This window comes from Chelon labrosus (assembly GCF_963514085.1).
Source record: "Chelon labrosus genome assembly, chromosome: 19".
NCBI lineage: Eukaryota > Metazoa > Chordata > Actinopteri > Mugiliformes > Mugilidae > Chelon > Chelon labrosus.
In genome coordinates, this window is record NC_140352.1 from 11,536,963 (window position 1) to 11,652,953 (window position 115,991).

Here is a 115,991-nt window from a genome sequence, read left to right on the forward strand (position 1 = left end):
AGTTGTTCCTAAACTGTTTCTGTGTGAATGGCTGCATCCTGCTGAGGATGGCTGCTGCCGTCAAGGAGTGTCATTGCGGTGTCATATGTGGAGGGGGTGCCTGGTCTGGTCTAGGTGGGTGCTACATGTCTAAGTAACATCCACATGAATGCCAGGTCCAAAAGTTTCCCAGCAGAACATTGAATTGTCACAAGATGGTCAGTGTCATTTACTTCTCCTGCCAGCCGGTCATAATGTAATGGCTGATCAGTGTAAGTAATAGCTCTCCAAGATGTCTAGCATTATTAAAAATGGCTGATGCAAACCTCCTTGCCTTTTATTAAAGAGCCTTTTGTTCCGATTTCCAAACTTGTCTTTATTTCGTCCAAACTAGGGATATAATGTGAACAACAAAAGGTTATTTTTATTTTTATATCTCTAGGGCGCAGCTTTAAATCTGTTGGTCTTCCGTGAACCAGCGACATCATCTGACGTTCTCAAAAGGACGACAGGCGGTGGTATCAGCTCACAGTCTGGGTGCTCTAAATGCCGCTCGTCATCCGCCACTTGCTCGGATTGCAACCTAACATGCGTGCACCTAAAATGTCATGGACGTGGACACTTTTTACAAAACGTTCGCAGTATTTGCACAGCTTCTCGTTGCCCGAATGTGCCTGGTGTTCGCTCGCAATTTATCCTGCTACATTCAAGCTCTACATCTCAGTAGACTCTGAAAACTCAGCTTTCTCACACAATATGGCACACTCAGAGAAAAGCATTGCTTGATTTGACTACAATTATCATCAACACTAGATGCCCGTCCCTTTTTCATAATGTTTCCCCAACTTCACAAAAACATAACCGAGTCATCCAGGTTGCCGCCGCTGTGGGAAAGAACTAGTTAAAAGCCGGCTTAATCACAGCAATCATTACAGCTGCTTTATGATACAGTGACACTAGTGACGCTTACACCTACCAGAGGGGGTAGATGCATTAGTCACCATAGAAGCAGCAGAGCTAGTTCAAGGTGACTGTGCAATGACAAACAGCTCAAATGGCTCTGGTGGAGTGGGCTGACTGGAATGATCCAGATTATTTATTAAAAGCAATTTTCACACTTTTAATTGCCATCAACAAAGATGTATTTCCCTGACTCATTTTCTAGCAAATGTCTTCTGGGAGATGGCGTCCTCTCCCACCCCTCCCCGTTTCAAACAGTCCAGTAATGAGGGGCGGATTTATCATGTTGAACCACGCTCCCTCCGTCTAAAAAAACCCCACTCATTGGTATGAATCGCGCGCTTTGCCGAGACATGATGTAGACAGTGATAAGGGAGCATGAAGTGGCAGCGGGTCAGATCAATTGGCATGCGTCCTCATTTCCCGAGACGCGGCCCGAGGACGTGCAGGGGCGTGGACGCGCAAAGCGACCGTGCAGCTCGCCGCAACTTCACCTCGGCATAAAATATGAGCCGGGAACATCTTATTATGTCTGGTCGGGTTAGCCCAGAGGCCAGAAGGCATTCTGTGATTATAATACTAAATCTTAAAAAGCCATGAATACTGTGACTTCATGTGAGAGCAGCTGAAAGGACGAATACAGAGGATTTTACAGTCCTTGTGTGCGGCAGTGAGCTAACCAGACAAGGCAGCTTATTGACAGAGATATTGCTGTCTGTTTCTAGATGAGGCAATCAATGTTTGAAATCTTATAGGACTGAGTAGGCTCACACACACACACACACACACACACACACACACACACACACACACACAGAGAGAGACTAGCAGGTCGCCAGAGACAGTCACGCACGAAACAAATGCACCCGCACACACGGCCGAAGCGGCGTTTCATCCGAGGGTGTAAGCACACACATCTCTCATTCCCACTCTTTCTGACCCTGTGTACCGGCCTTTGTGAAGGGAAGCCAAGAAGCAGCATGCTCTCACAGATTATGTGCGTAAACGGATGCAGCCCATCTCGGGAGCTTCCACAGCTCGGCCACAGCGCTCCCCTCTGCGTGTTAAAAAAAAAAAAAAACACTTAAAGGCACATTCGCCAGCCCTGCATGATGAGCCACTTTCATCCGCTCCGGTCACCCCCGAGCAGCACACTTGTTTGTCCTGATGAAAAATAAAACACGCTCATTTTGTAAGCACGGCTCACGGAGGCCGAAATAACGCTCGGGCCTCGAATGCGCCGTTTGAGCCGACAGATACCTGCGTGAAAAGGGGCTTTAAACTCCGCGCCGCATTGCTCGCCTTACTCATTAAATATGTAGCTTTGGCTATAAGCCTCGCTTGAAGAATTGCTTCGTCATGGCACAACGTTGAGAGTTATCATTACTGGAGGATTAACTTTGCTCCCTCTCATGCTGCAACCCTCCTGTAGAATGAATTGAATTTTTCATCACTAAGCCCCATCTAAATTTTTAAACATAAAAAGAAATCCAGCTCGCGGCAGCAGGTGCAGACGTCCCCCTGTGAGTCTGAGCCTAGACCGAGAACTGCTGTGACCCTCCATTCATTACGGAGCTTATTTGCAATCAATAAAGTATCCTTTAATGGGGCCGGCGATGGCAAAGGCCAGCGTTGCAGGGCATCCAATAGGATTTATCTCATGTTACCCCGGCTGCCCAAATTAAAACTCATCTAAGAGGAAACCGCGCAGACACAATCATGCAATTAGAGAGGACGCGCGTTTCCCAGAGGAGTGCTCTTGCTGTGATTACATATAACGGGGAAGCTACACAGGAGGGACGCTTTAAACTGAAACTGTCACAGATGTGAATGAGAGTTTCTCCTTAAATACCTAAGAAGAATCAGTGTTAAAATGTGCAATTATGAGCCACCCGCGAAAGAAATACAGCTGAGCTTTGCTGTGGTCAAGAGGGAAAATCCTTTTGGGGCCAAAGCACAACGAAGCATCAACAGATTGTAAATGACAAATGGCCGATGCATTCACAGACACAAGTTTCTTCAGGCAATTACAGCACAATCCGGCGGTCTGTCTGGGAAACATAAATGTCAGACCTTAATCAAATAAGAACAGCAGCAGACAGAGCATACATTCTGAATATTTATCTTGTAGCGGCGGCATAATTGAAGCTGAGTCATCCACAATGCATTGATTCCTTCCCCTTGCATTCATGGTTCAGGAAGAAAGGGCGAGGTGAGGAGGGTCGCGGGCAGCCGATGGACATGTTCATTAAGACAGAATCCTGCCACAGAGGTGCATCTCTAAACACGGGGGAGAAAATATTCACACGCAAAAAAGAGAGGGAGAGAGAGAGAGAGAGAGGACCCAAGCTGAGCAACACCCGTTCATTCACAGCCTCCTCCCTTATCTTCCCAGCAGTAGACACCCTGCAGCATCAGACAGGGATAAATCATTCTCACATCTCTAGTTTGAGGATGGCCAGGGGAGCAGGGTTCCATAAATCACACTGATATCAATAAGGGGAAGTGTCAGGGACCGGCTCACAAGGTGAGAGTCGCACAGGGCGATGCAGAAACCACTTAAGTTTGCTGGTAACAAAGTTTCCCCCCTGCCTCGCCATAGATTATTTATTAATCCAGATTAATGCCCGAGCGCTCATTGCTGCAGGAGGAAGGCGGCGTTATCTGTGTCACGATGCGCCGTAGCAAGGCGTGATCAGTCACAGCCGGGACGGCTTGAACCCTTTTGCAGGCAAAATTGGACTCTGAGAGCTCCTCGTCTCGTCCAGCTACCTTTTTAAACAACAGCTTCACATATGTGCAAATGAATAAAAACGACAGCGCCTAAAGCAGCACAGCATGCATTTGCTCACATTTTGATATGAGCTATAAAACTGTAATTGTCACTGTGGAACTTCTAAGTCGCAGGAGCCGCTGTGTTCGAATCTATCTGTTCTGATTTCCATTTCAAAGTTTTTAAAAATACCCTCAACATTCGAACATAAGAACCCCCTGAAGAATTTCTACTGGAGTCAGTCCGTGTTGCACCAATCTGTTCTAAGTATGTCAACTTTGTTTCTGAGAAATCATGGCCCTAAACACGACAACATCCAGACGACTCAGCCACGGTCAATACGGACGTGAATTAATTCTTGTTTTAACCATGAAACAAAAAAACGATTTAAATTTCCTTCCAAAAAAACAGTTGTTAGAGGAAAACAAAATGACTGGATTTATTTTCCACCACAACTTCATCCTTATGTGCTTCTGTGCACAGGCTTGGAGCGTTTTACGGCCGTCCAAATATAGTCAGCGCTCCGACTTCCAGTAAGAGTAACAATGCAAGCCCAGTCTCATGGCAGCTTTTAAAACAGTCGCAAATTTCAGACTTGTATTCACAGACATGAATTTACCTTCCTTTTTGTGTCAAGCTCGCAGCCTTTTAAATAATGTATTTCAGTTGGCAGGATCTCGCACCATGTGTTTTAAAGGGTTATTATAATCCAAACCTCTAATTTGACCTTTTCCTTCAACCTTAACCGGGCAGCGGCTGAAAAAGAAAGCAGGCGGCGAGAGAAATCTAAACTTGAATGTAAAACTAAAAGTGTCCTGGGTGAAATTCACATGAAACAATCCACAAACCTCCTGACGTACATTTGTAATTCTTCCTGCCCGTACCACAAATTGTGGTCCGCGTACGCAAATTTTGACACTTGATGAACCCTGGACTCCTGGAATGACTCCTCCGGTGAGCCTCCAGGCAACTACTGTCACTAAAAGCAGTATCACTCATTTTGCTTGAACCTAAAACACACAATCCACCAAAGCATCAGACTCATCTTTATATAAATAAAGATAAATAAGAGCTCAGAACAAAGGGCAGCAACAAGAACGCTACCGTCTACGGCAGGTAGAGAAAAATATTTGGGACTCTTGAAGACTTGCAGACACTCTGGGTGCCCCACTCTCCTCTCTGATACATGATTCTGTAATTTGACCTGCGACGCTAAAGAGCAAAGACAACATTTGGCTCGAGTTTCAGGATCCCAGCTGCATTCGGAGTGACACGTTCACGCGTAGGTTTGGCGGATCTAAGCTTTTCAAAATAAAGCCACGGGAACTACACAGCAGGTTCAAGCGCCTTACAATCCATGCTCTTAACGGGAAATTGGGCTTTCTTCTTCTTCTTCTCCAACACACCAACATGCCCCACATGCAAGTATATCCATGTGAATTACCATGTGTTTTGGGTTGTGTCATGTCCCTGTGGGCAAACAGAAGTCCTCCTACACAGGCCAACTGTCACGCAGTTTCATTACCGAAGCCGTGCCCGGCCAAGACCTCTTTCGCCCTCTCATTCAAATCCATTCAAAGGAAGCGACCAAAATAGCGTGTCAACCTTTATCAGCGTCAGAGAGAGCCCGACGAAGGAGAACGTATTCAGAGCATTTTTTGTTGTTGTTTTTTTAAATGGCCGCCGGGCACAGCCAAATAACGGGATGAAATGCGGTTAGCCGCACGGTCAGGTACAGAAAACTCCCCCCACCCAGGCTGAGGAGGGAAATAAATCGGCAAACTTATTTATTCTCTCAGAGCTGCACGAGTACAGCTTTTTTTAAAGTTCAGCAGTTGCATGTCTTCTTTGCGACGCCGTCCATGGCAGACAGCGTGGAAGCAGCCGTTTGTCAGTGATTAATGAAAAAGCGCTTTTTTTCCCCCCCGCAGACAACGAAAGGACAACAGCAGCCGAGCTCTGATTTTAATATGTCGTTTGCGACTCTAATGCTCCCTCGCTCTTGTTTGGTTGCTGCTGTGAACAATGACACAAAAAAAAAACAACACACAAGGCTCAGCGATCCTTCAGAGCAGATACGAGAGAGACACTGGAAGAAAAATTAGACGCTCAGGTTGTTCCTAATTGTGATGTTAAGATACGACGACCATTTCACTGATATGCTGATTTAATAAAGCTTCACGAGATTAATTCATAAAGCGTCCATTTTTAGCAGTTTACCATTTTCAGAACAAATGAAGCTCGATGAAGATGCTAAAGGTCAAACACTGAGTCAAACATGGCATTTAGCTGGAGAGAAGGGTGGTTAAATAAGACAGTTCAATTAATCCCGCCGACTGCGGCTTCCACTCCCCTCCTTCATTCACAAACCTCAGTGCTACACCTGCTGGCCGTTTGGAAGTCCTGCTGCACCACATGCACCGACACACTGAGCAGAGGAGTTGTGTTAATGAAAGGATAAATCTAAACCTAATCCAAATAATAGCTTTCCATCTTTGTTTCTGACACTGACACGTCTATCATCTATCCTGCACAAGACGGAGGAAATTTAGTTTTGCATAAATCCCCTCAGAGGCTGGCATTTGTATGCCTGCGGCCAACAAAATCCTGCTCAGACAAATAGACCACAGCTTCTGGAAAAAAAAAAAGAATGGTTCAGTGTTTGACAGGCAGCTTGAAGGGGCAAATAGAGTCGTGACATGATGAGGGAAGGTCATTCTGCAGAAGGCAGCTAACGGCAGGTAATCAGCACTGGCAGAAGCGCACATTTGCATCGAGATAGAGGCGTTTACAATCGCCCCGTGTCTCTGATTCTGGGCAGGCGATCAAATTAAATTCTTAGAATTAAATAGGCGAAGGTCCTGTAGCATCTCCTGGTGTCCTTCAATCCTCATTTGCCTGTTAATCTTCGTTTATACTTACATCGGGCTAGGGTTGTGTATTGTAAGTGGAATTTGACAGATGCAGTCGCTGATGTAATGGGACTCTATAAGACAACAGGGTGAATGAATCATGATTGCTGTGATGTTCCATGCATAAGGTAAAAAATGATCTCTCCTGGCATTTTGTTATGTTGTCTCTCAGGGATGAATTAGCAAAGTGATTGCAAATGTCTTTCTATGTGGCCTACAGCAGGTGCAGCATCAAAAGGAGATCATGGGTCTGTCGAGATCAAATTCGCAACTTGGACAATAGAAAAACGGCCATCAGTGGGAAGCCAGCAGTGGATTACATCCTTGACTCCTACAGGTTGGTTAGGGCAGCTGCACAGACACTGCTGGCATAGATCACTCCTATACGTTATGAAATCCTGCTGCAGCTCCTCACTGACGGGTAAAAAGAGGCAACTGGTGGGTCATTGTAGGACTTCAGTGTCTCCCGCCAGAAACAAACTGTGAACCATTTGGTTACCAGTACACTGATAACATGAACTACTTAAGGTACCACCAACGCTGGCAACTTCCTAACATCCCAGAACACCAAGACCCTCAATAGATCCAGATTTATTGTCCCCTGAAGTCTTTAGATATTAATTAATCATGTTAAAGTTTGCATGTTTTCCATGTGTCTGCGTGGCTTCTCTCCAGGTACTCCAGCTTCCTCCCACCGTCCAAAGACATGCTTGTTAGGTTAATTGGTGATTCTAAATTGGCCATAGGCGTGAGTGTGAATGGTTGTCTGTCTCTCTGTGTCAGCCCTGCAATAGACTGGCGACCTGTCCAGGGTGTACTTCGCCGCTCCACTGTGGGCCAGTATTTACCCAACGTGATGCGAATTCTCCTAAACGAAGACATAAAAGGGCTAAAATACCTTCTCATAACGTCCCCACATGTCTTGTCCCGGCTCAGCTGTCACATGGATCCAGTGCCAGCCCGGAGCTGGTTTCACACAGAATAGAAACCGCCACGACTTTCCCCCTGCGCCGTCAGTCCTGTCCGCCTGACATAACTAGCCCTCAAATGAACCCCAAATGGGCTTATGTGCCCACTTCAAAGTAGGCGCTAAACAACCAAACAGCACACGTTCCCACTGACTCTGATTTCAATTTGATGTGTGCGCCTCAATTTAACTCATTTTCTTAAAATGCTTGACTACATGTCACGTATCCCAGAGGCCTGTTGAAGGCTTGTAGTTATTTTGTATTTCTGAGCAGCAGAGCCGGGTAGTGTTGGGCTTCCTTGCCTGGGGCTACTGTGTGTCAGGTGAAGCGGTATGCTTGATGGGCTTAGCATGGCGTCTAAGAGGAGAAAAGCCATGGGGGCGGGCGGGGGGGACTCCTGGATTTATTTTTTTTCCTCCAACAAAGGTCCTCAAAGTGTGCTGGAGTAGAAACACTTCAGCTGTATTGGGGGAAACTGCATTCATCCCTTTGCACACATATTTGAGGCTAAAATGATTTTCAGACCACAAGTCAAAGCTTCAACCATATATTAAGAAATGTGCTTACACACCCGCTTTGCATTGGAAAGCGCAGCTGCACTCAGTTGCATGCTCGTTTGCAGCCAGAAAATGGTGTCATATTTTATTTTTTTCTTATGCAGTGCTGCAGCAATGCAACATATTATAGGGGGCAAAGTCAAGCAAACACATCAAGTGACTGTCACTTTGCACTTGGACAAACCTCCAACTCAATAAACACTGGCACTGGAGCAATATGTGCATCATTTATTTATATCATGCCTCTGACAGTCAGTCAGTTAAAGGTAAAAGAAACATTGGTAGTGATCTCTATTTGGGACAAACAGTGCCGGTGACGTCAAGAAAACCCCGCAGGGAGTCCGTGTACCCAGCATGTCCCAAAGATATGGTCTGAAAGTTCTCAGAGCCTCGGAGTGTGGGTACGGTTTCCAAACCACAGGACAAGAACAGAACGGATCAATAAGGCATTGCTATCCAACCAAACAGGAGGAGGGAGACGGAAAGCTTGACAATGACATTTGGTCCTGGCCCGGCGAGTTTCTCACATATAAATAAGACAGAAAAACAGGTTCTGATTGTCAAGAGTGACTGTTGACAATGGCCTCTGTTTTCTTTGTGTCTGGGGAAATAAGTCTGCAAATTACCCCGGCGTGGACATAGATGGGGTTTCATTGAGGCAAATGCACATTCACTAAGATAGGAGATGAATCTGTTTCCTAATGAATTATGCATTGTTCCAGTTCTGTATTACCATGTACACCACCATCATGCTCACATTCACTCTGTGAAGAGCTTCTTCTTTGTCCACTGTGAATTAGCAGCACCTTTTCTAATCTCCTTTCATCTCATCCACAGGAGATGCCTTTAGCATGTAAATGACTTAATATAACTGTGCAAAAGAGGCGCTTACAGATTCCAGGAATGTAGTGTACCACTGTCCCCTTTATGTAATCAGCCGTGCTTGTGGCAAGCAATAAAAGATTAAATCATTACAAATAGGATGTGTGCCTTAAAGTCACGTATCTGCGTGTATCTGAATCTCCAGAAATGAACCTTTCTATACAGTACCACACAGGAGAAACACATTAGCGTGCCTCACAAGGGTAATGGCACCTTCAGGGTTGCTATTTGTAGCCATGAATCTGGATCTGAGTCGGGCGTACAAAGGATGGAAGGAAGCGCAGGAGGGAGAGAAAACATCTTAAATTACTTCCTCTTCCAGTCCAACCCGCCACCAGATCGCTGTCAGGCCGGACTGACGTTTGATTGAAAGCGCAGACGAGGCCGCGGGAAGCCGAGACCCAATTAGCGCGTTAGCTGGCGACTGACCTCTGAAGGCAACTTGATGACCACCAGTAAATGTCCGCTAGATTTCAGCCGGCTCCGCGTGTCAGTCGCGTGGCTCGGTTGGAGCCTAGCTTCGGTTCAGTTTACTCCCACGCTCGCATGCAGTACTGCCACGATCCTGGCTTCAAAGAAATAAGACATGGCCTGATAAATTACACCGTATCTCTTTGAGAGATGCTGGCAGTCACCCATGCCTTTTCACTTTCACAGCAGTGCATTTCAGTAGCTTTTAATTGAAAGATGTGTATCGTAAGTCATTTCAGTAAGTGACTTTGATTGTTTTCATGTCACGTAACAATTATTTATCTTGTGTTAGTATGAGTAGCTCAGGGTGTTGGATTGATGAGACTCAGTTGTGAAAATTAATGAGCTATTGCATACAAGAAAGAACATCTTCACTCTGCCTAGTTCCCTGTTTATTTCACGAAAACAAGTGAAACAAAAATATCCTTTCCTGGGTGACTGCACTGAACAGAAGTCACTATGTGTTTTCAGGAAGTGTCTGTATGCAAGTAAATCTGTGCCAATCAGATAAAAGAAGATTAATACCAGCCAAAAAGAACCCGTCGGCTGAGGATGCGGGAATATTATGCAAATAGAAACATGTAGCGTCACCTCCAATCCTTCCCCTCTGCTGAAGGTCACAAGCCGACAGATGAGTCGGCCTTTCGTCAGGCCTCATGCCGTCCACATTAGCAGGCTGAGCCAGGCCTCGCTAACATCAGCAAAAGAAAAAGGCTAGGCTCTGTTGCCCTCTTGAGACAGAATGTCTCAGCTTTACACACAACGCTACCTACAGAGTGTAACTAGTGCAAAAAAAAACAGTGAGACTGTCGGTGGGGATTGAGGAGATGGGGTGGAGTAGGCGAGGACAAATAACCTACAAATAAAATGACCCCGTTGGATCGAACTGCAAACACGCTACGTGCATTATTGAATTATTTACAGTCAAGAGCAGTGGAGATTATGCAACAGCCTGTGGAGAGTAGAGGTCAACTGCAGGTGGAATAAAAATGCCACCAAGCAGAGGATGCCAAATCCCATAATCAATCAATTCCACACGATGGAAAACAAACTATTACACTTTGCGCAAATGACAAATGTTTAATGCAAAACATTAAGTTAACTTAGCCAAACTTCCTGAAGGCATAATAAATGTTATGTTCTAGGCTCACAATTTAGTTTCTGAACTTTAAAGAGGCAGACTGCCAAGAAGAGAAAACCCTCTTAATGGACCCCTGCCAGGCACTTTGTCCACAAAGTAACTGGCAGCTGCCCCCACATGCTTGTCTGCTATGCATGTAGATGTTTCAAAAAGTAATTTGTGTCACTGAGAACATAATCAGATGTCAACAAAGCCTGGGTATCTCTTCATGTACGTAGGTTAGGACATAAAAGCAACCAACTCAAAAAGGGTAAATGTCAGTCCAGTTTATCACCGTCATCAAACTGCTTTACTGTCCTTAATACTGACTTCTACCAAATGCCTCCTTGGTAGACAGCGGTGATTAAAAACTGAAAAAAAAAAAATTAACCTGCACCCTACAGCCCTGTTCAATAGGGACCACACACAAACTCCCCGTGCCTTTACAAGATAATTTGCTCTCCTACAAAGCGCGCTTGTTGCCAGCTCTTTTTGTTTTTTAATGTATTAGATTCTGGGGGAGGGAGCGGCAGCTGTTAGCCGGGCCCAGCTGTCAGCGATGGCTGGCAAAGATGAGTGGGGAGGAGCTGATTTTGAACAAACCTGTGCATACACGGTCCCCAAAGGAAACTCGCTTTAAAGAGCTCCCTCAGAAGCCCACATGATAACTGAGTGCATCTCTCTACATCTGCGTCTGAGGCACACCGGCAGTCGTGTGCCATTCATTAATTCCTCTAAACACTGTGATGAGCGTAAACCACGACCGACCTGGCATTTCACGGCAATCGTTTTAAGGAATATTCTTGCGACGTTCACAAGCTGTGCTGGGCAAACCGAGGTGGAATTGGGAGACTGATTGAAAAGATTACGACTTATAGGCCAGGATTGTTTTTGTGAAAAAGTGGAAAAGAGGTCTGAGCTTTGACAAAATGAAATTAGTATGCATGATGCAAAATTAGGAGAAAAAGAAAACGTGAGGAAAGTGCAGATCTGTCTATACTCCAATGCATATTTGCTTTTCATGCTGTTCACGGCAAGTTATTTCTGAAACCATACATTAGCACAGATTGATTTCTGTCCCCTTCATTTCCTGTGCTGGGGTCTGGCTTGTACACTGCGGTCGCTTTGGAGACAACTGGAAGCCAGGCAACATAATACCTAATGACATGGCTTAAAGATGGGCAGTACACGTCCTTAGTTAAATTGAAGGCATTCAGCAGTACTAGCCTGCTTCCCATCTCAAGCCGTTAAGTCCAGAGTTAACAATGTGTCCTGCTTCGAAGCCACCAACCTAAGATATTTTATTGAGCTGAATTGCAGTTAGATCAGCTTGTAGGTGTAAGCACACAGGTCAGCAGACACCGAGAGCATTTCTTTTTAAACCAGCATCGTAGACGAAACCGTGAATTGCCGGGTCGTTGGTTGGTCGCCCCGCAGGAGAACGCCACACCCACTCTTTTCGCCTGCAACTAAGGTATTCACCCTGGACCCTCACCTCTGTGTTGGGGCCGGAGTAACTGGCAGTGACAAAATGACTTGCTTCAGCGCTAAATGTTATTCATGACCGAGGACTGATTTGTGCAGAGCCGACACCGAGCCTTTGTTGTTGGAAGAATTTATAATTGTGCCTCAGTGTGTTAGCATCAATCTGTAATTACGCCGCTTAGACGGTGGCTAGTGAGCTGTGTTGAATTTCTCTGTGTTGTTCAAAATCAAATTAAAACCTCAACCAAAAAAATCGAATTAGTTTCATTTGCCATGTACATGTGTACACATGAAAGGAATATGTTCTCTGCATTTAACACATTCAAAATGAGCATACTTGGGGCAGAGGGCTGACATGCAAGGCAGCTGGGGATAAACAATGGCAACTGGAACTGAGGTTGGAGCTAAAGATTTTTTGACCAGCTTCTTCTACAATGCATTAAAGGGGAACTACTGTTTTTTACAACCTGGACCTTATTTCTGGCATAAACTATTATCGTTTACTCACCCATATAACTTTTGTGTAATTTGTAGTTGTTCGGGAGATATTTAGATCTGCATATATCCATATAGTGGGAGTGACTGGGGCACCGAAACGCAGCCTCTAAATAACGCATCATCCGGGGTCTGTAGATTGACCTGCAGACCCCAGATTATGATAACAGGTAACTCCGGACTCAACGGGGAATAGCACTAGCATACGATAACAAAATATTGGTGAAAAGAACGAGTTTCGAGGCAGATAATGCGTTATTTAGAGGCTGCGTTTCGGTGCCCCAGTCACTCCCACTATATGTATATGGTGTTACGCCTATATGATGCAGAATGGATCCAGGAATGGAGCCCAAACACGCTTCGAGATTTTCAGAATTCCATTTTTCTGTTGGAGAAAGTACCATTTTTTTGTGTCAAGTAATTATGCAGGAACTGGGAACAATCATAGATCTTAAACCTCCGTCTTCAGGTTAGGAGCCATGAGTGATGTGAGTCAAAATTAGGATTTATTATGTGACTTCAGCATTCATATTTCTAGTGTGTATGCTAACAGAAAACAAAAATTTTTGAAGGTATGTAGCTACCTATTCAGTGGGAAGCTAATATCACATATCCCCAGAAATATCTGGTCCAAAATGTCTCAGCAACTGAGACATCTGTCTGTCAAAGAGTTTTTCATTAGACAAGACTGATGTGCATGGATGTAACATGAATCACCAGCTCCAGTGCAGTAGCTAGAAAAATGTCCTAAAGCATACCTGAGTCTTTATCTGTCTATATCAATGTGCATACCAGCCACCATCAGGGTCCTTGAACATATAAATAAACTCCTGCCTTATCTGCCCCTGAATCTTCAGTGGATTCGCGACTACAAGTTCAAACAGAGCCTAAAGAGAAATCAGCCTACTGCAAGGATGAGTTACAAACTGAAGAAACGAGATCAAGCCACGCAGGGACGACGGCTCGCCTGAAATTTCTAAGAGAATTCATCTTGCCGCTAAATTGGTTTTCGTCTAAGCTGGCTGTCAGCGTCGGCGTTTGTGGGTTTCAGCGTGTCAGATTTGACACAGCTCCCTTTTAGAAGCTGTGGGCTGCAGCTAAACACCCACACACCCCACTGGGGAGATCATCAGATTCCCGTCACCAACTTGACAACACTGATCATTCTCATCATCGTCCCCTATAGTATTGAGCAGAGATTTACTGCTTATAGAGTCTGATTGGTCAAAGCATGACTAACAGTATTGGAGGAGAGCCTTTAAATGCTAAATTGCTTTACTGTTTAAATAACCAGAGGTATAACCACAGCTTATTCATTTTGGGAAATAAACTGCAAACCACCTCATGTTTCCAGAGGTTAGCAGCACATGCCATGCACAACTGAAGGACTAGAAGCTAGTGCTTTATGTGCCTAGAGACACTGCCATGTCTTAGCATCTCCACACTAGCAACCATCAAAAGAGACACCATAATGCTGCAGGCATAATGGGACAAGGGAGCCTCTCTCTGGCCCAAGACCCTTGTAAATTACACGATCGGTGCATTTATTGATGGTTAAGAACATAACATATATGTAAGAGTGTTAAACAAGAGCTTGACAGAAAAGCCTGCAGGACAAAATCAATTTCTTTCCAGGGTTTGTAACACGCAGGAGATAAAAAAATGAAAACTTTTACGGGACGGAACCCAATTAACTCCTCAAACAAAGGAATTCCATCCTCGCCCCCTAAAATGTGAGTAATGCAAGACCTTTGCGGCACTTTATGGTATGGTTATAATTTATGCCACCTCCTAAACAGCACTCGCAGACTGTGTCTCTTTTGTGTAGCCCCGGCTTCACGGCCGCAGGATCTCCGAGGAAGAAAAGAGCCAGTGTCATGCGGTCAGAAGGCATTTTAGTCAGACGAAAATTTGTGTCAGCACTTTCTGCCAGCGAGCGGAGAGAGGCCAGCGTTCGGAGCCGTTAGCCTCCTTCTCAGAGGAGAGCCAGGGTTTAATGGGACTGCTCTTCCACTCCATTTGCCAGCTCGCATCTTACAGGCCACAGCTGCATACATGTGAGCCAGTGACTGTCCCTCTGCATACCTCTCTGCGGCCGAGACGCTACACACTCCCTTTAACAGCTGACAGAAGTTGTTGGTCTTCAGGCACACACTGAAGACAGACATAATGAGTGTGGATCAGACGTTGTTAAACCCTGGTAATGAGACCGCAGAGGTCACTGGCAATTGCCTTTTTTTAACGCCTTACTTTATTTATTGGCCGTCGGAATTATCTTACCGACTCCTGGTCCCGCTATAGTCACATTTATTCGGACTGAGAGGGTCTTGCTCTGACTTTGGATCCATTTCAGAGCTAAACAACAATTTCATGGCTGGCTAGTCACAGAGTAATTACATACAGCCCCGAGCCGACACATCGATCAGTACTTGGGGACACTTTCTAAAAAAATGAGACTATTTTTGAGAGACAGCTTCGTGAAGAGATGACAGCACCTCCGCTGAACGCACTGTAAAAACTCACAATGAAAATAGAAAGCGGCATCATGAATCCATTTCCCGGAGATGGAGTTTTCCCCGATAAACAGTGGAGTTATTTCTACAACGCTCCACTATCAAAAAGATGGAAAAAAAAAAAAAGGTGAAAGGACATTGTTCTGGTTGGCAGCCAGTTTTGAGAAACACGAGCATAAAAATCTTGGGAGGAAAAACAAATAACAAAAAAGGTGACATGCAGTACTTTCAAGTAGAGATGCACCGGATCCTGATTTTTAGGATCCTGCCGGATACCGGATCCACTGCTTAAGATCCTGCCGGATCCGGAACCGGATCCGGATCCTACTCCGATCATCAGCTTGTACATTATAATGCAGTAAAACAGCGGAGATGTTGAGTACACTTTAACGTTTTTACCTCGAGACAAACTTTGACAGCAAAGCGTGCATATCGCATGACTTGAATCTCCCTCTACCAGTTTAAAGTACTGCCACACAGCACTTTTTCGGCTCCCTGCTTCCATTTCCGACGAGGACTGCTAACACAATGTAGTGGATGGCTTCTCTAAACATTAACCGCGTAATCACGTTCTTCCGGGTCCGGATCCGGTTGCCACGCTAGGTATCCGGCAGTAACCGGACCCCATAAAAACGCCATTATCCGGCCGGATCCGGATCCGGAACCTGGATCCGGTGCATCTCTACTTTCAAGAAATGATGAAACATCGATAGGATATATTTGAGACAATTCCTGTTAAGTTCAGCCGCGCAGAACTTGTTTTACGTGACGTGTTTCAACAAGCTGAAAGCCTGCAATATGTTTTTCTAAAATGTAAAATACAATGACAAGATAGAATCACCTGATAAGCTTGTTTTACCTTAATCAAAAACATTAATACATATTGTTTTGTTGGCATCCCGTTTACTAAAGGCTGCTTGGCTACGGTAAAGATGTTCAGGGTTTAAATAAGAAAAGAAAATAACTTTATACAGTTATAAACTCAAGCTAAACGCTGCACCGACCGTTATGTGAATGTAACTCTGTGTGGGGACCTTGGCGCGGTGCAGCAGTAGGTGTAAAGCGAGTACACACTGGTTCAAGTGCCTTGAAACTTGAGAGAAGACTCACCATGGGTAGACAACAAATCCGGCTTTGAGGGCAGTGAGGCGCTACATTTCGCTGGGTCTGAGCCACAGTCCCGATCCCTCTCCAGAGGGGACAGCCAGCAGTTCTCTACAAAGGCAACCACAGTGAAACAAAACTCAAGGTGAGCAACGAACTGAAAAGGGCCTCGTATCGACACACACAGCACAAGACGACAGACACAATTCGACATCCGGCTCAGTGGCGTGGCGAGCGTGTGGAGTGGGCAGCCTGGCCTGTCAACGTTCGCCCTGTTGCTGATCTTTATTTCCAACAGAGAACACAAACGGCGGTTGGGTGATGCAAGCAACAGCGTTTGGGGGCTACAAGGTCTGGTTGGCACAGAGAAGACCCGGGACAGCAGACAGTTGTCACATTCTTCAAGGGGTGGATCTGACATAAAGCCCTGCTTTCAGAGTTGAGAGGCACTCTGACCGAATGAATCATAATGTCATTAGATGGCAAGTCCGGAGAGTGGGGGAAGAGAAATATCTGTTCAGCAGTCATGTGATAAACTCAATAATATGGAGGGATCGGAGGGATGTAAAACTGAAATACCACACGTTTGACTGATACTTTCTATGCAAAGTATAAAGCGGTGCACATACAGCAGTTATGTCAAAAAGAGATCATGGGATGTTAATGAAATTCAGCAATGATAGGAGAAAAAAAATATTTGGTTGACAGGAAGTGGGCAACTTGAACTAATCCAAACTTTGAGGTGACGGTCAATGTGAACGACATGATGCAAACACACGACGAAAGGAAACACCATCTCCGACTTTGGTTCCCACCACCAAATTCAATGTGGTGTCCTCCATGTAGAGGGTATTTTATGGGCGCTGTTTTTCATTTTTCATTTGGGGTCGACCTTGTGGTCTGTGGTCGAGTGGAGTTAGAGGATGGCATCAAGTCTCAACAACGCTGGTTCGTGTGGTGTTCCAATGTGCTTCTTGCTGCCTTTCCTAATGCTCAGCCTAAAAAAAAAAAAAATATTAAATTAAAAGTAAATGGTGACAACAGCCTTGGAGCGCTGGGTGAGCCCAGGTAGAGCACCGTCTTTTCAAACAGAAAGCGGTGACAGCAATAAGAGCTAGCTCTGTCAATACATGTTCTGCTTGTTTCATTAGAAAAATATTTGGGGTGGGAACTATATAATGGGGTTACCCCGGCAACCAGAGCCTGGAACGCCCACTAGAGACCAACCGGCAGCTACAAAGAGACGGACGACAAGAGAATCGCTTTATATGTGGACGGGGCTTGAGAATGACATCTAATTTTTTTAGTATCATCAATACATATGTGATCTTCCAATGTTCTCTCTCTCAATCTGACATCAATCCACAACACAGTCTTAACATCTGTCACCAAGAAGTTTCACCCCCGTTCACACCTTGAGACTGAGGCTTCTGACAATGGGTCATTAGAGAACCATTCATTGGAGAAAGAGGACTGGGTCAAGCAGTCTTCTCCAACAGCAGGTAAGTATCTGGTCGTCAACAGACACTAGTCATGCAAGTTTTTGATGGGTTAATGCTCATTTAAGGTACAGCGGGACATAGACGTCGTAACCTATGCGACGCGAACCATTTACACTTGTGCGCTCGTCAGTCTGGCTCGCTCTGTTAAAACGCCACCCAAAGGCTAGTTGGCACTGTGTCTTTTTTTTGCCTGTTGGTTTAATTTTTTTTCTACTTCCTGGTTCACTTTCCACTTCCTGCTTCACATTCAACAACGGCGACTTGAAACTTCAGTGAAACTTTGGCAAAGACAAGTCATACAAATGTTTGTATCGCCAAAGCTCATTGATCCAAAACAATCAATTTGAAAATTGTGGAGATGGAGAAACAGCCGGAAAAACTAAAGCGGAAACACGCAACATCCAAGCGTATCATTCACAGCTCTTTTGGTCTGTGTTGGCACGGCGCGTAGTTACATTTCCAGGGAGGTGCACGTTAGGACTATGGCATTAGTGTCTGCATAGGGTCTGGGCTGTTTCCGTAGCTAAGCCTAAACCACCCATCACACCAAATCCAGTCCCTTTAGAACGGACTTGATGAAACTTGACGTCGTCAAGAAACTCTACAAATCCAGTTGCCTTTCTTTGGCATTTTTTTGGACATATTATCTCCCCCTACTTTTCTTAAACTGTCTTAGCCCACGGAAGCATGTGTTCAGGCTATCGGGTGACTATCCAGACAAGATAGATGGCAGATAAGTATAGTCATTTAGCAAGCCCACACTTGTGGAGAGAGGACTAAAATTAAGTTATGAGAGGAATGCCTCATTATTTGTTAAACAAACACTGTGTTCAAACACAAAAAAAAGTCCCCCTGGTGCAATTCAACAAACTCATTCAAGCTTCATAAAGTTCCTGTGCTAACCCTCAATTTTCCCTCTGCAAAATCCTCCAGCGTCAACGTAGCTGTTTTCCCCACATCCATAGAGGACAAGCGAGACGTAGGCTTGGAAAGGAAGCGTAATGTCATTTCCGCACAAAAGACGACTTCAGACAAAAGAGCAACGCAGTAATCAAGTTCTCTCAAGGGTGTCACATGAGCCTTCAATACTTTTTTTTTTTCATTTTCTAATTATAGTTCGCGCATTGCTCTCTGCAGGGAGCACTTTATAAGACTTAATCTGTATTTTACACAGTTGCCAACACATTAATTAAGCCGAGGCAGCCAATGAGTTCCTAAATAAGTTACAGGGGTAATAATAATGAGAAGCTGCAAGAAAGCCATCTCCGTCGTTCTCCGTTAGATACCCTGAAATATTTTTGTGCGGGGGCTTTGAAGGCTCAGAGGGGAAATTTAAATAGCTTCTGGGAAGCTATACTTGGGGTAACATTTTACTTTTTTAATCTGAAGCGAATATAAAATGCTGAGAGGACGTTGTGATGCCCCACTCAGTGATCTTTTAATAAATTGCCATCTCCTCAGTCGTTGAGTATTTTATCTGTTCAAACAAACTCGCAGCAGCTCGGGACAACATAGCTAATGGTTTGGGGTTAAAGAAATATTGCAGAGGCCACAGGGTGACACTCCCCTTGTCACTTGATGCCAGAAAGGTCACATTGGTGGGACAGCTGTCCCCGCAGCAGATGATGATTGGAAGAGAAGCAAGGTCAAAACGCCTCCCTGTGCTATTTGTCTGGTTCACAAAGATACATATTCTTGCAGCAAAGTCTGGCATAAAACATGAAAATAACAGCCAATCTCATCCCTTTACAAATCCCATTGAACTCTCAATCATGTGGCAGAATGCATAATTCTGTTTGTCCGCTGGGTTTTCTGTATTATTGACTGAAAAGGCCAGAAATAAGATCAAAACAACTAACACTCCAAGTCCCCACTGCACTGTTAAACATGGCATTTAAGCTTTTCCTCTCATCTCCTTCTCAGAGGCCATGAGTGTTTAAGCCTTCATGCAATACAAATGCCTCAGTGTAAAGGGTAGCAAGTTCATGTTTGCGATTTAATGGCGTCTAAAGCGTCACATCATGAAGAAATGGGCCTGCTTTGGCTGAACTACATGTTTGAAATACGTGGCAGACCTCCCCTCACAGAAATGACACACATTACACTATGAACCCCTTGACAATGTAAAAATAATTCACACGTAATACTATTAATATCACCAGTTTATTTAAGTGACATTAACCGAGACAGAAGATCAAGAGAATAAACAACGGAAGCTAATGTATGTATCTAATGAGCTGATCTCTGTTACGGTGTAGTAAAGTCTAATTGAGAATATGCCGCGTGCTGCTGTCTTTATTCGATGTCTCAGTCTCAGGTCATGCAGAAGGCAGCAAATTCCAATGAGAGTTGCAGAAATAAACAAGCTTTAAAAATATCTTTTAAGAGGATGCTTAGCTTGGCAAAGGACTCCGGAGATGTTTTGCACGGATATTACAAACCCTCCTTATATCTCCCATCTCTGTGTCCATGCTAATTAGCAAACACTGCGCTAATACATAAGTGGCTTCCTGAGCTTATATGATGGTTTCAGTAATGAACTTAATGAACAACCTCTGCAAGTCAAAGCCCCGTGATCAACTTCTACCACTGGGCAAATTTCACTCTCATCTGCATAAAGGTAACAAACATTTTTCTAATTTAAGCAACTCCTATGTTGGCATTGTTGGCCACCAGCAAGCGGCAATGCCTGGGGCTGCAAAATGAAGCCAACAACTGCAGTTCCTGAATTGACCGCTTATCCCCACAGACCTTTGTGTCAATATATCCAACTTTATAGCGGAATAAAGGTTTACAACCTGGTACTAAAGTTGATTTCCGCATTCAGGACAGCTGTACAGTGATGCATTTTTATAATACTCGCTCATCTAAATTATATTGAGGCTTGAAGTTGTGCTTAAACAAGGGCGTGACTGCTTTGAGTGAAAGGTGAGCGCAACTCAAACTCCTGACTCTTTGCCCATTTTTTGCCAGGAGTTAGGAGCAGGAATCAGGCACAGCCAAGATGGCGACCCTCGGTGAGCTTCAAAATCGCCAATCCTGTGGGTCCATCTTTATATACACTCAGGGGTCAGGTCCGAGTCACCTGCTACTTAAAAGTGTTTTAAGAGGATTAATTTGTCTCCCATAAAAGATTAATGGTGACAAAATTGCACACACTGGTTGCGCACCCAGTCACATGCTCACATTTTAGTGGAAATTAATGGAGCAGAGGTGACGATGCCCACCGTGTGTTAAGCTACATATTTACTCATCAGCAGACACGAGGAATTCCTCTTAAATGGACGTGTCAGTCCTGCCGAGTCTTAAGCATCCTTTAAACACATATGCCCTTTCGTCCCGGGCCCAAAACGAGAAAAGCAGTCGCTTGTGCCGAGTACAATACATGCTGTCGCCATGAACAGAGAGAGGTTTTGGACTACCTTGTCAGACGAGTCAAATTTAACAACAGCAACAGCACAGACACCGCCAACACCTACCTAAAGAAACTAACTGCGAACGTGCTAAGCATTTTATCACAAGGAACCAAAATAGAACATCTGAGCTGCAGCCTGGCAGGTGTATGCGCTTTAAGAGGCAGGTATACGTGCGTGAATATCAATGTTTGAGGAGCACGCCGAATTAGCAGGGATCGAGTTTAAACAATACTAACCATCTTAACGCAACACATCGCCCGGAGTGCACTTAACTGCTATTTGGAGCGCCATCTTATGCAGCGTTGATCAAGATGAATGAAACATTTAGGGAAACGCAGTGTGAAAGCCGCCCTGGCAGAGCAGCTTGAGCCTTCAAAGCATGGAGAATGGGATATGGTTGTGGAGTCGGTTTAAAGCATTCCCTGGGATTAGCCCCTTTCTTAAAATCCATCTCATTACAGCAGTTACGTCTCATAAAAAGAGTAGGAGATGAAGAAATATTACTCACTGCTTAATACTGCGGCTAATAATGGAGCCCCCAAGTGAAGTGCGTTCCTCTTTCTTGATATCTAGATCCAGACATGCAGCTGAACGAGGCATAAAAGCTACCACTGACCAAAGGGAGATAATAACGAAGAGCACGGTTAATATTCTCCTGCTTTCAGTGGCTGCTCTAACATGAAAACAAACCCAAAAGCAGAGAAACTGATAATGGCGTGATTGTGTGTTATCCGTCAGAGCTCACTGAACAATTTCACAAACCAACTACCGTGTCATTACCCCCCCCCCGACTCCATGTTAAAAATGTATGCTTCGGGGCCTCCTCTGTCTAAATGAAGAGAGGACATAATATAGTTTCCTTGGAACCGGCATTAACACTCCGTGGGGTTTTCAGCTGGATATCAATTAGAGGCTCATTAGGCGGTTAGAGATGGCAATCCCTCTGGCTTCCTGTCGCCCACTGTGAAAGCCGCTGACCCTAACCTTGAGGGAAGGCTGGCGCTTTGCCGTGTTTCTTTGCAGCGCTGGGAGAAGGGCTGACAAGCAACTGCGTCAAGACATGCTTCCTTTAAAAGTCGTATTCCAGAAAACGCATTGTTTAGAAACACAAAACCGCGTGGCCATGAGATATAAAGAGGAAGGAAAAGTTCACAAAACAAAACGGGACATAAATCAATTCTAAAGGCATCCCATAACCTTTACTTCACATTTATCTCAGACCCTCAAACTGATTGAACAGGCAATGTAGTATTTTACTCTTACAGAAAGGATTGCAGAGAACTAACTCCACGTGTGAAGCCGCATATTTGCATGTTTACTCACCCAGCCTCTTGCAGCACCTCTTTATCCGTGGCCCTCGGTGTGTAGTTCGGGGCAGAGGTGGTACGGAGTATTTTTAGACACACTCAGGGGGGACCCTGTGTCCCGACTGTTGACACAATGAACTCTCATGCCTGAACAAGGACATATTTTGGCGAGCGGAGGCTAAAGCGGCAGACCACTCCCGTACTTTGAAAACAAGCCACTGTTGAAGGAACACCCCCACTAAAACGATCAGTGCTGTGTGTGGACAAAGCCAGTTATTCTTTCATATCATAAAATACTAGCTTATCCATTCACTTTGGCATTTACACACACACAAAAACAGGATCTTTAAAACACAGCGTGGTATGATTACATTGCGCCGAGACTAAATGCTACTATGAAGTACAGTATAAAACATACCATGTACCCAAGTAAGCCAGAGTGGAGACTTTTCATTTGCAAAGCCTGTGCAGCTGCGAGCATTGTGGTCTGTAATCTGACGTTTGGTTGAACCAAGAAAGGTCTTTTTGATCTGCTTTCCTTTTTAAAACTTGTGTACACAAAGTGTGCATAGCCCATAACCATCTAAAATACAATAGTTAAAAGGAGTCTTAGGAACAGCCTTGCATACTGTGCCACGTAGCATTACAGGGCTCCAGACTGACAGCAGGCAGAGCACGACCCGCTTCACTTAGCTTTGATTCACTTAATCGCAATGTGTTGCTAGTGGGCACTTCAGACCATATGTTCACTCACATGGATAAAATTGCTCCCATGGAAAACTTGCATATTGTACTGAAACGCTTTATTCCCACATTTCCAACTAAAGTTTGTACGACCCCGGAACTGTGCTTTTTTTTTTTATCTTCCAATTTTAACCTATTAAATCGTAAACGGGTGAAACATCTGATCGCACTTAAAATAACTCAACATTGCTCAACACAAAACAGAGCTACAAATCTGTCAAATCTGCACAGTAGCTAGATTTCATCTTTTATCCCAAAGAAACTCAGAAGAGAAACTGAATGACAATTGCTGCATTTACATAGATTTCCACTAATAACCAGAATCATATAATTATGCTAATCACAATAAAAATGACTCATGTAACCTCCTTATTCAGACTGAAAAACAACAGACTGACCCGATCAGAAGGAAGTTTCACTCAGACTGAGAGGAACGGTGTGAACCTTGATACTCTGTTCAGCAGGAACATATTAGCTCCTGAGAACCATGTAGACACAGATCTGATAATTTCTCTCTGGTTGGAATAAATCCTTTATCTCTGCGTATCAGGAGATGTGATGAATTTCCAGGAGAGACAGAAACATGGAGGTATCAAAACAGTCAGATGGTCGAACAAGTGTTTGAAAAGATGAACAAAGCCGGGAAGCGCCACGCGTCTGGTAGGGTCATCGTCTTCTATTGAATGAACTCAATATTGTCAGTGAGGTTGGAAAACTACTTCTTCTTTTAAATTGCTGGAAGACTTGATGCTCCACAGCAGCAGAATCACTTTGTAAAAACAGTTCTATTGCAACTGATGTTTCGGGGCATGTACAAGCATATACTGTATTTCATCACATAATTGTATTTAGCGTCCATATAGAGTTAACGGGGAACTACTGTTTTTTTACAACCTGAACCTTATTTCTGGCATAAAATACGATCGTTTACTCACCCATATAACTTTTGTGTAATTTGTTGTCGTTCTGGAGATATTTAGATCTGGGTATGTCCATATAGTGGGAGTGACTGGGGCACCGAAACGCAGCCTCTAAATAACGCATTATGTGCCACAAAACCCGTTCATTTCACAAATATTTTGTTATCATATGCTAGGGTTCGTCCACAACCTCAGAATCGGAAAAATATTCAGCCATGTTGCAAAAAACTAGCAGCAGCAAATGACAGGTAAACAAGCTGACCGTCGCTGGTGCACACGGCACTCAGAGGTGGCATCATCCAGGTCAGAAGACATCATCATCCGGGGTCTGTAGATTGACCTACAGACCCCGGATGATGATAACAGGTAACTCCGGACTCAACAGAGAACAGCACTAGCGTACGATAACACAATATTGGTGAAATGAACGAGTTTCGCGGCAGATGATGCGTTATTTGGAGGCTGCATTTCGGTGCCCCAGTCACTCCCACTATATGGATATACGCAGATCTAAATATCTCCCGAACGACTACAAATGACACAAAAGTTATATGGGTGAGTAAACAATCGTATTTTATGCCAGAAATAAGGTCCAGGTTCTAAAAAACCGTAGTTCCCCTTTAAGATCAGTAAACAGTTAAGGAATATCTGACTGGAAATGTAGCAAACAGCTGTAATGGCTTTTTCCACCACAAATGTTGAATGTTTTTTTATTGATTATCACAAGGTTTCAAAATATATACGGTATATAAAAGTATAAAGAAAGATAAAATGTCAGTGAAATAACAGAAAAAAATTAAATGTAACCTTCGATATTGTACAAAATTTGGTATTAACATTTAATAAATTACCTGAAACAGTTTTCATTTTCAAAATTGGATTATTTTTCTGTAATTAAGTTCAAAACTCTACTTCTGGATGAGCAATATTGGGGGAAAAAAAGTACTTACTAGTTTTTAGAAAGAGCTGGATTGAAAACCTGGAGACTGTTTGGCTATGATAGCACTAAATGAGAAAGATTTGATATCACAAACTAATGATAAGAAACTAATGTCATCAGCTGATAGGAATAACTAAAACAATGATGGTAAATCAGTTGATGTGAGTGTGAGCTCACTGTTGGGAGTAACTAAATGTCATATCAAAGCCTGCAGTTGTCAACACGAGCCACTAAAGTCCCTGAAGAACACTAAATATGTGTCTGAACCATGATATGAAGGTTGTGTTTGAATCTCAAAGTTTTTTTCCTTAAAGCTTGCATCTTAAAAAGTTCATGATATACCGTTATATACTCATTGTAGTCCCTTAATACAAAGGGGAAGATTGAAAACAATGCCGTCCCAGACTCCAAACAATACTACTTTTCATGAAATCCTCTTCTCTTCACTCCTACGCTCATCGTCACACACCCTGTTTTAGCCAACAAAGCCAGTGAAAGCGGCCGTACTAACAACAACGAGCCCACTATGTACCACAGACACAAAAATGCCTGGCAAATTATAACAAAGTTAACCCATTAATGTCACTTTACATCACAGAGCTGGGGCCCATCTCCCACAGCTAAATGAGCGCCACACAAAGAGGAACAGTGGAGCTATTTAGATATGACAGAGCTCTAGTGTTTCATTGACTGCCCACAGATCACATCACAAAGCTTTGGCAGCCACAGAGCCAATGTGCAAACATTAAGTAGGTGACGTGGCGGCAAACCCTATTTGTTTTGTGCTGAACGTATTATGGCACGCAGCGTTCACGACGGATGGCAGAGTCCGTCATCAATCTGCTAATAGTGACACCAGATGCTGTGAGTGACGAGAACAAGAGAGGTGACACTTAGATGATGATGGGAAAAAAACACGGACTGAAGAAAATGTCTGGTGGGCGCAAAAACAAAAATCACTTTCACCAATTGGGGTGAGGGGGCAAAGGTCACAGGTCGCTCTCAACAACACTACAAAGTCAAAGTTGTTGGTATTATACTGTAGCTGTTGTTCACACAGCTTTCCATCCTGATGAATACGATGCCATTCATCAGCCATCAGCAGATGGGGCCACCTTAAGCAGCCGCCTAATAGGCTAAAAGGGATCTTTGGTTCCCAGGAGGAAGTCTGAGTGGCAGACTGATTGGATACAGCCGCACAGCCAATCTTTGTTATCTAAAAGAGGCCCGGCCATCTTGGAAGACTCTAGTAATACCATGTAATTTAAGAGGCACTGACATAAAAAAAAAAAAAACGCACATGGTGCTTTTGCTTAGTCCAGAGAGACGAGTGATTAACTTGATTTCATTAAAGCTGCAATGCAGCAATACGCTCAAAGACTCCAGACACAGCAGTAACTGCCAATATGATATATATGTATCTGCGCAAACTATGGGGAATGTGGCAGAAATGACTTTGCACACATCTCAGGCTCAACGAGTAGCGCAGGCTGCTGGTCTTAGGCCATGTTCACACTAATACAACCTTTCGAACATGTTGTTACAAGTCAGCATCTTTCAGCCTTTAAATGTACTTCACTACTACTACTGTTTTCAGAGTCTTTGTATTGCTTGGGTACAACTACATGCTTTGCACGGAGCAAAGCAGACTGTGACATAGAGTTGTTTGTGTATTTATTTATGCTTACAACTGTTAGACTCCTTGTAAAATTAACTACATTAATCGTACAAATATGCCACTCATGGCTACTCATTTTGCCCTTTCACTTCTCATTTTGTCCAGTTAAATAACACATGAGCTGGTGTTCGTTATGACTAAGGGTAAGACAGTCCTTCATCAAGATTGCTTTGCCTGAAATAGCCAGGGTCTGAAAAATGAAGCCAATGTGAAGTGCCTAAACCAGAAGTTTCTCAAATGGCCACTCAAGTCTCCAAAAACAAGTCAATCACCATAGACCTCCACATTAAAATGTCCAACTTTACAGCAAAAATAAATATACATCTCATGTTAGACTTAAGCTAAAGACACACTACAAGATTATTTTTGTCAGATTTTACCCACGATTCCCAGTTGGGCAAAGTCTGCACCAGTCTGCACTAGTTGGGGACAGTTGGCACAAGAATGAGCAAGTGTGTGAGGGGAACAGACCCGACCTCAGTCAGTCAATCAAACATCTTTGAATCTTTTGAGCCAAATCTGGGCAGTGTGAACTTATTACAGATCCAACTGCAAACAGGTGTTCCCAGCAGGCAATAAAAAGGAGAGGGTGGGACACAGGAAATGGGATCAGAAGACGACGGGAATATCAAAACAACGATGGCGAACAGCGAGAGCCGGAGAGTGCGGTGCATACCACAACTGTTGCAAGAGTTTAACGCATTTAGATGGTTTTAGTTGGTTTGACAAATCATTTAGTCTGTGATCCCCAGTCTTTCAGTCATCATACAAAAATCCGCTGAAGCCAGTCTGTTAGTGTGTACTCCTAGTCTTTTCAAAATCTGTAAAGACTGTTGTGTAGTATGTCCCCAACGCTGAGCTCCAAAACTGCTCTTCAGGAAAGCTATGGGTGACATCAGAAAGGGTTGATCCATCTTTATATACAGTCAATGGAAACAACTAGGCTTGCTACTAATGTGCTCTTTAAGGTGAGGGAAATGAGAACATTAACATCAAATGTGTAGAGAAGTATATGAATATCAGTCTCTCTACAAACAGCTCCTCACTATTTCATCCAAATTTGTTACACACCTTCTCTTCTGGGACATTAAACAGTCACCACAATAGTGCAGGAATATGTAAGCAAAAGACCCATGACAACTCAATACAAGCTTCTCCTGGAGAGAGACAAAATACAATACTGTGAAAAGCAGAAAATTAAATATTAAGTAAAAAAACACAAGTCTCAAGTTATAATATATTGATGCAATGCTCCCATTTATTGTTATGAAACCATAACTAGGCCCACATATCATAGCAGCCTCTGTTGCAGCAGACGAAAGCACTTTGATCCGGTGATGTATTTTTGGTTGAGCTGCTGGATTCTTCTTAAGACGTATATCCAGCTCCTTTGAAGAGAAGCAGGCAACAGCATGTACAGGAAATACAAAACAGTCTTCTGTTTTGTAATCCTAGACATTCTTCATACGAAATACCTTCTCCAAAACACTGTGGCTCGGCTGAAATCGCTCGTCACATTCATTTGTATGAAGGTTTTTTTTTGTGTGATAATCAACAGACCCAGAACAGCCCGTCTGAGCCTGAACTGCAGAGGGCGGCTTCCTAATACTTCACAACCTTCATCTATTCAAAGCCAACGTGGAACAAGCAGGTGAGTCGAACTGCACTCGTCAGAACTCCCCGGCAGACGGCTGGCAGCAGCTAACCACAGCGATATTTTTTATGACAGAAAAGCAGAAAGATGAAACAGCCCGGCTCACCTCCGAGTCCGGTCACTAACAAGACAGAACGGAGCGATAAGAAGACGCCTTTTCCGCATCATTATTGCGTAATCAAAGGGCCACGCCGAAACGAGGGACATGCCTGAAGGGAATCCGTCTCTCATTAAAGGAGTACGGCGCACCGTCGTTTCTTCCAAATGAGGCAATTTCAGAGTATTTCACAGACAATCTGGAACATCTTTATCCACTGACTTCTTAACATACTAGAGCCACTACTGGTCGTTGCTGGTATACTGCCAGGTTATTTATATAGCTCAATAGCACAAATTTGCCTCGTGGGGCTTATACGACACCCTCTATCCTTAATCCTTCAGTCTGGATCAGGGACAAATCAACGAAACCTTAAGAAAAAGGTTCCCATTTCCAGGATTTACAGACAGATACCTACAGAGCACATCAACACATTTACACTACGAACAAGGCCGTGTAAGTCTGCTTTGCCATGCATTTCTAATATGACTGCCTTGCCCACTCTAGGGGACATAAATTGACTTACTGTCCAATAAATTATGACCAAAACATCAATTTTAATTCCCTTCACACTGCATTTTTCCATAAACTGATGATTCATACCAAAATATACACAAATCTAAAGAGGCCAGCATTTTATTTTTCCCTTTCCTGGTTTCCTGGACTGCCTTTCCTGATTAAAACAGAATAAAGAGTGCCATTCGCCTCGACACTCGAGGGGAAATGAATCAAAACATCCCGGGAGGACGACACCTTTATTCCCCATGCAGGAAACAATCTCACATTTTCAGAGCTGATAAGATTCAGAGAGCAGCACTGTCTGGTTTGGTTTGTGGATGCACACCGAAAGAGCCGTTTTACCTCATTAAACACAAGACCTTTTCAAATCTGAAAGAGCAGTCAAACATTCTTGAGAGGTTGGAAGTCTCTTAATTAACTCCGGCTACTTTCAAGAATACAAAGTATGGCAGATTTATGACGAATCGTAAACCTGCGCTGTGTTATGCAATGTTAATCTGCAATATTTTACACGTCCTACACATTTTATCTTATAGCTGCTCAGCCTTTTTCATGAACCCACTTTGCCTCAGCCGGCCTCATCTGCTCCTGATTTAATCAGTGATCTTCTGCGTTTCCGAGGCCGACTCTCAGTGACCCACAGAATAAGAATGTGCTTGAACATTTCAGCTCTGGGATTAAGTGAAAAGATCGATAGCCGTACTAAAACGAGAGGTGTTCTGGTCAAGATTTTCACCCGTTATGTCTCCCTTACATCCAGACCTATGTGGACTGTTTTCAGTTGTGGGGAAATGGTAATCCTGTATCTTCTCTGTCTGCCAAATGAAATCACAAAATATGCCTTTTTTCCATGTCCTCCAGGAAGATACACAGATGCAATTTTCTGATCTGACAAATCACTGATGAAATCTATCTCGTTGTGTGGCAATGCTGTGGTTAAGGTTTGGTTGTATGGAAAAAACATTATGCAATTGTTTCAAATGGCTTTATACTTTCTTATGGTTAAAGGACGTTTGTCATCATAGTTACAATAATAACACTTGAGAACCATCGTGATTATGTTTCAGCCGTAAACGGGGAACACACAGCGATCTACCACGTTAAAATGTCATGTTTTGTTTAAACATCCATCCACTCCATTGTTTTAAATTACAATGACTGAGGTCGGGAATATAAATGCAAGTGTCACCGCGATCGTTGTTTTAGAAATATTTGTATCTTTCTACCCAGCGAGAAAAACATTTCTAATAAGGGTTGTGGACTGTGTGAGTGCGTGTGTGTGTTCTTGTACATCTATCTTTTTGAGGACCAGTTCTACACAATCGGAGTGAGGACATTTGTACAAATTGCGGTCATTTTGGCCAGTCCTCACTTTTAGACACGGTTTTAGGATAAAAGTTACAATTAGGTTATGGTTAGGCACTTAGTTGAGATGGTTAGGGGCTAGGGAACGCATTACGTCACTGAATGTCCTCACAAAGATAGCCCACACTTGTGTGTGTGTTAACTCTCTAGACAACATTGATCTCATTCATTAGAAGAAGATGACCAAGACACACTGATGGACGAATGTTTTCCACAGCACTGCCCACTTTGAGTCTGGCTTTGTTCATCTTTTTTTGAAAAACTCATTGTTCTGCTTCTTCCATGTTCCTGTCCCGCCTGGAAACAGGTCACATCTCTCGATGTTGATCCCACATGGGACAAATAAGCACATAGAGAATGGATTTATTACAACCAGAGAGAAGTGATTAGATTACGTGTTTACATGGTTTTAGGAGAAATTACTTTTCTGTTGAACAGACTATAAAAAGATTTACACTCCCCTTTCAATCTGATTGTAAGCCTCCTACTGATCAGGTAGGTCTGTTTCAAATGAGGTGGTTATGTGAGGCCTTTTTATTCTGATTATTAGTGGAGTACTAGTGTCCATATAAACGAAGCAAGTGTGTCAACAATAAATTACATTTGACCTGCACTACACTGACATTGTGAGTTCAGAGTGGATCCTCTTAGTGTCAGTTTTGATTTAAAGATGTATGGTATGTTTTATTTATACAGTACGTTTCTTAAGCGCCGTCAAAGGCTGAAGGCTGTTTCATGTCAATGTAAGTTTCTGAGAAATCCTTGACTCCTTTGCTGCCGCAGAATCTTTTTGCGTTAACCTTTGGCCTGTCAGTGAGCGTTAACGGAGGGGACTGTGTTGGCTCAGGCTGTGGAAAACAGGGCCTTGTCGCTACTACCCCCCCTGCCCCCCCCCCCTCTGAGCGGGGAGAGAGATAAGCACTGAAAGACAAAAAGTTTAGGGCTGGTCGGCCGAAAAAGAAAAACATCATGATCTCATAAAGGAAAACCTCGACGCTGTGAACTCACAGATGTGCGTCGGGGCTGAAGGTAGCAGGAGAGAAGCAAAACTAGCGCATGTCACTGAAGTGATGAGAGAATGCTTTGAGGATGGCTGTCTTTTATCTACGCCGAGCCGAGCTGACAACCAAGAACTTGAATAAAAAAAAAAAAAAGTACAGCGAGACAGCAGTCATCTCCAGCCTCATACAAAAACCATGAGCGCTGGCGCCCAAACCTTACTTGTCTGCAGACCTACTTTTCTGATAAATGCTTTATCACAGCAGTTCTCTGGCTCCAATAAAGGCATAGCTTGCAGTTGTAAGAGCCTGTGTGTAAACTACATGCCTTTAAAATGACATTTTCCTCAGTGATGGTTTTTCCATTTTACAAATCTTCACCGTGTTAAATCGTAACCGTTAAAAAACAAAACGTGTAAGGGAGCTGCCACATCTCGTAGCGCTCTCCTTCCAAAGCAGGCTTACTTCTCCCCCTCCATATAAAGTGCCGAACGGTGATCATAGGGAAATAAGTGTTTTCCCCCCCCACCACCAAACAACAGACATTACACAGATTAACAGCCTTTGCAGAAACATACTATTACCACATAAGTCCCTGTCGAGAAGGACCAGATGTCAGATAATAGGCTGTGCAGAGTGAGGTAGGTGCTGGCCTGGAGCCACTGAACAAGTAAGAACAGCTTCTTCCATATAAACCTCTTCACTTTATGGACAGCTTGTTGTCTGGGTGGGCAGCCCCCCCACCCTTACACCCTAAGTGTATAATCAGTCTAACCTTTAAATCAATTAGATACTGCAAGGTCTTTGTGTCATCACAAATTCCTTTAACATTTTAATGTTAGAGGGAAAACATCCCATGTAGAATAAACGCTCCACACACGCTGCAGTCTTAAGATGAAAATAAATAAATAAAATAAAAAATGCTTGCCATTGTGTACAAAGGAGCAGCTAAGTCTATCTCATTAAACACTACTGGGGGTGTTTATTGGCTTAGCTGGCTGGCTGAGCTTTGCCTATGAGCAGCGCCAACATAGAAGCTTTATAGGTAACAGATAAGGTGCTGCATGAGCCTGACACCCCTTGATTTGTACATAAAGGTAAAATCATTTCAACTTTGAAACGCAAGAGAAAGAGCAGAAGCCAATGCACAAAACGAGACATTACCTTTTCTAGACTTGAACCTTTGTTTTTCTGACCATCACATTCGTGCCTTCCACTGCTGCTGTTGCTGTTGCTGCTGCTGCTGCTGTTGATCCGGCGTCTGCTGCAGCGCTCCGTGCGGCTCCTCGGTCCAAATCGCACGTTTCTCCAATCAGTCCGAAACAGCGCGACCTCCTGAAAATAACTGCTGCACCGATAAAGGCGGCTCCACTCACTTCAAAACGCAGAAGACGGTCACGGCTGCGACACCCGTGAGAGCAGGCGCAGGCTCGGTCCGCAGCAGGTAGCAGCGCCCGGACTGACGGCTACTTCTCGCCCGCAGGAGGTGCCAAGTGTCGGTGCCATTCACAAGTAAAGTCACATGTGTGTGTGTGTGTGTGAGAGAGAGAGAGAGAGAGGGTGTGTGTGTGTGTGCGCGCTGCGCAGTCAGAGCCAGTCGGTGCCCAGTGCCACGCAGCGCTGCAACATGGGTTGCTGTCCTGCTCACCGCTTGGTCAAGTCATCAATTCCACCACACACACACCACTTCCGGCGTTTTCTTTCAAAATAAAAAACCTCCACAGTTGGCAACGTTTTACGCACAGCAAAATTAAAACATCCCCCCCCCCTTCGAAAATACTCCAAAATGGACCTGTTTGTGATAATATTTCCGCTTTTGCTCTGTTTATTGTCTGAGCTGTGAGCTGAATACCAGACGGAGAGCGCAAACACGCAGTTAGGGGTGGGTGGGAGTAAGGTCTCAATGAATTATTCATGACGAAAGGAGGCACTAATACCTAAATCATTCATAATTATTCAAGAGAAACAAGGTCGATGCCAATCAAACTTCGATTCCTCTGCCCCTGCGCGCCGCGCCATTTGACGTTTGAAATGATAGATGGAGAGACATTACCCTGGCCTCTTCCTCAATCAGTCAATAAAATTACAGGCCCATCAGCCGGAATTACAATTAGGGATGAGGCATGGGCTGAAATGAAGCAGACACGCTGCTTGATGGTGGCGTAATGTTAAATGGCGTTAAATCACTCCTTTAGTGGATCATAAAAATAACTAAAGCATGGACAAAATGGACAAAATTAAAGGGAAAGTGTAAAAAAAAATTAAATGTTTTGGGAAATTATTAGATTTGTGGTTTAACATTAGAGCAGCTTCTGGTCATGTAATCTAATTTTCCTCTTTTTTGCACAGATCAATTCACAGATACAAGAACCCTTCCCTCCAGGTAATATGATTTGGGACCTTTCGCATCTTAAATATCTTGCATATTTTAACCTTAATGCTTGCTTACCATTCCTAAGCCACCCTTTTGTATTATTTCCCTGATAAGAGTGCTTAATTATATTTAAAGAGGCATGTTCTGTGTCATAACCATGCAACACAACCACGTTTCGACCACACTTGACACAAATTAAGGTATGACAGCGTCACATGTCTGAGCTTGTAAGCCCTGTAACAAAGTTTATCCTTCAGACTCAACAGACTTGCCAAATATTTGTACTTTAAAGGTCCCCGCTCGGCAAATGCTAATGAGAAATACCTGAGGGAGGCCTCGGGAAACAGGCTTTGGTGCAGGGTTTTTTTGTTTTTTTTTTGTGACAGAGTGTGTGTGTGTGTGTGTCAGTGAGCGTGATGGATGAGGTGGTCACAGATAGCCGGGCGTTTGAGCCTCCCCTCACCTCTGGAAACGCATATGCTTCCACTGGCACTGAATCAAATCCCGCCAGAGATTTCTCAGTCTTCCCCGCTGAATCTCCCTCTGTCTGGGTGTAAAGGATGGAAGCAGTAACAGTGAGCGTGCAGCCCGCGTTCCCTTTAACAGACTGCAGGAGGAGGTGAGATTAATGGGGGGGCTAACACTCCCCCACGACTCTGCAGAGAGATCAGCAGAGTCGTGGGGGGGAGCCGGAGAGGTAAGAGACTAGGTGAAGCCCGGCCCTGGATCTTCTCCTAATCTGCTGCAGGCGGCTCTCGCTCCTCAAGCTTCATCACATGTGGTGCCAGCGTGAGACTTAAAGATCACAGCTTTGATCAGATGCATGTGGTCGAATGTGTCAGGAGGGAGCAGGGATCCTCAGGAATTCATTCAAATATGAATTCACACCACGTCACGACTGATTCACATCCAACGTGTTAAATATAGCATATGCATATCTGAAAGTTATATATTTTTATGGTAACGGAAAATAAAAGGGAGCTCCAAATCTGCAGTAGCAACAGTGAGCATAGCAACAGTTGCCAAGGAGAGACATGGCAGATCCCTGAAGAGTTGATTTGCTCATTTGGTAAGTCAGCCATATAACAGGAAATCCCCTCGGGACCTTATTTCTAGAACTGCAACACTAAAATCTATTGTCCAAGGAATAGTCTAAATTATTTTTACCTCAGTAAAAAAAAGAAATAAATAAATAAACTGACGTAAAACCAGCTGTGAGAAAACCGGAAGTGCAACGTCTCCATTAACGAGCGTCATTTAATTAACGCACAGAACTCTGGTCCCCATGGAAACGGGTCATTTGAACAACAGCAGTGCTGAGGATCTTTGCAGGGGTCAGATTTACAGCATCCCGTGACTGCGTTCATCTTAAACGTCGATCCAGCTGAAGAGTAAGTTCAAACGCGGTGTTGCACTGGTGTTTAATGCAGTATTAATGTAATACGTGTTTTCTCCATCTGGTCGCTCGTAAAGGAAATTAGAATCGATCATATATTTTCTAATTGCATGATTTAAAAAAACAAAACAAAAAACAGTCTCTTAAATTTGTCCTTTTAATGTAAATATCTAAAGATTAATTTATCTGAAACAGTATCTAAGATTTTACTCATGTTTAATATTTTCCACTAAGACTTTTTTAAAAAAAAAACTATTAAAATATTTGTATTCTGCTTAAAACAAAAGATGCCTGTGAAGGTTCTCAGTCATCCAGCTCGTGGTATATCCAGAAAGCATTTAAAAAAAGACAACTGGACTTGCAGAGTTTTGAGAAGACGTTTTACCACTCATCCAAGTAGCTTCTCCAGTTCTAAGGGACTGGTGGGAAGTTTGAGGTTTAAATAGGAAACTCGAAACTTGCTTGACTTGTTTCTGTTAGAAACTGGTGCAACTTAAGTCCATCAACGGCTAGATACTTACCTGTCGTTGGCCCGGGGGTTGTTTGTCCCTGTCAGTCAGAGAGGCTCCAGTCTCAAGGTGTGAATGGGCTTCCTGGGGACTGTATTGTAAATTGACGGCAGATTATATCTCATTCCACATCTTCCTTTACTCCTCTTACAAACCATCTGTCTTCTCTGCCTAAGATTTGGATGTTGTTATCTACAAAGGTGGCTCTCCTGTGTCGGTGCATGCGTTTGCGGATGGGTTGTTTGGTTTCCCCAATGTACGAGCTTGAAGAGCATACACCACATTACTCTGTTTCCGCCTTGGTGTTTTGTCTTTGGGTTGGACCAGTTTTTGTCCAAATGTATTACCGGGTTTGAAATAAACTGGAATGCGGTGTCTCTCCGAGTTTCTCCGATACAGCAGCCACGGAGGGGATGGAAATGTTCTTCCTCTTGTTGTTCTCCCCCTCTCTGTCCTTTCTGGGATATATTTTTGAGCCTTTGACAAAGGCCCAGCTGGCATATCCACATGTCTTGAGTGTTTGTTTGATGTGTTTTTTCCTCCTTCTCCTTGCCATTCAATCTTGTAAGGTACAGTCTGTGCTTCTGTGCGGAAGGGTTCTGATGACCCCTAGTTTGCGTTCCAGGGGGTGGTGGGAATCAAATAATAAACGCTGATCAGTGTGAGTGGGTTTCCTATACACTCCAATGTCGAGGCTTCGGTCTTCTTTCACATGCACCAGACAGTCAAAGAAGGGAACTTGATGTTGCTGTCTGCTGCACTGATGTGCTGTGTGAAAGATTCCACCTCCTGTGTCTTGATTTTAAGGTGCACGTAGTTGAGCCAGTGGATGGGGGTGGTTCCTGCGAAGGAGTGCTGCTTTGTGGATAAGATTCAGCTGAAATTGGTATATTTTAGTGGGGAAAAATGGCTCTATTCCCTCATACAAGAATGTAAATTTTAATCTGAAACGTGAATGCTTTGTGTTTGCTTTACTTTTAAAAAAAACACATTTGCATTGTCTTAATCTAAAACTGTCATTTTATGTATTTTTACCAATTTACTAGTGCAAACCATTTGATAAATATTCACGAAGGTACAAGAATTCTGTGCTCTAAAAACACAAATGATGTTTATGCAGATTTTATATTGTGTACAGATTGCACACGGTTGTATTTCCTGTTTATAGACACGGCTGTCTTTTTAACCGTCCTTCCACGGCCATTGCACAATTTGGCGAGGACTGCGTATTTGCATATTTATTGGCACATGGTCATATTTATTGTGTGCAATAACAAAGATGCTTGCACATATAGATCCACGTATGGATGCACCAGGTGTAGACATGCATTGTGTTAATCATTGCAGTTATATTCTTAGTACATGTACATATGTGTGTGTGTGTGTATATGTATATATATGTATATATATATATATATATATATATGCAGATTTCTTGTCTTGACGTATTTTTCGTGTGAATTTTAAAACCAAACAGAACGCCGCAGTTAGATGGAGGTCATGTGAGTTTATTTTTGTCATGCGTACTCACAACTTTTACATTATTTTACCAGACTAAAATTAAAGTTAAATGTATTATGTGTGATTAGTTTCCAATAAAGAGTGAAGGAGTCACGCAGTCAATGCACCTGACAGTGGATAGGTGTTACAGCCTTTCTAGTATTTCTCCGGGATCATTTCACACCTGGCTGTATCTCCAAATATTCTTGCACACTAGCTGCTTGCCATCTGTTATGCTGTAATTATGTGCTGTTTGTTGTTGTTGTTTCAGGCAAAACTTGGAACGGAGCTAAAAATGTCTGGGGCGCGAAGGAAACGTCTAGATTTGGAGCACTGGGTACTGCGGAGGTCGCACACGGCACTGAAATTCACGCAGAAAATCTATTTTTTCAGTGCACTGTGTCATTACCTGTTTTGAATTTGTGTTGTGTCAGAATCAGGACCACAGGTGGGACAGAAAGAGGAGAGGTGCAGAGGCGAAACAAGTCATTCCTAGCATGCAGACTTCCGCACTAATGCACCCAAAGCCAGCTGCAAAGAAGGCCTCACAGGTAACGAGATTTAGCATTAAAAGCGGCGTGTGTACGATTAGCAGTTACACCAGCTGTGAACTATACAAACAGCATTTTCGTAACAGCAACATCCAGTATCCCCCTCGAGTAATACAGCTTTCCAAGACAGTCTGACACTCCAAAACCTCTTTGCTTGCCACCTGCAGCCGTCCCCCTGCAGCTCCGGGAAAAGCGTTTCATCTAAACCAGGGAGTCTGTGGAACAAAGGTTCAGTGTCCTGCCTTCAAGCTATCTCCAGCGAAACCCAGAGCGTGAGCAGCGAGCTGGCAACGACTTCAAAGATTCCCCACAGAGAAAAGCCCCCCCTGGCATTCAGACGTAAGTTTACTAGGATACGTTTTGAGCTGCAGGTTATAGCGAGATGCAACCAGCCAGTTTTCTCACTACACATCGTCTTATAATATTAAATGTTATTTGATATATGTCTTTATTGCAAGCCAGTACGTTTAATTTCTTATTTCCACGCGTCTCCTTTTCCCAGGTAATATACACCCTGCGCCGTATCACAACAAGCACAGGTCTGAGCATGTGAGGGAAAGAGTATTAAATGGATCTACGCACGGGGCGGCGAGCAAACAAATACAATGCTGGGACGTCCAGAGGACCAAGAGTAAGATGAAACACCTTTTTAACAAAGCAAACGCAGAGGAGATCACAGACTCTGAGCTTCCCTTCAGTGCTGAAAATGTGGACAACTCGCTGGCTGGAGTCAAACATTGTCCTATATTTGATAGGACACAGTCCAGTGACTCTGAAGACGAAGAGTCAGATGATGTTGACTTATTAGCTTCCTGGAAGGACTCATTTCAGAGACGTAAGCCTAGTCTGATCACCTTTCCAGGAGCAGTCTGTCAGTCAAGCGTAACTTCCACCAGCTGCTCCAACAGCGCCCATAGCCTAGAGTCTTTCGAATCACATTTAAGTAAGTCAGCAGTTCCAGGTGTTTTATCCTCTGTCAGCAGTGATGGATGTGGTTTAACTCCGCCCCTGAAGCAAACAAAGCCACCTCACGGGACTCCACTGCCACCTTCTGCTGATATTTCAGCTTGTACATCATCACACGGGTGTAGATTCTCTCAAAGGAAGTCTCCGTGCACCTCTCCCTCCGACCTGATTATATTCAGTGATTCTGAAGAGCTTGAAGAGAGTCAAGAATGCGAATGTGAAGCAGCGCAGGGATGGGCTTCTGCTGCCGAAGTCCCCCAATCTCTAAAAGATTACGACGCAGAGACTGCATGTAGAGCCAAACAAAGGTGACCGCTCAATTATAAAACATTTTCTATAGATTAATTTTCACAAACAAACACCGTTTTGGTTATCCTGCAGATTAACTCAGGCTTTAAAATTAGATCTTACTTTACTAGAAATTCATGCAAGCTATCAAAGACATCACCCTGATCCATTTGTGCTGTGTAGTTTACTGGATGAGTTATCCCATGAGGAGGAGGGCGACCGGTGTCGGATCTGCCACGGCAGTGACACGTCGCCAACCAACCCGCTGCTGTCACCCTGCCTGTGTTCAGGAAGTCTGCAGCTCGTTCACCTCGACTGCCTGAAGAAATGGATTGAGACCAAACTTCAGTCAGGTCAGTACACCGCTGGTGAAGCTTAACACAGTCCACGGAGGCAGCATTCAATACCTTATAAAAGGTTCCCCAGTTGACATGTTGAGCCGTACTGTATCCATTTCTCCAGGGTCGTGTCTCACTCTCGTCCAAAGATGTGAACTTTGTGCGGGGAGGCTCACACTGGACCCCGATACGTTTGACTGGAGCAACTGTTACAGAAGACATCGCCAGCAGGTAAACTGAGACACAATCACTGAGTGGGCAATAAATCAAGATGGAGATTGATGACAACCCAACCTGTTTTCAGTTGGATGACTTCAGTGACCGGTTTCGTCTCCGAGAAGTAGCAGGAATGTCTAGTTTCATCCCCAGGGTAACTATATATACTTTTGATTTATTTTCTTGAACAAAATACTGCCCACTGACACAATCCAAATCATTGCTGCCCTTATTTGGGGTACAGTAAGACCTCGGGGCAACCCTGAGGCAAGAATGTTATAGTTATGTGAGCACTGTGGGGAGACCAACGTACATCCAAAGATTTTTATTGAGTGATTTATTGATTGTTCAATTGGGTTATTTTAATTTCTGTCTGCAGATGCGTATATGGTCACTGAGTACCTACAAAATAGGGATGAGACTCAGAAGAGCGTGGAGGAGGACTACACTAGAGGCATTTGACACTATCACCCGTGTTTTTACATCTTGACTCAAATAAATATTACAATAAACTGCGATGCATCTAATTCAAGTGAGATTTGCAGTGATTGTCTTATGCCAGAACCATAAACAGAAACAGTGTAAAGACTGAAGTGGACGGGTTATAAAACTTATTTTGCAGGGGGACTGGTGTTAACAATGTGCCTCAGTGTCACATGAGCAAAATCAGCGATGCTCCTCGTCGAGATTCCTGTGATGTGGCTCAGTTCTCTGACGACCTGCGACGTATTTAAAGAAAGAGACGTCAACAGCTGTTTGCGTGGTTTGTGTAGAACAGAATACATTCAAAGTACTGAGAACAAATATTACTCTAGGCTTATGAGTGATTTCACCTGTTCCCATTTTCTAATATTGAGGATGAATGTAGCCACAGCGATGACACCAACTCCAAGAAGCATGCAGTCTTCGGTCACTGTCTGAAACTTCTCTCTGGTTTACAGAGAAGCATTAAAGCAGATATAATCAATACCTTGATATAAGTATTAAGAAAGGATCGTCTAGTACCTCCAGAACGTCTTTCAGCTCATTGTTTTGGCTTTTTGGCTTGACACTTTGTCTTATTTCACCCTTAAAGCAGCTGTTTGCTGCAACAAAAAATGCTGTAAACGTACCATGCACTACTGTCTCAACACTAAATAGCACAAAGTGTGTAAAAAAGGCAACTGTTTGCTAGCGAGATAGACAGAATATATAATGCCGTGGCGTTGAGGCCTGAAGGACAAATGACCTCAACTTGTCTGTGGAGCAGGACAGAGACAGCAGCCCCTCACTGAATGAGCGTCTCTGCCTGACTATGGTGTCGTGTAGAGGGTGGCGGACATTGTTCATAATGGTCTGGATTTTGTTCAAGGTCCTTGCACCTGCCACTCTTCTTGCTCTTCTTCTTCTTCCCTAGCACACCACAACGTAAAAGAGGGCACTGGCAACGGTAGTCTGGTTGAACATGTCCAGCAGCTTCCGGCAGATGTTAAACGACCTTAGTCTCCTGAAGAAATAGCGACGGCGCTTATCTTTTTTTGTATACTGAGTCCATGTTAGCCGGCCAGTCCAGGTCGTGATCCGGCTGTAGACCCAGGTACTTAAAGGTCTGAACCACCTCTACACACTCCCAACTTTAGTAGTAACTTGTCATGGTTTAATTTTACGGTACTGGAAGTTATTAATGGATGGCAGAACTTTCATGACTGTGCAAAGACAGTTTTTCCCACAAGCTGCGCACATGAGAAGACGATGAGGTGACACTTTGATATGAGCAATCGACCAAGAGCGTTTGTCTTTTTGCTTTAGGAATCTGTTTAGCTAAATGTGAAACTTCAGCTGTATTTCACCTGCAGCTGTTTTCAGGGGGAAAAAAACTCATTGGCATTCTGTGGGAACTGCTATGGAGCCAAACATTTCCCTCAGACGTTGGCAACAAAAAAACAAAACAAAAAAAACAAATATGCAGAAACTACTTTTTCCAATGTTTCCAATTTTCCAAAACAATCAGTTACCACCCGTACAGTGTTTTCCTGTCACTGTTTAATAGCTCTTGTGTAAATGTGCTGCATGAGAAACGTCAGCTCAAGCCTAAATATTAATCTAAAGCAACATAGACTGCATAGACAGCTGTCAGCTGCCTGTCAAGCTGCTTGTCCACTCTACCATTACAGTAACCATCTGTCCCCCCACAAAAAAAAAAAAAGAAAACCCCATACCTCTGTTCCTTGGATGGTCTAACACACTGAGTGGTATTTCTTAACAAGGTGTCATAGATGGCAGCTCTCTGTAGGCTGATGAACTGGAGAACATGGTGGCAAAGGTGGTGAAGGCGCTCCACAGGGATGGACGGCTCATTGTGTCCTACAAGAGTTTAAACACCCTACTCAAACTCCAGCTGGCAAATGAATACAACTGTCTTCATAAAGTTATTTTCATTAGTGATCCTAATCTGAAATTGTTTATTTTTTCTTTGGTACTTAACCAGCATCTTACCAAGCACCTCCAGAAGTATTTCCACATATGTCAGTGGGTTTGGGATATTAAGCCTGAATTCAAGCCCCTTCAAGACCATCAGCTCCGATTCCATGAGTTTCTGTTTGGAAACACTGTGTCCGACTGAATGCAGGAAGCGTACTGCAGTGTTGTTGTCAATTATCTAGAAAATTATAGATTATTTTCAATCATGTGTCATCACTGAAAGTTGTTAATCATTGGCGGGACTTACTTGACTGTGCAAGGACAGTTTGCTCGCCACCTGCACACAGGAGAAGATGATGAGGTGGAATTCATCCTTGAGCTTGTCAAAAATAGCCTCCTCGTAGCTGCTTGCCAGATCAGTAGCTGCACCCTGAGGTGTGGGTGCGGTGAGCAGATCTATGAGGTGACTGACCATGAACCTGGAGGAGTTAATTATTCACAGATTGGGCCAAGCCAATAAACCAGAGGGTGTGATAGAGAAAGCTAAAACGCGCCGCTCCTTCTTACCTTTGCAGTAATTCAATGGCATGGTATCCAGCCAGCGGGTCGAGTCTCAGTTCTTTAGTTATCAGGAAGACGTACTCTAAGTAACACGAGAGAGTAATGTACGACGCTAACACAGTCAACACGCCACGATTAGACCATACAAATTACATTTACAGAAATTTGAAAGGTAAATTCAGGCTTGCACTAAAACGGAGGCATTCGATGTGTATGGGTAATAGAATTATTTAAATGAAATCTGAGCCCAGTGTTACTGGATGTTCACTTCATGTCATTTATTGCCTCTTTGCGGCAATGTTAATCCGGCGAATTTGAAAAAAATATGAACAGTTTTCACAATTTATCCAGCAACAAAACACCCTCTGGATAATATGATCTCTATGATATAGTCCCGGGTGGTCCAGGAAAGACAAGGAGGTTAATGGAATTTATTATATGATTAAATAATAATCAATTTAAAGTGGCAACCTCAAACATTTCAGTCCTGGTTGGTTTGGCGACACCTGTGGTTAATGGTGGTAACAACACAACAGATTCAAAGCGGCAGGACGCAGATGTACTAAGGCAACAAAACTTAACAAAAATCAATGTTTTAATAAAGAAGTTGGATAATAACTGTTTTCATTATTCTGTGAGGAGCTGTTATGTGATTTAATGCTGCACACTGTATGAGTCTGTAAACATCAGGGCACATTGAAAGGAGTCAGGAGGTATATTAGCAGAGACGTTTGTAGGCCTCCAGTTCCTTCATCTAACAGCTCACTGTGGCCACTTCTTCATCTTCCATTACTCCCATGCCCCAAAAATCACCATCGATTTGTTTTGCAGATGCATTTTTGATGTTCACAATAAAAGTCAGTTTGTGTTTTGCCAGTTAAAATGGTTTTAAGGTGAAACTGCAGCAGTGGAAACTGTTCGGTTTGCAAACCCTACGCATGTTTAGTAATGGTTTAGCATTTAGCATACATATCCAAAGATTACATTAGTGTCAATAGAGCAGTTGAGCAAATGATTAGCTGGTCAGTGGCTCAGTCACTATTGTGTGACATCTGACGATAGTAAACACTATTCCATCAACGGTCTTAGAGCAACAGTTTAAACCAGCAGTGACAGCACTTCTGTCAGGGGTGTCCGTCTGAATTTATTCAAACAAACCGTGTTTTAGCTCCTTCGCGAGGTACGAGGAAGCACATGGGTGTTCATTAGAAGTCATTAACACTGTTTTCCATCTGCTCTGTGAAAAGGTTCTGTCTGCCGAGGCGCTGGCAAGCTGCTAGACTCGAGGAGTTACTGTTGAGAATTGACCTCCATAACGACGACAGGGCTTAGGATTCCAGGTGTGTGAAAGACTGCAGGGTGATGAAAGGTTACAGGGAGGCTTATGGGGGGGGCTTTCACGGGGAGTCCTACATGGCTTAGTTTAGTGACAAAGGACAGTCTTTACCCCAAATGAGAGAATTACAGCATGGCAGTACAAGCTGTGCTGTAGGTCAGTAGTTAAAAGACAGGAACATGCAGTATGTGCAGTCAGTGTGTGCTTCAAATGGGAGGCATTGACGTGCGTGTACAAGTGTAGGAAAATCAAGCATTCCGCAAAGAGGAACTTACTGATTGTCACAGGTGTGTGTGATATAATTAACAAAATGTAACAAATAAAAAAAAAGACTAACTTGGCGAATAGAAAAATATAAAATATGCATAAGTATACAAAAATAAACACAATTTAAATGATGACTACTCAGTCTACCCATGTAACGGCTGTTAACGTGAATGCACCAGAATCACCTTACTGGCACAAAACTTACCGTTATAAATAAAACTCGGACAAGTAAAATGTTTGTTGCTTACCAACGAGTCTTTTGTGTTTGAAGTCTCCGCTACATGTTGACAAACCGTCGAGGCTGTCCTTGTTTATTTTGTTGAGGTTGATAAGAAAGTCGGTGAGCAGGTCGCGCGGTGCCTGGCGAAACCTTATACCAACGTCAGTTGTTCGTCTTGGAGGGCAAATTATTCTTTTCGCCATTTAGCTAACAATGAAAGCTGGGTATAATGTCAAAAATAAGATGAAAACCTAAAAGTAAATCGTGTCCGAGGATTGTTTTTTCCTGAAGATGGCGCTATGCCCGCGGTTTTCACTCTAGGAACAAAAAAAGCTTCGATGCAGCGGGAGCGGGGGGCCTATTTGGACGTTGCACAGTTGTGGTTCGTTTGCGGAAGACACACTGGCGCTTGCTGCGTTCTGCGTAGATCTCAAAACACATTGATGGGCTACACACAGCACAGTTAGACGACACACCAACCCAGCGGGTCGTTTGAAACACGGCGCTGCGTTTAACAGTTGTGAAACAGCACCGCTCTTCTCCTCCACTGACTGCAGACATGGCTGACAAGACGCCTCCGAAGTCTGATGCTCCCTTTGCGACCAGGGTAGACCCGACCAAAGAGCAGCTTTCTGGGGAGCAGCTGCACTTCATCAGACAAGTGGAGCTTCAGCAGTGGAAGAAGAAAACAGCGAAGCTCCGGACACGAAACGTGGTGACGGGGCTCGCCATCGGAGCGCTCGTAGTGGGGATCTGTATCCTTGTCAATGCAAGGTGAACTATGTAACGTTAGCTTAGCATGCTAATGTTACCCCTGTGGATGCACAGCTTTTGGGTTATATCAGAGTGTTTTATCACCACATGATACTAAACAAAGTGCTAACTAATCAGAGTAGATTGCATCTTAGATATAACTGACATTAAAGGTGTGTAAATTACCGATCTATTGAGTTGTATGCTAACATGGGAGACAGAAAGTTCCGCAATGGATTTGGGGTACATGAATAAAGTTGCACATTAATGGTATGAATTTAAAATTCTCTCAGTAATTAGCACCAAGTTTAATTCAGTATATTATTTAAATCTTTATTGAGTTAAAGCTTCTTTTAGTGAGCTACTGTCATGCCTTCCGGGTGTTCCAACCTTGTTCCCTGAACGCATCACTGGCTGCTTGTAATGTAATGTTCAAGATAACTTTCCTCACAAGACATACCGAGTATTTTCTAGACACCTGGTGGCATCATGGTCACTAAAGCGATCTTGGAGAGACCTTGAAGACAATCTTTTGTGTTTTGCCAGTCATTTTTTGCATTTATTTGTATAGAATAGTTTCTTTATCTGAATCGTGCATCAGTTTCCGTGTATTTTTGTATTTTCCTGGCAGAAATGAACCTCCATTATAACTTTCTACATTAGTAAGGATAGACAAAATATTAGTAAACCTTCCCAAGGTACTGCAAGGCAATTTTAGTTTATAGATACCTCTAATCATATTGGTTTAAATCAACAAACTGGTAGTTGAGTAGAACACAAACTGGCATAAGATCAGCTAATGATGTCCTGTGTTTTGTCACGTCTGTTCTATATTTCACATATTCGTCTTGACCATTTGCTCCCGCATCAGACGGCTACACGTTTTTTTCAGTCTCCCAGGAGCGAATCATGGACGAGATCGACGAGGAGGCCAAGCGCGCGAAGATGCGGGGACCAAAGACCGGAGCCAACTGAGGCGAGCGCGTTGTCCTGCATGTTGTTGGACTGTCCTGCACTTAACCGAGGAGGGACTCGTGACACCACTCATTCGCGTTCCTGGCTGCTGATTCTTTATGTTGAGACAAAACTGGACTTTTTTTTTTATCTTGATTGTAGAGGGTAACTGTGTGGTTCTTCTGCTGACTTGAGAATAGATTCGATTAAGCTTCCTGTCAGTGGAAAGGACTAATCCACTGATCTCGACATGACCTCAAAATGGCCTGGACTGCAGCTTAAGTAGCTGAACTTTCCAGCCACGATCATGTAATGTGCATTCAGTATGAAGGGAGTATAGAAAACAAATATCAGTCAGCTATTGACTTTAAATCTACAGTGGCCTTCAACAAAGCAGAATGCCAGTAACACTGCGGAAATCACTCACAAAGTACTTATTATTTATGCTGAAAGTGATGATTTGTAAAATAAAAAACTGATGTATTAGATTTAATCAATGAATTCTTTTTTTAACAGCTATATCTCTATCCATAAATGTAAAAAAAAACAGTTAAACATGACAAAACAGCCTTTATATTTACAATTGCATTTATTCGTGTCAAAATTTAATACATGGAGTCTGATCTAGCCGCCCAATCTCGAGAGTAAAAATATAAAATAAGACATTGTAAGGGAAAAGGCACAGATTCAGCATGGCAGGACAGCAGCTTCAGAAAGCAAATCATATATCTACATTCATATTTTTTTTCTTTTTTTTTTAAGAAACTGAATATATTAGGAACATTACAGGAGTTTGACCGACAAGGAAATTCAGTGTGTGATGTGGATATTTTTATAAGGCATCATCTACAGATTCACAGCTTGGGACTGATTTCACTACAACCCCACAACATAGTAATTATTTAAAACTGCAGGAGAATAGACCATCGTTACCGCGACCCAACACAAAACATTGTGATCGGACATGAGCTGGAGAATACCTTCTGCCTCCCTTATGGAAAAATAACCTATTAACTCTTCCTCGAGTTGAACACAAACGTGTTAAATGATTGAGAACTACGACCGAATTCGCTAAAGTGCACAAGGAGCTTGATAAGAGAACAAGCCACAAAAAAATATATATAGTATGTTTTTTTCGCTCGAGAAAGAATTAAGGTAGCAGAAATATTTTGTCTACTCATAAACTGTAAACATGATCTATAAATGCGTTCTATTATATACACATGTACAGTCGACAGGAGAGCCAGTAGTCTAAAATCTAAGTGGATTTTTCACAATTTATGTCCCTATGTTTACCCAGATAACAGATTTGAGAAAAATAATGTGTATGTTTTACAATTCTTCCCATTTTAAAGTTTAAAAAATAGATTTTCCCCTGTGCCGAAGCATTGCAGATGCCAACATTTCAACATGCTTTTCCCCTCAGAACATTTTCACACATATGAAACAATATCTCATTATACCAGCCGTACAGTGGGAAACGATCATATTTACTACATCTGAAAATGTCAGAATTGCAGTCAAACCTCTCCAGGTTGAGTCGAGATGATGCAGATCATCTCGACTAGTGAAGAAATCAAAGATAGGCTACAACTAAATGCTTTCATGATCCATATTTGGAATGAAGGAAATTGTACAATGCATCCGTTCTGGGCAGCCCCCCCGGAAGGCAATAATCACAGCTCTACTGAATGAGAATATATTCACGGTGCAGTCGGCAGCTGCAAACTAAAAGGAAACAAGGTGTACGACTGTCAGTCAAAGAGTCTGAGCCACATTACTGTGCTCAGACGATAAACAGCAGCGAGTCAGACAAGCAGGGAAACGTCAACTACCGTCATTCTGGGTCAAAGTCACGGGAAAGCGCCACAGAGCTGCAGCACTTCGTACCATCGTTTGACTGCGTTAATGCAAAAAAATTGCTCAGGAAAAAACATTTAAAAGAAGCTCTGGTGGTGACATTTTGCAGAGGACCGCGGCAGCTCAAGCTTAAGTTTCTCACGCATGAACCGTTGGGTCTGACATTTATTTACAAGAGCGGGGAAAATGAAGTTGTCACTTCTAACATGAACCAGACTTGGTCGGTATTCTGTGCTTCAGCTGCAATAAATTCACCAGATCTGACGACGCTCTGAAAACCGGATGTTCCTGTGTGAATCCAGCTTTACTGAGGACAGTTTTTATACATTTGAGGTAAGCGGCTACTGGCAGAAGGAAGGAGTTTGCCAATTGGTGCGCCAGTGAATGATTTAAAGCGATCCTCCTACAGGACAGGTTTGACCACTGCAGTCACACTTCAGATGAGGTAGTCCAGATATACAGCATGCTTGGCTGAGAGTTTCTCACTAGTGAAAAATGGAGAGGAAAAAAATTAGCAATTCATTTTTTTATAGTTTTTAATAAGAGTAATAAAGTTTTTTAATGCAGTCTTCACTCACCATTCTACTTATGTCAGTGGCAAAGGTGACCCCTTTGCTGGGCTTATCCTGTGAGCCGCTGCTGCTCCCTCCAAGAGAGTTTCTCCTAATGATACCTTGGAAAACACAGCGCATGGATTTTAAAACCTAACAAAGTCGTAAAGCTGCCACATATTTACGAGGCAGTGACTCTGATGAGTCAAAAAGAAACGGGATATTCTTCCTCACCTTGGATTGGCAACATGTCCAGGCGCTGCAGGCTGTTCCTGCGAGACGGAGGAAAACCGCTCCCTTTGGACAGGCGCCGCTGTCGGCTGGACAGCATAGCAGCGGGAGAGACGATGCCCGGAGGGGGCACCTTCCCCATCCTCTGGTACAGCTCCTCGATCTCTTTCTTCTGCGCGGCCTGCAGGGCCTGAACCTCTGTCAGATGTCTGAATAAGATATAACAAAGGTGAACATCTAAAGTGTCTATTTATACTTCAACAAGACCACTCTAGTCTTTGGAAATCCTTGATTTAGTCTTGAAACTAACAAAAACGTCTGATGATTTGCAATCTTCAACGTCAAATCTATGTTGCAGTCCATTTTTTTTCATTGCATTTAAGTTAAGTGTGTGTAGAAGTGATAATAAAAGCTGAATTTGCCAATTGCACATCTTTATTTTGGCTGTATGTTGAAGAAAATAAACACAATTATCTTATTTTTAAGATAGTCTATAGACATATTTGTTTCACCACTTTAAAAACTGTTAAGTTTTCCTTAAACAAGTCAAAATGACTTGAAGCTAAGTCCAACAAGAGTGTAAGAACACATCAAAGCTCATAATATTTCCAACTACATCATTATTATACACAACCATGTCGAGCTGTGTTGTGCAAAATATCCCAAACTGAGAGTCGTACTCTATGCTCCGCTGATATTTTAGAATAATACAATATTTTGGGCAACTTCAAAGGTGCCACTTACTTCTCTCTGAGTTCCTGAAGTTCTTCCATCATGTCTTCGTCGTCACTGTCCGAGTCATCACTGCTCAGGTAGGGATTGTTGCGGTTGTAAGTCATCATCCACAAATGGTGAAGGGCATTGCTGTACTGCGGACTCCCCGCCGCCCCGTCCCAAAGCCTCCCCTCTGTCTCGGCAGCCGTCACCGAGAGCCCACTGTCGGCGGACGTTCCCAGCAGGCTGAGGCTGTACGCTCTCCTGCGACTCCTCTTCTTCGCCCTCTGCCGCTCCCCAACGACCTCTTCCTCCGCCTCGTCCTCCTCCTCCTCCTCGTCCTCCTCCTCGTCCTCATCTCTCTCCTGCTGCTGCTGCTGCTGCTGCTGGCTCACGGCCCACCCCCCCTGCCCGTCGGCCTCCTGGGGGGCCGCCGTCGTTGACCCTTTGCGGGGATGCGGCGGGTGAGGAGGGGACATGGTGAGGGAGGTTCCCAGGCTCGTCTCGGACTCCCCCTGCTCCTCTGTGCTGCTCTCAGACGGGGTGCAGGCGCTGTCTGCTGGCTGTGGTGCAGCGGGTACAGAACACTCTGGCACAGCAGAGATGTCCATGCTGGGCGTCACCTGGAATCGCCCAACAGTCACTGGAGCAGACTGAACTTCTGCAACACAGAAGAAAAATATCTTGATAAATGATAATATTTAACATCTTCTGAAATGGATCAAAATGTGTGTACAAGAAAGACATTGGTTAACATCAGTTCTGGTTAGTTATGTACCTCTTCATCCTTTTAGGGCAAGTAAGAACTAACATCTGGACAGAAAAGTTATATAAGTGGCAGCCAGTCATTGGCTAAACAGCAGTGATTGTTCTCTGATCTGATCAGACCCTGATTAATCATGAGAACAAAGCCTCACTCAACCCTGATCACAGAGGTCTGATTAAAATCTAATCATGTGTTTAGTATCACTCTGTTTATGTTGTGTCTTATTTGCTAAAATAATTATCTGCCACTGCCGATGGATAACCATCATAGAGCGTTAATTTATGGCAGTGATAATCACTGATAATGCTGACAGAAGTGATTGCTGATTTGAGATTAAGCAGTCTGAGTCACTGCACGTGCTCACATCTGCAAACTACTTGAAGGTTAAATCCCTGCAGTGCCTCAGTTCGCCCACTGAGTGTCCTTATTGCAGCAAACACAGAAAGCGTCTGAGCCCTTGCCCACTGAAACAGAGGGGCTCTGTTGAACGTGGGCTTCTGAGGCGGGCGTAAATACAGACAGGTGTGGATATGGGAGGAGAAGCCCGTAACGAGCACAGGCGCTCGCTGATTGGCCGCTGCCAGCGGGCCGGGGCCGCAATCACACCTACGTTTGTGTTCACATTGAATGGAACATTACATCCAGACCCTGGCGGTTACGTAACATCTCCAGAGGCACGGCTAATGGGAGACGATGTTGACAGAAAGGAACTGGAAACAACTCGAAAAAGCCAATTGTCCGTAACAGAGACATCGGGCTATATTATGACCGAATACAATTAAAATGGAGGAGCGAGAAAAGAAAATATACGGCTGAGGGCGCATGTGCGTGGGTGTGTTTGGGGTAAACATAAACATACAGTGTGCCACTTTCCAGCTCTCCCAGCCCCCTGGCTAACAACATTCATAATATTAGGTGTTAACGATGAGGCGGTCTGCTTTAGGAACATGTACAGAACTTCTTACCAGATTGAGAGGGAGATGCTTTTGGAGCTGGAGTGCTAGTATTCATCTTAGGAACACTGGTGTGCAATTGACTGCTGAAGGATGATAACTAGACAGGAAAAATGAAAGGTATTAACATTAGTGCTACAGTAAACTAGGTGTAGGAAATACATTTGCATTACAGTAGACAGTTAGAATTTTTAGAGCACTTCTATTGAAGCAGTAATCAATGTCTGCATTAGAATAGAAAACACTTTTTTCAGTTAATTTATGAATCTGTGAGTCTAAAATGACAGAAATGAAGATAAATGTCTTGGAGGAAAATACCATGATGTTTTCAAATGGCTTGTTATGTCAAAATTAATTCTCCAAAAGCTAAATATCCTCAGTTTACACTCCTCTCAAACAGACAAGAGTGTCACATCAGAAAAACTAGGAGCAGCAGCACTGTTGCCTAATAAACAACTTCAACAGTTTATTACTAATCAAGATTTCTCATCAGATAGCTAATAATTTCAGCGCTAACACAACAAGAGTCGGAAGGAAACCGATATAATCCCTGAGATAAAAGTAATGACAACTCACAGTGCTTTCTGGGCTCTCTGGGGGTGACAGGGAAATATCGGACGAGGAGTTTGAATTGGAGACTTGTGATCTGGGTTTAGCCTGAGCTGGAGCTTGGGCTGAGTACGGGGCCACATAACTGTCCTCCTGGGTCAGGCTGGGGGAACTGGAGAGTCCAACCTGCTGCAAAGGCTCCAGAGGAGCCAGCGGAGGAGTGGAAGGCAAGGAAGGTGGAGAGACAGGATGCTGCCATTGTGGATGGTGAAAACCGGCTCCGTCCATTTGAGGCATATGCTCGGGGCTGTGGTAGACATTCTGCGTCGGGATGCCGGGACCAGGGTAAGGGACCTCTGCTTGTTGAGTTTGGTAATGTTGCTGGTAGACGGAGGGGTAACCTGACTGAGGAGCCATATGACTGTGTAGCTGGGGGTGGAAACCGGGAAAGGAGGGAATCCCTTGTGTGGGAAGGCTCGCAGGAGGGATGAAAGACTGAGCCATGCTCATGGCCATGGAAATTACATTAGCCAAGGAAAATAAGGGCTGCGTATGGGGAGGCCACATGTTGGGATGCTGAGGGGTGGGTGGGGACATGTTGACGCTCTCATTGCTGCAAGGGCTGGGGGTCTCTCTCTGAGGAACCGGGGAGCCGGGGGCCGGGGAGGGAACAGACGGGAAGGTGGGGTTACTGGCTACACGTGTGAGGGGAGGGTGGATCCCCGCTGGCTTGGGGGAACCTGGAGACCCCGGATATGGGAACGGGAAGTGAGTGTTGCCCATGAAGGGCACGTGGTAGTGCTGGTGATGAGGCAGGAGAGATGCAGGGTGGTGGTGTTGCTGACAATGGTGAGGAGAACCTTCAGGACAGAGAGATGACAACAGTTTTAATTTAAGGTTTAAAATCAGTCACCAGGTCACTCTTTAATTTGAGCATCAAAGCTAGTATCATTTTTAAATGTAACCCCCTATGTACAGCAGGAACATTTGACCCAGAGAGACAAGTTGGAGCTTAGGCTCTTTCTGTCTTTCCAGGGTTTCGTCAGTGCAATTGTTCCTTCCTTCCCCTGCCAAGATATACACCATGTGGAGCATAAATGGTTCCCTACGTTCAAATTCAGCGTTTCCATGGTCAACAAAGATATTTTGTTTAAAGCAGAATCAACCATAATTGCATTAGTAAGCCTGAGCAGCCTGCATGGCTGTGAGGGATTCAGCATCAATGGAGCGAGTGAGGCTTTTATGTATAAATTATTTGGAGGAGTTTAAATGGGACACACGTGTGTGCACACAATGAATGGGGCCTGATTGTGAGACTAAAGAAGTCATGATTTTTATACCTCACTCCTCGGAGGGAATAGTTTGGGATGCCAATATTCTAGCCCCATCCATTGATTTGACATTTACCTCAACAATGGCTCCACAGTTTTAAACCACACCTCCTGTTGCTGATGATGCAAACCAGCCCCTACTCTTTCCACGCTGACTCAAACGTAGGTTAGGCAACACTCTGTAATGGTGGCAGGTGGCCAGGAAGCATTGTGAAAGCAACCATGCAGTAGACTCCAGGAGAGCGGGGACAAGGGACAAAAAGGGGACGAGGATGTTCAGATGGCGGCTGAGGCCCGAAACTGGGCGCATGTGGAGGATATCTGCTCTTAAATTGACTTCGAATGTCCCTCCTGCGGGGAGGCAGGCTTTTGACGTAGGAGGAGACTTTCTTGGAAGTACGGCAGGAGTTTGAGCTGGCAAACAGATGTTGCCGACTATCGCTGTGCTGGACAAATCTCGTGCTTTACAGCGACAGCATTCACAGCGCCCTAAAAGCCAGAAAGCGGCCTTCAGGTGAGGTAATTACCCAAGAGGCCCCGCTGCAAGGCAGACACAGACGAAGGCTTTGAGGTGTGGGGATGGCGGATGGCGCCATGCAAACGTCTGAACAATACCAAGAAAAGGCCCTGAGGAGGGGAGGGGGGGTTTATGGGGTAGCTGAGCTTTGGTTTGACTTATTCTTTGCCAAAGGACTGTAACCATTTTTCAGTGAGCTGAAACAGTAAACAATGCTGTGCTTCTTCACGTAGGGACCACAGGGAGGGGTAGAGGGCTATTTACCTGGGGAGTTGTGGAAAGACTGTGAGCGTATTAGAGGTCGCCCAGGTGAAGTAATGTCTGCACCGAAGACTTCTCCATTGTGGCATGGAGGAGAGCCACGTACACCTACGCTCGGGTTAGCCACACTGTAGTCTAAGACAAGACACACACACACACACACACACATGCATGCATAAGAGGACGCTCGTGCGGATGTGAGTGCAAACATGAGCATGCACAGTCAAACAGATGCAACACACAAATGCAAGTTAATCTGTACGCTACGAGAAAGTCTATATGCAGTTCACACATTTCTTTTAGCTGTAAGCGGTTAATTCATTTCAGATCTACGTTAATCTATGAATTGAGCTAATCAGATCACACGTGAGACTCACCAGGCAGAGAAGAAGAGGAGTGTGTTCGAGGCAGGGTGTGACTGTGCAGATTAGGCTGTAAAAAAGAAAAAGAAAAAGAAAAAAGCACATTTGAGACTCAGGCTCCAGTTTTTTTTTCCTGACAAATACGCTGTTCCATTTTGCACTGATGTCATATATTTGACGTGAATGAGCCTCTAATTACGGTATGATTCAGCCGCAGCGCAAATTTACTTTAAAAGTGTAATCATTGGCTCTAGAAGCTAGCTGCATTTCCTGCTAATGTCATACTACTGTTGTATTTGAACTCCACATATATAATGCGTCATAAAAGAACTCAGTATTTCAGTTTCATAAAGTTTGGAGACTTCTAAGAAACAAAACCGAATCAGAGTTCAATGAGTTATCACAGATTTCCGTCCCCACGCCTGATATGACACTTCCCATAATGCAATTTACTAGTGTACAGCTTATTTGCATCTTTAATTAGACGCTTCTTTAGGTCCCCATTAGTGCAGTCTGTAGTCTCAAATCACCTAGGTGATGTATTTATAAAGATAAATGCTTCTCCAACATGTATAAATTTGCCAAAGTTAAGCGTACGTTTTGCAAGGCTGTGTAGCACCTCCCTCTAAGCCGACTCTGACAAGTGAAAACTACATAATGACCCATCAGGCAAGGCACTGACACACTGGCTGAGGTAGGAGACCTGACCTCATGCTGTATATATCACTTGTCAGTGAAGTGAAGTGAAGCTCATATGTAATGGAAAAATAAAGTTTTTTTTTTTGGACTTTGTTAATACTGAGATGACTTTATGGAATTTTGGAAAGTCAACTCTACGTGACGTCTTTTAACTTCCGCAATCATAATAGCTCTAATCCGGCTCCATCTGCTCAAACAGAAGCAAATTTTTCTCCGTCTCTCGGGATGCCAGTGACGCTCTGTCACTTCAAGATGGATTGCCTTAAACCTTTGCACATAAATACATGATTCCCAGAGGAGGGATGCTAATAACTGTGCAGACCCACTGGCGTTTCCTCTAGGGCTGAGAGCAGACCGCAATGTTCACTTCTCCTGTGAAATATCTCAACATCTGCTGGGTGATTTTTTAAAATAAAATGCATCAATTTAGAACAGGCATTCGTATCCTGATTAGGTTGGCTTGTAAGTCTCATCTGTACTTTGTTTTCCGTGCTAACTGGTCCACGCTAAGATGCTAAACTGGCATCGTAAACACGGTATGCTTTACACCAACATTATGGCGTCGCAACGTGGCTGCAGACTCTTCTTCGTCCAGTGGTCGGCAACTAAGAGCAGCTAGACAAGCATGGCTTTCCAGGGATTTAAGCTCCATTTATAGAATTTATAAATAGTCCCTCAGAATAGCGCCCTACCTCAGAATTCAAACAGCCAGAACAGAGGTGCTGTAGATAGATGAGTCTCTGGGCTTGTCAGTTTCTTCCTGAGTTAACTTGGCCTGTTTTTCTGGCAGGGCAGCGCCGAGGAGTGGAGCCATAATGGTTCTTTGGAGAGGTGGTCCTTGCAATAATCACATGTTGGAGCGAGGCCAGAAGAGATTTGTCCAATGTGCTTCACGGTAATTATGCAGCCAGGGATTGGAAAACACGGTGGTAGATGAAGGTAGATAGTTGGCACCAAAGGTTTAATGTTCCTATTATTCTCTTGCCCTACTAAAAACCACATATTATTCTTTTCTCCCTCTTTTATGGATATCCAGTGAATTTTACTAGAGGGCACAAGAAGATTTTGTTCGTCGTGTTCTGCAAAATGGAACAGATCCTGGCAGTACATGCGCTTCTCTTCCTTAAATGGACAAACTGTATCTGATTAGGCATTAGGTCATATCTTGTACAGGATGGCACTGCTCCTAACAACTCTGTTTTTATTTATTTTTCCTGGACGTTCATTTTACAGTTTCACAGAACCTCAATTCATAAAGGCTTTAATACATCCAAGCATAAATTATTTTACCCGTTCGCTGTGGGCAGATGTGCTGGAAAGTTCATTATGCCATACGCACTGGAAGGAATTTGTGGTTGTGGGAACAAATACATTTGAGAAGAAAAAGGAGACGCTGGATCTTTTATGGGTTTTATGACATTGGTGCTTTTAGTAACATTATGTTCTAAGTGAAAGCTCTGCCTCAGGTGGCTTTAAGAACACTTAACCTTCTATCTTTTAAGGGCAATTCTCCAGAGAGAGAGTGGACAGCGAGGAAAGCACTCCACTGCAGAGTCGGAAGCAATGCGCCACAGCTTTCCATTTGCGCCAGATTTATGGGTCTGCCTCAGATAAGCACAGCCAGGAACGCTATAGCTGATGTAATTTATGACGATCAGACGGCACAGTAAAAACCCACGCTCGGTTACTTCCTTTGTCCTCGGCTAACAATGCCGGGATGCGGCGATTTCTGGGAAGGAGCAGGTGCTCACCTGTGAGGACGACAACGAGTTAACCCCGCCGTGGAACGCCGGCTGGGCGAGGCGGTGGGCCGGCTGTTCTTTGGACATCAGAGCCTCGGCCCGTTTGATGATGTCGCCCATGCGGTGGATGAAGCCCTCCTTCTCGGACGGCAGGATGAACTCGTTGTGCACCTAAATGGCAAAAGGACAGCAGCAAAGAAAACATTAGGATATAGTATCGAAGCAACAACACAGTATCATCACATTCAATGCACACTGATGCAAGTATTAGCATCAAAACGTACTTTCTGCAAAGTGTTTTGTTGAAAAAGACCCAAGTATAAGATTTATAAATAGTATTTTGATCTGCAATGCTACTAATAACTATAGCAGCTATAAATTAAGTGGAGTAATGTGTAAATATATACTAGAAGTATAAAGCAGAATAGATGAGAAGAAGAAGAAGTGCTTCCAAACATTTCAATACTAACTTGTTGTTGCTTTTTTTAGCAAGTGCTTATTCTTAGGGAAAACAAACTTCATGTAAAATCCACAGTACAGCTGTTATTTTCGAGGAGGTTTTGCATATTCACGCAGTTTTGCTGTGAATTGCGGGCTGAGGCGTGGTGATCGTTTCCTGACAGCGTGGCATAATTCTGCTCACTTAAAGTCCTGTACTGAGAACCACAGCGCTGTTATGATGCCAGGCGCCCCTGCGGAGCCAAGACACGGCAAACAAAAGCCCACTGTGTTGTAGAGTCAGGGAAACAGTACACACTCTCGGTGAACAAAACGTTCTGCCGCACACGCCGCCTCGTCACGCCCCCTGCTTTCACACGAGCTAATGCGTATGTGTTTCGCTGAGCAAATAAAGCTGACAGACTAAAATACCGGGGATGGAGCTGCTTACCTGTGTCACTTCTATGTGAGTTTGATATAATATCAGTCGGAGTTAAGCCCGACAAACACAAGGCTGTTAAGTGGAGCACGGTGAATCATGTGTACGTTCAGCTGAGATAGAGGAATCTGCCACCCTTATCAGCTGACAGTGAATTCATTCGTTTATTCCTGCACACATCATAGAAGTTTCTAAGAGATTCATTCCCTCAGGATTATTAGTGTTTTTCTTTCACTGTTAACCCATTGAATTCTTTTTTTTTTCATCCGCTTAAGCAACAAGCCACACGCCAGTGTGTTTAGAGCTCAAGAGACGACTTTCATCTTGTTTAAATTTAGACTACATAACATATTGTTCATTTTTGTTCAGTGGATCAGTAGAAAACCTGATTTTGTTCAATTCAATACACTCTTAAGTTGCTAATGTTGTCAAAATTCCTGCCCTGCTACTCTGTCAACTAAGTTACACGGGAGCGCTTTGAATCTAGTTCAAACTGGTGACATAAAACACACCTTAAATTCAATGGATTCCTTTGAAGATTTGTTTCGAAACCAAATATCGCAGAAAAAAAAAAAATCTATGCAGCAGCAAGTAGATACCAAAGATGGAAACAAAAGAAAGGTTCAGTTATACTTCATAGGTCTGTCAATCATTGCTTGGCCAGCGACTAACCATGACAGCGGCGATGTCTTCGGGGTTATCTCCATCCAGGTCGAACTTGAAGGTCACCATCTTGTCATTGTGTGTTTGCAGCTGACACTCCACCACCCGGTCAACTTTATCAGAGAGCTACAGAGACGGGGTGGATCAGTGTTAACGACAGGTGCCTGTTTACCCTCTAAAACCAGGTTAAACACAAGTGGAACAGTGTGTGTAAGCAAACATGTAGTCCTGTGTGCATTTATACGAGTCGACTGTAACACGCAGGGTATTTATGTGTGTATTGTACCATGCCCTCTTTGTGTGCACATGTGGTTATGCATGATCTGTTTGTCTCTGCCGCGAGTCCAAACACGCTCATTAAAAGGCCACAGAGTGTCCTGATCAGAAGAGTAATGTAGTACTGCGGTAGCCGGGGGAAGGACAGCATAGCCGCTGATAACGTAACACAATCAGGGTGGGGCTTCACCGCTCATAAAGAAAAAATGTTTCGGCTAATTTAATCATTCCAGCCAGGTTGATTTATTTGTTTATCATGTGGCAAAAATGAATGTGTGGCGCTGTAATTAAACCAAATATTTGATTTGTGGTACCCCTGTGATGCGGAGCCTCGAGCGCGCTCTCCTCCTGAAGAGCTTGGTGGCGGTTCGCCTCGCGGCCGTTTTCTCGTTCTTCTCCGACAGGCCCTCGTAGCCGTCGCTCAAGCCCGAAGTCACGTCGGAGGCGTAGCTGCGAAGAAGTGCATCGTATGTGCTCTCGGTTAGAACATACACCCGAACAAGCCACTGAAGCATACAGCAATTTCAGTGTCAATACATCATCCGCAACAGAAGTGTAAAAGATCTGAGGAGCTGATTATCTTAGCATCACCCATAATAATAAACAGCACTCGGAAGTGTCAAATAAAGTCGTGATGTGTTATAAAGCCGTGTCTCACGAGTGTAAACACTCAAGTTAGACTACACAGTTTAACAGCGGCCCTAAGTAACTGGTGTTCATCCTGGGAAAGCAACATGTCCACGTGACCTGCTGTATTTACACAATCATGCAGTTTTAGCTTTCAGATAACTGGATTCTGTGCATTTTATAAAAAGCTTCGGTTCAGCTAATTGCGTCTCTTGGGCCTTTTTGGATCGCTGTGGTTACCGACTCCCCTTCGTCCACCTCCCCAGCACAGGCTGCAAACATTTACAGGCCTACTGGTTGGCAGCGGCCACCCTTCTCTATTTAAAAACCTCCACCTCATGGGTAACTCCAGTTCAAAGTAAACGCCTGTTTTCACCTTCAAACACAGAGTACCTGGAAACTGGACCAAAAAAAAAAAAAAGGCTTAACATTTGTGTTGATACTGCAAACGACTGTTCTCTTTGTGGTTTCTGACATGCAGTCCTGCTCATCATTAATCAAGGGCTTTTCTCAGAGTTGGAATTAAGCAACTGGGAGTATGTTTTGGATCCTGAATAGTGCATGGCTAAGCCGTTGCGAAACAAGATACTCAACCACTCCTGACATCCGAGTCCATCGTGGATATGACAGATACTGTCAAATCCCTGCCAACCACAGAAAACCTTATTTGTCTGAGCCACTGACTGCATGATTTATATTAAATACGGTATTAAAGCGCAAGAATTAAGTTAAAATTTAACTGTGAACACTGATTAGTACACAATTTATGGATTTTCAAGCAATTTAATAAACATGGACACTAGTATTCCAGTAAAAATCAGAATAATTGCCCAAACACACTAAAAAAGCCTGATGCAACCACCTTAGTCAGAACAGGCTGGCAAGATGGGAAGGAATCAAACTGAGAGGAGTGGTGTTGACCGAATCTTTTCAATAGGAAAATATTAGCACCTAAGAACAATCTGTTTGTTTCTCTCCAGTTGGGACAAATCCATTCTTCCTGCACATACGTGCAACCCCCCGGTTGGGTAACGATGGGTTTCCAGGAAGGACAGAAACATGAAGGTAGCAAAACAGCCAGTTGTTTAAACAAGGCTGAACAAAGCCAGAATTAATGTAGGCAGCAACGGAGAAAACATGGCTCCATACTGGTCACCTTCTTCTAACGAAGGAACTCGTAGATACCAGCAGATATAACTCAACACAGCAGGAACAAACAGTCAGATAACTGAATTTAGCGTCTAAAATAAACCTGGAATCTCTTATCAGAGGATGTAAGAAGAGTTTATGGGCTAATTGGTGAATCTAAATAACAATCTAGATACCAATCAATAATGAATACCAACTGTATCACATCTCAATTTGTCCAGTTATCATTCTTACAACCCGGGTGAAGCCCTCCTAAACCCTTGCACATAATCTACTGGTCCACTGTCAGCACTCCTGCTGAGACTAAAGCCTCTCTCTCTCTCTGTCTCTCTCTCTCTCTCTCTAACATCCCAGCTGCAAGGGTCCAATCTAGCTCACTTCAATAAAAACAGCCTGAAACGCAGCCGGTCCATCGCCTCAAGCTTGTTGTCGCAGCCCCACAGATGTGGAGGAGGAGGAGGAGGAGGAGGAGGAGGAGTTACAGGAGCACGGCATCCCTACGAAATCTCACACTGATCTCCAGGTCTGTATCTTCAATAAGGAAGGGACTATTGAGCTCCACTGGAAGGCAGTAAAAAAAAAAAAATGAAGAGGAAAGGAGGCTGAGGAACTTTACCTGTCCACAGGGGAGTTGAAGCCACTTGGGGGCCCTGAGTTGCCATGTTCAATGTTGTTGGATACTGCGATACTCTAAGAATAGAAATGAGGGATGTGGTAAGGTAAACATGGATGGAGACTTTCACTGATTACTTTTTCATTTGGAGATTTAGCAGCGGAAGATAGTGTCGGCATTTAATTAAATCCAAACTAATTATCTCAACACAAGTGTTTTGTTTTCTTTCAAAACACCATCCCTTAAATAATAATTAACCATTGTTTTGACATGCCTGGTCATATTTTTGGCCGTGCCAACGGGTCGGCAGTAGAGATAGCGATTGCGGTCGTCTACGGTTTTGTCTCAAGCATAAATATCTCAGGACTGTGACATTTTGTCCACACATTCATGGTTCCCAGAGGACAAACCCCAATCGCTTTGGTAAGTTTTCCTTTAGCCCCAGCATGACTGCTGACATTTTGGGCTTTTGACTAAAGAGTCTCGATATCTAAGATAAGATATTCATGCTCCCTTCAGGATGATAACTTAGACGACTCATTTCACTTCATGGCCAAGAGCAGGCCAAACTTTAAAAACTTCAATTAAAAGTTTTTAAAAAATCTGTTAGCATGCTAATTAGCTCATAACGAGCTAAAATTAGCTATACTACAAAATAGTCATGCAACTGTAAAAAAAAATATGTGCTGACTTTGAGAAAAGTATTGATAAATACATAATTATTGCTGAGCAGAAGAATAATTTAAAGATTATAATCTATAAAGTGACAACATGTAAAAACATAGTTAACAAAATTCTAGCTTGACTATTATAAGTCAGTTATCGCTTATAGTTCTTAATCCAGATTTGTGAATAGCTACTTCTTGCTGAAAAAGGAGGTCTTGTCATCCTTCCCTTACCACCCTGTGCATTTTGATAACAAGCTCTTTACTGGCGCCACTCACCGACGGGAAGCGGAGGGCCGGGACGGGGAGACCGTTCACAGCAGGGGTGCTGGTCTGCGTGGTGGGAGGGGTCACAGGAGCGCTGAAGCTGCCGGCCTCCAGTGGATCCTGCAGCCCGGAGGAGCTCAGATAGCCGTCCGTCTCGCAGTCAGCTGTTTCAACAAAGCACATAAGCCGTTAGCATGTGACCGAGCTGGGGCCTGACACGCACACGACACGCAGGCGGTCACACACAATGAAACGCACACATCAAGTTGAGATACACTATACACATCAACAACAACAACAACAACAACAACAACAAAAAGAGTTTCGTACTGAATTAGCTGGAGAGGTTTAATGCATTAGGACCATCAAAAAAATATCAGGCCTGTCGTTTTAGGAGCTGAGAATCAACACAGCATGCGTGCACACCATGAGATAGGACTTAGAAGAACTGAATAATTTAGTTATCCACAGTTTCACATTTCGCTGTATCCCCCCCATGTGCTTCAAGATCGCAACAGCTTTCTGTTCAGTGCAGTTGTACAGATGTTGGAAATCCTGTATCTGCAGAGTTTAACATCAGAGAGGTGGAGAAGTGGAGCGGAGACCTATTTAATGCAGGTGTGACTGCTTATTTAAGCTGGTATAATACAATTAAAGACATAAGCACAAGTCTGAGATACTTTAATTGAGTATTTATGCTACTTTATACTTCTGCTCCAAGTGTAACTTAGTTATTGATAATAAATCACGATGTATTGTGGTAGATAAAACTTCGAACTAAAGTATAGCTGCATTGTTTTGTTGCTTTATTGTACATTTTCACACGTTTCATATCATGTAAGTTGTGTTTTATTGAGGTTGTGCAAAGCTTTGTAGAGAAGCACTGCTGTTAGGTGAATTATTTGTGTTGTGTGTCTTCAGTGTGCAGTAATATGTAGAAGAAAATTAAATGTGAACTGCAAAAACATGCATTTTCATGGCATTTTCAGGGGTTGCTGCATTCGGGAAGCTCACAATTAGCTGAAGACAAGCTGTTGTGGCGGACATGGAAGTGCTGGTCTGCCTCGGGCTCCTCCGGCTCTGCGGGGTAGTTGGAGCTGACGCCAGAGTCCACAGAGCTGGTGACGGGGGACAGGATGGGGGCCGGAGGCGTCAGGGTCGGCGTGGGGGACTCTGCTGCAACAACGTCACCGACTTTTGGCGAGGTGAGCTGCAGCTCGGGCTCCTCATCTATGGCCTCTTGCGCCTGCTTCTTCTTCCGCTCTTCCGCCAGCCGCCTCAGCTTCTCCCTCTGCCGCTTGATGGCCGTCACTCTGTCCCGTATGGCCTTCGCCACGAGCTTGAAGTCTGCCTCGCACACAAAGCCCAGCACGACCTGCATAACAACACACAGACGCGGTCAGGGTACAACATAAACACGAGTGTTAGGAATGGTGTACTGATGCAATATGTGGAGGACATATGCAGGACTGTCGCACTTTGTGAACTTATCGTGGCCTAACAACGTCTGATTTGAAAAAAAAAACAGACGCACAGACTTCAGCTTCAACACACGCGGACTGCAGCCTGTCATTCTGGCGTCTTGAACGTCCTCTTCTGACACCCGGTCCAGCAGAGTGGGACTGCCTCTCAACACATAGTCAGATTACAGCAGATCAGCCGGACTAGATGTCCCCCTGCTGATGCTAAATTTGTTCTTGATGAAAACCACCACAAAGACGTAAACAAGCGAGGAATTGTGGCTCGCATTTTCATTAAAAGTGACCTCTGCGGAAGGGGCTCTGGAGATGACATAAGGGCCTGTTCGGTAACAAGCACGAGAGCCATTATATTATTAAAGACGTGACCCGGGCTGCTTCCTGGGACACGCTCTCACATTTCGAACCGCTGGTGATTAAATGTTGAGCCGTGACCTTGACACACTGTGCAAGGTGCACTCTTTACGGGCTGCGTTTCAACGTTTCTACTGCCATAAGCGAGCTGTAAAAGAAGCATAATGAAGCTGAGGTGCATTAAGTGTGGCTGCTTTCACTGCTAAAGGTCAAAAGGCAGCAAACGGAAATAGAAATTTCCTCATTCTCTAATATGATATGATGTTAGGTAATCTTGCAACAGTATATTAAATTACCACATAGACACAAAGCTGCTTTTTAAATTTGTTATTGCCAACACTCCTAACAAATTAGCATTAAGAAGATTGCACTTTATCTTCTAATCAAACTGCTTTTTCTCCAAAGCATCCAGATTAAGTAAATTCTTTTGAGAGGAGGACTTTAAGGCTTAACTGGGATGAAAAAAAATATTAGGAGTCTACGCCAAGTGACCTTCCCGACAAAAAGCTATCACTATAAATCAAGTTTGAGATGCAGATAACATGTGGGGGTTTGGCTGAGGCGGCCTCTATCTTTTCTGATCTGGAATCTATTACTCTGTCTCCTTGCTAACCGGGGTCAGCGAAGCATTTAAGGTTGACCCACCATCTCCTGAGCCACCTCCTCGGGCACGTCTTTGTAGAGCTCGAAGAGGAACTCGATGGCGTTGTTGTCCTTGTACTTCCCGTGGAGCTTCTTGGTGTCGTCCATGCGCAGCCACAGCTTGAGGCCCGACTTCACCATGTCGTCCTCCTCCGCCAGCTCCACGTGCACGCCGTTGTTCTCCTGGAAGAAGGGGTGATCCAGAAGGTCTGGAATGGTGTACCTGCAGAAAAAAAAACACGAAATTTGTAATCTGTTTAAACATGCTAAGATCATTTAATGCGGAAACATATTTGCATAGATTCTGCAGCAACTTCTGAGCTACACACTTTATTATTTCAATACCATTAGTCCTAACGTGTGCTTTCTGTTTTACCTTTCATCTTTGTTCATACGTATGCAGCCCTCAATGATCTCCTTTAGTTCTGGGACTTTCACTTTGTAGAAACTGTCAGGTTTAATGCCCTGTGAAAACAACGAGAGAAGAGATTACTGTGCTTCATTTTCTCTGTAGGGCTTCATTCCTAATATAAAAAGTTTGAGTGCGCTTTAAGGGGAACTAGTGGCCAGCAACAATGATCCCTTCCTTGAATTCACCCCACAGTTCTCCTGTCGGAAGACCAATTCGAAGCCGCCACCCCCACCTGCGCTGCATGCTAACGTAATCCTCTGCTTTGTGACACGGGCCGCCAGCCAGCATGACATTCGGCTCTGCGATCATGTCAACACCAGAGGAGGACATTACAGAGAGCTCACGGAAATGGAAAAACCCCAAGATGCTCCCCTTCCTCCTCTCTTTTTCCACTTAAAACCAATCCGGCGAGGGATTTTAATAACTCGCAACAGCTGTAGAGTTTATCTCAGAAATATTCAGGCAGGACTTCTCACTATTTTTTCTTTCCAAATGTCATCACAGGAATGTACACAGATTAAAGCAGAGCTCCGATTCCTGCAAAAACGCTGATAAGAAAGGAAAAACATCCAAGGTCGGAAAGATGTTTGGCCGGCTGATAACCGAGCAACCTGACGATGTTAAACACCCAAATAATGTGAGCTACCAGAAGGAGTACAACACTTTCTTATCACATTTAAAGACTGACATGTCACACAGTAACTTCCTTTTTGTTATGACCACAAATAATTTTCTCAAGATATTTCCGCTGCTTGTAAGTAAAACAAAGGACGAAGCTTTCACACGGCAGCGAAGAGGACGAAATGCAACAAGTGTCTCAGAGGTTTGCTGTACCATATAATAAATAGCTACCCTACTATATATGCCCCTGCTCCTCAGATGATTTTTGGACGAAAAAGACCCCCCAAAAAAGGCCTCATGGCAGTCACAGACATGCCGTTCATGTAAAATGCGACCCAGCGTGGAGCACTGAGGTTCCTTTACTCCCCCGTCCTCAAAGGCACCTTCACCATAAGTCATCTCTCCATCGATCCAAATCTAATTTGCGACACAGCTCCTTTCCTGTGGCGACAGAGGTCCAGATAAAAGCTTGACAAACACGCTGCTGTCATATTGACTCTGTTAAGTGTGTCGTACCAAGAGCACAAGGAGCACAAGGATCCATGCCTTCACGCTAAACCAATTACTTTGCACGGAAATGAGTGTGAAGCATGTTTATGTCCTGCATGTAAATCTGTGCAATAGTCTTTGACATCAATTTTGATTTCAAAAGTATACGGACATCAAATACTTCTGGTCTGTGGATATTTTTCACAGTTTAATCACATTAGATTAAATAATGTGATTAAATATACAACTAAAGACTCATTCAGCCGATGTATTTAGTTTTTTTGTTTCTATCCAAACTATTCAAAAAGCATTTATTCCAGTTACATGTCTTCTATTAATATGTATTTTAGGATGCGCTACACAGGATGCTCTGTATTCCACTGCACTTCCCCACACTGTGTGTAATTACAAAGTCAAATCTAATTTATTACTCTAATAATTTAATCTTATCGGTCTTTGGCCCCTTCCTGTTTCAACATTCATTCATTCTTTCTTTCATTTTCTGTGACCGCTTGTCCTCCGGAGGGTCGCGCGGGGTCAGAGCCTATCCCAGCTGTGACTGGGCGAGAGGCAGGGTACACCCAGGGCTAACACGGAGAGGCACCTGTTTCAACATGACGATGCCAAAGTTTTCCTAGTTTGATGTTTAAAAACTTCACTGGCCTCTGGCTCAACCCCCGTCCAACACTTTTGGATGAAGCTGAATGGCATCTCCGAGGCCTAGGCTTTCATCGCCCAGTATCAGAGTTGGGCCTCACTACTGCTCCTTTGTATACAGGAGTAAATCCCTGCAGCCAGGCAGCAACATCTGGAAAACTTCCTGATAATGCCGGATAAAGTCACAGGAGCACGTTAATGACCCCAGATAAGATGTTTAGCTATTAAATATGGGTGTAATGCTCAATTGTCCACATACTTTTGGCCACATAATGTCTAGGAAAAAAAAGCACTGCTCCAAAGTATGTACTCTTCTAGTAATTTGATGTAAAAATGAAAACACAAACAAGACTCTTACGTGTTCAAATCCAGCCAAATCCAGTCTTCTTTACTCTTTAATAGCAAGTGACTTCAAATACGAGTCAGCCGTTTAAGAGAAAAGCGACATAAACTTAATAGGTTAGTAGTTAATGTTATGAAAAATGTAACAGGCCTTACTAATAAATTCACACGTCATCTGAACGTAAAACATTACCAAATCGTGAAAAGCGCAGCCAGTTAGTAGTTTTTTTTTTTCTTTTTTAAAGGCTAAGCTTCACCGACTGCACAGGGACATTATTACAATATAAACATTATTACAGTGTGTTCCTGTTTGCGGAGGAGCCAGACCCACTCTGACTTGTTGGCATTGTCCCTTTCTCACTTTCCAAGCTCCGTCAGACGCTGTTTGTGCTGCATATGTGACACACAGGAAAGAAACAGCCCCCTTTGAAAAGTAAAGAGTGAGACACATTTTCCAAAACATATAATTTCTCCGTCGCCTCGTCTTGCCCACGGCGGCGTCAACGCTCTGCTTAACACCCGGGAGCGGCTTGAAATACAGCAGCCTCGAGGCAATGCTGTAATGCCACTGTCTCAAATCACTCTGCTTATATTTTTTCAAGTAGCAGCACTTTCCTCTCAAATATGAAAATGAGCTTTGCGCCCTCTTCATCCTCGGGAAGATATCTTCCGATGCAAAAACCACTTAGTTAATATATTTTTGTCTGCAAGCTAAAACGAAAACTTAATATGTATTTGTGTCAAGGAGTCACTTCTGTTCTGTTTTCTGTTCGGAAATTATCATAACAAAGGAAATACAGCAGTGAAAATGATAGCCACAACCAGTCAGGCAAGATCTCTGAACTGGTAAAGAAACTGGCAATCAGTGAGTGGAACGTGTGTAATCCTGCGTCATGACTGCAGGCTGAAAACAGAAAAGCGGTCAGGTTATAGTAAAGCTCTGCCTCCTGAGCTCGTAATGGACGAAACTGAGCCTTTAATAGAGCAAATGTCATTCCACGCGGGCCCCGCTTCTTTCCAAGTGTTCAGGACGTACGCGTAAATACTGCAAGATATCCTGCTTCCTCTCCGCCTAATCTCGGTGTGCATGCGGAGGAAGGCAAACACATGTGGACAATTACATTAAACATGGTGGGGGGAGGAAATTAGGGGATCCTCCTTTTTCCCTTTACTCACACTGGTGACTTTGCGGTAGATCTGGGCGGCGTTTTGGCACTCAGAGTACGGGTACTCAGAGGTGGCCATCTCCAAGATGCACATTCCTAAGGCGTAGACGTCCACCGCTTCGTCGTACTTCTCCTCGTACATCTCTGGGGCCATGAACTCTGGGGTTCCTGCCGGGATTCAGGGGCGAAAAGGAGAAGATGTTAACCCAACTCTGAACCCATGATCACCTTATAAAACTCAAGCCTGTTAGCAAACAGCTGCCTTTTAGCTCGGTTTTGGTCTCTACCAACTCCTGAGGGAAATATCGGGTTCTTTAGCTGCTAAATTTTCACCAGCTAGCTGCTAACTTAAGAGTGTCTGCTCTTTGGTTATCTGGATGAAGAGATTCCTTTCTTTTTTTGCGATGCTAAAGCTATGTTCACACTAGTGGGAAAGGAGCAACAAGCTACAAGTCATTTTCAACGGATGTCAACGAACGCGGCATCAGAATCTGACTGTGCTTTGAGGTAGAGTCTCACAGCAACACTGCTAACACGACGTTAAGCATGTCCTAGCCTGTGAGCATGCTACCATTTGCTCATTAGTTACTGAGTACAGATGAGGCTGATGGGAATTCCCATTGTTTTTTTCGTTAGTCATTAACTGAAGAATTTGACCCGTTGGTGGCTCTAGACAAAAGGTCAGACATTTACGTTATTGGTATTCATCCTGAGGCAGACGAACTTCCTGACAAGCCATCCAATGGCTCTTGTGATATCTGAGTCTGGATCAAAGTGGTGGACTGACTGACTGCCAGCCAGACACAGTCATGCCGTTACTTCGGTTAAAAACCTTCTTTTTTATCTTGTTAATCTTGACAGAAAACAAAAACAAAGTCATTTCCAGACCACTGAGCACACAGTTCCTCTTTATGAAGTAATTAAGAGATACTGTGATTAATTTGGGCTTGGCAAATTAAATCTAAGTGCCACTTTCAACAAGAATCAACAAGTCTTTATGCTGCTTGAGACGGTTAGCACTCCCGGGTCCTGCTCGATGGGAATTAAAAAACATTTTGGTAATGATGCTGCATTTAAAAATGCAGACAGGAATTTAAACAGAGGCACACAGGGTCGCTTGTGTGCAGGTTGAAAGAAGAACGGCTAAATAAGCAAGGCAAAATAAGCAAACATGCAAGATATTTACACAAAGGGTGATCCCTGTTTCATTTGAATCTCCTTCTATTTAAAGTCTGGTGGCATTTTGCATGTTTTTATTCCAGCTGTAAACTGTAAATCAAATAGTTTTCTAGATGCCCACCCTTTGAATTGATCTGAGCAGGGTAAACACAAACACATACCAATGACACTTTTAGCGAAAGAGGCACTTTTGAGAGTGGCCAGCCCCAGATCTCCTATCTTGACGGAGCCGGTGGGGCCGGTGATGAAGATGTTGTCACACTTGAGGTCCCGGTGGATGATGGGAGGGGTGCGCGTGTGCAGGAAGTGAAGCCCTTTGAGGATCTGACGACTCCAGCGCTGCAGCAGCTTCAGCTTCATCTCCTTGAACCTCTTAAGGTACCTAAAATAAATAAATCAGGAGAACAGCTCAAACTAAACACGCGCAGCAAGAGGAGGAAGCTTTAAAGTGCCACAAATTTATTCATCTCCTATTTTTGACAGCCGAGGGGAAGTTTTAAAGTGAATTTACAGCATTGTTTCCAAAGTAAAACTGTTCTCTGGTCCTTTTGTGAACTCATGGTCACATTTTTAGACATAGAGTTAAAAAAAGGCCCGGGGGGGGGGGACTTACGTTTTGAGCGTGCCTGACGTCATGAGTTCAGTCACGAGGATGATGCACTTGTGGCCCTTCACCGTCGACTTCCAGGAGTCATGAAAGCGCACGATGTTGGGGTGCTGCAGCCCTTTCAGCATCTCCACCTCCTCGCTGAAACGCTGTCTCTCTGCCTTGGTCAGCTTTCGGGTCTGCAGAGAAAGTTTACATGAACATATCGTAAGTATCTCTGTTTGAGTATTGCCACAGTAGAAGAAGAAAGTGTAAAAGGGAATTTAAACTGCACAAATTGCATCTGTTCAGCACGTACTATGATTGACAGCTCTACAACTGTAAACGGACTTTGGCGTGGGATTGCTTTGTCGAACATAAAAACACGGTTGTGTTGACAGTTGAGTTGCAGCGCCTTCAAGTTTTACTGCGCACATGCTCTGGCCCCGTCAGGGTTATGTATGGTTATGTAACTATGTAGCAGCAAACAAACGCACACAAAAACATGGGACCAATTTGATAAGTCGCGGTTGCTTTAGCTAATGAGCTCACCGAGGAATAGGAAACCACCAGGTCCGTCCGTCTGGTTGAGTCTCCACTTGCATAATCACATTTTCCAATAACAGGAGCTCTGTCATTACAAATTCAAGAAGCAGGAGATTTCCAACATGTATGTAAAACAGAAAACTGCAATCACGCTGGACGAACAAAGACATTTTTGTGCTTCCTCTAGGATGAATGGTCCAATTTAGCTGCTGTTGGTGTAACTCCGCCTGTGGTGGGTGGTTAGTGGAAAACTCCTGGGAGACTACGGGGCCATGAATCCTGCATTGAGGCCGAATTCTGAGAAAATGCTCTACATATGTTTATGCTTACAATCAGCTTGACCGCTACTCTCCTCTCACTCTTCCTCTTTGCTTTCTCTCCCAGTGAGAGAGGAGGCGGTGCCGCAGCTGCTTACGCTAAGCTATCATCATCATAAACACAGGGGGCAGGCTGTCCGGAGGCCTGCGCAGCTTGAAGTCACACAAAGTCCTTTTACCTGCGTCAGTCACCTGTCAAACTGTCATGTTACGGCAGCAACTCAAACATGAGGGCTCAAACACAAGGTATAGAGGCGACTTCTGACCATGAGGATGGCTTTAAGGTCAACAGAGATCAGTTAACGATGTGAACAGGCGGCCGCTTTTGCATTTGTAGGACCGAATAGTGAGTGGTTTTTCACCTTGAGTTAAGAGTAAAAAGTTTGCGAAAATGATCAAAAAAAAGTGATGCAAATGTCCACGCATCTTCTGCATAAGTCAGTTCAGTCGTGATTTCATTTGTGCAGGATGCACTTCATAGCTTTATGGACATTGAGCTTTACAGCTGCCATAGATCACCGTGTTCTGAGAAACAGGGAAACAGACGTAACATGACACAAATCATGGCGCGAGGGTGTGCAGCCAGGGTGAGTGAGTCAGTGGGTTTATGGGTTGATGTGCATCTGGATATTTATGTATCTAAGCGCAACAACATCAGACCCCTGCATAGCCAGCTCCGTCTCCCGTGGATAGTCGCCTGTGCGAAGAAACCAAAGCACAGAGTCGATGCGACATGCACGAGCTGTGGCGGGCATTCCAGCCACTTGGAGAACATGGGCACTTCCAAAACCACAAGATTTACTACCGCCTGGCATCCTGGTTGGCATGATGGTAAATCATCGAAATGCTGAATGCAGGCGTTCCTGGAAATGAAATGCGAGCCGGGGCTGATAATGGGTGATTATTTCATGTGACTCATCCAAACCAGGCGATGATTCAGAACAAGCCATTGTTCGTTTAAACACATGCAAACTGGAAAGTGCGGTAGGAATTAAATACAGATGGAGGCAACAAAAGCCAATTACGAGCCGTATCACAACTGCGGTGCAGTCATCGGGTGACACTGTTGTCAGTGTTGGCTAATTTTGGGGTAGCATCACATCACAACGCCCGCCGCCCCTCAGCGAAATCTTAAAGCTGTGACTAATAGCAGAAATAAAACCCAATCATTCAGTAATGCCTCAGAGACCGTTTCCACTTTATGACAGCAACCAACTGACACGCAAGGTCTAATAAACGTGACTATGTATTTCGTTATTAGAGATAATTATAGTCTGCTTTAGTCAGACTAAAAATCTCAGTTTAGTCAGAAGCCTTTTCCTAGAGAAGACATCTTCACTGTGAAAGGTTTTTATCCAATGAATATTAAACTATCTGCCCCCTAACACTGTCTTCCTCCACCCCTCTCTGAAAAATGAGGCCAATAAACATTGCATAACACTGGAGAAAGCGTTGCAGGGGGGGTGGGAGGGGAGGGGAGCCACAAAAATAAACCCTCTCCGTTTTTGAAAGAACAAGCTGGTATATCCATAAAAACGAGTCGGAGGTGTGTAAACGGGCTCCCGCTTAAAAGTTTTCCTATACCGCCGTCTCGTCCAGCTGGATAATTTATTCTTAGCCTCTGCAAGGTGTGTGTTGAGTTGGGGGTCTGGAAATACTTGGGCCCGGTGCCACATAAGTGGAGTTACATAAGCAGTGTTGATGGTAGAGGAGGCTGTGGTATTAAGAAGTCCCTGTCAGCGCCCCTATTATGACAACCGGGACGCGAACACGCCATGACAGCCAAACGTTTGCACCGAACCAGGCGGTGCGCGCGAGCAATGTCCTGACGACACACTGAAACCGATTCAGGGAGTCTGGGCTGGAGTTGGGTAACATCTACGACAACGCTGTGGTATCTGTTGGAATCTTACAGAGAGAAAACAGGGAAAGGAAGAAAACTGGATTCACTCATACTACTTATAGTCTGGCAGGATTTGTGTGTGAGGGTTAGACAGAGGGTTTACATTTCTATTTTTCACATTTTAAACATGGAATTGAGAATACTGTTAAGTATTGCGCTGAAATCAGTATTCATTCAACAGATAGATAATTATAGATGTAAGATTGTTAAGGTCGGACGCATCCAACCGACTTTAAAGAACTACCGACAGACGACTGTGACTCCGCAATCAAGACTATATCTAAGTTTGTGGATTTGTTTCTCTTCTTTCTCTGGTTTGCTAAGCTGATCAGCCAATCAGAGAGATCCCTTTGAACGTAGATTGGCAGGTTAAACGGAGTTTATGCCAATGCAGGAATAGACGCCATAACCTACATTTGTGAGTCATTTATACTTGTGCGCTCGTCAGTCTGCGTCGCTCTGTCAAAACGCCACCCCAAACGCTAGTCAGCGCAGTGTCTTCTTTGTCAGTCGGGGTCAATTTTTGTTTCTACTTCCTGCCTCACATTCAACAATGGCGGCCAAAATTTTGCCAAAAGACGAGTCGTACAAATGCTTGTACCTTCGAACCTCCTCAGTCAATCTTTCTTCGGTGTGTTCCATCTTTATTTTTTATCCAAAACAATCAAAATCAAAATTGCGGAGCTGGAGAAGCAGCCGGAAATACTAAAGCGGACCAATATATTACTACTACTACTAATACTACGCACAGCTACGGCGCCAAATTGACGCAGAAGCATAAACTGCCTATTACTCAACGGACCATTAGGTTTGTGTGTCACAGCCCTTATTGTATCTTGCTCTTATCTGTTGACAGGGTTAGGGTTAGAGTTAGGGGCTCTCCAAGCCTACCCTTCTGAAGATGTAGTATATCTTTAAAAATATGCCACATATGGTGTGTATAGTTTGATTAAAAACAAAAAAAGTATTTGTATTTGCTGTAGTCTTGTTTGTATATCATTAATAATGATATACATCTATCAGAAAAACCTATCTACCATCGATCTATCTATCTATCTATCTATCTATCTATCTATCTATCTATCTAATGGGAAATGATGATGGACAATTTCTCCATTTTTTTCTTAATTGAGGAATGAATAATTTACTTAAAAAATGGTCAAGATGAACTGTTACCCCTAGAAAAGCAGCTGTTAACTAAAGCTAGACAGTGTGCAGTCACGGCAGATTTATGATATGTGAAAGAGAAAGCTATAACTTTCTACGTAAATCTAGAAATCACCAAAACCCTCTGGCACACCTTCCAATCTGCCTTGACTTCTCACTGAACCCTTTCAGGGACTAAAACTGTCTTCCTGCCATTAATTTATGATTTAAAGTGGTTTTATCAGGCCATAAGTCCTGGGGTCCCAGAGCCTGGCAGTGAGAAGCCCTCCAGATGAAGACCAGATAAAGTTCGGAGAGTCCTTTTAATGACGGGAGAAGACAGGAGAGGATCTGCATTAACAATCTACTGTCCATCAGCTCATGTGACAAACGGCTCACCGAGATCTGGGATTGAGGTCAAAGGCAACGCGGGAAAGAAAAGGAAAAAAAGAAAAACCGACCTGACCTCAGAGCTCTGAGGCCGACGTGCCCACCTTGAGTGACACACAGTTTGTACAAACATGCACGTAGGCACTTACACTGGTACAGTGTCGCATTTAGATGTTTGCAGGTGAGAACTGAGGCGGCAGTGTGCTCTTTCCAAGAAAAACCTGACATGTTCTGTAAATGGAGCGGGCAGAGGGAGGTTAGCCATTAATCTCATAAGGATTGAGGACTCAAACCAGCCTCTGACTGCAGCTCTCGCCCTGAGAACCTGACCTGACTTGTGGCGCCCGGCTAATTACCACCTAGATGCAGGATTACACTATCTCTTATGTATTTCAATCGGGAGGAGTGGTCTGTCAAGCGAGCCTTTGTCAGTGCGGTTCCAGATGTGATGATTTCTAGACGCTGATGATTTTCTTGTCACTGAAACAGGTCTTGTTCGGTACGTTTCAGCCACAAAATGTACTCGTCAGTGCTCTTGGTGGTTTATATGTCAATATAGTTTTGCTTTACTGTAGAGATTGTCTCAGGAAGTATTGCTTCACCTTGTTTGCGAAGATTTGTTTGAGTGCTAGGAGATCTTGTATCGTCTGTTTACTTTGTTATTCTTGACATCTCTTAACCCGCCCGGTGTTTGCTTTTAGTAACTCATTAAGTTCACAGTCGACTATAAACTGCTGTGCACTTAACGATATCCCTCCTCCCCTCGCAAGACTCCCGCTTCTTTAATAATCCTTTCAAGCGGAGCATTGTGTCACGCCGTAACAGTCACTTGTACCTCGTCCCTTGCACGCTACAGCTTCGAAGCCCCTCATTCGTCCCCATTTACAGGCACTGTATCATTGGCTTTTGTTGCGCTTCTTACACGGCAGCTTGTGATTGCGGGAATCACAAAGACGTATTTGTAGGTGTCCATTAAATGCTTTTATTTAAAATGCAGGGAAAATGTCAGGACAATAAATATCAATATGAAAGACTTGCAGAGGCTGATCGCGGACGTCAGTTTCTCAGATAAACAGTGTGTCCTTTCCGGCTTTACCAGTTGAATCTGAATATAAGTTTGACTTCAGCTTGTTCTCGGGTCAGGTCAAATACAGACAAGGGGGCATTCTTGTTCCAGTCGAATCAAATAAAACCCCAAGGGACGGAAATTTTGAAGAGCTGGAGGTATATTAGCTGTTCTCTCTGTGTTAAGGCAGACAAACACTGCGGCCCCCTCCGACTAGCCACTGAAAGATCACAAGTTGCCCGCAGGACACGGCTCGCAAGGGTATTGTCACTAAAAATACGGCAATACTGTTCGACATGAGGATTCGTATAGGGGTCATACAGTCTAACTTTGTTATGTAATAAGGTTGTTAAGGTGACAAACAACCCCATGCATCCGCAACAACAGTCTGAAATGATGTGAAAGTCACATGAGATTCTCGCACTACCATAAATAGACAACATATATCGAGCGGTTCCTCATCCTCAGCTGAGCGTCATTATTTAAAACTGTGCGTTAGGTACATTGGCACAGTGGATGTAACAGCCTGTCATGCTCTCTCGCAGTTGCGTCTTCAGCTGCTATAAAGGGCCGTGGAGAACCTGAGGGCCCTTAACCTTAAACCTGATTAAACTGAGCCAACTGGCGACTGTGGCTGCCAGAAACCATCGTCTGTGTGCGTGTGTGAGCCTCTCTGATTTTAAATCTTGCACCTTTTCTTTTTGTTGGTGCTTTGACATCTCAGGTTCTAACGCTGAAACGGATGAGAAATAATTTTTTTGCGATCTGAAAATGAAACCTAAAATGCTCCAGCCGCTTCGGATGCGCCCTACAAACCCCGAATTTAATTACAATAATTCCCACGGTGATAATTATCTTAAAATGTTTGCGATAATGATCGCCCGGGTTACCGTTAAGACACCACAGGCCTCAGCATGTAGACGACAATACATATCTGACAGCTTTTAAAGGTATCTCCCTCTCCTTGGGTACACTGCCAAGACATCTGGTACCGGTTGTTACCGCAAATGTTTTAAAGACCTTAGCTATGCCGTATTTGCACATACTTGATTTTATGGATCGTTTAAACCTACCGAAGCCAGCTTCTCCCAAAAGTTTGCTTTGTACTTTTAAAATGAAGCAGGACCTCTTGCACACAAATTGCATGTGTGAGATACAATCAGTTTAAACAAAGTGGGAGCTGAAGCAGTAAAGCTATGTAATATTTCACCGGAACAAAGAGGAACTGTCTGAAAACTAAACCCGGGTTTTTGTTTATTATTATCACTGCTGGTACCACTTTAGAAAAGGCGGTGACGAACAGATTTATTATATGTAAATACACATGTCACTTGTGATTTATGGATAAACTATAACTCATTAATTACCGATGCTCAGGTTGCCAGGTAGTCTGATTTGGAAATAATGCACAGCAAAGCACATTTAGCAACTCGAAACCTGGCAACTTAAAATAATTTCTTATAAATAACTTATGTACTGAACTACTGCTAAATTATTAATAATTTAAATAACTTATAAAGCCATGAAGGTCCCATTTACGGCTCATCTGACGCATACCAAAATTTTTTTTTAATATCTTCCCACATAAGTTGAAATTTACTGGTTCTTCCCATTTGAAGTCGATTACTGGAAGTATTTGAAAGTGAATCAAGTAAAATTTTCTTTGGATGACACGTCCCAATACAAACAAATCTCTACATGTGTTACTCCAAACTGAACACCACGCTAAGCTTTGTAGGAAACCGCCGTTTGACAGACATCAGAGGAGAGGATCGGAGTAAGGCCTTTTGAAGTTGTTATGACCCCAGGCTGTGCGCCCAGCCGACGGCAAAGGTTTCAGGGATCTCTAGCGTCTCAACTTGTTTGCAAAGGCGCTTTCATCTCGGCGCACGTTCGCGTTGTTTATTATTGCCTTTCTGTGAAGTCAAAGCGGAGGAAAATCCTCTGCGATCGCTTTTCAAATACCTGGAAAGAATTGCGGCATTCTTCCCTTCGCCTCACAATTAAATAAAGATTTGCGCAGTTTTCACAAGGAGCAAAAAATGAAGCGTGTGCTACCACCAAACTGTGCGACTGGCAACTGGTTTATTTGCACTCCACTTTAGCCCTGGCAGCATGAGGGGCAGCAGCATAGAGTTACACTGACAAACAAGGATGTGCTATCAAGTGCCATGTGGAAACAGGGACCGGATATAGTTTACGAAGTGATGGTATGCAAGTAGTGCCCTTGTCGCAGGAAGGCAACAGCATTAAAGATTTATGAATCCTTGACTAGCCGCTCCAATATTCAGAGCGTATTTGTCGTTTGAGCGCCGACTTTAGAAACCCACACAGCTTCAAGATAAATGTGCACAAAAACCAGCACCGTTTACATCTGGGGGGGAATTACAAATTAAGGTATTCTGTTGACTGAGAAAACAGGCTGCGGTGCTTGCTGATGAGAATTGAAAGGCGCCAGGCCCAAAAACAGGCAGCGCCATTACTGTACACCACAGGCCAATTCATCGCAGGACTCCTCACATGGCAACTCGGAGAACGTTTACACTGCTGACACCTCTGCCCTGCACGCTTTAACACACATGGTCAGTTCAGGAACGACCAGGGGTAACCTCATGGAGCAGGTTTTTTCCCCTTACCAACTATGGCCCTCAGAGCCCAAACAGCTATTAAAGCCTGAGGTCTTTGGTTTGTTTAGGAAGCAGGACTCGGGGCCTCTCTAGGGCCCAAGCTGCAGCGTGACCACATGTTATCCACAGAAGGAAAAGCTGTACAGTCACACTCTGTCAATACTGAAAACACTGAGACATTTTCCAAAAGTATAGCGACTAGTTTACTTTTTTTTTTAAATCGAGCAAAGCACCCTAAAGTAGAAGTTTTGAACTCTGGGAAGACAGTTATGGAGCAAGTTCCCACAATGCAACCACACAAGGAGTTACATCTTCACACCAGCCAATTAGAACATGGCTTACTGTACATGATATTGTGTTTAAATAAAGCACAGTAAAACTTGGTTTATACTGTACTTCTGGTTTGTTTTGAGCATTGTGCGCTGGTGTGCCGGCGTCGTTCTGTAAGTACGCCACTAAATATGCTGTGTTCTCTGTGTACTTCAAACTGTGCCAAGTGGTACGATTTTATTTTAAAATTTGATTTTATTGAAATCAGAGCAGCAAAAAAAAGATAAATATCTGTGTTTGCAAGAAGGAAGAAACGCATTTTGGACTGATCACAATAGTGGCGATCTCCATGCTGGGCCACGGTACAGGGTCCCTACGACGTAGATCCGACACAGAAGCAAATATCTAGCTTTTTTAGTGCAGGGACAAATTTTAACATTAAACATAGATCAATGCAATCTCTACGTCTCAACTTGTGTTTTTTAGTCTATTCATGTTATATTAGCACAATTCAACCTATATGAGTCTGACACAAATTGTGACCGAGTTTTTTTCAGACACATTTCTAGCGATGACGCACGCAATTAACCTTTAAGATTGCTGTTAGCACACTGTGTACAGAGGCCACAAGTGTTTAGGGATCGTCATTATGAAGAACAGGTTTGATATGCATTTATAGACAAAGGGTTGGGAGCTAATCTGAGAGTGAAGGGCTCGTCCCAGGAGAGGACGAGACCACGTGTACCACAGCAAAAAATGTGCTCTTTTTAAAACACAGAGCCAATCTGATTCATCGGATTACAAAAGAGATTCTTCTGAAAAACCTGATATGAATGTAATTTTTTTACCCAAAAAAAAAAAAAAAGGGTCCCAGGAGATAAATCTCATAACAAGAAACAAGTTTTCCTTTGTGCTCCAACTGAAAAATAAAAAGCAGATCGGGTATAAAATATGGGTCACCCGAATGCTATTACTGGAAGCTGGAAAACTTTAAACAGACCTGGACTACTTAGCGAAACCGCTCGCTTCAAGAATCGATCCGCTGAGGGAGCCCAATAAAAGCAGTGACTCAGCAGAGGAAGGGCCTCTGCCAGCGGTACATTTTTGCACGTAAAAAAAAAGTACAATCGCTAAATCATGACATCTGGCAAATGGAAAAAAAATGTTTTATAATCTGTTCTTTCCACTTGACGTCCCCAGCTTGGCCAAGTTACATGACTGAAAGCAGAGGACTTTATCAGTTAACAGTAATTTTGCAGATTCTCTGCTTTGAGCACATAACAAGAAAGAAACGTCTTTGATTGTCTGACTAATTGTGGTTTACCAGAGGTATCTGTTTTAGCTTTCTATCAACCAAAACTTACATAATCTACAACTATTATAAAGACACAGATGTATTAACATGTTAACGCAATACTTTCAGTGGACATAAAGCCAGACAGTGGACAGACATTGCATTATTTAATCAAATAAAAATAAGTAAAATAAGTTTTCTTTGAACTAAATTGCATTAAATTAAGTAGTTTGTTTGTGCCATCCACCCCCATCATCTTTTCTGGAGCCTCTTATGTCAGCAAGCATCAGCGTGCAGCCTCCCCCAGATTATATTAGGTGAGTGTCAGTGTACATCATCCAGTCCTTTACAGGGTTATGGCATATAGAAAAACACACACACGCCCACCGTCACACCTATGAGCACTTTAGTTTCCAATAGAAACAAACAAACACGCCCAACGCCCCTAGGCACCATATCACCTCCGCAGTACCCGCCCTGAATAAGACACTGACATACTATCAGCGCCAGCCAATGAGACACTGTTATCTAGTTCCTGCGCTGACTGTATTCCGCATGATACAGACACGCTGTATCCCGCGGCACAATCACCAAATGAGCGCACATTCAGTACAGTACAAGTCTTATAGGTGACCCAATGCCACCTTCCCTCCATGCCCGCGGCTGAGCAAACAAACAAACGTCAAAGTGACGCGCTGCCACTTGTAAATGTAGGCTATCGTCGCGGGCCTCCTTTGCTTTCTCCTTCGAGAACATTGGCTGGCCCTGATAAGTTGGATCTCGCTGCGGTGCGGGCCCTGCCCGGAAAGACAGTGTTGATGTTGGCCACGGTAGAACTGATAGGAAGCCCGCGGCTCGTCACTGAACACTAGCCACATTGAGATAAAGGGGTCACACAGCCAGGTTTGCACTAGGAAATCTAGAAGAGGGAGCGCGCAACGGGAATCTGGGGTCGGTGCCAAACTAGATTTATGCCTCCTTGTAGTTTAACCTCATAACTTGCAGACTGTGCAGACGCAGTAGCCAGACATTAACGAGGTCTTACAGCTTTAATTTGATCTAGTACTCTTATATGGGCTTTAAACACTGCAGCTTCCAGGTTTTTCTACCCCACGAGCCCACTTTTACTGCCACGGTAATGGTTCCAACTCTTACTACAGAGGGGCTGATGTAACCCTCCCACCACAGCACCCTCCTTCGTTTTGTCCTTAGGTAACTGTGCTTCCTTGAGGCCAGTTGCACATAAACATGCATAAGAAAGCATTATAAAATTAATCAATGAATGTTTTGTTTGCGCAAAAGTCCCCAAATTAAGCATATTTCGTTTACAAAATCCTCTGATACTTGTTCTCTGTGCAACTTAAACCGAAACTGGATGTATGCCAAGTTTACTCCTGCAGTTAAAGGCACAAAGTCAAACTTTCTGCACTGAGACTTGTTTATTATTGGCAAGCACCAACCAACGTGTGATTAGTAACAGCCCATACGATGCACAGTAGCAATATAAAGTTTTATGCATTTCAGGAATGGGTCACCACAAGAAAAACAACCGTCTAAAACACTTTGTGGCCGTCAACAAACCAGGTTTTTACACATTTGGTATGTTCCAATCAGCAGGAACTGTTTGTATTTATGCATCTAAGGAGCTGGTTAATTGGCTGTAGTATTTACAAAAGCACTCAAGCCCTCGTGAACGCCGATAGCGCTGAAAACACAGGCGGCTGTGGCGAAGATGTTTATACAGAGAGCGATTAAAGAATGTGTGTGTTGGTTTAAAAATGAAACATGAGAGCGGCACGGGTGTCCGAGCGTCTGGTGCAGGTCGGACGGAACCGCTGGAAAACTGCTGCCCTTGAATAAGATCGGGGTATTGCGCAACCAGTGCCCTTTAAAGGGGCTCACCGAGAAGGATATGCGCCTCAGCGCACAACTATCAGCAAACCCTGCAGCTCCCTAGTGTTTTGCATTCACAGTCGGCCGTGTGGTAAAGAAGCCCCGGCGCTCATAAATAATCCACGAATGACTGACGATCAGCATTTCATATTTGATGCCGACGATGACAGCGAGGTGACAGCGACAAACGACAGCAGGGATGCAGGAAAGTTGTCAACTCTTCCGTTTGGCCGTGTGAGTGAGCAAGTCATAAACGAATGAAAGTGGGAGGGGAGCCGCACCACAGCTTATCCATTTTTTAACACCTCTGCATTTCCTTCAAAGCCCATCCTGCTTTCGCCTATATACTGCACCTGAATCACCTGTGGGGTAACGGTTGCTAGGCAGCGACAAGTCTGTTTTAGAACCTGTTTAGTTCAGCAGCTGTAGCAGGCAGCTCTTAAATTACAACCACATACGTCTCAACGAATTTAAACTGTTGCACAATCGTGTTTTCCCACCCAACTGAATTTCTAAATTGCTGTAAAACTTCAAGGAAAAGAAAGAAAGTAGGATTATTAAGCTCTGTTAATAAGTTAGCATTTTATACACAAGTGAAAAAAGAGGCCGTGGCAAACGCTTTTTAACATCTGGACCGTCTTAAAGGATTGTGTTACTTTAAACCGTGAGACATATTGTCAACAAAACGGAACAGCAGCTTTTAAGATAATTAAAAAACTATCACCATATTTCTGTACTCTTTTTTTTTTTTTTTCTTTTTTTTTTAACAACTGCTTTAAGTTAATCAAAGGTTCACCACTGGATTTGGCTGCAGGATATTTTTTTGCTCCGTTCATCTGGTTTTATTATGATGTTTGCATTGATTAAGGACGTGTGTTAAGTACAGGATGTACGATGTGGGAGAATAAGGAGACACGGAGATGGAGAATCTAATAGTTTCCTCATGGTGAGATTTCTCTGAGGCCCCCCCAAAAAACATGATTTTTAGCTTTTTTTTTTTTGTATATTTGAGAGTTTAAACAGCGCTGGTTGAGGTTTTTAAACATATTAATTTAAGATAAGCCTATATGCAAATGTTCCCAAGATCTAATATGAAAGATATCTTGTTTCCTGGTGGTCAGAGTGTGAATTTATTACCTCTATACTCATAAGGGACAAAAAATCTAGGCATTTCCAGTGCTGGATACTAAAAATGTACAACAATACAACAGAAAAGTAGTATTTTATATCCCTCTGGAGTTGGTTTAAGTCCACATGTTGCTAACATAAACCTACATGAGCTTATATTCTCTTAAGGGCCTTATTATTATAGTCTCAATCTATTAGTTTATGAGCAGTGACAGGATGTTCCTCATGGTATATTCCACCGTCAGGTTTGAGCTTTTGGTTTCTGCATGTCATGGAAGATGTCTAAATGTTTTGTTTGCTTTTTGTACGCAAGCACAAAAAGTTCCCGCGGACACCGCCCAGACAGGCTGGCATGAAGTATAACAACGTTGACAACATACTGTCCAAAGTTGAACACCTTTGTGCGTCTTATCGAGAACAAAAACACCGATTCAAATGATGACCTGTGTAAATATGAATAAGGTAGATGATGTTTAAGCCTTTGTTCACATCCTGAGCAGCTGATCTCCTGCGGATCACGGCTCAGGCTCTGTAATACATATTTAAAAGAGCTTAAGGCCTTTCTACCTGACTTGTAATGACGCACCTTCGACTGCTGCTCCGTCAACACTAGAGGAGCGATTGTGTTTAGCCGACAACAGCCAGCTTTAACGTTTAAGCGTCAGGGGCACACGGGGAGGACGGGGAGGGGATTTCGGCGAAGAAATGCGACTGCCGCTGAGTCTGTCTCTTTGAGGTTAACTTATCACAACAGTAACCATATCAACAATGGCCACCTTTAAGCTTATTAGGAGTGATTAAGGAGCTTAACTGGGCTCATGTCTTAAGTAAAGAGATGAAATAACATGCTTGTTTCCAGCATGGCTCGTGGCCACAGAGCAGCCACAAAAAATGTGCAGCTAGCGCTTTTCCACACCAAGTTAAAAGCAGGGGGACGCTTTAAAAGTCAGACCAGAAATAGTCACGGACCCCCTGCTTGTGTTTGATCGGGGGGAGGGTGTCCAACAATAATGACTGTGTTGGAGCAGGTAGAGGGACATCTGTGCCTCTCGGAGGAGCCTGGGAGTGACTCCCGCGAACGGACACCTGTTGTGTGATCTGACAGGTGGGCTCCTGAAGCAGAAGTCTGGAGCTTGAGCCTTGAGGGCGGATTCACTTCCCCCCACCCCCTCGGTGTAATCCCTGAATGTCTGCAGTCTGATGCTTTCTGCTCGTCTTTAAATGCAACCCCGGCTTTGTGCAGTTTCTATTTTTATGCGCAGCTATGTTTTGAAACAAAGTCGACAAGCATTTGAGCTCTGACTGATAAAATAAGCGATTCAGCGAGCATGTGGGTCAATGTCAGTGGCACAGGGTTTAATTCCACGTCTAGAGGTTATGAGGGCACAACTCTGGCATCTCAGCTGGCTGCCAGATACCGATGCACGTCACACACAACGGCAAACGTTAAGGGGTGGACTTAATGCTTAAATCTTTAAATCCACCGCTGTGCCATCAAACCGTGTAGGCAAGAGAGCTGGCAGCTGTTGCACAGTCTGTTTATTGCCTTCGTGCCAAACGCTGTGGCATTAAAAAACACTGACACCTCTGTCATTTTACAGCGACCTGTGTTTACATGTTACACGTGAGCACGGACGCCCCTCGAGGCCGAGCACGATCCCACGAGTCCCACCTCGCAGGATGGACACACGTTTGAGGGCCATTCTCAGACGGCACCAAATCCGAGCTGCACATTGATCCATTGTGTCTCGGCTGTTCCTAAGTTTGCACGTGAGGCGTTCGGAGAGCCTTGGTGTCACTGGTTGTTAATAAAAACAGAGATTAGAGGGGATCACGGCGGGCAGAGTGGTTCAGTCGGAGCTGACTGCTAACAGGTGACCATGCGAGGGCTTGACACAGTCCGACTCAAGGTCAGCGAGGAATAATATGGAGTAGATTAGCTGCCTCACATCAACCCCGATGCCCAGAGGGGAGCATTAGTGCTGAGTGGGGGAGGAAAGTAGGGAAAGTATCAGTCTGACCTAGGTTTGTTGCTGTGGGTAAGAAGAAAGATAAGATCCAGTGTAACTGAAGGTGTAATGTGTCAGTGTGCACCTTTTAATGCAAATTAAATTGGCCCTTTATCAGATTTTGATGTACAGTGAATTATAAGAGCAAGCCATCCTACCTGTAGCTCACACCATGCCACCTCCACCGTGGTCTCAGTGTCCAGCCCTTTATAGACTGTCTTGAAAGATCCCCTTCCAATCTCTATGTTGAATTTGAGATACCTCCCATCGGGAGAGGTTGCCACCGCTTTGGTCTCCGCATCCTCTTTCTCTTCCTGCTCCCACTGAGTGTCAAACGTGATGCGAGACAGGATCTTGTGCTGCCTGTTTTGAAGTTCGCTTTCGGAGTCCGAGCTGGCTTCCTGGCCGCTGGTCCTCGGCACGGGTTCCCAGTTCCCACCGAGGGACCCGGCGTCGGGCTTCTGGCTGCACGGAGGCGTGTTGGTGCTGGTCCCCGGGCTGGAAACGGGAGACTGGGACGGCGACGGAGTCTCGTCGGTCTTTTCGTCCTCCGCTCTGGACTCGGTCAGTGTCGGGATATTCTCAGCTGACCAGGACAGGGCTTTGGAAAGGACGCCGCTGTACAGAGGCGAATCAATGTCCATGCTAATTTTCTGCAGCCCGTAAGAGTTTCTCCGTGCGCCCAAGCCGTGCGTCCTCAGCACGGATGGCACCCGGGATAAGCAGTCGTCGGTCATATCCATAGAGAGTCCTGGGAAACCGCGTCCTGGTATCTCAACCTGTGCATGAGACATTGTGGCAGGTTCAGCGCCTTCCTGACTTAGAGCCTAAAAGTGGATGACATTAGGACAATAGAGTACCGTTACAGTTACTTTTCCGTGATGTCAATGCTGTCAACGGGCTTTTTGTTAAAAAAAAAAGGGGCTGATCAAAAAATAACACAGGTTATAACAAGAAGACACAATCAAACATGTCAAACTGGATCATGTGAGCTGCCAATACCTGTAGTTGTAGCCAACCGTAGAAAAGAAAACAGTATTTTAAGAATTACAAACTAAAGAAAAGTAAGAAAACGTAACTTACTCATCATCGTGGACACTGTGAAAGAAAAACACTCCGTGTAAGCGGCACACTAGCGCATAGTTCCCATCCAATTTCTCGCGCTGCTGCCTCTTGCCTTTGCAAAGTCTTTAGCCATAACCTCCAGTGAAAGGACGGAGCTGCCAATATCAACAAAGCTCTGGAGGGGTTGTGCGTCCTGTGCGCTCTCGGTGCGCGCTCCCGACTCCGCCCCTCGCAGCTTTGACGCGCTAATAGGGCTATCCAGAGGGAGTAATTACATTATGATTAGAGGAGTGTTTTCCTACTAGTACCCCTTTAAAACCGCAGATGTTATTAGTGTTTTCGGTTTTGATTTGCTAAGCCCAACTGCTGTCCAAAGAAATAAGTGCAATAATTTAGATTGGTGCCATTTTTCAAGAGCAGAAGGACATGATGTCTCCTCTCCTTAGAGGCACTTCATTGATTAACTCCTCCTCCAGCTTCTCTGAATTAAGATCCAGCTGATGCGTCATTTCACTACTGTGGTCATTTGATTAGCCTGAATGACAAGAGACGTGACGGCCATAGGGGGGAGACGGGGTGAGCTGTGCGCGCCTGGCCTGCAGGGGGGGCCACACCACGGAGAGCTTTCTGCAGGACACCATTATCAGCCAAGGCCACACTGAGCCCCACCTGCCCCACAAGTGCACATACAGGGTTTTTATCAGCAAACACACACACACACGATTCCCTTGAGCTGTATCATCCCCGCAGGCGGGAACACACAGCACATGATGTGAGGGGACCATCCAGTACAGCTGCAGCCTGAAAGAAGAGCTCCATCACTGCGGTTTGACTCCGCACGTCTGCACACTGCGGTTTGCGTTTAATGTTTTTCCCACACATCTAAGATCGCGACTCGATTTAGAGAAAAGAACAGGCAAACAGTGTTTAAGAAATTTCTAATTTATTTTCCTACAGGATATGAAAAAAAAAAAAAAAGAGGTTGAATATAGACAGACTGATAACAGGAGTGTCACAGTAGCTACTGCACAATAATAGGATGACAGCAATCTGTACATTAAGTCCACTATTATTACACTCTAGCCGAGTTGAGCCGGGACTGGCCCCAAGTCTCTGTTGTGTTCCTCTTCTGGAAGCATTTACTCTCAAAATAAAAAGTCCCTCTGGTGTTGTGTTCTGGGATTTCTCTCTTTGGGATGTCAGACGAACAACAGCAGAGTAAATGTCCGTAGCTAATTATACAGAATTTGTTAATAGAGAAAAGGGGAATAAAACTAGTCGCATGTACAGTAAAGAAAGAGTAAAGTTACAGCCAGCAGGGAAAGGTTTTCCCTAAAAGTATTCAGACATTATAGTATTTAGTCCCCTGATAAGACGCATTGCATGTTTAAATGGCAACAAACGTCACCTGTGTCACCTCAAATGCTTATTTTCCCCCAAAACACTCTGGAAATGATATTGGTTCTCTTCCGATAAGAGTAGGCTTTGAACCGAAAGGCAACGACATTTACAGGACCGGCGTCCACTGGGCTGGGCGTTGAGGTGCAGCCTCCAACGGCTAAATCTTAAAATTTGCCTGTAAAGGTAGAGTATGAGGGCTCCCAGACAGAGTGAGTGTGACTCCAGCACCGTTTCAGAAGAACTTGACGCCTTTCCCATCGTCCATGGTGATGATCTCTGCCTTGCCTTCTGTTTGTAAAGCCTGCAACGAGCGCAGCAGCATCCAGTCTTCCAGGCCATGGAACTCTGGAGGAAAAGGATTAACAGGATGGGAACAGTGAGAATAAACTTTATTTATGCACAGATAAGCCAAAACACTACGACCACTCAGTTAAAGGGAATATTAATGACTCTGCTATAATAAATGAAAATGTCAAGGTCTGAAAGGTATTAAACAAATGCTAGGTTTGCATGGACAAGATTTCTTTAACCCAATTAAAATTAAAGGTTCTGATAATAAACATGTGTTTAAATGCCTCAAAACATCAATCAGAATATAACTTTTTAGACAAAGTGAAGCAGAAGTTTTCTCCAAATGCATTGAATTTATTCGGTAGAAGAAAATAACTAAGCCGGAGCCACGTTTTCAACGTTGCTGCCCACATGGATTGACTTTTGTTCTTCTTGGCAGACACTTGTTTTTACCAACTGATTGTTTTGTTTCCTCCGTGTTTCTGACCCTCCTAGAAACCCGTCGCCTGATGTTTGTTTACAGAACGATCAAAACGCCGACACCGCCTCAGTCTGATCAGACCAGTCTGCTCAGACTGAGGCGGCATTTTCTTTAAGATTATTAGTAGAACACCACCAGTGTCCGTGTTAATGCAGGCACAGTTAGCGCGTTGGATGCGAGTGACATTACGGCCAGACGGCTCAGTGAGCACATCTCTGAAACGACAAGGCTCGTAGGATTAGGATCAGCTGCAAAGAGCACCGTCTAGAGGTTTGTAAAATACCACGGTGGAGTGGAGCCGCTTCGGTAACGCTCCCAAGAACCAAATTATTATGCAAGAGCGGTCGTAACGTTTCAGCTCCACAGCATACAGCACCTTTTATGAGATTACAACATACTTTACAAGAGAAAACCGAGACAAGAGAAACATTTCACATAATCACGCCAAAAAAAACAAAAAAATAAAAAACAGAAAGAAACACACACGACAGCAGAGCAAGAAAATAAAAGACTGAAATGAGAAAAACACAACAGAAACTAACCAGTACTGGAACTGGAAATTTAAATAATACAATATGTGCTTTAAATGAGCGAATTCAAAGAATAAAACATCTGAAACAGCAACAACAACAATAACAATGCATTAATCAATCAGCCTAAAAGGCCTTGAGTGCTAGCATACCTTCGCCTTCTGCGTCGTCACCATTGGACAGCTCATAAAGTGTAAACACAGAGTTGACCATGCCGTTTTTGGAAACCTAAAACGTTGGAAAACAGAATAATGGTCACACACTCGCTTTAGGCTACTAGAGAGATTAAGTTAAGAAGAATTATAGTGTTTGAAATCGTTTTTGTTTAGTTTTGGAAGGTGCTCTCTATTATAACTTAAGTTTCATGAGACATGAATCATGGTATATTACCGATCTCAGACTCACACGTCAAAGCATTTTCTATGTTTTTGTTCAAATTTAATAATAGATACTTTATATATCCTCTGGATTAATAAGATATCTATCTATCTATTAGTTCCTGACTATACAATATATATTTTAGGAGCGATGCGCTACATCATGCTTTGTGTGTGGACTTAAATAACTCGTGGTTTTCCTGGGATTTCTTGACCAAGCGCAGAATATCACGCAAGCATAAACGTCAAAGAACACCCTGCTCAGATGTTAAAATTATAAAATTCGAGATTTGATATTTGAGAAGCACACTCGGGCCCGAGAGTGTGGGGAGAGCATTACATCAGACGTCTACTGTCCTCGTCAGTCAGCGATCAAACTTTATGGATGAGATATTAATAGCTGCGTCGTGTAGGTTGGGTACGGGGTGTGCAGAAGCTGTGCAGGCTCTACTCGTTACCAAGTTCTAAGTGTGTTCATTTGATTATTAATCGTACTCTACCTGCTTTTTAACGCGACCCGTTTCATAAAGTGCGTACTTTTATTTACAGATATCCTGGAAATGTCTGTGCCTCCACCTACATAACTATTATCTGCTAGAAATCCAGTTATTACACAATGTACAGTCAGGGATTATATAAAGCAGGTCAGTATTTACATTTCTGCCAAAGAACTGGGCTCAAACTGACAGCTTCACTTTATTAATTTGAGACTAGCAGTGATAAAATACGCAACACTTCCTAACAGAGTGAATTTCATACATAATAAAATGTTCAGAGGTGGAAACTTCAGTCAGACTTTGAAGCAGAATTTTTTTGAGTACAGGATGCAACGTTCCCAATGATCTGTCCTATGATTATGATGTTCTGCTGCCACAGTGATACTTCTCTGTCTGAAGTCTAAGTGAAGAAAACTGACCGTACCCAGTTATTTAAATCCCAGTAAATCCCTTTTGTTGCTAATACTAGACACCGAAGGTACCTATTGATAGCTATCGTGGCGTGATGATCTTTTAATACGATCATTGTTACTTAGTGCTATAAATAACACTTTCTTCCTTCCACTTCATCCTGTATCGGCCCCACAAATAAACAAGAATGTACAGTCTGTGACCGTTTGATGACTCACCCACTGGTATATTAACTTGCCCCACTCCTCCGGTCGTCTCCACATGACTAAACACCGAGACTTGTTTTTGTCCAGCCATTCAAGGTTGCCTGAGGTCAGACATCGCGGACAGTGATAGGAAAAAAGTTAATTACTGCTGAACCGAGCGGTGACACAAATGAGATAGTGTTCTTAATCTTAATCTGAACGTGCGAACAGAACAGAATTTACCTTTTTTCCTCAGTTCCTCAAAAACAACTTGGATTGCTTCCATGGATAGTTTTCCTGGAATTCCGTTAAGGGTGAACGGAAGTGTAAGGAAATGTTAAAAACATACAGGACAGGTTGAACAAAGAGAAAAACAATAAATAAATGACTAAAAATTAATCAAACCAGGGGAGCAAGAGAGGAAGAGAGGTGGTACTGTCCTAAAAAGCTTTTAAAACCTGTTGCGTCTAAATTATACCAATACTAATATCCTGTGGGGGAAATTTTATGTCCCAATAAAAAAGAAAGGCAATGAGCTCTTCACGCCAATCTTCTTTTAACAAGTTCAGCATGTGAGAAAACAAGGTGATGTCCAATAAACAGTCAATGAGAGCATCTTGGATCAAGCGCCTCGGCTTCGACCGATCCAGATGTGCACATAAAGGATACGTTCTATCTTCTTGTTGTTGAACACGGGGCTTTCCTGAGCCTCCATGACGTCCAGGGTGTAGAGCTTGTGATGCCGGCAGTAGGACAGGGCCAGGGAACACCACGCCGCCAGCTGTTTCTGCCTTGTGTCAGCATTGGGCTGTAGCCTGCCCAAAGAGAGATCAGGGAAAGATTTACACACCTGGCACGACTCCACACGTCTGTACATTTAGTGCACGTGAAAAAGGGACAAGTATGTTCTCTCCTCCTCCTCTAAAAAAAGATTTAAGAAGACATTTGAACCTGTTTATGATGTAAGGAAATCTAATTAAAGCCATTATGTAATGTTTTTAATTCAAATGTCATGTGGTATTCATGGTATGTTAGTTATATTTCATTCAGTTTCTTCAATAGTTGGAGTTTATTTGTTTATATTCATGTTAATTATGCCTGTAACATATCAACATGTATGATTGTGAGTTATCTTCTGATACGGATGATTTTTAAGCCTTTAATTCATTGGATCTCTTTTGATTAACAGCCAGACCAGACCTTTAGTTTGGGAAATCTGGAGAGGATGCAGCAGCAGCAGAAATGCTGTCGGTGTCAAGCAGTAACAAACCTATTTGAGCAGAAATGGATAAAGAAAAGTCAAGCGCCGAGTTCACAGCCTTGCCAGAAATTCTCCCGACAAGGACAAAGTTATTTGCATTCGCGGCGGCTGTGAACTGAGTTACCCCGGAGTGTGTTGAGTATCAAATACCACTTGCTGGCCAAGCACACTGCTGATACAGAGAACCCTCCTCCCCATCACCAAAGGCCGACCACGCTGGATAGTTTGCAACACAGCGTATTTTTTTGTGCATTTAGTTCCTTTGAGGCTCTTCTGGATAAGACTCTGGACAGTGTCCGTCACTGTGTTGGATTGTTGGAATAAAAATAACATCCATTGTTATAAAGCAAACATATTTGTTAACTGCGAGTTACAACCGTCATAGTTTAATTGACTGGAATCTGATGCTCCACAGACTAATGTGACAAGCTCAAAGCCTGACAAACACCCCCAAACCACAAGTCACAGAGCGTCTTATTTTAATATCAGAAAGCTTGCATAGGCGTACAAGTTACTGATCACCTGTGCTGTGATACATTATGTTCTGTCGGGATGCAATTAATAACAATTTCACCAGCGTTTCTGAAGAAAGGGGACCGCAGGAGATAAGACTTATCACACATTAGCACAGATTTACAGCAGCCATTCCTGCTGAAATATGAAGAGCTCTGAGAAAAGCCCTTATCTGTGTGCAGCACAGTCAGTAACTTTAAATGGTTGCCACTGCAAAGTAATCTACCTACAGCACAAAACACTCAGTCAAGACTCGATATCAGTGCTTAGGAAACTACTGCATAGATCCTGTTTACTTGCTGTATCTATGTTAAATTTGTTTTTCCATCAGGAGTTTCACCACTGAGGTGAGATAGCGTTACACCGAAACCTGAATATTAGAAGATCAAGTACAAAGAAAAAGAAGTACTGGCCAAACACAGTGTGGAGTTAATGTGTCAACTAATTTAAAGCAGTTAGCTGCACTATCAAAACACCTGGCTAAAGCTAACAGCTACATTGTGGGTTTTTTTGCCCTTTAAACTAAAACACACAAAGTGTTTTTCTTATATGTTGTTGGTTTTATATATTCGCATAAAGTCGAGCTATAATGAGACGAGGAACTAAACTAAACCGAGCAGTTAAATAAACTTTAGCAATACAAGAGTAAATCCACTTCCCTAGCAATCTGTTCCGCTTAGCCAGTTAGCTTGCTAACGTGATGCTAGCTCGCAAATCAACGCAGCTCTCTTCAGAAACACGTAAAACGCCGAGAGCTGATGAACATGTTCAGAAAGCTTGTTTTTAAAAACGTGTCTCGTTATAAGTTGACTCACGTAAAGAACGGTGGGAAATTATATTGCCAGGGCCACTCAAAACTCATTGCAGTTGATGCGGTGCTCACAGCTGACAGCCTCCGGAAGCGCGTCCCACCCTCAAAAGGTTCCGACTGACCACGCAGATTTTCCGAAGACTTTCCGAATACACATAAAGTGGAAAATCAATATATACCGTAAAATTATAAATGATTATTATGAATGATTAAGTATTTTAAACCCAATTTAAAAATGTCAAAAATATCACTATGGATAAAATATTTAATAAAAAAGTTGTTAGGATTTAATTATAGCAGTCACCAATGGTAAAGTTCAGTATTTATATGAGTTTATTGTTACTCATTTTGAAATTGAAACAACAAAATCATGCAAAGGTGTTAAATATATTTATTTATATTTATTTAGTGACGAAAGTTGTAAATATGGTATTTTTTCTCCTCTACAAAACTTTTTCTACAGCTCTGTACAGTATGTATTTAACAGCAGAGCTAGTTGCTACACATATTGATAGTTTACACAGAAAACACATGATCACGGTTTAAAAATGTAAAGTTATAACTCAACCAACATGTAAGTATAAACAGTAATGCAAAAATACGAAAGAAAACCACTGTGTTAGTAACCATTCTGCACAATAAACATTTTACAGCTATCATTTTGTAGCAATACTTAATGTACATATTTTTGCTTTAGTTTAAATTAAATGCAGGACATTTGTTGGTAATCACATGTTTATTTATCTATATTTTTCCTGTAACTTAACTAACCACATCTTTAAAAGAAAATAAAATATCCCAACTGAATTTCTTCCATGTGTTAAGTTTACAGATATATTTCCACAATTAAGAAGAATAAATACACATATACATGTTGTTGTTTTTTAAAACAAAGTTATTTTATTATGGAATAACTTGTGCATTTTCACCAACGTTCAGCATAAATATGCCATCTATTTCTATTTACAGGTCATATATCTCTTCTCTAATCCACCTTTAAGTTCAGACAAATTTAACCGCACACTGTCAAACAATGCTTCACTTGTTAATATATCTATGGTGTTATTTTACAGTTTCTTCAAGTACAGCATGATTGAAACATTGTGTTTTTACAATTCAGTGGCAAATAATCTATACTTCTATGTCATTGTCTACTTCACAGGTAGATGTTTGTATTAATATTTATTTTTTATACATTTCTATATTACAATAAAAATCACGGATAAAAGTGAGACTGAAAAAAAAAGAAAACTCAATATTACAATAAAATCTTAGCTATTGTCATATGTGATAGACTTTAAATGAAAGCTTAAACATTTTCTCGAAAAACAAAAAAAAAAGGCAGAAGCAATCATTGAGAGCATTAATGCCAAGTTTGACTTGAGTTCTATTAAAATAATAATAACAAATGACTAAAATGAAAAATAAAACTTCTTCAGAAAGTAACTTGTGGGATTGAGAGCAATTTTATACAGTCCTTCTTCCACCCTAAAAAAAAAAAGAAGCTCAGTAGCTTTGAAACAGGAAACCACACCTGTATACACCTCCGTGGCTCGACTCCCAATACTTCCAATACTGCAAAAGATAGTTCCTACAGATTGAGACTCCAATGCAGAGAATCTGGACAAAGCATGCTTCAAATATCCTCAGCAAAGACGATCTGAAGATGCCATAGCTAAGTCTGGTAAACTTGAAGGCCCCTTTTAACTTATTTTACAAGAGAAGTTTGATTTTAAACTTTGCACTGAAGCTGCGTATTGTGCACACAAACAAAGCGAGCACTTAAAATAACTTGAGCACGTTCACATGTTGGTCCAGGTCTGCACCGGAGGCTTGCGACTGCTTTAGCTGGAGTGGAAGATACGCTCGTATTCGTTCAGGATGAACTCCACTATCTGGTTCTGGAACACCATGTGCATGGCGATGTTCGACGACTCCATCTCCGGACGAAGTAGCGTCGGACCGAACACAATCGCCACATTCTGTACGGTCATACGATTGTCCTCTCCATATTTAATGAGCCTGTCAGATAAAATAAACAATGTCAAGATAAGTAATAGTTTTATTGATTTTCTTTTTTAGTAAAATTGATTTCAGCCGCAAAGTCAAGTCAACCCTATTTCTAGACCAGGAACTAACAATTATTTATATTTAGACTAGTTAATTTATCAGTAAATAAATTCATTTTCAGCTCTATAAAACAGAATAAAACAATTAAACGTTGAATGCATCTAAAACATACACAATAATATTAAAACCAGAAAAAGAAGCAAATTTGATTCTTTGTAAAAATGGATTTAACATTCTCAAACAAGCTTAATTCAATTTTATTAATGTGTCACAGTGCAACAAACAAAATTATGGTCCAGGGACGGAAGCCTGCCGAGGACAGACGTAAAAAAAGATGACGCAAACCTGTGCAAGTGCCCAAAAAGGAGTTTCATGGTGTCATGATTCGGAGGAGGAAGTGTTTTGACCAGATCATACATGCAAGACAGTTTTGAATTGTAATCAGGAATCCCTAGAAAAACAGAACAAGGGTTAGTGATCAGTGAATTGACTTAAAGATTGTTAACAAATACGTAAAGGTTTGTGTTAAAATTTGATTCATGGATTCAAAAATCTGCTCACTGATGGCCGAGATGAAGTTATTAAAGTGGCTATATGGGAAAAGTGGCTCGGGAAGCTCTCGGAAAAACAACTTCAACGCTCCGGTGATGACGTGAACGTCCTCCCACTGACCGTCCTCCAGGTCCAGTTCCTCTGTTTCAACACAGCGAGGACAAGTGCCGTTAAAACACAGCAGGTGGCGCTGCAGTCTAAAATACACGCATATGATCCCTGTACACAAGGTGGTTAATTCTTTTTAACACATGTTGAGTGTACCGTGATCGGCTTTGAAGCGGAGTTTCTGAATGATGGCGAGGTTCCCGCTAACTCTGTAGAGCCCATCGATGTCTAAACCTGTAAATCAACACATCAGCGCCGCTCGATCAGCTGCTTCCTTGCACACAGACTTCTATATTATTCCACGACGTACAAACAACCTAATATAAATTACCTCTCCTCTCCACCGCTTTAATACATTTCACCACAAAACCAGGCACTGTGGTTTTCTCTTGTTCACACAGCGTGGCAAGATGGCAGCCGAACACGTTATCTGCAGGGAGCACGGACATTATTAGTAGAAATAAAAGAATACTGGCGACATTAGCAACTAGAACACATAGAATATGACCTGCTTTTCTTCTGTTTGACCTGAGTGACCTGTTTATTGTGTACTAGATACAGAAGCATCATTTTTGACCTTCATGGTTAATGAAACTTCCTTCCTTGTTGGAGAGTAAAGATCAGAGATAGACGGACTTGTACAAATGTAAATGTGAATGTAAATGTGAATGTGACCAGAAACACTAGTATTCAGTGTTTGACAAGCAGGACGTACTTTTAGGTGGATTTTCCCACCTGGTTCTATTCAAATCAGAAAAAAAAAAAGCTTGGGCAGAGCTACAGCACATCCTTGTTTGAGGTTACCTCTGATGTAGCCCTTTTCTTTGACAGACTGCAGCGTGGGACGCTTCATGAGGAACTTCATCAGCTTGGTTCGGACCTTCTTTTGGTCCGTGTCTGCCGCAGAGTTGGCAGGGGGTGCGACAGCCGGCTTGGATCCTGAAAAAATAAATAAAAAAATAAAATGGTTGTAAATGCAGCTCTCTGCGGACCCGATAAATCTAACCGGGTCAGAACGATTACGTCACTCACGCCACAGTTTCTTCCCAGCGGAAGAAAAATGTAGCTTCATTGGACTTACCTCTCCGCTTGTCGGCAGCGACTACAGGCTTCTCCTCTCGCTCTGAGTTGCCGATCTTTTCGTACACGTTGCCGTTCTCCTCCTCCTCGGAGTGATGGTCCTGGTACTCCTGATGAACAGAGACAAACAAAAAGAAGTCAATGGCGGTGTGAAGACACAAAGCTTCCTTGGAGACACTTCACCACCACACTTGAACAGCATCGATACATTTGCTCAAATTCATCTCGATGTAAAAATAATTTAATAGGTGCAATTTGAAAAAAAAACAAAAAAAAAACAACAACTTCTTATCTCAGGTAAATTTGTAATTCAGTGTTATTTTTGAAAAGTAATATTTCCGATGTGAAGAAGACAGTTCGTGTGTTGCAGAACATTGCAGAAGTGTCCGGCTCAAGTGAGATAAACTTAGCAGAAAAGCTGTGAAACAATGACGCATAAATAACTGATTGGTTCAACTTCATACTATACTACTGACGTTTATTCATGACCACACTTCCTCTGTTTCTAGCCGTCAACCATTTACTGGCTTTAGCTCCATATACTCAATTAGCATAAAAATACCCAATACACTTACAGAAATACACAATTTTTTGCAGTGTAATTCTGATAATGTTTGGTCATAGGTTACAAGCAATTACAACTTACAAGTTGCCGTATGGTGTCCATTAAGATTTTGTACCAGTCACTGATGATGCCTTCTGTGTCGTACTGTATGAGAAACTCCACGTGGTTCTTTCCTTTTAACTGAAGCACAAAAAAAACAGATAGATTAAAGGATAATGACTGATATATATGACTCAAAGCGTGCTGCCAATTAATGTGTGACATCATGTTTTATTTGTTAGCTGTGTTTTCACGGAGCCAACGATGATGACAATATGAGCGCACGTGTTATTTGCTCAAGATAAAACAGCCCGGCTGTGCACCAATAAACAAACACACCTCTAAGACGTTCTTTTTGCTGGATTTGTCCTTCGAGGCCCAGCCAATCGTGGCTCCCCGCAGATCCACCGTGATCTCGGGAACAATCTGATTGGTCTTGTTCTGCGAAAAAGAGACATCCAGCTGTTTACGAAACCGACGGCGCCGCATTCCAGAAAGTCAAGCTCTCTCAAACAAAAGCCGTCACTGTCCCTGTCAGCTCGTGACCCGAGGGCTTGTCTATGCTGTCACTTATTACCAAGGTGAAGAAACAGCAGCATCATGCTCCAGTTTAGCCTCACCTTTTATTTATTTATTAGGTGTGAGCGTAGGTCATATGAAAAAAAAGTTTCCGTGTTAAAGCTACAAGATGGAAAAGGGGGATTCATTTTTAGTTTTCTCATCTTGTCACAACCCTGGCAGAAATGTTCCGAATGATAAATGATCAGCAATGCTTCTTATCAATACAGCACTTTCCTCTCACAATCACCTGAGAGATTCTATCATTAATACAGTGTGTGTCGTACCGAGGCCCCCGAAGTTGTAGACTTTGGATCTTTGTGAAAAGTCAGCACTCCTCCGTGGAGAACCGTCCACGTCGGGGACCAGTTTTTCCTGAAAACGGCAGAAACAACCATAACTAACACAGAAAAATGAAAGCAATGAAACGCTTTCGGGGAGACGACGCATAGCTCCGAACGCTCAAAAACTGAAACGTGAGACTGAGAATAAAAACTAATTTCGACTTACCTTACTTTCTTCCCATTCTCAGACACTTTCGTTTTGTTGAGTATTCCAGCCTTCTCCAAGTTCTGCACCTGAAGTGGTAAAAAGATCTTTTTTAATTGTCTTGTTTTAATTGACTACTTGTAAATGATAAGCTAACGTGGAAAGTGTGTGATGACATGAGGGACACAAAAATCAGGTCACTGTGTTGGACAAAAACTTCCTCAGTGACATGCATAGAGACGGCCCAAACTGTTTTATTACAGTATGCTTCATATCCTAAACATTCAGAGATTTCATCGTGCATTTTGGTGAAAGTGCTATCCTTTTACTTTTTGTTATTGTCAGTAAATTCCATGAAAAAACCACAACCGAGCTCTCAGTAATGACTTCCCTTTCCTGCCTCAGACTGGTGCACTAGCAAAGATGGAAGTAAATCTTTTTACTTTCAAAACATTTTTAAAAGAGGCTCACTTATATTCTAAAACGTCCGGCCGATATGAGTTGATAGCTCATTTGCTTAGGGACTATCTTTAGATTTGGTGAGCTGGTGAGCTGGTGAGCCTTTACAGCTGGGGGATGGTGCACGTGAGATCAATACAAAGTAAGCTACAGAGTGTGCGGTATTGAAAGAACATGTAATCCAGTACAAGACTATGACTTTTAGAAAGGTCAGTTAATTTTTTGGTTTATCTATTTATCATAGACTGCATAAAAGAGGTGGAAGTAGCCACTGGGGCAGACAAGTGAAGCCAATAAGGAAGTGGACTGTAGTGTAATTCCTATGATGGCCACTAGGTGCTGTTACCTGACTCAAAGAGACTCGTTCAACTTTTCCAAAACTGTACAAGGTCTAAACATGTCTTTCCACAATTTACTATAATCACTTCTTCAAAGCGCTGTAGGTTCTTTTGAAGTTTGTTCTGATACGAGGACTCAAACGGAGGTAGGTTTGGGAAGGGTGCCCGACTTTACTGGCGTGTCTGGTCTGGAGTAATTAGCGAGCTATCCTGGTTTTCGGTTAGATCCACCCTTCGCTCCTCTGCAGCAATTCTGTGTTGATCCAATATGAACACTTCTGGCTCCAAAGAAACCAAGATGGCAACGAAGAAATGCCAAAATCAAGGCTTTAAAACCGACTTTTACAAAACCTTGATAAAGTTTCATGGGATTTGTTAACCATTTAAAAATGTGTCCTGACTTGTTTTTTTAATGTGCATGTTTAATATTTTTTGGAACACACATTTGGGAGTGACATTGAGGCCCGGCTTTATCACTGATTCGAACAGATTTATCCTTACGTTAAAGCGACAGAGAAGCACATTTGAGGTACAACAGGAGCAGAACAGATGAGTTTGTCTGTGCCAGCAGGTGGAAATACATTATATACAGTATGAAAACGGATGGGGTTCAAATGCAGGAAATGTAATCATGCAGCTAATGCTCCTTGGGGGATCTAAAGTCACACCTCGTGCCCGTCATAGATAGACGTAGCTATCTATGGATCAAGCTCAAGGTGAACGCTCAAACTAACAACCCACGTTGTAGCGCAGCCACCTCGAGGTCAGATAATAAGGGTTTCTCCAGGGTCTAAACCCAAAGGCCTTAAGAGAGAGACACAGGACACCATTCAGGTACTTGGTGTAGGTCACAGTTGTGCTTAATATTCTTTTTTTTTTTTTTTTTTCTCAGGTGGGAGTTAATTAGCATCATCAGACCTGGCCGGACACGTTCCACTCACGTTATGCTGCGTCTCGGGGGAGTTTCCTGTACTGGAGCTGTCGCTGCTGTAGTCTGACGTGTTCCTCCTGTGAGTTGGGAAGAACCTCTGAGAGACAGGAAAATGAGATTGTGAAAGCATGTCAAAAAAGAGAAGAGCATCTACAATGAAGGTCTGGAAAAATAACGAGAAGTCAGAATAAATAATGTCCCCCATTTTACTCCACTATAGCATTTTAATATAGTAGAGTAAAAGCTTTTTTCGTAGTCAGGTGATTAAGAAAGAACAGGAAATAGATTCTTTTTTAAATGCACACGCTTAACCATCACACCGTGTCCACAAACTTTTGAATACGTTTAGACCATGCCTGTGCATCTTGGTTTGAGTCCTCCGCTTCATTAAAGGGGACTCCTGCCATGCTGTGCCCTTGAACAAAGCCGCTGAACCACCGACTGCTGAGGCCGAGTTGTTTGGTAAAACACAGCCAGAGCCCGTATTTGTGTCCAGGAACTCCCAGGTGATTGTGCAAATACGTCCCTCCCCCTGCAACTCTGTCCTCTGGTTGTTTCAGAGCAGGGCATTTGATTTGACTTGCTAAATAAGGGTTAAAGACCTAGTAGTGTCGCTTGTTCAGCAGGGAGTTAACCTCACTACTTTATGCTTGACTATAGTTTTTGTTTTGTTTAAGCCGTTTGACGCATCCCCGATGTGTGATACAGATAGCACATGTACATGGAGATCTATTAGCATGTACGTACCCCTTCATCCGGGGAAACGCTGAGCTGAGCAGGCCCCATGGTGTGCCTCCAGTTTTTGACACAGAGTGGCACATTTTCACTCTCGCCGTTCTCCACTCTGGAGTGGCCATAAGCTACGGGAGCCTAGAGGGACAAAACACAAACAAGACTTCTTTGTGACAAAAGTGGAAACCCCTTGACCTCATTTATGTGAATACAACCACAATCCACCAATATAAATCTCAACCCGGATGAACTTTTGCGTGAGGCCGTTAAGCGGCGAGGGATCTTTACCTCAGGCAGGTTCCACTGAGACTTGGAGCCGTCTCTCAGGTAGTAGTAGGTCTGCCCTCGATCGTCCACAGACTTGATCCACTGTTGCACAACATACATTTCTTAGAAAAACGTGACTCGGTGACAACCGCAAACTGAAACTGGAAGTATCTCTAATGTTTTCTTCTAAGAAAAACAGCTCCAGTGTAGCGTAGCTTACAAAAAACACCATCATTTTATTGACGTATAATAAATTATATGGTTACTGTTGTTGGAGGTCACTTGAGGCCTGTATAATTGTTGAACATGATCTCGCACTTTAAAGGCACAGACAGACAGAAATCGAGAGCTCTGATGGTTTTTAATGCGACGTTTTTAATGTGGAAGTGTGCAACAGTTGACATTTTCTCTCTGAATCTATTCTTAGCATGACTCTCAGGGTAATAACAGTCAGAGGACAAACATTTGCCCTTTCAGTCTATTAGCGTGACTGTTAGCGTCTATTAGCATGACTTCAAAAAAATCACATAAACATTGTGGCTGCTGTGCTGGAACGCGTCTCTTAATATACCTGATCCGGAGAGTTTTCGTTGGTAAACACCCACGTCCCGCTGGGTTCCACGGTGAGGTTCCAACCGGCCGGGGTGCTGCGGTCCACTTTGGCCCGCGGGATGAATGTCTGGCCCGCGTGGCCGAGGGTGTACTCTTTAGGGAACGCTGGGGGTCCCGTGGCATGCTCAGGTTCTGGTTCATCCGGAGGTGGGTAATCCTCCGGGGGGTAATCCTCTTCAGGTAAAGGAGGCTGGAAGAAACAGTTTTGCAAATGCAGTTCATTCATACAGTCTGTGGACAAGAAATGTGCTCTTACAACTTCTCTTCATAGTTTGAATATGATCTGATTAACCTACTATGGAGAGCTATTGCTCAGAAGATGGGGACATCTCCAATGTTTCCCCAAAAATATGTGATTAAAACACTGATTAACGAGAAAATCAAAAAGGAAGACGTAAAGATTTTGAGAAAGTCATTATTTAGCTTAGCTAAGCTTAGCTTAGTTTAGCTTAAAGACTGGAAACAGAAAGCCGCTGTCCTGGTTTTATAGGACTGGAATTATAGTTTGTGATTTTACGGTGGGTTTATGTGGAGTATTTCTTGACCAAGCACAGGTAAGTCCTGTAGCCTTAGAGGTAGATGTTGATACCATTGGATGGAGCTAACCCACTCAAGGTTTGCATCTACTGCCCAGATATCAGAGTGACATCGGCCTTCTCATAAGAGGTTTTTCCCAAAATGTCACGATCACAGTCATCCACAAACTCTCAGTTCGTGTTAATATGTTGCTGCTTCCCACTGAATGATTATTATTAGCTGAATAATTTCCGGCTGTGACCCTGATATAGAGCACAATGACTTCTCTGTGACTTTCAAAAATAAGTCGCCAACGGTGGCGCGACCTCAAAGCATTATTCTTTCTCAGCCGTTTCTGCAGCTCGAGGGGAAATAATGGGGACACTTGCAGCTTGTGGTGTGAACAAAAACTGCTGCGAGTGTGTGAGGCCAACAGAAAATGCAGCAAGATATGGATTTCCAGTGAAACATTTAAGCATTTCCTGATCTCACTTGATTTATTAAAAGATTTTTTAGTCCGTCATGATGAGAAACTCATTCTGACATCCTGCGCTGTTGGGGACATTCTGCGCTGGGGCTGGGAAAATGAGTCCTGTCTGCTATGTAGGTGCAGGAGATTTAATTCCATTAAAAGCTGACTGTATTTACAGCTTTCCCCTGGGTGAAGCTAAAACAGGAGACAGAGAGGCTAAGTAGAGCAGCCAGGCTGTCCTTACCGGCCCGTCCTCGTGAAACCTGTGCACACTCATGGGCTCCATGATAGTGGGATACGGGCTCAGGTTCTCTGGAGGTTCCCAGGACGTCTCCCCAGACGTTGGATTGTAGAAGTAGGGGCGACCACTGGTCTCGTCCATCAGCTGCTCCCAGTCTGAGGTCCACGCAGTGGGGGAGGCGGTGGACAGAGAAAGGGCAGGTGACTGAGGAGGGGACGGGGAGCAAGGCTGCTCTGCAGGGGGCGGCTCAGGGTCCGTGGGGGAATCTATAAAGGGGCTGTCCCAGGTGGTGCGCCCCGTGGCGGGGTGGTAGTAATACTCCTGTCCACTATCCTGGTCAACGTGCACCTCCCATCCCTCTTGGTCGAGATAGGAAGGAGAGTAGGACGAGGGAGCCGAGGGGGGAGACTCGGAGATGCTTTGGCGAAGCTGTGCTACATTGACGTACACGGCCGACCGGAGATTTTCATTCTCCACCTGTGGAAACGGAAAATTCAAATGGAGAAAATCAATGCGTGCACAGGTGACTCTTCTGTTAAAGGAATAACAGTGATTGTGCTTTTGTGAAGGTGAGGTTTGAAGTGAAAATTGGGTGTCAAATTGCAGCCTGGTCACTGAGATGTAAACACAAGATATAAGCAGAGTCGGGGCGCATAAAGCAGCAGCCTTCTGCCCTCTGCTCTTAAGTATAGTTCTTTGTGAGTCAGTCTTCCGCATCTTACAAAGCACAGGAAGTAGCTCACAGCTGAAAAAAACACACACACCGCAAACGTGTTCCTCCCACGCCAGTGATCAATACCCAATTCTATTCTCATTTCTTGTGCACGAAAACACCCATGTACAAATGTCTAAACAATGCCCAGAGTTCAGTCCATACTGCCAGAGTAGATCACCTGCCAAGCTGTAGTGTGTTCATGTAAGTTTTTTCAAAGTGCTGGATTACAAATAAAATTTTAACTACCCAACAAACAACCAACCTCTGACCACGGATGACTGAAAACGAGGTCAAATTTCACCACTATCGTCACGCATTAACTCGGCCACGCCGCAGGACAGCTCCTGTCGTGAATTAAAAACTCACTACAGGCCATCATGTCCTCCCGTCGTCATGATACTTTCATGCACATGGTTCAACTTGCTGCATAGCAGGAACACGGCATGCAAAACACACCCGACCATGACAACTAATTTGCTTAAAGAAGGCCAATGAGAGCGACACTGAATGTGATGAAAGGCCGCCTCTGTCCTCGGCACTGACGCAAATGAGTGTTGCAGAAACTAATTGACACGATTGCACTAAACTCTGCCACAAACATAAAAAACAACAATAAAAAATATTTCTTCTCACCTTTGCTCCACTGACCCGACTCTTCCTCCTGGAATTCATCACCCTGCACAGCCGCTCATATGCCATCATGGTGGCACATATAAAAGTGCAGCTTGCCTTCCACCAGCTACCTTATGTCTCATTGCTAACCTCTTGGTCTATATTTACCAAGACCTGAGACTCGCGTGTGTCTGCTGTAACTGTTCCATCACTCTGGTAAAACAGCGCTATAAGTGGAGCTAACTAACACTACTGCTAATATACTGTTAAGTTTTCAGGGGCTCTTACGTCAAAGGGGCAGATATTCGTCGACTACTTAAACTGCCTTTACTTCACAGCAGATTTTCAATAGAAACATATGTTGTTCTTGCAAAATACACGACAAAATCTCCTCATCAAGGCTAATTTAAGTCTAATTTAGTCCTTTAAGACTTATTTACTTTGAAAGGGCATCAAACTAAAGCTGCGGTAAACACTTTGTAAACTCCCTCGTTTCTAGTAGTTTCTAAAACAAAGTTTCATTTTCTTGTACTTCCAGTGCAGAAACTTCCATTAACGTTTCTTATTTTGAGGTACACATGCAGATTTTTTTCACTTATTTCAGGAAAATGTTATGTCTAAGAGAGGTATTCACATGCAGAGGAATGTTTTCACGTCACCGGAGTTTATTCAAGCTAGAATGTACGACAGTAAAGTTGAAATCTGTGGCCAGTTTGTCTAACAACAACGGTTAGCGGACTACTTATATAAAATTAATGAGAGGAATCCAATAATTTCATAAAAATACCATCAATTGAGTTATTTGCATGATCACTTCGACTTTTTTACTTTGCATTTGCATGCAGGACGGTCATAGTAACACAACGCTACTATGCTTAAGCTTCCGATCCCAAAACAAGCCTGTGAAACCCAGGGAACGCCGGTCAATGTTATCACTTTGCAGAATCCGCCTCATTGACGTCCATATAATCATGTAGCAATCGATGTGGGCAACCAGACATCTGACCCCAAAACAGATTGATTTTCACCAACACTACACAGACGCACGGACGGAGAGAGGAAATGAAAGAGCTGTATCATTGATCTGCGAAAAAACAGCCACGCTGGAGGGCCGCCCCTGGAACATACCACCCATACACAACTACATGCAATGAGAGGAAAGTGACTTCATGTACACAAGCAGTTGCATCAATAAACTCCGCAATGCGAACGCACAATAAACTGAGATCATTTTGAAAGGAATACCTCAAAATAGTTGCATGTAGTTGTGTGACTCACAAGCAGCGAGGTCAAAGAACTTTATTACTATTAATAGTGCTACAGTACATTACGCAAATACTGTACTTCACATTTATCTGAAACTGTTTACTGCTACTTTTCAAGATTGTACATATAACATTATATATAATATATATATTAAAGAAACTTAAGTGTCAAAGAATAAAGTGACTTTCAATCTATGTTGATTGTGACCCATTTAAAACAAAGTCTCTTTCTCTCTCTCTCTCTCTTACTTTAAGTGTGTTTTACTGGTAACACTTCTGTGTATTTGTTTATTTGGGGTGAATATTTCTACTTTTAGGTTATATGTGAACAAAATCACCTTTGCTGATGTCACCCTTGTACTTTCAAGCATTGTGTGGGTCTGCATGAGATTAAAGATATACTAGAGAGCTCTGTTGTGGTCGCCGTGATAAAAACACTGCCCCAAGTGACAGAAATGGTGATCGATAGCAGAAAAACCTGTCAAAATTCAGACGCTGACACAGCAACAGTTTGTTAAGAGTTCGTTAGAACAAAACTGAAAATCCATAAGACAGGGCGCTGTCATTTCACCATTTATATCACTACACACGGCACAGGAAAAGAAAACAAGTGCAGAAGAGACACGTTTTACGCAAAACAGGAAGCACTGTATGTGTAAGCGCATAAACCTAAAACGAACCCCGATCACAGAAACAGAAATGTTACGAAGTAAAAGCTGCTTTGGATGTGATCACATACCTGAGAAATCACCGGGAGAGTCAAGCCCCGCTTGGCCTGGTGACTCGACCAAACCCTGGAGTGCATGTCCATCATGTTTATGTCGTTCTACCTAGAAGAACCATATTTTTCCAAACGTACGAAAGGACGCCGAGCGACTTAACCCACGTTCAGTCGAGTTGTGATGGGACAGAGGTGTGCGCGCATTCACGAACCCGCCCTCACCCACACATCCTCCTCTCGCAGCAGCAGCTGTGACAGTTGCAGCCCAGACAGAAAGGAGAACTGTGAGTTCTGTTACAATAGCAGCAGGAAGGGACTGGGTGAGGACTGGGTGAAGAGTGTGTGTGTGTGTGTGATTGCCTGTGTTTGTGTGCGCCTGTGCGTGAATTCCTGCGCGCAGGATAGGGGGGTAGAGGGTAACTGTCTGCGTGCGCTCACAAAAGCAGAAAAGAGAAAACAAGAGGGTAAGATAGAGGGAACAACATAAACTCTGCGGGTCACTTCAACCTACTTCCTGACTGTGCGCCCATATGACAAAGAAGGAAATGACAGCAATGGAAACAGAGCATTTAAAAAAAAACAAAAAAAAAAACATGCTCAATCGGGTCAAGAGAAAAAAAAAAAAAGACATATGCCAAATGCTGCTATGTTTTCTTTCTACGTGTGCAGCAGCTTCTCTAAAGTGTACAGTACTCATCCCTCTTCTAGTAAGCCACTACAGAGGAAAAAGGGGAAGCAATCATTTCTCACAATGAAACGGGGGAGCTGCTAATACTTAAAACTGCAGCATCCACGAGGATGAGTGCTTGAAACGGGAAGTCTAGGCTTTGTTCATTTGTCCAATCGACACTTCCTTCTGCAGGGGGGAATATTAGCCGCGCTGCAGACAGTCAGAGGCTATTTGCGTCCAGGTTTTTGGGTTAGTGTTAATCACAAAACAGGTTGGAGGTTAAAGCAAGTATATTACTGGCCAGCACGCTCGCATGCTCTCAGAGTTACAGCCCGAATTTTCCATTAACAAGATAGTTTGCTATTCAAATGTGCCGAGGAAAAAGGAAAAACCTTGAAAACACACGGTCTGATTTTTGAGATATGCTTCCTGCTCCGGTGGAGGGTATCTTTTACGTCCAACAGTGCAGTTTTGTTTGTTCAGGTTTTGTTTTTCTTCACATATTCAAACTGGCATGTTAATAGTAACTATTTTTCCAAAACGACTGAGGGTTAAAATCCTGCAGCGCGGAGAAGACAGCCCTCTGCCCTCAGCAACGCATGAAGCAGCAATCTCCTTGATTACTTAACCACATTAGCACTCATCCAATCAAACAATGGAGTTTCAAATTGGGGCCCAAATCACGCCACAAAGCACACAGTTGAGCTATTGAATCAATCTGGCTCCACTCTCTCTTACATCACACTCATCATGGCCCAGAATTCGGGATGACTCCAGAAACGCCCAATGTGGAATCCATCAGCTTATCGCACCGTTCCTTATCAGCCTAGGTCTGGATGCCGATGTCCAAAACCCTGCTGATGTAGCTTGTTCATGACAGATCTCTCCCACTCTGTCTTAGTAGGTGAAATGATTTCTGTGTGGGAGGGGAAAGATCTAAGCACCAGTTGTGTTGCAATGCTCTCTGGTGAAACTGAAATGGAAACCTCACTGTTTTTGCAGAGATCCCACGTTGACATTTAGATAGTAAACATCAACAGTAAGAATGCAAAAAAAACAAAAAGTTTGTCTTAAACATTCAAGACTTCTGCTGCGTCTTTTCAGTGCTGGGAACTTTCTGCTTCGCACTAACGACTGAAGCGTAACACCATTGTGTTCAAGGACTGAATGACGGGATCGCACTGCAATCAGGCACATCATTAAAGACGCATTTCGCAAACGACACAAAAGACATTCCTGAGCATATGACTAACGCAGCTTCTTGACAAAAGATGATTTTCTAAATCGCTCGTGTCTTTGAGACTTTCAAAATGAAAGCCGGGAAAATCCAGACTTTCTGCTTAATCCGACGCAACAATACAAACATGTATCCGATAATTTCTTCTGAGTATGTGGCAGAAACATACTAACCGTCGGCATTAGTTTAGCTTTAGCATTAACACCAGTCGATTGTCTCCCTAGCTACTCCTAGCGACTCCTAGTTCTTCCGGTTTCTCCTTATGAACGATGAATACAGACTGCTCCCATCTTCAGCGTACGTGCTAGTTGGCTGTAGTCTTTGTGGTATGCTCTAGAGCAACTTTTTGGCCTTAAGGCAGGAGATATGAGACCACGTCAGAGTCTGCCTTTGTTTATGGTACTTCTTTGGTGTCGGATTCTTCAGTCCTTGCCTTTAGCCGCAGGTTGGTGCATTAGATGTATCACTTTAATCGAGTCAACGGAGCTGAGCTAAGAAAATAAACCCTCACTGTTGATGGAGAGGCTGTTGGTCAAGCGTCTGCGACCCTAGTTTTGGGGTTAGGTTGAAATCCTAGCTCTTCCGGTTTCCCATACGCATGACGAATACAAACTATTCTAATGTTTCATGCAGGAACAGAGCATACTGTTAGCATACTGTTCACTGTTAGCTGAACAGTGGCAACTTTTTTTTGGCCAAGACACGTCCCAATGTCACAGTCAAGCCTTAATTCTTTGATGCCGGTTTGATATGTCCGAGCCTGTAGAAGTGCCATTTAGAAGTCAACAGCGCCAAGCATTTAGAGTTGGTAAAAATAAACGACACACCTTTAATCTGTTGTTTCATGCTACTTAGTTCCGTCATTACACTGTTCACCAAATCCTTAAAAGTCTTCAAACTGTTTGGATAAAAAAAAAAAACTACACCCACAAAAATGAACCATTGCTCAAGTTGGGCCTGCTTTTCCTGATCCGATCAGAAATGACCTGTCTCATTAACAGTATTATTGACATGTTGCGTGTGTTTGATGCCTCCAGTTTTCACAGACTAGACAAAACAGTCACAACTAGAGTCTCAAGTCAGACTAAATACAGGAAATATCATCAGAACGGGACTGAGGTTTGTTTTTTTAGCATTGACATCAATTTAATGGTCACAGACAAGAGGTGACAACTGTCTGCTTGCGGTCACAGCAAAGTGACTAAATATAGTTAAATTGAAATATGTGCTCCAGCCTACACACCGCACAGTCTGCTTTTCAAAACCTAAAATCGAGGCCGAATGTACCAATTCGGCCATGACACACAATCATATCTATCGACCAAATGTGGTGATAAAGAAGGACTATCCCTCACCAGGAAGCTGAAGCTACACGCACCTGCTTGTATACACTTGACGGACACATGTTCTGTACTGAGAGGTTTGACGAAACACTCACACGACCTGTTGGAGCAGTTTCTTGGCATTCAATTATGTCTGTTCCGACAAACAACAGGAATTGCTCTTGTAGGTGATGTACATTTGGGGAAGCTATGGTTCCCACAATTCCTTCGAAAATATAGATAAGACTTGGGTCAGAGGTGTGATTTAAAATACCAGGAATGAAAAGGAAGTAGGATGTGATGTGCACATTCTTTAATGTAGCTGCCAAAAATCAATTGAACGTTGGACTTGTTGTGGCAATAATCTTAGCTTTAAGAGATAAAGAGCTATTGGCTATGTTAAATATTCATCAATACTGTTGACTGAGGTTTATACAAAGAGTGCAGATACACTAGTAAACCAATAAAGACGACAACACACAGTAGGAGACGTGCATAACAATGAGAAGAATTCAGATAAAAACAGGCATGCCAAATTCAGACTAACCAATCTCTAGATTCCCAATCCTAGTTTGGATTCATCCTCCACTTTCCAACCTCGAAGCCCCCACTGAGGCCACAGAGGAGCCTACACACCCTCCATACTAAGTGACCTACATTTGGGCTAATTGCAAGTTCTGCACATTACATATGCACACACACGCCAACTGCATGGCAGGGCTGGCACCAAAGGCTCCAAAGCCCTGCTTGTTGGGAGTCAGGCCAGACCCCCTCACATCACCATGGAGATGGCCCTCCATTGTGGGGTAAGAATTAATGCACTTGAGGGGTCCTGGCGCATCTAAAGTCCTGTTACAAGCGTAAGGGGGTTCATTCACGTTTCCACAGAGGAGAAATTATAACCATCCTAGTTTCAAAATGCAAGGAACACGATTTAATCGTTGAGTTGAGTGAAGCAGAAAACTGCGCTGGTAATTACGGTGTAATGATGCAAACAAAATCACTGGGTACGCCGGGGGAGAGGCTGTAGCCATTACATGACTCAAAAAGTGGCTCAGATTTGGCTGAAACTGAGGACAAACATTATCAGACACCTTCACAGACTAAAATCGGACGTCACTTACACCTGCAACAGGTGCAGACAAAAAAAAAAAAAAAAAACTAAAAAAAAAACTAAACTGAACTGTCGTGAAACTTACCTGCAACCAAAGCTTATATTCACCAAACTACATCCAGCAGAAAATCCAGATTGGACGAGGAGTTAAATATCCGCATATGTTTCATCGCTGCCCTGCTGTGAGCGTAATGATAATTCCCAGGATCGTCACTCAGTGGTGCTGGGGAAACCAGGTAGCAGCTGGAGGTTTGGGAGTGGCTGGCACCTTTCGGATTAACTCTTTCCTTTCCTTGGGAGGCCAACCCATCTGACACAACCTGTTTGTAACCTGTTCCGGAGCTACTTCGACGGCACGCTGCGTTTTACCAGCCTCAAAGCTGATGACATAGGAAGAAGAAAAAAAACGCAAAACTAAAGCTGCAAACCTCCTCCTAGACTGTTTTAACAACTTCACCCTAAACGTGAAGTGATTCCCTCAGAAACTTTCGCTGACCAAAACTGAGGCTTGAATCAGCTGCCTTTTCTTTTTCTCTCTTTTTTTTTCTTACTGAGGTATTCAAGGAACACCTCTTTTCTCCCATTGAAGGGGACGAGCGGCTATTCATATGCAAATGAGCTGGCACAGAGACACTGAACTCAACCGATACGGTGTTCCAAGTCCTTCACTGCTAAAAAAAAAAAAGAAAAAGTGGCAAAACTAACAGGAGATTCAGCCTTAAATTTAATCTAATCAAACATCGCCAATCAAGTTAACAGATCTTCAATATATGATGAGGGGAAAAAGTTGCATAAAAAGTTCAGAGAGTTGTATAAAGTCTGATTAATTGCCCTCAAGTGATTAATCAAGGTATGAATTTAAAAAGAAAAACAATCTGGTGGCGTAAAAGATGTAACGAAATGATCTCATGACACCTGCCTGCTCCTCAATTCTACTAAAGGCTTGCACCCCCAGGTTACATTAGCTGTTTTGATCAACAAACTAAATGAATATCTGTCCCAGAGCTGCATTGTGGGTAATGTAGGCGCCACGTTTGCACGAGAATGAACGCGTAGAACAAAAACAAAAAGGTGACATCTCTGCCTCTACTGCATCAGTGTTAATTCTTTTAATGATCAGTGTTAGCTACATCAGCCAGAGTATATTAGCTGCTTTTAAAACACACTGAAATGTGTTTCCCTTTGAGGCATTATGGGTAATGTAGGCAGCAGGGTTCGAAAAGAAAGAATTAATGCGAGGTGTAAAATTAAGATATATCTCGTTTTAAATATGTTATCTGAAAATGATACATAGATTAGTTGCTACTATGATCAAAACAAATATCTGTGGCAGAGCTGCATTGTGGGTAACGTAGGCACTTTTTTAAAGAATGAATGTGGTAAATAAATAAATAAAAAGTTGGTATCTCTAGCTCTGCTGTAGCAGTTTTTATTATTTTAAATATAAATGTCAGATACATTGGCCAGGGTGCACAAGCCGCAACAAAAATGCATCAAGATATGTGTCCCACAGAGGCATTATGGGCAATGTAGGCAGCAGGTTTTGACAAGCACGAACATGAGAGATAAAACAAGATCTATTTTTGGTTCTACTGCACCCATTTTTACACTTTTAACAAATGTTATGAACATTAGTCATGCTGCACTATCTGCTACTATCAAAAAGCACCCAAATAGCCATCCCTGAAATGCATTATGGGTAATGTTGGTACCAAGTTGCAAGGAAGAATGTGGCGAATAAAAGTCAGTATGTCTGGTTCTGCTACTTCAGTTTTGATCCTTTCACACAATAATCAGATTACAATAATCAGATTACACAAACTGGTTACTATAAAACCACACGCAAATATCTGCCTCATAGATGCATTATGGGTAATGTAGGTTATGCCAATAAACAACGATGGGTATAAAGGAAGGCAATCCTGCATCAGTATTCATTCTTTCTTCTTATAAACATTTGGCTGCATGAGCAACCAAAACACACCTAAACATAAAATATCAGTCCCTAAGGTGTATTATGGGTAATGTAGGCACCAGGTTTCACGGCATCAGTTTTGATTTTCTACGAACTGAAAACACAACGCTACATTGGTGAAACAATTTATATCACTTCTTCTACATTTAAGAGGAAGCTATTGTACTTTTTCGCCCTCTTCAGTTGCTTTCCACCATTATGATTTACAGGCAAAACGTTTAAATTACCCAAGAGTATGTCTAATATTTCAGGTTTCCAGTTTAGTTCCACAAACTACAGTAAAATGCTTTTAAGTTGCGAACTCTTAATTACACAGCCTGATATAACCTTGACATAAGGAAACTGAGATTTACATGGCATCCAGTTCTCTTTCCAGTTCCCCTAAGAACAAGAAGTGAAATCATTAGGTTTTATTTGACAGAACAAGTGGGTTTAGATTCCAACAACAAAATGAGACACAGCTAACACAGACGTTTCAGCATTAAAATGCATTCAAATATAATAGAGAAGAATATGAAATAAGCTTCTTGAGACCTAGTGGCAGAATAAGTGATGATTTGATGGAGCCTATCCCAGCTGTCATTGGGCGAGAGGTGGAGTACATCCTGAACGGGTCATAGAGGTCACAACACAGAGAGACAGACAACCATTCACACCTACGGCCAATTTAGAATCACTTATTAACCTAAGGAGCATGTCCCAGAAAGAGCCCACGCAGACACAGGGAGAACATGCAAACTCCATACGGAAAGGCCTCAGTTGGTCGATGGATTGGAACCCAGAAGCTTCTTGCTGTGAGGCACCAGTGCTAACCACCGCGCCACTGTGCAGCCCAATACTTTTGTTTTTCACTTTGTGGATAGATCCTTGTCTCAGTGTTGTAAAACAGTCAAACAATGAAACTTCCAATAGAGCTGAGTCAGTTTTATGAACTGCACACACATTGCCGGCCCACCTCCACGAGTCTTACATGACGAAATAGCGCCCTCTTGTGTCTGTAAAACCTCAGTGGCGCATTTCGGAAATGGCAGAAAGAAAACAAGGCAAATAGTAAATATTGCATGAGATTCTTACCTTCTTGGTGTGCAGTGCATCTGAAGAAAAAGTTGCCTCTGCTGTTTGATTCAAACATACGTCAGGTGAATCAACAAGTTCAGGCAGGTCAGGAAATGTGTCAGCGTCTGTAATGTTTATCTCTGGTATGGTGTCAAATGTGACTGGAGGGGGTGGAGGGAAGCCCATGTCATCATCATCATCATCATTATTCACAAGAGTCTGATGTACCGTCTCATCCTGCCGTGAGCTTTGCGAATGTTCCTTATGGACCTTCGCTACAGGATGAGGCTTCGCGTAGAGGCCTTCAGTGTCTAGGGTTTCTGAGGTTACTGAAGCCCCTCCCGTTGAAGTGTTTGCCTTCGTACCATCCCGAGTCTGTGCAAAGCTGCTGTCAGTCTGTACGTTTTTCAGAGGCTCACATAGCTTCACATCTGGCATGTCGTCACAGAAACCAAAAGTGGAGAACCGATATGTTCCTCTGGAAGCAGCCTGACAGGATACATGATTCGCCTTTGTGGCGTTCCGTGGTTCAACACTAGTCATATCCACCGGCTTGCTGTGTGACAGGCTCTCAGAAGAATTCAGCTTATTAGGAGGAGGTCTGTCTTCAGTAGCTCCTGAGAGCTCCTTCATATACTGTGCAGGAACATAAAAAGGCTTGGTGTGCTGGTCTTTGCGGACATGCCACCAGTGCTCATTAGTCTTCGAGACCAGGATGTAACTCTCATCGGGCTTGATCGACACAAGGCGGCCATCCTTCCCTTTGTACTCATACTCAAACAGGACTGACACGAGCTCCATGCTCCGGTGCGTCCGCCTAGCCCCCTCAGTTTAACGTGGAGTCATCTTGCAGCTGGAAATAGAAGAAATGTTGAGTGTGCATTATAAATATCAGTCAGTGACTCACAGGTCATTGTCACACGCTTCCAATCCGGACAGATTATAAGACAACAGGACACTGGACACCCACATTTTGTCGCCGTTTAGTGTTTCAGTGCAGTTGTTTTGCGTATTTTTGTTGTCATTTTGCACCTGCTGTAGTCAATTTTGTGTTGTTTTGTAGCCATTATGCATTTTTGTTGATGTGTTGTGTGTTTTGTGGTTGTTTTATATCTCTTTGTGGTCATCTTGTGTCTCTTTGTAGTGGTTTTGTGTCTTGACATGAAGATTTTGCGATTTTTCACTTGTCATATTGAGCTTCTTTAGTCAATTTGCAGGTTTTTGTATCCATTTACCATGTTTGTGTCGATAATTTAAATCTTTTTTAGTTGTTCTCTTCACCGTAGTATTATTGGGTCACTTTGTCATTGTTTTGTCTCTTTGTTGTCATTTGATTGACTTTTAAATGTCAACTCAAACTGAGGCTCTCATGCAGGGACCCCTATAACCTTTGGCCCCTTGTGTCCTACGGGCCTGCCAGTAATCCGCGTGATGATAATAAGAAAGCGGATTTACAAGAAAGGCTGTTGCATTTGCAGTCTCGGGTTAACAGTATGAGCAAAGGCTGGCAGAGAACAAAGCCTCCTCTTTGTTGCACAGAAATAGACAGGAAGTTGCTTTCCAGTTGCTGCAAAACAACATCAACCTAAACTTTACTCACATACGGCTCGAGCAGCAGACTGAAAATGCCCTAGCCACAAAACAGGAAGCCTGCACGAACCTCGACTCGGCGTCAGTCCGACGTCACCTCGCAATCTCAGTTTGCCTTTTCAGGCGATGTTTTATTCATGAAGCACTCGGAGTGTTCACAACTTTTTATCGATCGTCTCCTGACGGACACATGAGACAAAAATTATATCAACTGTAAAAAAATAAAAGCAACACACTGTCCTGTAGGTGATCATTAAGATACAAAAGGTATAACTTCTGTTATAGTCATATTGTTGAATCTTAATATCTACGTTCCATAACAGATGTAAATAAATAATATGTGCAATATTAGAGTCATAGAAATATGCAAAGGAATATAGAAAATGGATAATGAAAAGTTAACCTACAAGGGTAAAATTACTTTAGCTAAGCTCTCTGACTCATTTCCAGGTCAGATATACCTCACAATATAGTTTTTAGTTAGATAGATCAGTGTTATTTTACAAAAGTAGGGGATCTGGTGCAAATTAACTGAACTACACTTTCATTTTAAAAGAAAAACTCATATTGAAAGATATCTCATCCCAGAATTTCATACGCATGAGTGGGAGATAATAATTTGCCAACTTACCGGATTTTGTTTCCACACATTCCCCTTCATTGCAAGTATGTCCTACTTGAAGCTGCACTGTGTCTAAACAGTCCGAGTCGCAGCGCTCAATCCGCCACCTCGCACTTATTTCCTGTTCTGTGCGCCTGTGAGTCGAGCAAAAGAGGCAACTGGTGATTCATTACTGCAGAAGCCACAGAAAATGGGAAGTCTTTAACCAGAGTTCCCAGTCTATTCTCTATTTGTGCTGTATGTTCTTTTCACGGCACCTTTTTTTTTTTTTTTTTTTACCACAATGTGAAGCAGACGGTAACTCACTTTGACAAAAATATCATGAACGTATTACATTTTTTTAAAGAATAAAAACAGCTGCTTGTTGGCATACCACTACAGATATAGTCCTTATTTGTATTTATTTTAGGCAGATGAAATGCACACACAAAGCATAAGAAAACATTTAATAGTGAATAAGATAGTATGACTGTACAGCATTCAACGCAATACACTTTTACAGAATTTGGGATTCTGTTTGTTTATGAATTTTTAATAAACACAGCGTGACCATGCTTGGTGCACAAGTGCACCATCTGCTGGAATTTCATGCCAAATGCAATTTACAGGTTTACAAAGATACTTGAGATTTAAATGTTGATATAGTTTCAGAAATAGATTACAAGACTGAGTATTACCTTGAGACATATCTCTGTGCATCTGTTTGGGCCGTATGGTTATTTTGGGTCTATCCAAATATATCATATCAAAGATATCATGTGTCGTTGGCAAACGAGTCGATTTTTTGTAACGAACGAGAAGTACCGGTCCATAGAGGAAGGGACGGAACTTTATTACTTCACCTCATGAAGGGATCCTGATCCGAAAACAACGAATCTCTGAAAGGAGTCGATCTTTTTATTTGATCGCCATTGTTGAGAAAGCAAAAATTACCTTTTCACATGTTAAGGAAGCCCCGCCGAAGCAGGGCATCAAAAAATTAGTTAGAACTCATGTTGTTCCTCTCCACGGAAATCTTTAGTAAAAGGCGAAAGATTTATACGATCTGAAGAGAAACATGAGTG

The 115,991-nt window shown here is 43.2% G+C and overlaps 5 protein-coding genes across 10 annotated transcripts; 1 reads left to right on the plus strand and 4 right to left on the minus strand.

The window, feature by feature from the left end:
* Positions 1-39,783: 39,783 nt before the first annotated feature.
* On the minus strand, positions 39,784-44,501 carry cntd1 (cyclin N-terminal domain containing 1). The gene is made up of 7 exons (XM_084567985.1): positions 44,310-44,501; positions 42,465-42,540; positions 42,205-42,376; positions 41,973-42,135; positions 41,696-41,840; positions 40,331-40,427; positions 39,784-40,216 (listed from the first exon to the last, which is right to left on the minus strand). The coding sequence occupies exons 1-7, from the start codon at positions 44,482-44,484 to the stop codon at positions 40,109-40,111; spliced, it is 936 nt and encodes a 311-aa protein (XP_084424111.1). The 5' UTR covers positions 44,485-44,501; the 3' UTR covers positions 39,784-40,108.
* Positions 44,502-44,695: 194 nt separating this feature from the next.
* On the plus strand, positions 44,696-46,474 carry coa3a (cytochrome C oxidase assembly factor 3a). Its single transcript, XM_084567986.1, has 2 exons — positions 44,696-45,036; positions 45,906-46,474. Exons 1-2 carry the CDS (start codon positions 44,841-44,843, stop codon positions 46,007-46,009), a joined length of 300 nt encoding a protein of 99 aa, XP_084424112.1. The 5' UTR covers positions 44,696-44,840; the 3' UTR covers positions 46,010-46,474.
* A 69-nt stretch (positions 46,475-46,543) lies between these two features.
* wnk4a (WNK lysine deficient protein kinase 4a) lies at positions 46,544-85,738 on the minus strand. Of its 4 annotated transcripts, none has more exons than XM_084567982.1 (21): positions 85,260-85,738; positions 84,335-84,955; positions 69,615-69,787; positions 69,163-69,383; positions 67,833-67,990; positions 64,512-64,600; positions 64,139-64,358; positions 62,676-63,036; positions 61,674-61,825; positions 60,733-60,806; positions 58,655-58,790; positions 58,074-58,190; positions 56,534-56,695; positions 54,099-54,153; positions 53,725-53,856; positions 51,640-52,472; positions 51,076-51,163; positions 49,375-50,005; positions 48,634-48,839; positions 48,427-48,521; positions 46,544-48,333 (listed from the first exon to the last, which is right to left on the minus strand). In XM_084567982.1, the coding sequence occupies exons 2-21, from the start codon at positions 84,917-84,919 to the stop codon at positions 48,331-48,333; spliced, it is 4,491 nt and encodes a 1,496-aa protein (XP_084424108.1). In that variant the 5' UTR covers positions 84,920-84,955; positions 85,260-85,738; the 3' UTR covers positions 46,544-48,330. The 4 variants fall into 4 exon arrangements, with proteins under 4 accessions (XP_084424108.1, XP_084424107.1, XP_084424109.1 ...); XM_084567981.1 differs by having other exon boundaries at positions 84,335-85,003; XM_084567983.1 differs by lacking the exon at positions 53,725-53,856 and having other exon boundaries at positions 84,335-85,003.
* A 987-nt stretch (positions 85,739-86,725) lies between these two features.
* vps25 (vacuolar protein sorting 25 homolog) lies at positions 86,726-92,094 on the minus strand. The gene is made up of 6 exons (XM_084568224.1): positions 92,004-92,094; positions 90,084-90,229; positions 89,658-89,711; positions 89,448-89,536; positions 88,097-88,172; positions 86,726-86,987 (listed from the first exon to the last, which is right to left on the minus strand). The coding sequence occupies exons 1-6, from the start codon at positions 92,048-92,050 to the stop codon at positions 86,875-86,877; spliced, it is 525 nt and encodes a 174-aa protein (XP_084424350.1). The 5' UTR covers positions 92,051-92,094; the 3' UTR covers positions 86,726-86,874.
* Positions 92,095-92,873: 779 nt separating this feature from the next.
* Positions 92,874-115,600, minus strand: arhgap27 (Rho GTPase activating protein 27). 3 transcript variants are annotated; one of them, XM_084568127.1, is made up of 19 exons: positions 114,937-115,600; positions 114,376-114,484; positions 112,734-113,568; positions 102,032-102,505; positions 100,759-100,989; positions 100,209-100,289; positions 99,936-100,058; positions 99,199-99,285; positions 97,482-97,549; positions 97,259-97,346; positions 96,753-96,854; positions 96,456-96,554; positions 95,811-95,919; positions 95,534-95,668; positions 95,061-95,159; positions 94,886-94,963; positions 94,631-94,762; positions 94,415-94,520; positions 92,874-94,021 (listed from the first exon to the last, which is right to left on the minus strand). In XM_084568127.1, exons 3-19 carry the CDS (start codon positions 113,514-113,516, stop codon positions 93,844-93,846), a joined length of 2,973 nt encoding a protein of 990 aa, XP_084424253.1. In that variant the 5' UTR covers positions 113,517-113,568; positions 114,376-114,484; positions 114,937-115,600; the 3' UTR covers positions 92,874-93,843. The 3 variants fall into 3 exon arrangements, with proteins under 3 accessions (XP_084424253.1, XP_084424254.1, XP_084424255.1); XM_084568128.1 differs by lacking the exon at positions 114,937-115,600 and having other exon boundaries at positions 114,376-114,507; XM_084568129.1 differs by lacking the exon at positions 114,937-115,600 and having other exon boundaries at positions 114,316-114,507.
* Positions 115,601-115,991: the final 391 nt, after the last annotated feature.

Bases quoted from the DNA above. Each gene is read 5' to 3' on its own strand.
- coa3a (XM_084567986.1), top strand. From the start codon at position 44,841: ATGGCTGACAAGACGCCTCCGAAGTCTGATGCTCCCTTTGCGACCAGG. The intron at 45,037-45,905 runs GTATCCTTGTCA...CTCCCGCATCAG, and splicing joins AGCGCTCGTAGTGGGGATCT to ACGGCTACACGTTTTTTTCA.
- wnk4a (XM_084567981.1), bottom strand. From the start codon at position 84,970: ATGTCTCATGCACAGGTTGAGATACCAGGACGCGGTTTCCCAGGACTC. The intron at 61,826-62,675 runs GTGAGCTTCCCG...TTGTTGAAACAG, and splicing joins CAGCTTGTCTTCAGCTAATT to CTGACTGCGAGACGGACGGC. The intron at 54,154-56,533 runs GTGAGCACCTGC...TCTTTTTTACAG, and splicing joins ACTCGTTGTCGTCCTCACAG to CCTAATCTGCACAGTCACAC.
- arhgap27 (XM_084568127.1), bottom strand. From the start codon at position 113,516: ATGGAGCTCGTGTCAGTCCTGTTTGAGTATGAGTACAAAGGGAAGGAT. The intron at 97,550-99,198 runs GTGAGTGGAACG...TTACCACTTCAG, and splicing joins CCCCCGAGACGCAGCATAAC to GTGCAGAACTTGGAGAAGGC. The intron at 96,855-97,258 runs GTACGACACACA...TCTTTTTCGCAG, and splicing joins CTACAACTTCGGGGGCCTCG to AACAAGACCAATCAGATTGT.
- cntd1 (XM_084567985.1), bottom strand. From the start codon at position 44,484: ATGGCGAAAAGAATAATTTGCCCTCCAAGACGAACAACTGACGTTGGT. The intron at 42,136-42,204 runs GTAAGTCCCGCC...ATAATTTTCTAG, and splicing joins AACTGTCCTTGCACAGTCAA to ATAATTGACAACAACACTGC. The intron at 40,217-40,330 runs GTGAAATCACTC...AATACGTCGCAG, and splicing joins ATATTAGAAAATGGGAACAG to GTCGTCAGAGAACTGAGCCA.
- vps25 (XM_084568224.1), bottom strand. From the start codon at position 92,050: ATGAGTTTTGAGTGGCCCTGGCAATATAATTTCCCACCGTTCTTTAC. The intron at 90,230-92,003 runs GTGAGTCAACTT...CTCTTTGGGCAG, and splicing joins AATTTCCCACCGTTCTTTAC to GCTACAGCCCAATGCTGACA. The intron at 89,712-90,083 runs GTATCCTTTATG...ACGGAATTCCAG, and splicing joins CAACAACAAGAAGATAGAAC to GAAAACTATCCATGGAAGCA.